The 144,179-nt window shown below is 37.2% G+C and overlaps 2 long non-coding RNA genes and 1 pseudogene across 5 annotated transcripts; all 3 read right to left on the bottom strand.

Annotated features, from left to right (window-relative positions):
- Positions 1 to 35,653: 35,653 nt before the first annotated feature.
- Positions 35,654 to 37,463, bottom strand: LOC141371344 (uncharacterized). The gene is made up of 3 exons (XR_012376237.1): positions 37,350 to 37,463; positions 36,123 to 36,278; positions 35,654 to 36,037 (listed from the first exon to the last, which is right to left on the bottom strand). It is a non-coding gene; the product is annotated as an uncharacterized lncRNA (long non-coding RNA).
- An 8,998-nt stretch (positions 37,464 to 46,461) lies between these two features.
- Positions 46,462 to 108,886, bottom strand: LOC141371341 (uncharacterized). Of its 4 annotated transcripts, none has more exons than XR_012376228.1 (8): positions 108,625 to 108,886; positions 103,541 to 103,811; positions 94,322 to 94,468; positions 79,442 to 79,629; positions 76,080 to 76,129; positions 74,099 to 74,228; positions 68,140 to 68,219; positions 46,462 to 46,726 (listed from the first exon to the last, which is right to left on the bottom strand). It is a non-coding gene; the product is annotated as an uncharacterized lncRNA (long non-coding RNA). The 4 variants fall into 4 exon arrangements; XR_012376227.1 differs by having other exon boundaries at positions 76,080 to 76,237; XR_012376229.1 differs by having other exon boundaries at positions 76,080 to 76,237; positions 103,541 to 103,814.
- A 26,590-nt stretch (positions 108,887 to 135,476) lies between these two features.
- On the bottom strand, positions 135,477 to 141,912 carry LOC112819855 (large ribosomal subunit protein uL6 pseudogene; annotated as a pseudogene).
- Between the last annotated feature and the right edge of the window lie 2,267 nt (positions 141,913 to 144,179).

Consider the following 144,179-nt stretch of genomic DNA (forward strand, 5'->3'; position numbering starts at 1 on the left):
ACTTTGGAAAAGTTGACATTATTTTACTGCCCACATTATTTATTTATCTTTATGTTGTAGGATTTAAAGAGATAAAATACTGCAAATAACATTCAAACAAAACATTTGCCACATTCTCAAGTTAAACATATCCCCTTCCCTTCCTCCATCATCTCCTTTACTTTTACAGTGTAGCCCCTAAAAGTCACTCTGTGTTATGTATTCATAGTAGTATACCTTAGGATGAATGCTTTGATTTCAGCTTCAGAAAAAAAAACAAAAAGAAGAAAAAATCAAGCAATAGAATTTTGATAATAGAACACATTTCCTTAAATTTTATTCCAATCTTATTTAGATTTAACACAATTTTACAAAGGATTTATGCCTCATAAAAATATGTTTATATATGCTAGAGGTGAAAGTGGCCAAGTGGCAAAGTTTGAAACATAAGAAAAATAGAAGGCATTCTGAGTCTGAAAGACTATCTCACATTAGGACATTTGATTAAAGCTAAAATGTCTGTTATAGCTTGATCAGAGGTAACCTTTCTTTACAATTATCCAGAATTACCAACATTACACAAAAAACTTCACTATGCTCTGTTTTATTGCCTTAGTCACTAAATTGGGGTTGTTAAGAAAAAAAAAGCCCATTCATTTGCTTCAAACACCTCTGCCTTCTCTTTCATGAGTTAACCAAGAATTACCAACGTTATGCTGCCTGTAGATAGGTGATTAAGAACTGCTTAGTTTTTGCTAATTGACAATTGTATTTTATTCCTGTGTACTTTGCAGTGGTCACTAAATACTATATGTAAGCTAAATCTTTACCGTATATCCTTAGGAAAGTGAGAAAGAAAAGAGCCCCCAGTTGCCCCATAAAATAGATAAAAATAGACTCATACCAGGACATACCATTGCATTGGTATACTGGAAATGGTGTTCTGGAAAGAAAATAACAGGTTATATAACAAGAATCAAAAATCAAAATTGTTGCATACTTCTCATTGGAATAAAGGAATTCAAGGTTATTTGTGGTTCACCTTCAAAATTCTGAAGAAAAATTACTTCCAACCTAAAATTCTATACCAAGAAAAAGTTTAATCAAGATTTAGGGTAGGATAAATGAACTCTAGCCAGGCAAGTTCTAAGAAATATATTTTCCATGTTCCCTTTGCTCAAGAAGCTACTGAAAGCTGAATTCTTTAAAATGAGGGAACAATTCAAGAAAGAACTGACAAACCAAAAACAGTAGTTCCAACCCAACAGAGATGAATTTAATAACCATGATGCTCATGAAGAGAGATCACAGGACAAAAAAATGCAGGCATAGTGGATAATTCATCTGTAGTGGAACATGGCAGAGGCTCTGTAAGAAACTCAATTAAGAAGATGAAATGATGGAATATCTGATATACTTGAGCATTTTGAGAGATTTAGATAAATTGTGAAAAGTTTGGATGGAATGTTGATAAATACATGGAAAGTTAAGCAAATAAGAAAAGACAATTATTAGTTCTAAACAAATAGATTTAAGCAGCAAAAAAAGAATAATCATGATTTCCTTTCCTGGTTCAACTGGGTTCAATTATATTTGTATAGCCACTCCAGCTCTCTATTATTGTTTCCATGGTGTATCCGTTTTCTATTATTTTGCTTTCAACATATTTGTATCTTTGTGAGGGTGTCTCTTTATATAGCATATGAGTAGATTTTTTTGAACTATTCCACCAATCTTTGTCTTTTGATCAGAATATTTAATACATTTACAGTTATTGTAATTACTGCTAAGGTAGGATTTATGTATATTACTTTGATATTTGTTTTTTATGTCTTCTTTGTTCCTTTATTCTTCCACTACTACCTTTATTTTGAATCTTAAATAGATTTTTTTAGTATACCATTTTATTCATTTGTCATTTATTTTATTATTCTTTTTGAGTTATTTTATTAGTGGTTGCCCTCAAGATTCCAATAAACAACTTAATCTAATTTGGATTAATACCACTTTAATTTTTTTAAGTGTCTCCATGCTCTTTTTATTACTAAGTTTTTAATTTTACTCTAGTACAGTTAACATACAATGTTATATTGATTTCACATATACAATATGTTGATTCAACAATTCTAAACATTATTCAGTGTTCATCATGATAAGTGTACTTTTAATCCTCATCATCTATTTCACACATCTCCCTACCCATCTTCCCTCTGGTAACCATCAGTTTTTTCTCTATACTTAAAAATCTGTTTCTTGATTTGTCTCTCCCTTTTTTTATTTCTTTTGCTTGTTTCTTAAGTTTCACATATGAGTGAAATATATTTGTCTTTCTCTGATTGACTTATTTCACTTAGTATTATACCCTCTAGATCCATCCATGTTGTTGCAAATGGAAAAATTACCTTCTTCTTTATGGTTGAATAATATTCCATTGTGTGTGTGTGTGTGTGTGTGTGTGTGTGTGTGTGTGTATCACATCTTTATCGATTCATTATTTGATAGATACTTGGGCTGCTTCCACAGTTTGGCTATTGTAAATAATTTTGCAATGAACATAGGGGTGCATATATCCTTTCAAATTAGTGTTTTTGTATTTTTGGGGTAAATACCCAGTAATGTGATTACTGGATTGTAGGGTAGCTCTCTTTTTAATGCCATACTGTTTTCTTTCTTTCTTTCTTTTTTTAAGATTTATTTATTTATTTCAGAGAGCGAGAATGAGAGAGAGAGAGTACATGAGAGGAGGGGAGGATCAGAGGGAGAAGCAGGCTCCTCGCCGAGAGGGAGCCCGATGCGGGACTCGATCCCGGGACTCCAGGATCACGACCTGAGCCGAAGGCAGTCACCTAACCAACTGAGCCACCCAGGCGCCCCTAACTCCATACTGTTTTCCACAGTGGCTGCACCAGTTTGCATTCCTACCAACAGTGCACCAGGGTTCCTATTTCTCCATATCCTTGCCAACACTTGTTTTTTCTTGTGGTTTTGATGTTAGCCATTCTGACAGGTGTGAGGTGATATCTCACTGTGGTTTTTGATTTGCATATTCCTGATGATGATTGATGTTGAGCATCTTTTCATGTGTCTGTTGGCCACCTGGATGTCTTCTTTGGAGAAATGTCTGTTAATGTCTTCTGCTCATTTTTTAATTGGATTATTTGTTTTTTGGGTATTGAGTTGTAAAAATTCTTTATAAATTTTGGATACTAAGCCTTTATTGGATATGTCATTTGCAAATATCTTCTCCCATTCAGTAGGTTGTCTTTTAGTTCTATTGATTGTTTCCTTTACTGTGCAGAAGCTTTTTATTTTGATGAAGTCCCAATAGTTTATTTTTGCTTTTATTTTTCTTGCTTCAGGAGACATACCTAGAAAAATGCTGCTATGGCTGATGTCAGACATATTACTGCCTGTGCTCTCTTCTAGGATTTTTATGGTTTCAGATCTCACATTTAGGTCTTTAATCCTTTTTTTGAGTTTATTTTTGTATATGGTGAAATAAAGTGGTCCAGTTTCATTCTTTTGCATGCAGCTATCCAGTTTTCCCTACAGCATTTCTTGAAGACACTGTCATTTTCCCCTTATATATTCATTCCTCCTTTAATTGACCATATAACTGTGGGTTTATTTCTGGGTTTTCTACTCTGTTCCATTGATCTATGTGTCTATTTTTATGCCAGTACTGTACTGTTTTGATTACTACAGCTTTGTAAGGTAAGTTGAAGTCTAGAATGGTAAAACATCCAGTATTGTTATTTTTTTTCAAGATTGCTTTGACTATTTGGGGTCTTTTGATAGGGAGTGCATTAAATCTGTAGACTGCTTTGGGTAGTATAGACATTTTAACAATATTTTTTCCTCTAAACCATGAGCATGGAATGTCTTTCCATTTCTTTGTGTCATCTTGAATAGCAATTTAATTTCAATAGTACACAAAAACTTTGCTCCAATATAACTCTGTTCCCTCCTCCCTTCTTTGTGCTTTTATTGTTATATAAACTACATTTTATACATTTTAATCTCATAACACAGTTTTATAATTATTGCTTTATGTAGTTGTCTTTAAGTCAGAAGAAAAGGGTTACAGACAAAAACATATTTATTCTTTCATATTTGTTTATGTAGTTACCTTTATAAGTCTCTATTTTTGTGTGTGAACTTGAGTTACTGTCTAGTGCCCCTTCATTCCAGCCTGAAATACTCTTTTTATTATTTCTTGTAGTTTAGGCCTTCTATTCACAGACACTTCTAGGTTTTGTTTATCTGGGAATGTCTTAGTTTCACCTTCATTTTTGAAGGATAGTATTGCTGCATACAAAATTCTTTTTATTTCAGCACTTAAAATGTGTAATCCCTTCTGGCTTCCATAGTTTCCCGTGAGAAATCAGATATCCTATTGAAGATCCCCTGAAATGATGAGTTATGTTTTTCCTTTCTGAATTCATGATTCTCTTTTTGTCTTTGTCTTTTGACAATTTGACTATGTTATATCTAAGTGTGCATCAATTTGAGTTTATCCTACTTGGAGTTTGTTGAGCTTCTCAGATGTAAAAATTAATTATTTTTATCAAATTGAAGATGTTTCAGGGCGCCTGGGTGACTCAGTTGGTTGAGCATCTGACTTCAGCTTAGGTCATGATCTCAGGTTCCTAGGATCAAGCTCCATATCCGACTCCCCACTCAGCGGGGAGTCTGCTTGTCCCTCACCTTCTGCACACCCCCCCCCCCCCCACCCCACCCCCCGCTCCTGCTTTCTATGCCTTTCCCTCAAATAAATAAAATCTTTTTTTTTTTTTAATGAAGATGTTTCTGGTCATTCCTTCTTCAAATATTCCCTCTACCTCTTTATCTTCCTCCTTTTCTTCTGAAACTCCCATTATACATATGTTAGATGCTTGATGGTGTCCCATAGGTTTCTTAGGCTCTGTTAATTTTTCTTCCTTCTTTTTTCTTATTCCTTAGACTAAATAATCTCAATTGATTTATCTACAAGTTCATTGATTCTTTCTTCTGCAAATTCAATCTGCTGTTGAGCCCCTCTAGTGAATTTTTCATTCCATCTATTACACTTCTCAACTCCAAAATTTCTATTTGGATCTTTTTATAATTTCTCTCCCTTTGTTGATAGTCTTTATTTGACAAGACATCATTCTCAGACTTTCTTTCAATTCTTTAGGCATGATTTCCTTTGGTTCTTTAAACATATTCATAATAGATGATTTAAAGTCTTTGTCTAGTAGTTTAACATCAGGGGTTTTTTTTTTTAGATTTTATTTGTATTTATTTTTGAGAGAGAGAGAGAGAGCATTAGCAGGGGGAGGAACAGAGGGAGAAGCAGACTCCCCACTGAGTAGGGAGCGCAGGGCAGGACTCGATCCCAGGACCCCGGGACCATACCCTGAGCCAAAGGCAGAATGCTTAACTGACTGAGCCACCCAGGTGCCCGACATCTGGGCTTTTTCAAGGAATATTTCTATTAACTATTTTCCCCCTGATGTATATATAGACATACTTTCTGGGTTTTGTTTTGTTTTTGGGGTTTTTGTTTTGTTTTGTTTTGTTTTGCATGCCTCATAATTTTAATTGAAATGTGGACATTTTTAAAAGATATAATGTGGCAATTCTGGAAGTCATGTACCCACCCTCTCCATAGCTTACTATGATTGCTGAATTTTGTTTTGTTGCTCTTTTTTGTTGTTTTTAGTGACTTTTCTGGATAATTCTGTGAAGTCTGTATGCCCTGTTACATTTTGCTACTTTTATCTTTCCTTGGTTGTCTTTGTAGTCAACTAATGTTTGGACACAGATTTTCTTAAACGTCTTCCACCTTTTGCCTAAATCTCTAGGTATATATGGGGGCTCTGACAGTTACCATCCTGCCTTAGCCTGATTGCACAGAGCCTCTTGGTTAGACAGAGATGAGAAATAAGGGTGTTCTCAGGTTTTTTTTCTGGACATGCACATAGTCCTGCACAGGCATGGCCCTCTAGATTCCCAGAGGTATGTTGGAGCTTTTCAAATTCCCCTGTTAACATCTCATTTCCCAGCTATTCTTTTAAAGTCTTTTGGCCATCATTTTGTTTACCCTCGCTGGTATTCCTACCTCAAGTGTCTTCAAGGTTAAACAGTTTCCTGTGATTGTTTTTGATAAACACTCTTAGAATAGGGCTTTACCCACGGAATAACTTGTAAGTCTAGTCAAATAGTGATGAGTCCTATGAATAAAGATTTTCTAGCAAATTTCAGACATGTCAAAAAATGACAATTCTTTGGGGATGGAACATTTTAAGAGGCTTCAAACCTGGTCAGCCCCTTTCCATGTCTGCTAGGCTGCTGGTTTTCAAGGCTACCGTGGAGATGATGAGAGAAGGATGGGAATAGGGCAAGTCAAAATGCTCACTGTTCTTATCAAGTTTCAGTAGTGTTTCTTGAAACACTCCTTGCATTCTTTCAAATTAATTTTCAAAGTTCTGAAAAAGTTGATTTTGACAATTTTTGCCTGTGTTCTCATTGCTTTTATGGAGGAGTGAATTTTCAGAGGTCCTTAACTCCACCATTCTGGAAGTCCCACTCCCCAAAAGTGTTTAAATGATAAGGTAAACACTGATTGTTGTTTTGACCAAAATTGTATTGGCAGGATGGGGGGGAGGGGGATAAATGAAAGGTGCTTTAATGTGATACAAACAGGGGTAGAGAAAACTCAATCTTTATCTTCTTCCATGGAAAGTTAAGAGAAAATGCCCCAAACTAAAAAATCCAGAAGCTGGCATTTCAATAACATCATTTAGAGACAACGCAAGTAAATACTAAATTGACCAGCTTAAGTCTTTTTGTCCCTGGCTGCTTGAAGCTCAGCCCCCCCTCATGATTGACACAGTAACTATCTGGGCCAGGAAGTTCATGACTAACCAACTACTTCAGCAGAAGTAGTAAAACATCACTGATGTTCATTACACCAGAAAGGCTACAATACCTAAGACAGAAATTCAGGAAAAACTTGCTAAAATGTACAAGACCACACCAGATGTCATCTTTGTATTTCAAGTCAGAACCTGTTTTGGTGGTGGCAAGACAACTGGCTTTGGCATGATTTATGATTCCTTGGATTATAAAAAAAAAAAAAGAAAGAAAAGAAAAAAGAACCCAAACATAGACTTGCAAGGCATGGCCTGTATGAGAAGAAAAAGATCAAAATAGCAAAAGTGGGTGCCTGGGTGGCTCAGTCGTTAAGCATCTGCCTTCAGCTCATGATCCCAGGGTCCTGGGATCGAGCCCCTCATTGGGCTCCTTGCTCAGTGGGAAGCTTGCTTCTCCCTCTCCCACTTTCCCTGCTCGTGTTCCCTCTCTTGCTGTGTCTCTCTCAGTCAAATAAATAAATAAAATCTTAAAAAAAAGAGAAAACAGCAAAAGAAACACAAGAACAGAATGAAGAAAGCCAGAGGGACTGCAAAACCCAATGCTGATGCTGGCAAAAAGTGAGCTGGAGATTGGACAACAGAAGGAGTAAAGATTCTGCAGTGACTTTATCTGTGGTGATTGTGCAGTTTTTTCATGAGAGGATTAATAAACCAAGAACTTTTAATAAATAAATAAATATGTGTACACATACATATCTAAATTAGTTAATCAGCTTAAAAAGGTAAAAGTGGTAGCATTTTGTGAGAGGCAACAGAGAGGCTAGGATGCAGGTATGAGATAGATCACCAGCAGTCTGCTTGATGCTGGTGATGATGCTTCAGTTAGATCATCTGACACCAACTGCATTCTTATAGGCCACAGAGAGAAGATTTTGATGATGATGGAGAAGTTCCTGTTGAGCTCCATGGCAAGAATCATGTCATTGTGCCATTCTGCCTACTTCACTTCTAAGAACTGGGGCCAGTGTTCAGTTCTGGTTCCTTTCGTTGCACACAGGAGCAACCCCAAAGTTCCTTGCCTCATGCCTTGAGGGAAGGAGCGTCTAACCTCTTTCCCCTGGACTCATCTCTGTTGCCAGTGAAGTGCAAAATTCCACTGGATCTACTCAGCACCCACCTGCCCTCAGAAGCTTACAGCTTGGTAGGGCTTGCAAAGTACAGTTTGCTGGTAGGCAAGTACCATTAGCATAGAACCACTCATTGCCTGACTGTGCACTGTGGCTTAAATCTTGAGTGTTACCACTGCATGCCTAGGTTCTGGCTTCTCCAGCAGCTGCTTGATGGCACAACCTGGAAATGCTGAGGAATTGAAATTCAGTGGAGTCAACTGCTGCACTTACCACAAAGCCAAGACCAGCTAGGTAATGAACACCCTGTTATTTGTTCCCCATGTTTCTTTCCTTTCCTTTCCTTTATTTTTTCCCTCGCTCTTAGATTTCTGGGATCACACCAAAAAATATATATATACAGAACATAAGTTTTTCCCTTGAGCCCTATTATCTAGGGATCCCAAGCAAGAAATTATACTTTTTCTTAACACACCTAAAAAGCTATATTTCTTTTTGACTAGGTGCATACATAATGTTCATTAAAATAGAATCTTAAAGAAAGAAAAAATGGAAGGGAGAAAAAAGATACTAGAGAATGTGCTGCATCTATATGAGAAAGTAAACCAAGGAAGGAGATATTTCATCCAAAAAACATGGAATTCATCAAAAGAGAAGTCCTAGAATGGGAACTGAGGTATGGATCCAGAGTAGAGCAAGAAAACAGAGGTTAATAGGAGGGAGGTCAGGACAATGACTTTCTAAACTGTGTACATTTACTACTTTGATTACATTTAAAATTAATTAAAATGTATAGATAGCTTCCAGATGTTTCATTTCTGAACTATGTGGTACATTCCTAGAATGGGGCGGCAGCACACAAAAGTACAAGAGATGTAGCCAACAGAGAGCCATAGGGAGCAGGGCAGGGTCTTTACACAAGGAGAAGCAAAGCAGCATGTAGGATGTCAATTTGACCTGGAGCAAAACCATCACCAGGTTCAGGATTAACTACGGATTGGAGATGCATGTACAGATTAGAAATTGATGGGTGGTATGTCAGGGCTCAGACAGTGAAAACTGAGATAGACTTAAGTTGCCACAAAGCACTGAGATGGATCAGACAGGTTCCCAGGCAAATGGTTTGAGTACTAGAAAGTCAGGAATCTAATTAAGATTAATAATGGATCAAGAATTTAGGCAAGGAATCAAACAACAGGAATAGAACACCTTTCAGAAAAACAAAACAAAATTTGGCATTCTAAAGACATTTTGACTCAGGTCAGGGACTATTTCTGAACATAAGAACAAGCTGCCTTTATTATCTACCTTGAAGTTTTCAGCTGGAGTCCTTGAGGGTAGGTTACATCTCTAGACTGGAGTGGGGAATGAGGAAGCAGCATTTCTTGTGTAATATAAATCATATCTTAGTGATGTATGTCATAAACTTTCAATAAAATGGCACAGTTAACATTTTATGTGTTTGATAAATTGAAGCTGGTATTCCTTCCATCTCCAGAAGTGTATAAGTCACTATTTTGAGCCAGAAGGGATAAAAAAACCCATTTTCTTCTGGGATATTTTTCTAGAACTGATGGCCTCTACAACAATAATCAAAATTGCTTTCCCACGTAGTTTTATAAGGTACACAGTGGAGGGTGGCAAACCTTGTCTAATCTAAATCACCCCTTCTGGGTGTGAATGTTATTCCTGCGCAGCAATAGAGAAATATCTCCACTGTGACTTCTCTCCTCTCACTCCAACTCATTCATCCATGGAAATGACTGGTCAGAAATGGGCTCTCAGACCAGCTGTCCATCTTCACAGGGAAAAAAAATAAGGTTGTTAATTTAACTAAATAATTAAGAATTTAAGTCTTAATTACACCTCTAGAACATTCTAGAACTCTACCAGGGACCAGGGCTACAAGATAAACAGGGCACAGTTACTGCCCTCAAGAAGCTCACATTCTAGTGAAGAATGGAGGCAAGAATACAACCCTTTTCCCCACTGTGATGAGTGCTGATTGGGACAAGGGCATAATGTTATGGAATCCCTCTGGGGAGTACCTAACCTAATCTTAGGGATAGGAAAGCTTTTTGGAGTAAAGACTTTATTCAAAAGGGTATTGCAATCAGGGGAAGGTGACTGTTGCAATAGGGAGAAAACATAGACTATAAGATCTGATAGGTCATGCAAAACAACAAAAAAATTTTTTTATAGAGAGGGAGAGAAAAGCTAGAGGGAATCAGGTATGGGGAGTGGGATGAGTAGGTATCATCAGATAATTATCAGGGAGGGTCTTTTCTTGCAGTCTGCTGATCATCTGGAGAGGCTGTTAAGGAGGGCTGTTCTGCCCCAAAAGCCCAAGGGTGGGGCAAAGTTCAGGAACCTAGAAGGAGAAGTCTGACTAAAGTTTGTCAAGTGAAGCATTTTGTCCAGATTGGCCAGCAGGGACAAACAATTCACCCAATCATTTAAGAGGCAAAGAATGGGAATGGGAGGGTCTGTGTCTGGCCTTGCCATAGTCAAACAAGGAGGGCATCAATAACTCCTATTTAAGAAGGAGAAGACTGGCTCTTTGCAGTAAGCCTTTTCCTGGAGCACAAAAGAATTGGAATTGGGGGATTTATTAATCATAGCTTTTTCTAGTAGCATAGGGCTCAGGTAAAGTTCAATATTATCAATATCTACACTGATACTATTAAGCAAATCAAGGGGGCATTTGACATGCAGGAACAGCTATGAGGCAGGATAAACATGGTATATTCAAGGAATATGAGGAATTGGAGCAGTTGGCCTTGGAAGTAGGAGACTGAAGTCTACTGCAGCAATTCAGAAAGAAATGTTCACTTGAATTAAGGAGTGGTGGTCAAGTACCCAGATAAATGTTGGCCTGTGAGATGGAGTAAAGCTGCTGTAAAGGGAAATCTAGGCAGCATGAGCTATAAAACTACCAAAGATTTACTAAGGAAGATGTGTACCTCAGTTGAGAAAGCAATAAAGGAGTAATCAGATCAAGAGGGTGGACACCCCGTTTGATCTAAGATAAGGTATCAGATCCTTATATACAGAAGGTCAAGAGGCAGAACTACATAAAACAGACCTACTTTCTGGGCAATGATTTTTTTGGATATGATTCCTAAAGCACAGGCAACAAAATAAAAAATAGACAAACGTTAAAAGCCTCTGTACAGCAAAGGAAACAGTCAACAGAGTGAAAAGGCAAACTACTGAATGTGGAAAAATACTTGTAAACCATACATCTGATAAGGTGTTAAAATCCAAAATATATAAGGGGCTCATACAATTCAAGAGCAAAAAAACAAATAATCCATTTAAAAAGTGGACAAAAATAGTGAATAGACATTTCTGAAAAGACATACAAATGGTCAACAGGTATATGGAAGACTGTTCAACATTACTAACCATCGGGGAAGTGTAAAAACCACAATGAGCTATCACCTCATATCCATTAGAATGGGTACTATCAAAAAGACAAAAAAACGAATGTTGGCAAGGATGTGAAGAAAAAGGAATCCTGTTCACTGTTGGTAGGAATGAAAATTAGTCCTGACATTATGGAAAACAGTATGGAGATTCCTCAAAAAATTAAAAATAGAACTACCATATGATCAAGCAATCCTACTTCTAGGCATAGATCCAAAGGAAATAAAACTAGTAGCCAGAAGAGATATTATCTGCACTGTCATGTTCATTGTAGCATTATTCACAGTAGCCATGATAGCCAATGTGGATAGCCATTTATCCACAGATGAATGGATAAAGAAAATGTGGTCTACACATACTATGGAATATCATTCAGCCTTAAAAAAAAATGAAATCCGGTCATTTGTGACAACATGAATGAACCTGGAGGATATTGTGTTAGGGGAAATAAGCAAAACACAGAAAGACAAATACTATATGTAGAATCTAAAAAAGTTGAAGTTATGGAAGCAGACAGTAGAATGGTAATTGTGAGGGAGGGGTAGGGGAAATTGGGGAGATGTTAGCCAAAGGGTACTAAGTTTCAGTTATACAGGATGAGTAAGTTCTGGAGATCTAACATACACCATAATGACTATAGTTAATAATTACTATATTGTCACTTGAAATTTGCTGAGATCTTAAATGTCCTCACCACACACATAAAAACAACAATCTGAATTGATGGACATGTTAATTAGTTTGATTGTGCTAATCATTTCACAAAGTATACATACAGTAAAACATCATGTTGTACACTATAAATATACATAATTTTTATGTGTCAGTTATACCTCAGTAAAGCTGGAAAATAAATTTTAAAAAAATGTTAAAGACCTATTTTAAGCTAATTAGATGACTATGAACCCACTGTAATATGATGTACTTCACCACCATGTTCACATATGCAGTATCAATAGCTTTGAATTAAGCAATATATTCATTGCTAGTCACATTTCAGGACTTAGCTAAGTTAATATATCCAGTACTATTCCAGAGCTTTAAGTATATCACTTGTGCTAGAGGCCCATGACTCAAAGGTATATTCCCATTCCCATCCCCAGACATGGTTGCCAGAGCAATTTCCCTAAATACCATACCCAAGAAATGAAACTCCACCTTCCTAGAAGTTCCACAAAATTAAGACCACTTTCCTTCCAGACAACAAGTAAAATGAATTATTTGCCAAAATCTGCTTAACATAGTCATTGTCAACAAACATTAATATTAAGTCAGTAGAGTTTCTCGGGGTATGGGCTTTTTTGTTTTGTTTAGTTTTTGCTGTTTGTACTGATGAAATTAATTGGGAAATTATCACTTCTCTTATCATTGGAGAGCTTTTGCATATGCTATAGTCTATAATATTAATCTTTTTAAGTAGACCTTCTTTCTTTCAGTCATCTATCCAGCAATTACTGAGTGACTGTGATGTGCCAGGAAATGTGCTGTGTTCCAGGAATACCAAAATGAGTAAGACAAGGCTCTAGACTCAAGGATTTTATGGTAATGAAAAGGATAAGCATCCATGTAGTTACAATATATTGTATATGTATCACATACTAATTTACAAACTATGATGTGAGCTCTTTCATTCTCTGAAATCTCATTCAGCCCCTGGCTTGTTTTTGTATAGCTGGGGAGTTAAGAATGTTCTTTACATTTTTAAAGGGAAAGAAAGAAAGAAAAAGAAAGAGAGAGAGAGAGAGAGAGAAGAAAGGAAAGAAAGAAAGAAGGAAGGAAGGAAGGAAGGAAGGAAGGAAGGAAGGAAGGAAGGAAGGAAGGAAGGAAGGAAGAACAGATTCCTTATATGCCTGCAAAGGCTAAAATATTATCTGACTGTCACAGAAAAGTTTGCTGACCTCTGCTCTAGACCAGTGATTCTTAAATGAAGGTTTTCCTCAAAATTATTTGTGAACTTTATTTGTTGTTTTAAATACACATGGTGGATGGGATCCTGGCATTGGTATTTTTACTAGAATCAGGTGATTCTCACGTGTACTGTGGTTGAGAAGCTTTGCTCTATGCACTTGCCTAAGACGGTTTCCAGAACAATGACCTGGGTTTATAGAGACTCTTAGTAAGGACTTTTTTTTCATTAACAGTGCTTACCATATATACCACAGAAAACTTTTATTACCTTATTTCACATGCCTTAGTGGAATAGCCCCCTACCTTTTATATAATAACATTTTAAATTAACACTGTTCTTTGAAAGGCAGAAAACACATTCACATCTATTATATAATTTGATCTTAATTATGGCCTAGAATTACTACTTTACAGATAAAAAACTAAGGTTTAGAGAAGTCAAGTGCTCAAGGTCATATAGGGCTTCTGATTCCTACTTTATTGTTCTTTCTCAACATTGTCTCCTACGTACTTTTCTGATTCTCCATTGAAATAGACTACACAGTCTATTCTTACTACCCAGTAGCAAAATTTCATTACATTCCATAAATCTGTTAGCTAAAGAATGTAATTCCTGTTTAACTTGAGAGCCTGTATGTCTTAAGGCAGACTTGTGTTACAATAATTCCTCTAATTTGCAAGCACTTTTTCACATATATTATGTACTTGAAATAAACTAGAAGCTAACTCCTACTTGGGTATAAATGGAGAAAAAAATATCTCTCTAGAGCATTATTCAACATAAAGCTCATGAAATAATTTGCAGAGGTTCATCCTGAACCTCTGAACAAGGTTCATCCTGCCTAAGCAAATTAAACAATTTTGTTAACCCTGATGTCTCTTGTTAGAAGTGAAATTTATGATAACTGTATTGGCTCTGCACTACACAGCACCCAGAAGTCTTTGTTTGCTCTCAGCCAGAGCTATTTATACCCCAGGACATTGATATTCTTCTACTTAATCAAAAAATATTCCAACTAAAAATAAATAAAAATGCCACATTCTTTTGACTATGCAAGGCAAAAACAAAGGTAATTATTTACAAACATTTTGGACATATTCTTTTTTTTTTTAAAGATTTTATTTATTTATTTGACAGACACGAGAAGGGAACACAAGCAGGGGGAGTGGGAGAGGGAGAAGCAGGCTTCCTGCTGAGCAGGGAGCCCAATGTGGGGCTCGATCCCAGGACCCTGGGATCATGACCTGAGCTGAAGGCAGACAGTTAACAACTAAGCCACCCAAGCATCCCATTTTGGACATATTCTTACTTTATTCTTCCCACAAGTCTTTATTTTTGACCAATCATTATATTCAGAAAATGTCAGAAGATAATAACTCAAATACATCCCTTATTAGATTGTGTATTTGTCAGTTTCACTGATAATACTGATGTTAGAAATGAAAGAGTAACACATTTTAACCCGATTATTGGCATAACTTGGGAGGATATTTAATGCTGCTATACAGGAAGCATCAGGATATCCATGTTGCTGTCCAAGGTGGGAAAGGGAGGGAAGGAGAGTTCAGTTAAGAACAAACTTAGAAATTCATGCCAAAGTAGAGAATGGAAAATAGAATTCTATAACATCCACTGTGTGCAGAACACGAAGGTCGAAGGATTCTGAGTACACTTAAAAAAAAAACAAAACAGACTTCATTTTTAGAGCAGTTTTCTGTTTATAGAAAATTGTGCAAAATTATACTTCTCCTCTCCCTTTACTGTTTCCCCTAACATTGACACCTTGCAATGGTGTGGTGCATCTGTCTCAACTGTTAAACCTATATAGATAGATTACTGAGTATAGTTTTTAGAGACAACAAGTTTAAGTCATGTAAATCAAAAGAAAAGCTATTTGAGGCTAGAAAGTAATTAATAATGGGCTTTTTGAAAAGATTATTGGAGGAAGTGAAGTCTTATAAAGAGTTTGCTAATTCAAAGGAAAGAGAATAAGATTGGTTTTCCTAGGGGCTTCTAAAAAAAGAAGGTTCTTTACTTTTTTCTGTGGTAGCTTCCAAGCTAGCTTTCTCTTTCTTTTGCTGCCACAAGAGAAAGTAACTTTAGGACAAAGATGACAATGTAGAAGACAGAGAAGAAAGAGTAACAAAATACAACAAACAACCCTTGTTTTGATATCCTTGAGTCACTGAATCAAACCAGTCCTGAAGCCCACTCTATCTATATTACTTCATAATCGGGTGAGCCAGTAAATCCTCCTTACTAATGAAGCTAGTTTCAGCTGCGTTTTCATTGCTTGCAACATGAAGAATTATAATGATGTGATAATTATACTTAAGATAACTACAGAGTTGTGTTGTTTTTCCTCAGTGTTCCCATCAAACACTGTTATGGATGGATATCCAGATCAAGTGGGTGTTTACCTGACTGCTATAATTAAGACGCTGCAAACTGGTGGTAAACTAGGTAAACTGCAACTCATGCGCCAAAATTTCTTCCCTAATCCTTTTTCATTTCTGCCTGGGAGTAGTTGCCCTTATATATGGTTGTTAACTGCACTGGGAAAGATCACTGTGCCTGAAAAAACATTAGGAGTATGTCCAAAGGTCCAAGATGCAAAGATATTTTGAACACTTTTTACCCCAATTAACCTCACAAAAGGCATGAAAGAAAAGAGCTCACTGCCTAAATAATTTGGTATGAAAAGTAGAGGTGGGCACATACAGTGTGATATTCTTTTTTGTAAAGTTAAAAATAAAATAAAAACACCATTTTAACTAGTATTTATAAATGCATTAAAACATACAAAGGAAAGCAAAGGAACTATGAAATAGGAGGTAGAAGGATAGCTATCTCAATTTGGAGAAGGGTTGGGAGAGAACCACAAGGTTAATTATAGGTTTCTCGTCATGGCCCTAATTTCTGTGTTGAGCAGGTCTTTGCAAATGCTTATTACATTACTGAAAAAACAAAACATGAATTAAATAATAAAGTTTTGAAAAACTACAAGGTAAATTTGTATAAAATATATTAATATTTTTTGTTTCCCTCCTGGAATTAAACAATTTCAGAAAGTAAGCTCAATTGGGACACCTGGGTGACTCAGTTGGTTAAGTGTCTACCTTCAGCTCAGGTCATGATCCCAGGGTCCTGGGATCGAGTCCTGTGCCCAGCTCCTTGCTCAGCGGGGAGTCTGCTTCTCCCTCTGCCTGCCATGCTTGTGTGCATGCTCTCTCTGACAAATAAATAAAATCTTAAAAAAAAAAAAGAAATTAAGCTCAGTAAAAAGGCCTAAGTAGGAGACCTGTTTCCAAAAACTTTTCAAATGACTTAAGGACATTTCTTTGGTCTGCCTATTTGCTGAAGTTTGAATGGGACGGTAATGGCAAATAAAGTTAGGTTAGTCAAATCAAATCTCCTGCTTTCTTCCCTGCTATCTTGTCCCCCAGGATGCCTAGGAATAGATTTTCAGTGACTTTATTAGTGTGCTCAGGTTGCCATAACAAAAGACTATAGACTGAGTGGTTTAAACAACAGAAATATATTTTCTCACAGTTCTGGAGTCTGAGAAGTCCAAGAACAAGGTACCAGCATGTTTGGTTTCTGGTGAGGGCTTTATTTCCGCCTTGCAGACAGCCACCTTCTTGATGTGTCCTCATGTAGAGGAGAGTGAGAGCTCTCCGGCAACCTCCTCTTAAAGGACACCAGTCCCATCAGATCAGGGCCTCTACTCTCTGACCTCATTTAACCTTAATTACTTCCATAATGGACCTATCTACAAATACAGTCGTATTTGGGGTTAGGGTTTCAACATATAAATGTTGGTGGGACATAAACATTTAGTCTGTAACAGTGACTAATTCCCTGAAATTCTATTTTTCTTCTAGGCAAAACTACTTATCTAGTTATCTTAGTCCTTTAAATGACAATTATAAATAGCTTTTTCATATTTTCATACACAAAGTCAGAGACCATTTTGAGAACAGCAGATTAATCAAAATGAAGAATATGCTTGGGTCTCTCTGCCAGTCTGGCCACCCCGGAGCTGGTGCATAGATGTTGGTGTTGGTGGGCAGAACACTCGGCCCTTAGGTGCAGCATCTAAGAGGCAAAAGCCAAAAAAGCAACAGAATTTACAAAAAAGCTGTAGCCACAAACCAAACTCTCCTTATCCATACTTCTAAATATGTTATTGATTATGAAATACCCTTTTCAGCCACATCTGCATGTGAGGATAGTAATCAACGCCAGTAATATTTTTCTTCTAATGTAACAAATAACTATATATGTACATTTTTATATATGCACAAACACATACACTTAATTTGTTTCAGAAATCATCTTTTCTCTTCAACTGATCATTCCTTTTCTAGCACGAAAATGCCCAAACCCTTTTATATGGTATGTAGGACCAAACAAGTGTTCCAAATTTGGGGTGGTAAAAACCCAATTTTTAAAGTTGTAATAAAATCTCATGCATGAATATTCATAAAGTAACTTCATGCATTTTAGGCAAGCAAATGGCAAACTTGGGACTTATCTTTTGACACCAAAGTATGAAAATTACTCTATTTCATTTGTGAAATAGCTACTGTTCCTCTAAAGCTAACTTTTAATTTACTTATCAATGGTGAAGGCATTTGTCTATTCTGAATTAAGAATAAAGTTGTTGAACAAAAAGTGGATTCTTGCTGAGAAACGTAGGATGTACAGGAAAAACCTGCAGTGTGTTATGACTTGATTAACAACTAAACACTAACACAGTTTCAACAATAACTCTCAATACAGGACTTTATTTCTTTTGAAATACATACGAGAGGTATGGGTATTTTCCTTGTTATTTATCATTTGAGTTAGTTATTTTATTTAAAAAAATATTTACAGTTCAGATATGTTTGAATGCCTTAAAATTGTTATTTCAGAATGACAATAAAAATTTAATTAAGTTAAATTTAATCTATTTTCTCATGTGGGGCCTGCAGGTTTCAAAGTCTTAGCATGAATACGAGAACTTCAAATTGAGAGAACCATTCTAGCTACGTACCAAAGAAAATGGGAAGTCCTTTTCAGTGTATCTAGATAACAGATGTGAACAAGAGACTCAGACCTGCAGCGCATGAATGGGGAAAGCGGCTTGTGCAGGGTGCATGAACAGGATCACCGAAGGTCTTATGGGTCAGAAATGGAATTTTAAAATCACTCCACCGCTTCACAAGGAAACTGTGTAAAGAATAAAGTCAGTCCCATGTGCTCTGAGGCTAGGGAGCGAGTTAACAACCTGGTGGCAACAGCCTTCAAAAGCTGTGCAGAAGTGCTCCCGTTCTCTAATGTATTCCAAGGCTGGGGCACGGCATCCCCACCTACTGATCCTCAATTCTGATGAAAATATAACCAAAGGACTTGGCTGACCATGAAACTGGTTTCCTTGGGTGGCCCCTGAGGTTAGAGTGTAAGGTTAAAGAAGCTCTAAGTCTAGACACCAATAAATAATGACCTGGGCCTCACAAGTCAGCATTTTTGCAAACTGCAGCAGGCTGTCTCTGGTTCCGCAAGCCAGCTACAACTCCAGGCATCCTTAGTTTATGGAAATTGTAATAACCTCACCGCTAACAGACTTTTTAGAAATGTTGAAATGGAAAAGCATGATGATGTTTAAGGAGGTCAACTCTTTGTTTAACTATGGGGAATCTCTTTTGTGCCTGACTGGTAAATTAATAATTAGAAGTGTTATACACAAAAAGTGATTTAGAGAGGTTCTCCTTCACTAATAGGATTTACGTCCTACAGATGTTCAAATGCTTTGCTTAGGTCACACTGTAACAATTGGCGCTTCAGTGGGGGTCCAGTAGAAATATTTGAAATTTTTCAGTGATTAACAAATCAAAGCCATTAAAGATTTGGGTTGTTTTTGTGTATTTCTTGCTTTCCAGGATTAGTATTAAATCGAAGGAATAAGATCCCTTTTAACTTGGAGGAAAGACTGAAATGATCTGATATGGATTGACTAACTAAGGACAAAGTTTTTAGATACATCCAAATATGCTGAAAATAAGATTAAGGAGAAGAATTTAAATTTCTTAAAAGGAGGAAAAAATTTCTATTTGCCTGGTAGTGATTATAAAATTATCCTCACAGCAAAAATTTTGGGAAATGTAACATCTCATAAGAGTAACCATTAGTTAGTGGTAAAATGAATAGCATAACCTAGTTGCTGGCAAAGGAGGCTCAAGCAGTTGATATTTTCATGGGAAACTACTCATTTCTGGATTACAATTGAGTTTGGAGAGACCTCTGAAAAAGCAAAGTGCTTTCAACCATGCGTTGGTGTATTATTTTGATTTAAAAAGTAGCCCCTCAGGTAAAATTTACATACATTTTCCAAAAAAGTCATGTTATATGTTTTCTAGCAAATTCAAACAATTGCTCAGAAGTACACTCATCAGTATTAGCAATTATTAGTAATAATGGCAATTAAATATATTTATATGAACAATGAACACAATTATTTCCCTTTAAAATTTACTTTGTAATCAAGCAAGCACACTCTCCACCTGATAAACTGTGCACTGGTGAGCGAACATTTTTTCATTTAATATCCTTATTCGCATTTTTCTTGATGCTTATTTGTATATTTCTATTGATATAATAGTTTGCAAGAAAAAGAGCTCATGTCTGTGCCTGAAGGTGGAATCTTATGAATATGCAAATAATGTTTTGATGTGATGAAGTTTTTCTTTGGAATGGAACTGTGCCTCTTAAGTTATATTGAATATTAGCCATAGCTTAGGAGGACATAAAACACATGAAGACTTGAGTTTTTAAAGAAAAAATATCTGAGAAATAGTTGCTTTCTAGTTATAAAATGCTACATTGTTAAATTTGGTCTTCTTAATTTAGGTTAATGCTTTATTGTAAAAAAAAATAACTGCCATTTAATTTTTATTGTATAGAAGAGTAGTGAACCAGTAATATGCAAAGATGTATGGATTATCTACCTTGTATGTTATAGTGCACTTCTTAAAATGAAAATTCTGGGGTACTCCTTTTAATAGTTTTAATTTAGTGATATGATGTGTCCAGATGGTTTTAAAATGTTCCTTTGATGAACTCTGCAGAATAAACTAGTTTTTCATAATATCTTGTACTGTAAAAATACTCTACTGATATTTAATTTCAGCCCTAGACAAAAATTGTGCACACAAACCTGCGGAAGTATTAGGTTGGGGACATAGCAAGATAGCAGCATTGGCTTCTGAAACTTTATCAGCATCTCAATAGGCTGACTGTGTGTTTTCTCTTCAGGGTTAGACTGGCCCTCAGTCCGAACAGCAAACCCATGGTTCTCAAACTTTGGTCAGTAGTGTCAAAATTGTAGGGTCAAACAGTAGTGTTAAAACTGTATCAAAAACACCCAGGGATCTTGATAAAAATACAACGGCTTAAGCCCTATCTTAATTTAATGAGCACACATTACTATGTTCTTTTTTGGCTGCCTGAGATTCTGATACAAATCAAATTTTGGGAACCACTACACTAAAATAATCTTTAAAGAAAATATTAGGATAATAAAAGGAAGCCTGTGATGGAGGTCAATCAGTTCTAAAATATTTGAAATTAAAATATCTAAAATATTTGAAAATTTGAAAATATTTCAAATTTTTTATTATATTTATATTATATAAATATAATAAAATTATATATATAAAAATAATATATTAAAGAAAGAGAAAAACCTAAGACTTTTATGAAGGAACAATGAAGGTGTCTCTTTCTTTCTCACTTTAAGAATTTGGAAATAAGATTGAGATTTAAACTAATACAAATTTACAATTAATGAAAGAGTTCAGGCCATTGTAAGTAATCCAAGATAGTATGTTTTAAAGTGAGACCGAGATTTGGAGCATTCTGAAAAAACTGATCAGGCTAAATTCGAATATGACTGTAACTAAAAAACATGAAATTCTGTCACTCATATTTCACTCCTTCTAAGGAAAGACTAGGTTAAAAAGAAGAGTGGACTAAAAGAAGATATTCAGATGGCAGACACATAAAAAGATGCTCAACCTCACTTGTCACTCTGGAAATACAAATTAAACAGCAGTGAGTTACCACTACACACCACTACACACATTTTAGTATGGCTAAAATCCAAAAAAAACTGACAATACCAACTGCTGGTGAGGATGTGGAACAGGAATTCCCAATGCAAAATGGCACAGTCACTTCAGAAAACAGCTTGGTAGCTAACCAAAGCTAAACATAGTCTTGCCATATGACTTAGTAACTCATGCTTCTTACTCAACTGACATGAAAATTTACGCACACACCAGTATCTATACATGACTGTTTATTCATAATCACAAGCTGAAGCCACCAAGATGTCCTTCAATAGGTAAAAGGATGAAGAAACGTTGTATACCCATAAAATGGAATACTATTCAACAGTAAAGAGAAATGAGCTGTTAAGCCATGCAAAGACAAAGATGAATCTTAAATGCTAAGTGAAAGAATTCATTCTGAAAAGGCTACATGTATGATTCCATTTATATAACATTCTGGAAAAGGCTAAACTAGTCAAACATTGAAAAGTTCAGTGGTTGCCAGCAGTTTGGGAGGAGGGAGTGTTGATTAAGAGAAGCACAAGGGAATTTAAAGGTAGTGAAACTCTTCTGTATACTGCTGTAATCGTAACCATAGGACACAATGCATTTGTTGAAACCCACAAAACTTTACAGCACAAAGAGTGAATCTTAACGTGTGCAAATTTTAAAATACCATTCAGGAGGTCACGGGATCCCACCATGGAATGCAGATCATGACGTAAGAATCTAATTGTACTACAAATGTATAAAATACTCTCACATTAAAGGCAGTTGGGGAATAAGTTGCAGATCTAAGGAACTCTGGAGTAGAGTTTATAAAACCAAAGGCAAAACAACTGTGCATAAGCACTGTATTCTAGTTGATCAAGTTGTTTTCTATGGGGGTATGGGTTAAAATTATGAAACCAGTATACACGTATACTGGATTGAAAAATTAAGTAAATGGATGAGGGTTGGTGGGAGCTGGGTTTCTCATCATTGGACTGGGTGGGAAATTACAGATTAGAAGGAGAAAAAGCTAGAATGATCTATATTGTAATGGATTAGAGCTGGCAACTTCAATATGAACTCATGTGTAGTTTAATATAGATATAGATGGATACATATAGAGATATTTATAGATATGTACATATACACAGGGTAGTATACACGCATATATTTCCTTGCTCTGTTAGCTAAGAGAACCCAGAAGCAAGGACACTGCAGCAGAAATGAGCACATGTAGAATCAGATCTTGGTTTCTAGTACCATTCTAATAAAAAGAAGTGAGGCTCCTTGCAGAAATGGTCAATTCCAGAACTGGGGCAGGAAATACAGAATGAATCTGGAGCATCTTATAGTGCCAAAAAGCAAGGAAGTGCAGAAAGAACAAAAATAGAACCAGAAACCATAATAAGCATATGTCAAGTAACACAAAAGCCAAATGAAAGAACTCCCAATGGCCAAACTGGAAAAATGTGAGCAACTAAATAAACATAATAGTATTGGATTGTAACTAAAGTATAAAATAAATAGCCATGAGTCCATATAGATATAGACATAAAATTATATATATAATAAAATATTTTAAAAACAAATAAATAATAAGTAGGAGGAAATAACTAAGTCTCCTGTGCAGAATTCCAAATAATTTATGTAGATGTTCATCCTTTAAGGAGGTAAGGAGGTGGAGCTTAGCACCCCATACTTTAAGTGTGGGCTAGGCATAATGACTTCCTTACGAAGAGTTCAGTATGGAAAGGGGGAAAAAGAGTAATTTTGACAAACATCCCCTTAGCCAGATGATCAGGGGCAGCATCAACAGAGATGAGTTATATTGATAACCTACCCTTGATAGGACAGGATGAGAATGACACTTTACTTCTGTGGCCTTCTTCCCCAAAACCCATAATCCCAGTCTAATCATGAGAAAACTCTCAGAAAAATTCCAATTGACAGACATTCTACAAAATACCTGACCAGTACTCCATCAAATTGTCAGTGTCATTGAAACCAAGGAAAGTCTAAAAAACTCACAGCCAACAAGAACCTAAGGAGACATGACAACTAAATGCAACGTGGTACCCTGGAACAGAAAAAGGACCTTAGATTAAAAACTAAGGAAATCTTTTAAAAAGTTTTTTTTTAAGATTTTTATTTTTACTTTTTTTTAAGTAATCTCTACACCCAACATGTAGCTTGAACTTACAACCCCAAGATCAAGAGTTGCATGCTCTATCGACTGAGCCAGCCAAGTACCCAGGAAATCTTAATAAAGTATGGACTTTGGTTAATAATGTGGTATCAATATTTGTTCATTAATTATATGAAATGTATCTCACAAAGGTAAAATGTCAGTAATTGAGAAAATTGGGTGAGGGGTATATGGAGATTCTCCATTCTATCTTCACAACTTTTTGTAAATATAAAACTGTTCCAAAATAAAAAGTTTATATATTTACCAAGAGCATGGATTCTGGAAGAGAAAAAATAAAACAACAGCAATAATCAAATCTTCCTCACATCGCCTTTTACTAAAGGTTTGGGGGAGCCTGAGGAGTGAACAGTGCAGACAACCTCATACTGAACTTTCACATTCCACTCTGTCCTTCTGACTGGCCATCTTCTTTTTCTCCGCTACTTTATTCTCTGCCGTCTCTCCATCCACAAATTCCTGTTCATTTCCAGGGCAAAGCCATTTAGTTATACTCTTGTATCTTTGTTGCCTGCTAATCTCTGACCTCAGGGTTTCATTGCCATCTTAAAAACACACTACACTGGCCAAGGCAACTCTATTAGCCCATAGGCTTCTTTACCTTTTCTCTGCTGCCTACAAGGCCTACTCCAACCAACCCACTATGTAAATGCACTCTTTCTTCTGATTACCTTCAACACAATAATTTATACATTTATTTTGTATTAATATTTCTGTCATGTCTTGAGATTATAGCCTACTTTTATTTCTTGGATAGCAATGCACTGAATCATTTGTTTTGTTTATTCATTTATAAAAATTTACTTCTAAGTAGTATATCTTTCATTTTGAAATAGTTTTCCAATCAGAAGAGCTGTATTAACTAAAACTAAAACAAACATATTTCCATTTTGCTTATTTCAAGTAGGAAGCTCTGCCTTAGGAGGGGTTCTTCAATATATATACTCGCAAGGGTCAGAAACTGGATCCCTTATTCCAGGTAAAAAGCCAGTTTCTTCACTGGTGTAGACTGGACTACAGCAACAAAAGGACTCAAATTTTCTTAAAGAATATACTCAAATTTGCTTAAAGACAGTATTTCTTTTTTATATAACAGTCTGGAGCAGCTGCTCAGAAGGGCAGGAATAGCTCTACTACATGCATTTATGCAGGACCCTAGGCTACTTCCACCTTCTGGATCCACTATCTCCTCGGGCCGCCTCCTCATCTGCATCCAGACCGCAAAAGGGAAAAGTCCCTGGGGAAGCATGGACCTGACCAGAGAGAGGTATGTACTTCTTCCATTCAAGTTCGATGTACTAACCTACCTGAATGATGGGATTGGAGACGTAGTCTTTCTTTTTGCCCAAGAGGAAAGAAGAACAGTGGACATCTAGCAGTCTCCTCTACACCCAGGTAATACTCTCTCAAGCTTGGAAACGTTTATTCGGTAGAGACCAGAGCTGTATGGTCACAAGGTCCCCATAGTTGAGAATGTGATCAAAATCAACAGGGTTGTAGAGGTCCTCTATTGGTGAGTTCCAGTTAAACATTTCTGAGAAAGACTGGAAGACTTTGATACCACATTTGCCATGTCATTCATCATTGAAGGAAGGAAGGAATGTCTTGGATTCATCAGTTTAGCAATACCAAAACTGATGAAGCAGTACTTGTTTCACTTAACTTATATAACTAGATAGAAGTCCATTCAAAGGCATAGTTTTACTTCTAGTCATATCTCTTCCATTGAGAAGAAAATAAATTACAGTTACGTAAGGTGCTCTGATAATTTCAGTGGGTGGCTCAATTCTACTTGGATTTTGAAGATAGGAGGGGCACCTACCATATATATAAGCATATATTACATCATTTGGCCTTTTTCTTTTTTCTCCTAAAATCACTTCTGTAGGTTTCTAACATAGATTTTTGTTTGTGTGCTTCATGAAGAATATCCTTAACTTCTTTGAGGGGGCACCTTCCTAAAAATTAGCCTCATACACATATTTTAACAATTGTGCTTCAAAGACAAAATACTTTTTAGAATCCTTTTCCCTTTTAAAGTCCCCTTTACAGCTAATTTATAAACCATCCAGAAAAATCAGTTGTATTAGTTAATTTTCAGACCTTAATTGTTACTCAAAATGGCTTTAGCTAACTTGGCCAGTCAGGTCTAATGAGATTTCAAATGACTCCTGGTTCTTTCAAAATATTAAATCCATGAATTGACACCTTTGAAGTTATTTAAAGAAGTTTGCCACAGGCTTTGAAATTCTAAAAACAGTTCCAAAAGTATTTCAAATAGTTGCAACAACTTTGGACTAAGTGTCTAACTTCTAAAGGAGAAAAATTCTGAAAGGAAACATTCATTTGATGTTTAAGTTCCGGTAAACTTGATTTTAAGACAACAAAACAAACATTATAGTGAACTTAGATAAGGAAGTAAATAGTCAACATATCTAGTAGGAAAAGTAAAGCAGTTATAGAGATAATTGCTTTATCTCATCATTGCTATTTTGTATTTTTCATTAGAGTCATATACGCATAGTTAAAATATAAAATAGATTTATTAGCTTATTATAGAGAAATGGCAGTCTCCTGTCTTCTCTCTCCCTGTTCTATTTCCTCTTTTTCAGAAGTACTTCCAACATTTTTGGCTGATCTTCTGATATTCACCTCCATGTCTCCAAAGAGCCTGCGTAGCCTCTTCCTGTGTTCACAGTTTGGGGTATTAGCTATAGATCTACTGCAACAGAAGGAGAAGATCTAGCTTGCTTCCCTTCTCATGCCCCTATAACACATGCAAAACCTTCCCATTCCTCATTCTCCATATATATTTCTACCTCAATTTTGTGCTGACATTATTACTACTATGGAAACATTATTCATAGCTGTGCCATGTAGTAAATCAGGATTTCTTTCCCTTTCCTGTACTTTTTGAATGAATCATTTTGTGTTGTTTTTTTAGTTTTCTCTGACTTATTTAACACTAATTCAAGCCCAAACCCTGTGTCAGTTGTCTAAATTTCTCTCAAGTACATTAAGATGTTGGAAATATTCTATCAATTTTATTCCCCATTTTCAATTTTATCTTCTAGAAGAAATCTTTCTTGAAGCCTTCTGACTTTTCCCATTCTGGATGTGTTGCCTCCTCAAACCTGCATTCTGGTTGTTTGGGATCTTCCTCTACCATGATCTTGGGATTCTCTTTGCCTTATTCTGCTAAATCTTCTGCGTTCTCTTTCTTAAATTTCTCCCCTTTTCGATGTAGCAAATCCTGAGACATTCTTCTAAGAAAAGGTACATGGGAAATAATTGAGATCTTACATGTCTGAAAGTATCTTTATTCTGTCCTAAACCTAAATTGACAGTTTTCTAAGTATAGAATTAAAGTGTAGAAATCATTCTGCTTCATAATCTTGAAGACTTTGCTCCATTGTCTTCAAGATTTAAGTAGTGTTATTTAGAAATTCAATGCCATCTTCTTCTCTGATCCTTGGTTTGTGACATGCCCCCTCTTGAAGCTTATCAGATCTCTCTGTGGTCCAGTTTTCTGACAGTCTGGTGTGGATCTATCTTTAATTTGCTAGCATTCATTGAGTTTTTTCAATCTGGAAAATTATGTGTTTTAAGTCTGAATAATTCTCTTCTATTATATCTCTAGTGATACCCTCTCCTCCTGTGGTAGGCAGAATTCTAAAGTGGCCCGCATGATTCCCACTCCATAGTATACATGCCTTTATATCCCCTTGAGTATAGATAGAACTTTTAACTTACTTCTAACCGATAGAATATGGCAAAGGGGATGAAACTGCACACCCTCCATGATTATACAATGTTATATGGCAAAACGAAGGGATTTTGCAAATGTAATATAGATCCCTAATCAGCTGACTTTAAGTTAATCAAAAGAGAGATTATCCTGGGTGGACCTGATGTGGCAGGTGATCTTTTTATTTTATTTATTTATTTTTTTTCAGGTGATCCTTTTAAAGGAGAGTCTAGAGGTAAAAGTATCTTTCTTGCCGGCCTTGAAAGCAAGCTGCCAGAAGTTCTAATGCTATAAAGAAATGAATGCTGCCCCAAAACACATGAGCTTAGAAAAAGACACTGAGCCTCTGAAGAGACCCCATCATTTATCACAGCTTTATGAGACCTTGAGCAGAGGACCCAGTTAGGGGTATTTGGACACCTGACCCAATGGACCCAATTCTTCCAATCTGTTGTTTTTTCATTTCTGCTGCTTTCATTATATATATTATATATTATATATTATATATTATATATATGCATAATATATATAATATATATATAATTCCAATAGCTTGTTTTGTTCCTTAAATGTTTTCATTTGTTATAGTATCATATTATGTCTTCATGGTTGCAATATCCTTTTTTTTTAACACTTCTGAGGATATTAATGATGTGATTTATATTATTTTGTTTTTGGAGTTTTATTCTCCCTGTAGGGCATATATTTCCTCCAAGTTGTTTTTATCTGCTGCTTTATTTTGGTCTCTTTACCTTTCAAATTAAAGGTTTCTCTCAGGTGATAAAGATAATAGGTATCTGTGTGTGTAGGCGGATGTTAGAGTGGAAGTGGGAAAGTGACTTACCCAATAGTTTTACTTTAGGGTGATCTGGCTTGGCTATTTAGTTGAGGAGCCTAGAATGTCAGTATCTTTAAACCTTTTCTTTTGAGCTTGTCGGACTGTGTGGGGAAGGATCTTCCAATCTCCTGGCTGAGGGTCAAAGTCTGTCAACTACTCTTCTGGAAGGTGGGTAGGTAAAGAAAGTTAGGGTTTTCAGCATTTAGCATGCATATTTCTACTTATTTTCCCCATTTTCAGTATCCTATCCTCACCTTCAACCCCCACCCAGTCAAGAATCTGTGTCTCACCTTCCCCAGGGACTAGATCTCCAGTCCTCTGCCAGGGTTGGGGGTGCTTTTTTGGGGGGAGGAGGAGAGAGCAATGGTTGCTTGGATCCTGGGAGCTGGGGACATCACTGATGGATCCAACTGCTTTTTAGACTTTCAGCATATTCTCCTATTTTACCCACCTTTCTTCAAGCCCCAGTTCCAGAAACCTCTAGTGCTGCCAATCTCTGCTGTAAAATTGAGTTAGTCTACGGCTTTCCTCTTTGCCAGCTTTGGGATCTGTATCCTCAGGTCCATTGAGTTCTCTTTACCACTCATTCACTTGCTTTCTAGCCTCCAGGTTGTTTGCTTGCTTGCTTGTTTGTTCTTTGTTGTTGTTCTGCTAGTCTGTTCTCTCTGTCTTCGCTGGTTTGTGCTTCCTAAATATGTTTCTTACTGCCATTTCTAGGGCTTGGGAAGAAAGTAAGAGTTGATGTATATATTCAGTTTGCCATATTTACCAGTAAGTCTGTTTATGTTTTACAGGAAAAACTTTATGGTTTTGTGGGGAGAAGATATTCCAGATAATTGCTCTATGGAAAAACAAATACAGCAAAGAGCCACCTGCTTTGCCTTTTCTGGGATCTGTCTGAGAAAGTACATTCTTTTTCCCTCCCAAAGCTTTGACTCAGGTCAGTAAATTGATTAAACAGTTTTGGAGAATGGTTCTTTCCTCTGGGGAGATAAAGAACATTTATTTGTCAATAAATATATTGGCTCTGAAAAAAAGTAAATGCCTTTTCATTGATAATTAATTTTTCATGCTCACATAAAACCAGCAACTTCCACTCACTGAGAGATTATTTTGGAATACTGCTGCTTGAAGCTGAGGTTTCTTTCTGTTAAGCACTGGCTTTATTCCATTGTTGACAGCCCAGTCCATCAAACCAGAAGAGCTTCTGACAAAGTGATGAAGAACTAGCATCGCCTTTGTCTTCTTTATTTTGTTTTTAGTACTTGTTCACATAGCAACTACCCAAAACAACATTTAAGCCAATTCGTACTTGTAAAAGAATATTCATAAGTTAAAGAACTATCTCCCTAAAAATGTGGTCACATGTATTTGGCAAGTTTAAGTTTGAGAACATCATCAAAAAGATGATCAAGTTTGGCATTTAAAAATCTTTCATCTCTAGGGGCATTTTAACATCTGTTGGTCTCCCAACATTCCGAACCTTGGCAGAAATGGCCCTGCAATATTTGTTTTTATTTTAAGAACTCTTAGAAATTCACTTCCCTGAGTAAGGTGTCCCAACAGTGTACTTGAGGGATTTTTCTCTAAGTCATAAATCTTCTATGTCTCTGAGGAATGTGACCTCCTCAGAGAAGCCTTTCCTGACCAGCCCTGTCCAAAATAGTCCCCTGTCTATAGTCCCCAGCCTATAATTCTCTTTCATTTCCTTTATGACACTGATCACATTCTGAAATTATGCTACTTATAATCTGCTTACCCTTAACCGTCTAAATACCCCCACCAGAGGTAATGTCCACCAAGGCAGGGACCTTGTTTGTTTTGCTCTCGGCTGGACTCCCAGCTCTGTAGAGAAGCGTCTGTACTTTGTTCTTCAGCTCCAGCTTTCCCCCCAGCTGTTCACATTACTTACTCCTTCACAGTCCTTCTGCCCCAGTTCAAATATCGCCTTCTCGGAGAGGCCTCCCTGACCACTCTGTCTAAAGTTGATCTCTCCTAATTACTGTCTATTTTCATCAGGGCCTTCAGTTGCAAGCAATCAAAGGTGACTTCAGTTGGTTAAGCAGAAAAGGAGTTTAATGAAAGGATATTTTGCGACTTACTGAATTGCTGAAAGTGTTGGAGAGCTAGGCTTGAGTTAAGCTTCTGGACTAGCATCCAAAATTATGTTGCAGAACTGATTTGATAAAGGAATAAGTCCAGCTGCTAAGGACAAGTTTGTTCTTTTATGTCATGTATTATGTTGAAGCCCCAGCTACTATTACAGGAGGGAGGGAGAGAAATTACCTGAATTATCCTTTTTTGCATCACCAGCATCTGATTCAAAGTCTGGTGTAAGTGTATCTAATTAGTGGAACCCAAATCAAATGCCTGTGCTCTAGTCCAGATGCAAAGGGGGACATTAAGAACTATAAACTATAGGGGTGCCTGGGTGGCTCAGTCAGTTAAGCATCTGCTTTCGGCTCAGGTCCCGATCTCGAGGTCCTGGGATCGAGTCCACATCAGGCTCCCTGCTCACCGGGGAGCCTGCTTCTCCCTCTCCCTCTGCTCCTCTCCCCTACTCATGCGCGCTCTCTCTCTCTCCCTCCCTCTCTCTCAAATAAATAAATACAAAATCTTTTAAAAAACAAAACTATAAACTATAAGGGGAGCTAATCTTTACTTTACCTAACACCAAACCTAAAATTTTCAATACTTCACAAAGTATTGAAGAGTTTTCAGATGCGTCCATGATAGTTTCACACCCAGCCTGCTTTGTCTGGCAGCAGAGGAAGAAGTTTTGGATGGCAAAACTTTTATCAATAGCTCATAAGAGAACCGGCCCAGATTCATTTCTACACCTGCCCAGAGCATCGTGCTGTTTTGTTTTTGTTTTTGTTTTTTTGACCTGGAAGGCTGGGCCCCATATTTTCCACCTGTCCTGACCATCTGAGCCTATATCACACTGGCATTTAGATGTAGATCATGGAAAAATCCTTACAAATTTGGGATCTCAGAAACTGATGGGAATCCTGAGACGGGTAGTCACCCATAGAAACAAATTTGAAGTGCGCCCAATTCAACCAAAGCATGACAATGTGACTGCTCAGACAACTGAAATCTTGCATTTAGTATCCTCCTCAGCGAAACCCTCTAGACATACCCATGTGTGTGCAGGCATGTGCAGGCAGATGGAGAGCCACATAATAATCAGGACATTTCTTCCCAGAAAGTCCGTTTTACTATTAGCAAGTCAACTCAAGCACTGTTTTCTTGTAAAACAAACATGGACCTGTTATGGAAGAGTGTATAACAATTTCTTACATTTTCAAGGAAAGCAACCACAATATTTTATTTTTTTAAGATTTTATTTATTTGAGAGAGAGTGCAGAGCGCGCACACGAGGATTCATCCTCACCATAAACAATAAAACTGAGCTATTATAATTAATATCTACCCAGAGCAAAGAATCAAGAAAAACTAATTATTCATCTGAAGTAATTCATACCAAAATATGAATGGCTGATAAGTTGCTTATGTTTTGAAAGTAGAAGTAGTAGAAGTAGAATAGTCATCCAAATTAGTTCGTTTAATAGGGTGGGTACTCTGTCTGTTTTGTTCACTCTCAGGACTCTAAGAAACACAGTGCCTGACAGGAAATGAGTACTAAATATTTGTTGACTGGGAGAATATTTGGGGATGGCAGCTTTGAGTAAGGAAAACATCTTGGTACCCATGTTTTTCTTTGACTGCCTACATCCCCATTTATTTGGCAGGCAGAAAAAGAAGACCAGTGATTTTGATTTTGTTTCTTTCTTCACTACTTGTAGCTAAAAATTGCTTGCACCTCATCTATATTATTATATAATAACAAATACATGGTAGGGTTGTTTGTGAGGTTTGGGTTGGGGTGGGTGTTTAACTTAGAATTTTTCTTCCTCCAAAAGATGTTTTAAAAATTTCCTTCCAGAACTTTTGGGGACATATCCTAATAAAAGAATAAGCCCATGAGCAGGGAATTACAACGCAATCCTCTATAGCACTTAGCACTGACAGAATTGAATTTGGGAGACAATGTATAAGATGCAGAGTCTGGAATAAAAGTCCAAGTTTCTAATTCAGACTCAGCCAGTTGTGTGGTCCCATGCAAGTCATTTAACTGCTTTCATGGGTTATTTTCTCCCGGTATTTCCATATCTTACCTGAAACCTGCTAACTTGTGAGGCTTAAAATCTTTAATTAAAGTTGCAAAGTAGTCCTCCTTGTTAGCAGGGGTTTGATCCAAGACCCCCAGCAGATGCCCGAAACTGTAAATAGTACTGAACCCTATATATACTGTTTTTTCCTATACATACCTATGACAAAATTTAATTTATAAAGTAGACATAGTAAAAGAATAACAGCAGTAACTCATAATAAAATTTAACAATTCTAACAACATACTGTGATGTGAATGTGGTCTCTTTCTCTCTCTCTCTCAAAATAACTTATTGTACTATACTCACCCTTCTTCATGTACGATGTGAGATGATAAAATACCGAATGATGAGATGACCTGAGGTGAATGACGTAGCCATTGCGACCGTAGAGTTAGGCTATTGGTGACGTTACATGATTCGTCAGGAGGAGGACCACCTGCTTCCAGACTTACGGTTCACCACAGGTAACTGAAACCACAGAAAGTCAAACTGCGGATGAGGGGAGACAACTTTACAAAACTGTTTCTAGAGAAAATAAAAGTGTCAAGAACGACACCAATTATACAGGTTATAAGGTTTTACATTTCCAGAAGGAGATTTAGATGCAATATATAAAATATCAGTTATGTAGCTACAAAGAACAATACTAAAATTTAATCCTACTCTATTTTTAAGTGAGTTCATCCATGCAACTAGTAAAAGCTAAACACAGAATATAACATGGCCTCATGCTTAAGGGGAAATGCATAATAATGCCCACTGGGGAAATGGAACAATGGAGATGTAGCTCTAACAGTGACCCTGCTTACCAGGCTTTTCCCGTCCACCTTCTCCTGCCTTTTGTCAGCCTCTTCTTCTGGGGGTACACTTTCACGGGCAAGGAGGACAAAAAGCCATTCCAAAACAAACTGGTAAAGTGATAAAGTATTGACCCAGTGGGCAAGGAAATGAATTATATAACTGTCGAATGGTGTGTGGGAAAATATGTACAGACAGGAGATGAATAAAAAGAGGCACTGTGCATGTTATTAACTTGGACAGGAATAAAAGAAAAGGATCTTATCATCTCACTTTTTCTCTGCCTTATTTTTCTGGTTAAATTTGACCGCTCGGAATTCCTCAGTAACTTTCCCTTCTTTGTTTTATGTCTTTTGGTTCATCTTTCTTCCCTTCCTTTCACAGTTTTCAAGCCCCACTCTTAAACTCAAAAAAAAAAAAAAAAAAGAAGAAGAAGAAGAAGAAGAAAGAAAGAGAAAAAGGAAGAATGCTCGGTGTGGGGGCTTGCACAGAACTCTGCTTGACTCGGAAGAGTCTCAGTTTCTCTTCACTGTTTCTCCATCTGTAAAGTGGGGATAATAATACTTGTCCTACCCCTGAAACAGGGATGTGTGAATAAGGGGGTGGGGGGGGGGACAGGAGCAAAAATTAACCTCTCTGGAATCATTGTCACTATTTCTCCTCTCAAATCTCTACTTATTTGGGAGAAGCCTTGGTGGTTGGGCACTTCTGAGGGCCATGCTTTTTCCACTCCCAAGCCACAATTCTTGACTTACCTAGCCCATAGATATTGGGGTTTTTTTTGCCTATGTTGGGATCCCATTTTATTCTTTCTGCTTCTCCCATATTTTCAGTTGAAATGAACTAATATCTAATCAACATCTATAATCCATTTATCTATGATGTTTAAAACGCGTAAAATTCTACTCCTATGTGAGATTAAAAAGCCAATCCTAATTCTTCCTTAAATTGGAAGCACGTGACATTTTCTTTAAAACCTATTAATCATATTTATCAATAAGAAAGCTAACTTTTAATATTCTTTTATATTCACTATAGTTAACAATTTCTTTTTCTTTTTTCTTTCTTTTTTTTGCTTTCTTTCCTTCCTTCTTTCTTTCTTTCTTTCTTTCTTTCTTTCTTTCTTTCTTTCCTTTCTCTCTCTCTCTCTCTCTCTCTCCCTTCCTTCCTTCCTTCTTTCCTTCTTTCCTTCTTTTTTCTCTTTCTTTTTTTCCTTCTCTTTCTTTCTTTCTTTCTTTCTCTCTCTCTCTCTCTCTCTCCCTTCCTTCCTTCCTTCCTTCCTTCTTTCCTTCTTTCCTTCTTTCTTTCTTTCTCTCTTTTTCTTTCTTTCTTTCTCTCTCTGACCTCTTTTGAAACTGCCCCTTCAAAACTCCCATGGTGTTCTAAGAAATAGAGTAGGACAAATACCAGAACTCCTAAAAATTTCTGTGGGAAACACATTTTCTTGACACTGTCCACACCAACTGAATACCATGACGCCTTGTTTCCTTTCCTCTCTACACCCCGAATAAAAAAAATAAAAAGTTCGATTCCCACATTACTTCAAGAACTTAAATTTTCCTGTGGGATATGGAATTCTGTAACACCTCCAGCAACACAGTCCATACTTTTCCTTGTTTAAACCTTTGCAATTAGTGTTTTCAAGAAAGCAAATTAAACAAAGCAAATGGTGACATTGGACTGGAGTTCTCTAACGCAAAATTCTAGATCTCAGAGGGTCTTTTAAAAATGTACCTTACCTATAATACTATCAAACATACCTAAATGTTTGTGATGTGTGAGTATCTTAAAGCAAACCTATCAGGGTGTCTGAGTACAGAGTTGAGTCAATAGTTTGCAAACATCTCTTTGTTTCTTCATATGCATTTAGGTGCTGATATATCTTTTTCAGTGAATGAAGCAGACCCTGCACACACACAATAAAGGAAAGCAAAAATCACCAGGTTTGGACTTCGCTTCATAGCCAGAAAGACTCTGTTGAATCTGCCAGCAGGAGATCTTGCGTATTAATACTCCACCTGAAGAGCTGACACGTTGAAAATGAGATTAACACCTTCCTGTTTTACATTAACTAAGGCTCAAGTGTCGTTGGCCTTATCAGGAGAGAAAATTCAATACTGAAATGATAGGGTTGCCGGCAAGGTATGGTTTTGAGCAAACGTTAAAATACTAAGTACGATTTTTTTGTTGTTGTTGCGGTGGTGGTGAGTCTTTGAAGATAAATACCTTGTGCAAATAAAAGCCAAAATAATCAGGATGGCTCCAAGACTACGTACAAACACATGGAGCACAGCAACTCCTTTTCAGGCCAATACTAACTAACTGACATTTGGCTCCTACTAAACAACTTGTCAGAGCACTTAAAAAAATAACAAATAAATGAATGTACCATGTCAAAGAGTACTGATGCCTTAGTATTTGTTGCCAATTCCAAACCAGCCTAGAAACAGAAGAGCTAATATAAATGATTTATTTGTTCAGATATAAGATAGCACTTTTTAATTCCCTCACTTCACAATCCATCTAGTTATGGATTTACTAAAGATGAGCATTTAGATGAAAAAATATTAAAAATTCTAATGTAGGGAAGTCTCGAAATCATTGTCAACTATGGGGTGGGACAAGCGGGCCAGGAGGGGGTTGATGTCCCCTTCCTCCAAAAGGACCCTCAACAGGAACTGGTGGGCTTTTCTCAGGCTTCGAAGCCCAGGCGGTCATCCACATTTCGTCCTCAGGTGATAGCCCCCTTCTGCCGTGCGAGGCCCACTGCTGGGAGCGGCAGAGAGTCCAGAAAGAAGGACATACGTTCTTTGTCCTCCAGGCCTCATAGTCGCATTGTACAGACAGACAGACTTCAACAACAGCTGGAACACAAAGTGGACTCCAATCAGAGCAGAGGCATAAACACCTGAAGCGGGACTGGCGAGGGAGGGAGAATTCTCCAGGGGAGGATCTGGGACAATTACCTGGAAGAGATACGGTGTGAGCTGGATCCTGCAGGTTGAAGAGGATTTTAACAGGTGGGAAGGGGAAAACGGTGGTGAGGGCTTTCTAGGTGGAACGGACCGACTCATTATATTTTGACACCATGATCACATAGAGCATCATGGTTAAATAGACACCTAAAATACATCAATGGAAAATATATTATTACAGAAAATGCTGTCAGCAATCCACTTTAAAAAAAAAAAACCTATCTATGCACGTGTACTGAATATACAAACGGTAAGAAAAAGGGAAAAAATGAGACTTTATTCTCCTTGCTAAATGTCTACTATTCAAACCTTAAGAATAAAACATACCAGTAGCTATTGTTTCTATTCATTTCAGAGCTTCTAACTGCTATCTTATGGGGTCTCCAGGAGGAAGGAAGGAGGTGGGGGAAATGAAAACGGGAGGAGAGTTTCAGGAATGCCAACAATGTGAAGCTGGAATCCCCCTCTCACTACCTTCATTCATTGTTCCAAAGGTGACACTGGGCCTTGTGTTCAAAGGGAGCTGGAGGAGGACCAGCACTTTTAAGGTAGCACGAAGGAAGGCAACTGAATGCCTCCTTAAGGAGAAGCTGCAGAGGGCTGTGCTGGCAGGGACGTGGGCAATAGCAAAAACAGCAGGAAGAGAAAAAAAAAAGAGTGCGGGTGGGGTGGAGGGGGCAAGGAGTCCTGCTAACTTGCCATGACGTAGGAGAAAGAGGTGGAGGTCACCCGCACAGGTGTTTGAAGAGGATTTGTGAGTGATACAAACCTAGGGGCAACAGAAGCAGTGAGGCAGGATGCAGGAACACATCCAGGGAGCTCCCAGGAATAATGGAGAGCACACGTTGCATCATCAGGATCACTGAGACCCGAATCCTCTGGGGAAGTCATGTCTTTTTTGTACTAAATGTTTTGAAGCAGAGCTTGGGGGTGGAGTGAAAGAGGAGGGGAAAATCACTGGGAAAAATTAAGCAGTCTGAAAGGAGTCTAAGATTATGAAGATAAATGTTTACCTCTCTGCTGCATTGTATCTCTTGAAATGAAACTGTTTTTGAATAGTGCTGCATCCGTACTGCAAGAATGTGGGCATTGTGAGCAAATTGACTGTCTCAGATGATTTGACACATTTTGATTTCTGCTTAGGAAAATATCTGTTAATCCTATTAGAAAGAGAAGGAGAGGGTCCTGAGTAGGAATGTAAGAGATCAAATCACTTACCATCTTGCGCACACTTTCCCACCGCCAAGGTCTTAAAGTCTGCATTTCCACAAGATCTGGCGCCTCATCCCTGCCCGGCTTGGCACCACATCAAGACCTCTTTCACCCTCCCCCTCCACCCCCATCTTTGCCATGGCACTGGCTAAAATCTAGACCAGACTGCATGGCTGCCTTGTCGCTGGCAAACTAAAACAGGAAAGACCTGATGTTATGCTTTCTTTTCATGTTTTTTTCCTTCTTTTCCTCCATCCTCCCTTCTATTCTCCTTTCCTTTCGTCTGTCTCCCTCCCTCCTTCCCTCCCTCCCTTTCTTCTTTATATGGTTTGCTGTTTGCTAATATCCAACTCCAGACCATTCTTTGTGTTTGGCAAAGGAAGCAGTTTTATTGTTGGGTAACTCCAGGGGGGATATGGTGTCTATGATGTCGTCTAGGCCAAGCCTCCCCCGGGAAGGTTAACTACCTCTAGCTTACTCTCCAAGGGGGAAGGATGGCAACCACATGCTTGAGCACCAGCCATGCTCTTTTGCCAGAAAGTGGAGCTGCTCCTGCCCTGGAGTATCTTTGCTTCCCACACGGGTGTATCACAGTGTTGTAGTGCAACTTACTGGGACCAGTTATCTGGAATCTGAATCGATAGAGTACAAATGAGAAATAAGGGAAACAGAAGACATTTTCCCCAGCTACTTCCTGAAAATGTTCTTCTGGGAGCAACACCCAAGTCTGATCAAAGGATATGTTCCTCTGGCTCAAGAGCCAATGCTGGAGCCCAGCATGTAGCTAAAAATAAGAAACTCACAGTCCTAGAAAATTGTATTCATTAGGCTCTACCTACAGGTCCTCACCCAGAATCTGCTCTATGCCAAAGCAGCGTGCCGCTGTTAATCCTCCTTTATAGATTAGGCAGTAAAATAAAGAGGGTGGGGCTGAAATGCAGGGGAAGTCTGCACACGTGTTTGGAAAGGAAGAAAAGGAAAAGCACATGGATTTCTTGTTCTCTCCTTCATGTTCTGAGTAGCCAGGGTTGTCCACACACCATTGAGAGATGCAGGGCTTTTTCACATTTACAGTATTTTCATTTCCACAGGGTTAGGGCTTGCTACACATAAAATAGGAAGTTAGAGACAGATCAAATAAATGCTTTTCAAACTGTGGCACATTATTATTTCTGGATCCCTCCTCCCCTCTTCTTTATATGTTAGGGAGGAAATAATAAGAATTGGAGCTGACATCACTGAGCACTTACTATGTGCCAAGCACTGTGGCAAGTGTGTTATATACGGGATCTCAGTTCCTTCTTCTAAGATACCTGGGAGGTAGATACTTCTGTCGCCACCACTTTGCAGAGAAGGTCATTAAGATTGTGGAAAGGTGAAAGAACTTGAGCAAGTAAGTGACAAAGCTGGGATTTGAACCCAAAGCTTCCAAAAGTCTTGCTCTTGACATCTGCGCCGTAATGCCATCTCTAAATAGTTCTGTAAAAATATGTTTTATGGCTTTCATTTAAGATCTTGGTGACTGTACCTTAATAACAATTATGTTACTATGTTCCTTTTTATGATTTTCTGCCACCAAATGGTAGGGTTCCTTGAAGGCAGGGACTGTGTCTCCCTCACCTCTGCACCTCCGCAACCCTTAAAACAAAGTATCTTGCACAGAATAGGAGCTAAAGAATTATTTGTTGAAATGCACTTTAGATTACCTCTGTATCTAAATAAAGCCCATCTAAACAAGTCCATTTCCCAAACACTGGGGTTTTCCTCTTCTTTGTAGCCATCCTCTTCTTGTTTTGTTTTCAAAAGGTTGATTGTGAACTGGAGGGACATTGCAGTTGTCTTGTCACTTAGCGTGATTTGAAAGTGAGAGTCTGTGTAGTGCTTTAGCCTGCCCTCAGCAATCAGGCCTCACACTCACGACGCTCTGATTGTAGGAGTTGCCTTATTTGCATTGATGAGGATGAGCCAGCTGCTAGAGCATACAGAACTGCACCTGACACAATCACCGAGTTCAGGATTAGCGCAGGGAATCAGGAATCCACTGCGCTGCATGGCAATCTCAGCCCTACATTAGAGTCACTCATGCAAAATGACCCAAATTTGCAATGAGCACAATTAGCAATCCAAAGATGCATGTTAATTTGGGGGCCGATATTTTCCTACATGTCCCTAAATTAAAAATAATAAATATGCTCTTTCCTAGTGGGGTCTGGGCATGAAAATAATTCAGGGGATTGTGAGTTTGTAAAAAATGCATAAACCCCAGAAAATGTGGATTTCTTTGGGTAACTAGACATCCCCCCCCACTCACACACATCCATCGGAGGTATTAAGTTTGGCATCAAATATGGTAAGATCTTTGTAGTGTCACGCTCCTTTCTGAATCAGGAGAAAACAGCTATTTACAAGGATAAAAACACTAAAAATAACAATAGCTATAATACATAGAAAAGGAAAATCGAAGCTTTAAAAAAGGGATTTGGTATTTTCTATTATGTATTAATATTTCTGAGGCTACGTTTGGGTCACACATAACCACAGATACACTCAGTGATTTCAGGATTTTCTAAAAGTGCAAGAGATTACGTTGAATTTTTATTAAACAGAGTCTATAAATCAAATGGAACATTCTCAAACCCTTTACTGTGTTTCCATATGTCTGCAGTCTATAGGTATTGAAATGCTCACCTATACTTTAGGAAGAAAAAAAAAACAACATTTTGCAAAAATTGAATAAATGATCATTCGAAGCAAAAGCATGCAGTTCAAAAGCTAAACCTCCCATTGGAGAACAGAAAATTTAATGAGCTTTTAATGGAATGCAATGCTCAGAGTAGTAAATTATTTGTTAGTTGACGATGCAATCAGCATGCTGATTAAGGTTGCTTGGTTTTTTACTAAACATTAACTGAATGAAAACGGGTAGTCCTTGTTCTGCTTGGGGGGCTTTAAGGAAGCAAATGGACTTTCAGAACAGAGATTGTCAATAAAGGTGAGTGCACTCCAGGTGTCATTTGAATATGATGATAAAATACTTCTGATAAATATTTAAAAGCATTTTAAATCCACAATGTTCGCCTAGTGTATTGTGGACTCTGTTTAAAGAAACAGTGGGCCTTAGCAGGCCTAACAACAGTCCCTCTATCTCTCTCTAGAATGAAATATCTAGATCTGCTTTCTTTTATTGCAAAAGAGAAAAAAAGGGGGTGGTATGCTTTGAAAATATAAGCCAGCATGGACTCTGAGACCAGGAACTGTTTGGAATGTGAACCTAAAAAAAAGACAAAAAGGACAAAAATCAAAACAAAGGAAAATACTCTGACAGCAAATAAAGGAAGAGACATCTGTCTCTCTGGATAGATTAAGATAACATTTAAATTAAGCAGTTTCGATATTCTGATGTTTTTAAATAATTGCCATTTGAATATATATATATTTTTAAATTTATAAATGACGACATTCTGAGGGCAAGAAGCATTGTGATATCGGAGTTATATCCTGTCTAATTTAGGAGGTCTGAAGGGGGGAGTAAAAGAACAAAAATTGAAAGTAAATTATGTAATGCTTATTTTTGTTGTTAGACGGTTAATACAGAATTTATAAGGTCTGTCATTTACCATATATGAATTGGTATCTACATTTACTATAAATTATTGTTTCTGAGCGAGATTTTCTTACTAAATCTGTTTAAATTGCTAGATTTCTTTTCCCCCTCAAAAGAAGGGGTTTTTTTTTTGTTTGTTTGTTTTGCTCTCTACCAACTGCAGAATTATGGGTTTGTAGGTTAATTTTCTTTGAACAGCTATAAAGTTCCTTTTCTATAAATCCTAATTAGTTTCATCATTGGTGATTCTCTGGCAATGATCAGGTACCCTTAAAATCCGATAAATAACTACCTCTCACTTTTAACTATTCCTGTTTATGACCCAAGAGGTTAAAAGCCTTTGACTGGCATTTGACTTCTGACCTCATATAAATGTTATCTTATCAGTTCCTGCTTGTTAACTTGTATTGAGTGCTTGTCCCTGATGGCTTTTAGATAAAGGGTTGTGGGCTTTTTTCTTTTTTTTCCTTTTTAATATATTTCCTATAGGAACTAAACCATTTGCTTTGTTCTACGCCTAGTGCACTCCAGTCTAGAGTAACCTGCTATAAATCTGTTATAAAGCCCCAAATATACTTTTATTTATTCTCGACATTATTTTAGTTTAGCTTTATGGGTAGGATTTTATCATTGAGAATATATATTTATTATAATTAATAGCAGTAATTACTAGTGATCTTAATCCTTGAACATGTTAGTCAGGAAGCTGGTTAGCTTGGTATTCTCTCTTTTTAAAAAAAAAACGCAAAAAACCCCCACAAAAACCAAAACAATTTTAGCTTTGCGTTTTACACCAGCACGAGATGGGTTAGAGAGATAATTTATGGAAATCTTGTCTCCCCAGACTTTAGAAGTCTGCCTAATGAGAGAGTCATCAGTAAGATATATCTTTTTTTAAAAATTGAATCCAGACCATGAACAGGGCATTTTCAAACCTTTGGGGAGGAAGGAGGTGGCCTGGAGCCCTCCTTTGCCCTTCTGTCCTAAGAATTAAGAAGGATTTCGGCCCTTTATTCCGTTTGCAGCTGTGTGTGTTGTTCACACATTCAAGTGTGTATGTATGTGAGTCCAGGCACTGTGTACAAATCTAAATACATTTGAATGTTTGCATTTTAATCTCTCCATACCTCGATGGCATCATGAGAGTATTCTAGGCAGATATTGGTGCCTCCGAGGCTGCCTCATCTGCAGAGGACCTACAATGTGATTTCTTAAACAAAATATTACATTAATTTCTATGTGGAAAACAGGCAGTAAGGAGGGGAAGAAGGAAGAGGCAGCCATCTTGGAGTCCTTTTGCCTTTTAGCCTCTTTTCTCCTCCCAAGGCTCGAGAGAGTTAGAATATTATCTTTATTTTTAATTGGCCTTGAACGTAATGCAGGAAGCACATACAAGAGACCTTTGTGTTCGTGTTTGGGGTAGAAAAAAGTTGTAACCTCTTTGGACTTTAAATAATAACTGCGGCTATGGACAAACTACACCTATTCTTCTCAATCCTTCTAAATAAATATACATATAAATGAAGCATATGCCACAGCTTGTAAGAGACCGGTACAAAACCTATTAAGGGAAACAAATGTCTATTTGGACCATTCATTTACTGCTATCTAAAGAATTAATATGTCAGTAAAGTTATCTGCCCTTCCTCCTCCCCCATTCTTTCTTTTCTCCCCAAACACACTCTCACATGCACACACACGAACACACGCATTCAGACACCCCCCAATCTGGAGAAATGGCAACCCTGGAAACTTGCTTTTTTAAAAAAAAAATAGGAATTCCCCTTTCTCTTAGGTCTTAAGTATTTAAGAAAGTAAAAAAGACCAGCTTTTATTTATTTATTTTTTTTATTTTTATTTTCTGTGTGTGGAGAGCTGCTCTGGCTCTGTAACGCCCTAACACTGCTTTCATCATGCTCATATTCTGGCAACACACAGGTTTAATACAATTTGTCCTAACTTTTCATTTCAACCATTGCTTCTCTCAAAGTGGCCAGAGTTTAAAGACTGAGAAAGCAAAGGGAAAAGAAATACCACGGCAGGGGGAAAAACAAACCAACCCCCAAACTGGTGCTGGTATTCACAGCATTGACACATTCTCAAATGTTTTCTCTGTAGTTATAACACAAAAGCGCTTTCTTCCCTGTTTTGATGTGTTAAAGACGGGAAAGAGAGAGGACACTTGGAAGTGGTAAAGTAAGTATTTGGAAGGACAGAGAGGTGTTTCTCCTTTGAATATCCAGCATGTGTCAATAACATGTAGAGGCTTACAGTTTCATATTAATTAACATTTTTTAAGTGGAGAGGGGATGAAAAGTTAAATTTAAGCAAATTGTGGCACATCCGCTGAACCTGGAGCTTCCAGCGTTGCCGTTTTGTGTGTAATGAGGAGTGCATCCGAAGCCCCTGATTCTGCCCTCTCTGAAGTTAGGATAACCAGAATCCTGAGTCCCTCTGAAAAGGGGGTGAGGGAACAAGAACAAATTATGAGCTAATTCTGGCATTTGGCAGAAGAAACCACAAACTTTTTTTTTTTTTTACTCCTTTAACGTCAGTCAGCTGAAGTAATGTCAGTAATTTTTCTAGCCAATATTATTTGCAGACTGTTTTTCCTGAGTGAAACAAGTAAGGATTTGAAAGACAAATAATGACCTGATTCTTAAACACTCTCTCCTATTCTGGCCAAATTCTCTGAGTTGAATCCCAAAGTCCTTTACCATTGTATTTTGTATCCTGGCTTTTTTAAAAGTAAGATTTAAACATGTAAGCTAGATGACTTCAAAATTGGTGTAACTTACACTACCACTTTTTTATATTTAATTAATATAGTAATATATAGTGGTAAGTCTTAGTATACCCAAAGCAGAAAAAAGGGTTCACTTAAACCAGTTTCTATAACAATCAAAATGAACTCCCCCAGACATTTTTGGTATAACATTTTGAAACATAATTAGAGGAAGAAGATGAAGGGGAATCAAGACCCTTGGTTTTTCTGTAGAGCTGTATCGTCAAGATTTATAAAGTTACCTAAGGGTGTATTAAAATATATTGCCTTTATATGTTTTTATCTTTATAAACTTACCTTAGGAATATATTAAGAAATACAGCTCAATGATTTTTCCCCCCCATTCCTTGCCAAAAATCAAACCTGCTCTGTCTGGAAAAAACAGAGACTTCTGTGATATCATAGACCTTTTTTGTATTTCAGCAAAGACGTAGAGGACATAGAGCCAGAAATATCAATATTTTTAGGACCCAAGTTATGACTATTAAGGTTTTACCCCTTTTCTTTGTAAAGACCGATGGAGATGGATTTCTAATTTCTTTGGTGTCTGTCTTCTCCTTTGTGTGTTTTATTTGTATAAATTAGCTTTGTCCTTTCTTAGTAGAATGTTTAATTTGGGCACATGCTTTCCCAGATAGATTCTCATTCTCACTACCCCCCCAACTTGTCTTGGTTTTGGAATGGGGAGTGGTTTTCCTTATTTTAAAAGCTTTGTAATTCGGACTCAGAGAGCCAGAACCTCTCTCTGTCCATCTGGACATGGTCAAGGGTCATACCCAAGATCATAAGCCATGTTCACATCCTCCTTACGGAGAAATGATAAAATAACATCCACAAGCATCTGATACTAGGGGCATGGCCTGGACACACACCTTGCCCTCTTCCCCTTGGCCTCGCCTGCCCTGAGGAATGAATACATCCATCTCCAAAGTTGATGCTTCGAAGTGACCAGTCAGATGTTAGCAGGTCAGCTGGCTGTCCTCTTGGACAGAGGGTCCATAAATCAGAGACATGTTGGTGTGGTTGAAAGAGGAAGGTAGTCTAGCCTGAGGGAAGCCACGTAAATCTCTCCCAGAGCATTGTTCCTGGTAGGGAGTGGGGGTGAGAGTTGGGGTAGCTCCTGGGGCCTTGAGCTGTTATTAATGTCCTGTCCCTCCCGCAGTGGGTGCTAACTTGTTGTGCATGAGAGCTGCCACCACCCTTCCCAAACATCGGGCCGCTTGGAAAAGTCAAGCACTGCTGAGCCCTGATTTTCATTTAATAGTCAAAACCAAGATGCATTTGGGCTATGATGATAGGACAGCTCCCTTGAAAAGATTATTTGAACTACAAAGGCATTCATTTAGGGCTAGCGATGTTGCAAAAGGGCCTGCTAGAAATTAGCAGCCTGTCCCGGTATTTGGAGAGCAAGAGTGACAACTTATTGGAAGTTCTCAAGGAATCATTTATATTTCACACTCCACTAGGCAGCTGATTTGAGATTGTCTGTTAGCATAACAAAGGCTCTGAGCCTGTGAACTTCAGAAACCTTTCGACCTCTTAGCTGCTGGCATGAATAGCCCCCAGTCCTGCCTATAGAGATCTCCCAAAGCTCCCCTGTTCGTGGCTAAATTGTTAATCAGGGTAATTTAATATAGTTTTCAATATGCCTCATCTCTTATTGGGAAAGGTATTCACAGCTTCCCTACCCCTGAAAAAAAGTTCTTTTATTCAAGCGTGAGAGGGGCAGCTGCAGACAGACCCCCATCCCTTGCTGCCACCCGCCCCCCCCTCCTCTGCAGTAGCAGCAATGCCCGGAACAGCAACCACAGTGAAGGGCCAGAAAAACAAACTCGAACGACGATGCCTTTTCCCGCACTCCAACCTGAACCTGAAATTCCAGCCTATTTACGCCAGGAACCGACAAAACAAAAACCCGAGGCTCAGCCATAACTGACATCTCAGAGCCAACACACACGCGTGCGCGTGCGCGCACACACGCACACGCCACACCCCCTTCTCCCCCTCCCTTCACCACCACGCTTCCCCTCCCTCTTCATCTCCCAACTCAGCTTCTCTTCTGGCTCCCGACAAAATGCACCAGACCCCAAGGCCTGCTGAGTTTCGTTTCTCTCACTCTTTGGAGGCAGCCCACACCGTCCTGCACGCTCCTTCACAGTCACCCTCAGCCCGGAGCCCGCATCCTCTCCCAGTGTCACATACACTTGCTCTCACCCGCTACCTCGCACACTATCAATTCACATGCACATTAGTTAGCTGAAAAGAGCCAGAGCACAAATATATTCATTTTAATCCAGTTAAGACCTAAGAGGTCTCATAGGATATTATTCAATAGTTTGCAAATCAAGTATAAAACTCAGATTTTGCTACTGTTTCATCTCAGAGAGGCCTACAGACGTGCCTTTCTTTCACTTTCCGCCAGAACATAAGGTAAAAAAAAAAAAAAGTGAATAAAAAACAATCACAAGCAACCCACCCATCTTCAGGCAGCCACTCTTCAAATATTATTATTTTAAATGATGTGTTTCTCATACCCCTGTGCAAAGTTGGAAGAAAAATTTCATACAAAGAAGGAAAAAATATGAAATCACTATTTTTAAAAACGGAAGGATACAATCTCTTTAATCTTATTTTTCCACGTGAGAATTTTAAGACATCTATAATCTTTAATCTTTCATTTTTATGACAGAATTTTAAGACATCTGTAAATGTATCTGAATATTTCCTGATTGCTTTGGTGGTGATTTTCTGTGCAATTGTGCTCTGTCTTTGTGCGAGTTGAGACCCTGTGTCTTGCTTCTTCCTGGAACAGCCATTTCTTGTTATCCCTGTCTTGGTTGGTGTACTTGTCTCTTCAGCCTTCTAAAGTTGGATAAAGCCAGGATCTAGTGCCTGAAGTATTTTCTTTGAATTTGCTCTAGTTTGAGTGGTCCTCGATGAGGGTGTGGACTTTCTTCACACACTTGGGATCCTAGTCTACCAAGCATCTCAAAACTGCTAAGAGACAAATTCTGTTTATAGGATCTGAGAAAGAATTACTAATCTCCAAAATAGGAAGTACAAATATAGACCCATAATCAATAAAACAAAACAAAACAGCTCAGCCTCTTTCTCAAAATAATTTTTCTTGGAGTTAAAAATAAAAGATTAAAAAATACATTTCCTGGTCAATTTTAATATCTAAACAATGTCCAAAGGGGACACTTGGGAACAGAAAATAAAGTAAGTGTATCTGCTTATTATTTTATATGGCAATCAAAAAATCTGCATTTTTCTTTAAAAAAAATCTGACCACTTAAATTTCAATGGTGTGGAAGTTTTTAGATCATAAGCATTATTGTCAATAATATATGCATTATTCATTTTAGTGATAGGCCCTTTAGTTTATTTTATTCTGTAAGTAATGATTTTCATTTTCATGATGTCTCAAACCAGAATATTTAGAAAATATCGATAGTTGCCACAAGTCAATGAATCAATATTTCTGGTTTCTCCTTTAAAAAGCCAAAAAAACAGAAGAAAAGAAAGAAATCATTCATATATAAATTAAGAGAAATTCAACTTTCAAAAGATCGTTAGAGAGAAAAAAATATTATGACTTTCAAACCTAAGAAAGGAAAAATACACAATTTGCATTTTTTCAGCGCTTTTGCTTAACATTTTTTTCATTAGCCTTTTCTTCATTAGAATTTATGATCCATGTCCATCATTACACTTTCACATCTCTGATTTCTGTTAAATTTTCTAACAAAGGTTAATAAATATAGAGGGGTAAAAAGGCCTATTTACTTTCACCTAAAGTGCTCAGTATTTCAAGGTAATTTGTATTTGCATGTAAATTTTTCCATGTTCTAATTTAAATTATCAAAATTTGACTGGAATTAATTCTGTTTGGAGTAGGAAGTAACAGGAATTTTTTTTTAAAGGAATTGAACAATGTGATTTTGCTAAATTATAACATTTTCTTGGTGTTGGGCCATCTAACACCCTCTCTAGCATGGCACAGTTTGGGCTTCACATTTATGGAAGGAAAAGGGTTGGGGGGAGAAGGATATATATTTGGAATGGTGTTTGACAGGGGGAATGAACGCAGACACCAGAACAATTATATTACAATCCCACTGGGAATGCCAGCACCAAATTTAGCCAGACTGATGGGGTACTGTCTAGACGGTCCCTTTTGTGTATCAGCTGTTTTTTCCCTGCTTTATTGCACTGGCTGAATGTGTGAGTTGAACATGCATATGGATCCCAAACATAACCATTCCTGCAACCATACATTGCTATTAAACTTCCTCTCATTTGGCTGAGAATCAAGGGTTGTGTATTCCTACTGTATTCCCTTTACAATATTTTGTAATTAAAATGCAGCTTCCAGAACTAGTGGTTTAACAAAGCTTCAAAGACAAAGTAGAAAGTGTCTAGGCTGTTTTTTTATATGAAAAAAAAAACATGTACTAGGTAAACATTTCTATCTTCTCAAACACGTCCACCTCTTTTCTACAGAAGTTAAAGAAAGCCAGGAAGAAAAGAAATAAAACAATGAGAAGAAAAAGGCATAGCACATGTAAATTACCACCTTTCCTTTTGAAAAGGGCAAGGATAGAAAGAAGATATTTATTAAATGTTTACAGTATAATTAATGGCAGTGTCTGTAGTTTTCCCTCACCCCCCTCCCCTTTCCTTTCTCTCTATTTGGTAAACCAAATAGAGTTCAGGAATCAGGGTTCTTGTGAGGGCTCAGAAATAGATTCCCAAACTCTTTTAAATACATGCTTACAAGATTACTTTAGTGTTACTGGGCACATAGGAAATCCCAGAGACATTTCACATCTGGGCAACTGTCAGGATTGTGTTTTGTTTGTCAAGATAGTGCAGCAAGACTAGTTCTTACTTATATGTGATTACAGTATCCACACAAAACATTCATTGTTCAAAGGAGCAAGAATGAACCCCTTAAACAGGATATACATTCCATGGGTGATAGGTACTAAGGTTAGATGCCTTTGCTAACAACCAAGAATTTGAAATGAGCTCAAACTAATTATTCCAATTAGAAAGTGAGAAATAGAAAAATACATTAATGCTAATGAAAGTAGGTATCAGATCTACCTCTATCAATGAAAGGTTTATCAGCAACTTTTGTCTACAGTCACCAAGAACTGAAAGGTGTAAGAAATTGGAATTCCACAAAATACATCATTATAAGTACAAGTCTTGCTTTCTAGTAGTTAGTGCAAATGAACCCACTGTTTAGGGAAGAGAACCCCACAGCACAGATAACTTTTACTAATACGTACACACTAGCAGGAATTGTATATTCCATTTGCTTTAATTTTTTTTCCCTTAACAAAAAGAAAAATGGTAGAAGCTTTTGCCCTTGAGGAAAACAAAATCAAAGATAAAGTTGTTGATAGAAAAAAAATTTTAATAGATATATTCTGATTTCATGAGCTAAATTTTGTCAGTGACTAAATGATGGACATTGATTTTTAAAATAATAATTTTCCACCCCTTACCCCTAGAACTCAATAACTACCACCTACTAAGGACAACGAAGATTTTATCCATCTTTTGAGGACTGGGTATTGAAGAGGGCTGGAAGAAAGAGAAAGTAAATTCTATTCCCAATTTTACCGAACAGGATAAGGCTAGAAGTCATTGATTTTTCACTTTGAAGCATCAAATCACAAATCAACAATCATACAGTATGTTTAGTAACACAGGATTGGGGAAAATTTCCTGGTTGGAAAAGGTTATGAGTCTTGAACAGCTGACACTGAGCATGGAGACCTTGAGTTGCACTTGTAGGCATCGATGTTAACAACCTCTGAGGCCTTAAGTTTGATATGGTTGAGAAAAAATACAACCAAAGGCAGTGACAGAGTGCAAAAGAAACCAAGCCTGGGAAATAAGAAAGCAAGAGAAAAATGGGGTGGGATGGGGAAGAGCGGTGGTGGTTTGGGGGTGGCATGCAGGAGTAGTGAGTGAGAAAGAAAGAGGAGAGAATGAATATTCTAAGCATTGTTTTAATCTAAAACAGAGATGCTTCCAGGAGAATGCATTTCAATGGAGCTGAGCCAAAAATAATTATAGAGATTTTCTTGTTTTGTTTTGTGAATGAAGAGCATCTCTTTTCTCCGGAGATGAGAGAGAGGGAGAGGGAGGGAGAGAGAGAGAGAGAGAGAGAGAGAGAGAGAGAGAGAGAGAGATTGAGAAAGGACCAGAGCCAAGAGATTGAAGTGATGCCCCTCTGCCCCTTTGCTTCCACACAGCACAGTAGCAGACCTTTCTTTCTTCCCTTTTCCAAAAGCTATTGGCACAGGATTATGCTAGGAAGAGAGGGAAGTGGAAACAGCCCTCAAACCTAGCGGGGTTTTCTATTCTAACAATAGCTTGTTTACTTTGATAAGGCTGAAGTATTGAAATTGGAAGCGAGATTGGGTGGGGGGGTGCAGGGACACATATTTTAGGTTCTAGAAATAAAATTGAGCTATTTACAACTAAAAATATTCTCCTATTTGAGATACTTGAAACTTCCTTTGGGGTTTGTTTTATCAATTACATTTGTTTCCTTGTTTTTCATCATCGATAGCAAGCTACTAAAGGAAATAGAGTATTCTCTCAATTTTCCTCCATTTTTTTCTGCAATGCAAAATCTTTATCTTGGAACCTTTTTTACAGGGAAAAAATTTGTCATTTGTTAAAATAGCTTGGGCTATGACTGAATTTTTGTGAAAGAAACATACTATACTCTTCATGAAATCTGGCATTAAAATTATTTTACTAATATGAAATACACAGGATTAGGGGCGAAACCCACCAAGACTAACAGACTTTTGGGAGGAAAGGAAGTAATCACAATTGAGAATTACTACCTAAGGACTATTATTAGTTTTCTTAAGTTAAATTTATTTACGTACAAATCACACCATTAAGTACTGTCTGAACCTGAATATTCTCTCCAAATTTCTTATGTTAGGTGTTGTGCCATGTTAATGACCCTGTTGTCAATTTTAGCATTCATAGATGTTAATTCTACAAGTAGGTTTAAGGTACCACTTTTATCTTTATATTACCTGAATTTTTAAAAAACAATTTCCGAAACCCCAAAACCAGTTCCTTTCCTCCACATTGTATTTCACATTTTGTAAAAATTAACTTTCATTTTTAGGAATATCTGACCTGTTAAGTTTAACAATTTAGTCATCCAGTGGAAGAATAGCATAGTGAGCTTAGTAGGTTAACACCAAATAGGTAAACATAATGGGTTAACATAAAAATGAACTGGATGTGAATTTAAAACAAGAAAAACTACTTGTGTTGCATTAGTAGTCAAGATTATCTATTGGGTTAAGCATAAACAACTCAGAAAGTAGCAAAAATGAATATAATTTCCTTTAAAACTTCTACATGTTAAAACTGTCCCAGTTTTTCTGTTAAAAAACTATTGAAATGTATAGTAGATGGCAGTAAAGTTATATGATTCTATTATGTTTTTTTTTCTTAAAGATGGAAAATATCTTCAGGTACATGGGACTTTATTTAGGGATTTTCAAAACATGTTTTAAATGTCACTGTGAATATATTGTGTAAATCTATGAATATGAGTTTTATAAATCCACATTTAATTTAATTAACCATATTGATTCACTTGACATTTTTCTCCTCCTAAATCTCCCTTTCCCTTGCCCCCCAATCTCTCTATTAAAAGCAATTCATTCACAGTGGTAGACTAATTTTTGAAGCAGATTTTACAAAATAAAACCTACGATGGCTTTAGAAGAACTTTTAAAAGCATTCAACTTAAATTTGTTAGAAGTGGTTAAAATGATTATTTAAGAATTCAGAGTACTTAATCACACTAATCTTCACATTCTATGTAAAGCCCACTACCCCAAATGAGCAGATCTACTTTTTTAAAAGACCACTTACTAATATTAAAATAACCAGAATAATCATTAATATGCTTTAAGGCAAAACAAGTGATGAGATTAGCAACAAATACTTACTTTGCCAAGTTTTAAAAGAAAACTTTACCTCTTTTAAGATAAAATAACTTGTAAAACAGAAAAATATTTAGTGATGTTTAGTATCTATTAAAAACCCCAATATATACAATTTGAGAATTTATATTTGATTTTGCTACATCATTAAAATTGTTGATGGAAAATACTAGTCTACTAAAACATTTAGAATACGGCATATAATAATTTATTATTAAAGGCAATGTCATCTATCACACCAACATACGTATTTCCTATCCAAGCTCTGGAACGAATCTGGAAATGAGGAGACAAAGACAGATTTACTAGTAAGTGTCCCAAAGATATCAGTAATAATAACTAAGTTGAAACGAATATAGAGCCCGAGGTACCTGCATCAAGGCTTCTATATTTTATAAGAATATACAGATAGATGTATACAGATAAGCTAAATGCAGATATATTAGTCATTTGTTTGTAGTGGTCATCATATCATGAAATGGATTTTTTAAAGGTTCTATCTTGACCACTTCTTTTCCAGCCCCAAATTATCAAACCATTTCAAGGCTTTGCTCAGAAAAGTTACATTTCACTTAAAACCAACAACAGAAATTGCCCCCAAAGAAGTCTTGTTTGCTTGTTCTTTTCATTCTGTAGTGGTATGGAGTCCAACGTGCAACGGGGGTGGGGTGGGGTGGGTGGGTGGGGGGAGCGGGAGGGGGAGGGGCGGGGGGCAGGGGGGAGGGGGGCGGCGGGGGGGGAGCAGCAAGAAGCAATCAAAAGGATTAGGATGGAAAGTTCCTCAAGCTTCACGGGCTTGTTTGCTGGCCACAGATGCCATTATGGTGTATAGATAAGATATGTTTAATATTAAGACTTTAAAAAGAGCCTTCACACTCCTGAAAATGCAGAGGCAAAGCCGAGCCTCTTTCTTTAGCCCATATACTTCGCTACATTGGCCCAGGAAGCCTGGCTAAAGATAGTTTCATCCAGCTCACACGCTTGGGTTTTGTCACTTCATGTCATAACCTCCACATTACTTAAATGTAGTTTTAAAATGTGTTAAATGGAAATGCTGATATAAGCCCAAATGTAGCTGTACTTGCTGTTTCTGCTCTAAGTTCATTCATGGTAGTGGATTTAGTTAAAGGGCCCAGAACAGCCATGCTTAACAGTAAGGAAACAAAATCCTCCTGGCTTCAATGGGGCTAGGTATATGTCATAGCAGAGGGAACTCACTTAGATCTTTGAGATAAATACCTTCTGTAGAAATAGACACATTTCATTGGTGTCCTGTATAATGTAAAGAAAAATATGCTGCATTACAAATAAAGCCCCATTAGCTTTTTTTTTTTTTGATACCAAATGCTATTTTATATATCTTGGACACAGAGAACATGCAGTAAAATTTATGAGAGTAAATACCTGACTCCAAATAAGAACTGCTAGTGATCCTAGGTGTCTATTGAATCATAATCAAGGACTACCTGGTAAGCATTAAGTGACAATAAAGGGTATTCTTCCTAAAATATTAGATGAATTGATAATAGAGAAAATGGTTACTTTGACAGAAAAGCCAACAGAAAATAGCAGTAATTATGTGTGTATACGAGCATCCTGCATTACATCCAGTGTGCAGTGTGCTATTGAAAAAAAAAAAGTATGGTACCTCGTCTGGATGATATAGCTGCATTAGGAAGTTTTACAGAATGGCTTATTTTCCAGAACACAACATTTAGCTTTTCCACATGCTTTTTTGGTAGAATTTCTCCTCCCAGTTAAAAACTGGTTTTCATCACACAACTGCATAATTATTTTTCTGCAACTAGAGATAATTACTTGTTTTGTGTATCTCTACTAGAGTGATTCAGTGTTTGCTGTTCTACCTCATAAAATGCATCTGTATTAGAGGCATGTGAAAAGGAGTATTGACCTTATATAATATATTGCTATACTGGTAGGAGCACACAGCTCTAATTCTTTGTAAAAGGCACGACAGTCTATATTGCTTTGAGTTTTCCTTTTTGAATGGTATGTGAGTTTTCAGACTAAAGCATAAAACTGGAGGTAACTGAAGACAAGAAACCTCACAACATGGAAATTACTCGTACACAAAGAAACTCCCTCTCAGATAAATGTACAATGGGTGACTGAATAAAAAAGGCTGTTGGAGGGATTTGTTGACAGTGGCATCATAGAAAACTCTGGAATCAGTGTTTGTGAGATTTGTCACACCAAAAAATCAAGAACAGATTTCAAATCATTCAAGAATATCGAATCATTTTATGTCACTCACAAAGCTCTCCACAAACACAAATGAAAATTAAGCAGAGCCCCTCGTGCCAGTCTTCTTTTATCTTACAACAGCACTTCTCCTTCCCTCTTTTCCTTCCAACTCTCATTTGTCTGAGGTTCTCCTTTCTTTCAGGTTCTCTTTAATCCTTGCTTTCCCATGTCCCTGTTTAGTCTTATTCACCAGTGATGCCAATAAAAATAAACAGTCTATGTAAAACAAGTGAGTCAATGCCAAAAAATGCATGATTGATGTATAGCTTATTTTTTTATTCTTATTTTTTTCGTGAAATTACACCTGTGGCATTGTCTTATTTAATTTTTTTTATCATTTAAAAAACACAACACAAAGAAAACAGCGGAGAATTGAAGGGCTATTTAAGGTCTTTGGATTTATTTATAAATATATGTAATGTTAAATGCAGTGAAATCCTTGTGAGACTACTTTCGTGCTTACTGATCCCAGGGTGCAGAAAGAATTAGCTTATCCAGGAAAACTCAAAGTCATAATTAGTCTTGTGAATTATAATAATCGGGCCTCATCCTACATTTCTTTCTCATGTGGTACTCCCAGTGGGAGTTCTGCATGAAAAAGGACTACAGGATTGGGCATTAATAATGGCATACCTGCAAAATTATGAGCATTTTCCTATAGTGCCAATCAATGAAATTAGAAATCTGCCCCATCTTGGTCCTCTGCCCTTCAACCAATTAAAAGATTAACATCAACAGATTTTTCAAATTTCAAAAGGAAATTTTATTCTTAGTTTTAAAAATACCTCTTAAAATTATAAAAAAATTGAGGTTTTCCCCCTAATTAAATATACCTTTTATTCTTGACTTAGTTATAGATAGAAGGTGTAATTTTCACTTTTAAAAGAGTTAGCAATGCTTAAGCTTTAGATAATTTCCTCAAACAAACAGAGACAAAAGAGCAAGTAAGGAAAGAGTCAGCGAAACTCAATAGAAAGCTATATGTAACCTCAAGGCTCTCAGATCAGCTATTTTTCCTAAATTGATTACTCAAGGTTGACTGACTGAGATGACCAACTGCTTTGGTATACAGACCTACCCTAAATTAAAGGAAAAAAAACTGTAATAGTTTACCAATCCTGAGATGTTGATGTTTTGTCACAGAAATGTTTTTTATATGAGTTACATTATGATGGACTGCTAACTAGGCTTAGAAAAGCAAGCAGAATGCAATTATAATTGCACATCCATCTAAAGCCCAATCCAACATGGCCCTAATAACCCTAAACATTTAGACAATAGTCCTTCAAGAGGTGACTGGATAAACTGTAGTATATGAAATCAATGGAATACTACTCAACAATATAAAAAATGAACTTTTGAAACATTTTACAATATGGAAGAATTGCATCATAAATATGCTGCAAGAAGCTAGACCAAAAAAAAGAGTACAAATTATATAACAGTTTAGGAAATTCAAATTAATGTATAGGGACAGAAAGCAGACCAGTAGTTATCTGAGGGAATGATCAGGAGGCAGGAATTACAAAGAGGTCTGAGGAAACTTTTGGGGGTGATGGGTATATGCCCACTGTCTTGACTGTGGTGATGGTTTCACAGACATATACAAATGGAAAAACTTTAAAAATTATACAATTAAATACGAGCAGTTTGTTATATGTCAATTTTACCTCAATAGAGTTGTTAAAAATAAATGGACTGATTAGAATGAATATAGCAACCAATCAGAATGGATGCTTGCCATTAACAACAACAACAAAATTCAGACAACAGGTTTCAGAATTATCCAGGTGATTGGGACCCCGTATAGTTGACCATGAAGAATCTGAAGATTGAGATGGCCCTGTTCATCCCCTCCCTGATGTTTATGATCCCTGGTTTAGTCCAAAACCATTTTCCACAGTCTCCTGTTAAAAATCAATGCAATTCTGACTGAGGAAAGCATCACAAGTTTTAGTTTCTACCTCCAGCAGTGTTAGAAACCGTGTGACCTAGGAGCTATCAAACTAATGTCGGAATACTACCAGACAAGTGTTTGAGGTAGAGGTAAACTGAAATATACTTTCTTCTAGAGCAAATAGGATCCATCTAGAAAGCATTTCAATTTTACAATTGTGTGTTTTGCCACAGCATCTCCAAAGATTTCCTCTTCCTTTTCTTTACTACAGTGTGTGTGGTAAAAATGGAGTAGGGAGTTAAATTGGGGGATACTGTTAGTAAAACAACAGAAATTACCAGAAGATATTTGTCTCAGCTAGATAGCCTATGTGAGCTGATCAATTTCAATTCAATTCAGCAAAAATTTACTAAAATCCACAATAAGGTGCAAAATCACCCTATTGCAACGCTATTGTGGAATGGAGGATGACTGAGTTACCTATCAAAGTGCCTCCTATAGAAAAAAGGACTGACATTAACTGCAGGTTACTATTTTTATTGTTCTATTTTTATTATAGTGAATGTTATGCTTATTTACTTACAACTAAATTTTTAGATGCATAACGAGTTTGATCAGTGCCCATCTCAGGGACAGAGGAAAAATAGCCCTATGTAATTTTTAAGAACCTCAGGGACCAAACTGAAAGTCAAAAAACATATGGAAAAACTGGAAGCAAATTGAATATATGTGCAAATTGACATTTTACTAAAAGAACATGTTTTAAACTTTGGGTTTCTCAAACATATGTCAATGAAATTGAAACCGAAATCTCTCCAGCAAGTAGAATGGATTTCTGAGTGCAGAAATACGTGTGTTTTACATTACCTGAAATGGAAACATTTTCCCATCTTGTACCACTACAATGCATTATTCTGATTTTAGAGATATAATACTAAAAATATGTTAAAGAAAACATTTCTGTTTAGGGACTTAGGTACATTTTAGTTTTTAAAAATGTCCATCTTCTTGCCAGGGTCAATCCTCATGTCTCATAATTGGATTTCCAAATTAAGATTTGCAAAATGAAAAACATGCCATTGATCTTGGATTTAAACTTATAACTTACGTTACTATAGCTAATTCCTGAATTTTAAATCTGTGTACAATAGCTACGGTTAAATATTTTTCTGGATATTTTTTCAAAATGGAAAAAAATAAGAGAAGTTCAACTTTGTACTTTGTTCATATCTCCTGGTTTTCTTTTTCATGTCTTCTTTCCTCTGCTCTTCCTTCTTTTTCTGTCACTTCATTACTTAGCCACTGATTTTTTTTCTGCTATTGTTAATGTGGGTCAGTGACCAAGACTTTGTCTTAACCCTGAAAATGCAATTGCTTTAGGCAAGTCCCCACACTATTTCTTGACTGTGCTTAGGCATTAAAAGAGCTCTTCAGAAAAAAAAAAAAAAAAAAAAAAAAAGAGCTCTTCAGATACAGTGTCTGTGAGATTGTTTTCTTTTGTTACCTTTTAGTACTGGATTTCAGTTTTAACCAGGACCAATTCAGTAAGAAAGGAATTCAAAAGGTTCTTAAGAAAAAATAATTTAAAAAATAACAACAAAAAAATAATAAAAATAAAAAGAACCAAAGGTTTTTAAGAGGTCCTACCACTGCCTGCTCCCTACCTGATATCTGATGTTCCATATAATCTAGTGAAATGAATACACCTTCTTCCCCTTAAGACTTTTTGGGAAGGGTCCAAAACAAGCTGTCTGGAAGCTGATACATAGAGGGGAAATCCTGTACTTAGGCTCCTAGACCTGGGGACTCTTGCTAGAAAAATCCAAAGAGTCTTTTGGTATAGAGATAATCGAAAAAGCTGCTTTCTTTGCTCTAGAAGGCTCAGTCAACTTCTACTCTTCCTGCATTCCTTACCTGAAGGGAGATTTAAAGTGGCCATGATACTTTACGGCCACATTCTAAATATCTATGTTTTTTTTTTAATCTTTATACATTGGCAAAAACCCATTTTACTCATTTCATTGGATTTTCTTTAGGGCTCAATGTGATAATGTATGTGAAATCACTTTGCAAACTATAAAAGTATGATAAAAATTTGAGTATTGTTTACTGGGAACAACAGAACACTAGAAATTGATAGCATTATCAGTCAGGTACATATTGATCAGTTTGGGACCTTCATGTTTTAGGTCCTGACACAAACACCTTATTTATGCATACACACTTTTTTTAGTTCACAGAAAACCAGATCATTAGGTAGGGCTAATAAGTTGCCCCTTGTGAGGTTTTCCCATGTAATCTGGAGGAAATATTGAAAGAGTTTGTCAGCACTGAAGTGTTTGGACATAGGAAACCTCACCAGAAAAAAATCTTGTCTTAGAGATATGTCAAAAAATGTCTATGGACAAGCAATTTAGAGGATATCATTAACAAATTCTCTCCTCTTTCACCACATATCCACTCTCCTGCAAACTTAAAGACCCTTCTTTTTCTCTCATTGATCCATTAACATAAAATCATTTTCTAATTCACTATTATAAGTAATTATAATGAGAATGGATTTATTAATTAATGTCTACTATAATCATTAATTAATCTTAACTATACAGCATTTCATATAATCTGTTCCATAACTCTTCATCTTTTGAAAGACAGAATTCAGAGTTACCTCTGAGGACAGTGGAACCCACAAAATCAATTAGGGGCTACAGAGAGAACAAAGAAATAAAACTATTTAGCAATTCAAAATAAAGAGCTAAACAGATATTGTAAATCTTCATGTTTATCTTCCCTGATGCATTAAGTTACTTAAGATTGGAAAAATCAATGCAATCTTCAAATTCTACTTTGTACATTGCTTTTATTCATCAACTATCCAAGGAATATGATAATCTCAAATTTTTACTTATATAGATCTATAATACATGGACAATAAAAATTTCATCTACTTTCACTAAAATTTCTGCAAAATACAAAAGAGAAAGTGGTTTTTTAACCCAGAGTATGAGAATTATTTGCAAGAGATTGATGTTGATTAGAAAACAAAAACTATTTTAATGTATGTCTGAGGAAAGTTGAGAGCATTTTAGAATATCCATGTTCAATGTATTTACTTTACCTAAAATGACATCCTTTGCTAAGCACATTATTTATCTGTAACTAATTATTTTTACAGGTGTTTACTGTCTTATCCAAAGACCAAGATATGATGTCAACACTTTTTCTAACATAATGGCAAGTGGCAAGAATAAATTATACAGAATCCTGTTTCAAAATAAGCAAAATTATCCTGTGGGGATGCCTGAAGTAACCTAAGCAGATATAGTTAACGCAGACAGAGAGAGTTAGATATGGGATAAGGCAAAGTTCTTTGCTTTAAGAGATCCTAAAACGAAGCTGAATTAGCGGAGATACAAGACATACAATTACTCCTAAATTTTACCTTTTCCCCAAATAAGTGGCTCAGTTATTCCCATCTACTGGCAATTGATTTATGGCTCAATCCAATAATCTCCTACTATTACATACAGTGGAAGGTGCTGGCTGCATAACTCCTGTATATATGGAAAGGGCTAGAGACCATGTACCTCAAGAAAGGTGCTACATGACATCTTTTCATATGTCATTGTACAAGAACCAGCAAGTATGCACCTGGTCCATTAAAAATGACCTGGATAAGAAATGGGATATTCTGCAGAATCCTACAAATCTCTCCACTGCTGCTTCCTAGTTTCCGTCTGTCAGTTACTGGTTTAAAAAGTCACTGATCCCTGGTTCTTGTCGTTACCTCAGTCTTTGGCATTCCTGTATGACTCCTGATAATCAAACTGAGGAACTCACCATGACCCACCTGAAACTCTTTACTGGTACTCTCACTGCCTTCTCAAGAAGAAGAAGACTTCTTCCTGGGGAAGAAGACTGTACCAGTCCCATATTATGCATGGTCTGACAACTATGTCAGGTGTTTCCTTTTATCTATGTTATCATATGTATTTGGTCAATTGAGAAAAATAATCAGTTTATTTTTAAATTTTTTTAAAGATTTCATTTATTTATTTGAGAGAGAAAATGAGAGAGAGAGAGAGAGAGAGAGAGAGCAAGCAGGAGGAAGGGCAGATGGAGAGGGAGAAGCAGCTCCCCGCTGAGCAGGGAGCCCGCCAGCAGGGCTTAATCCCAGGACCCTGAGATCATGCCCTGAGCCGAAGGCAGACGCTTAATGGACTGAGCCACCCAGTCGCGCCCAGCAGTTTATGTTAATACTTAGTTGACCACCTGGGTGGCCAATTAGGAAATAACTGCATAAAACAGTCAGAAGACTGTAAGATTCAGAACTAAGATGATAGCAATAGGGAGGAAATATGATGGGCTTAAGAGCTACTGAAGGGATAAAATCGACAAGATTTGATGACTGACTGGTTCATAGAGATAAAGGAAAGGGAAAAGCCATGGATCATGCCTTAATTCTGGCTCAAGAAATGGAGGTAATCATGATGCCATTTATTAAAAATTGGAGACACAGGAGGAAAAGCAGATTTTGGTTGAAGGAGATGTGATGAATTCAGTTTTGCATAATTGAATTATAGGTGTGTCTGTAAGACTTCTAAGTTGTGATGCCCAGTGTACAGTTAAACATAGGGTCTGCAGATCAAGCAAGAAATCTAGCTTTGCAATGTACATTAGAAAATACAGTATGTTACAAAACTAAATGGTCAACAGTGTTTAAAAGAAAGTCAAGAAGTCACATAGGATAAGGACTGAAACCCACTGGGTTTACCACAAAAGGCTGTTGATGAATATGGCTAGTAGAGTTTTAATGAAACGATGGAGCAGAAGCCTGGAGGAGTAAATAGAAAGTGAGGGAATGGAATGCCCTATCCTTACAATGAGAACAGCTACCTTTTTTTTTTTTAAATCTCAAGATTAAGAACCAGAATTGCTTATGTAGTTTCTAAAAAAATTAAAATAAAGTCTTCTACCTTTCTTTCCCATCTAGTAATGCTTAGTTTGAAGCTCAGATTGAAATGGATTTCCATGTAGCTTTCAGCAAGTTATACAGAAGAATTCAGAATATGTTGCATTCATATCTCTGATACCCCCTGAATAAGACAGTGCTGTACATTTGCCTTGTACATGGTAAATGCTCAAATAATAGGCCAGCACATAGTAAATGCTTAAGTAATATGACTGCAGGCATTCCTAAATATCTGAATCTAATCTACTTCTGAAAACATGTGGGAAAGAGCAAATATTTTATTATTTTAAATGGGAAAAATAATAATGCATTCTTCATACAAGCAAAAGCCCCAACTAATTCCCCTAAACATCATCAAAACACTCTTAAACATCTATATAATAATCTATTAAGGATTTATACATTATAAAAATACATAATACTTGATTATTTAACATTTAATGAACACACTAGTGAGTATGTTGGTGTGAATTACAAACAGTATCAGATACAGACTACATTTTCTTCTACACTGCAATGAATGTGTTCTAATGTAAATAAGCAAGGAGATATGTAAAAAAAAACCTATTGAATGCAAGTAACAACAAAATAATATAAACAAATGAAGGCATTTTTTTTTTAAATGGTTACTTTCAGAGTGAGAGTCAGTGATAAGGGAGACCATTTCACTTGATAATGCATAACACCTCCAAACAAGGCAAATGCAAAGCACTGTTTTATTCAGAGAATATCAGAGATAGGAATGCAACGTATTCTGCATTCTCCTATGTAACTCTCTGAAAGTTACATGGAAATTCATTTCAATCTCAGCTGCCAATGCTAAATTTGGGGTAAATCTTTGTAAAAGTTGCTATTACCATTATTAGTGTTACACGGACCTGTGCTCTGACTCAAGATTGCTCTTGTTATGGGACATGTGCAAAGCAAAGCAGTGGTTCTCAGCTCGGCAAGATTTTGCCTCCCATGGGATATTTGGTAATGTCTGGGGGCGTTTTTGGTTGTCATAAAATAGAGGTCAGGGATGGTGCTAAACATCCCACAGTGCACAAAACAGACCCTTCTAACAGAACAACCCAGCCCAAAATGTCAATAGTGCTGAGGTGGGGAAGCCCTGGAGGAGAGAAACAATAGAATCAAACCAGTATTTCAGAGGAAACCTCAATTGGAATAAGGAAGAGATTGAATATTGCAAAATCAGAAGTTGGAATGAATTGATGTTATTAGCTTGGAGAACTATAAAGCAGGTCTTCTCATCAACGGTACTAATAAATCTAAGAAAAGGAGCTACTTTGGGAAGGGACTATGAGGAAAAATATTAAGTTTAGTTTTTACTATGTATACTTCAGGTATGGGTGAAACATACAAATGCATGGAATAATTTTAAATAATTTTAATTCATGCAAGAGTTTTTGTCTAAGTTTTGTAGTTAATTTTTTTAAAGCATTTAGATACTCTTCAGGTTATAAGTCAACTAACACATCTAAGCTCTGTACCATATATCATACGTTTTTCACATGCAAACTCAACATTCAAGAAGTTGCTGGAGAATGGTATTACCACCCCATTTAATGGATGAGAGAGATGAGGCTTAGAAAGGCTAAGTAACCAAAGTGATACAGCTACGAGATCATTATACTAAGATTAAACCAATGTCTTCTAACTCTAAGTCCCAAGCATTTTACTAAAATAATTTTCTTTTAGTACTCATGCATCCTCCAATTATTTCAGACAATCCCATATAACCACATCTTCACTGAGCTTAATAAGTGACTTCCCCAGCTACACACACACACACACACACACACATTCATGCACATACACACTTTTATTTATTTATTTATTTTTTTTTAAAGATTTTATTTATTTATTCATGAGAGACAGACAGAGAGAGAGAGAGAGGCAGAGGGAGAAGCAGGCTCCCAAGGAGCAGGGAGCCCGATGCGGGACTCGATCCCAGGACCCTGGGATCATGACCTGAGCTGAAGGCAGACGCTTAACCATCTGAGCCACCCAGGCGCCCCGCACATACACACTTTTAAATACATTTTTTGTTGTCCTTATAAAAGTAATCTGTGTCAATGAAGAAGTTTGGAAAATATAAAGCACAAGTCAAGAGGATAAAATTCATCATTACTTCTACCACTTGGAAATATCTACTAATAAATAACTTTTAGGTAATGATTTGAATTTTTACTGTTTTTCTTTTTGTCTGCTGATGGTTTTGCTGATATGCAGTGATATTTCTAAAACTAATCATGAGGAATTAGAAAGAGGAGATAAAGGGGAAAGATGGTACACAAGCCAGAGAATTAGCTCTCAAATTTATAAAGAACCGTGGGTGAGGTGGGGGTGGGGAGAAACGTGGGGAGGGTAATTTCTAGAGCCTCTCTTTGCCCAAGGAGTTCTCGGGACTTAATAAGTCTTAGTTCATCTGTCATCTCTATGCTCTGCTAATGACAAGATTAAATGGAAGCTACACATTCCAGGGTGCTTATCATTTGCAGACTTGGTACTAAGAGCTTTACTCACATTATCTCATTTTATCCCTGCAGCAACTTCAAGTAGGATATCGTTATTTCCAATTTAGAGAAGAAACTTAGGCTTAAAGAGGTTTTAAAAACTTGCCGAGTTCCCCATCTAGTAGGTGGGGAAGCGAGGATTCCAAAGCAAATTTGGCCACAGAGGCAGTGTTCTCCCTCTTTGCTATGCTGCCGCCTCTCACTGCAGAGAATCAGGTGTGGAAAAGCACCTAATTCAGGCAAGTGAGAGCAGAGCATAGAGTACTGTCTCAAGGTTTCTAGCTTCAGACTTCCTTTTCTTTTCTCTTTGTAGGAATGGGTTGACACATGGCCCCTGGGATATGGTTCCAAGATTCAGTCACTAGATGTTTTACATTTGATTCCATTGGAAAAATACAGTGTGATAAGTAGTGTGCATGAGAAGATTAGTATGTGCCCAAAACAAGAGTTTGCTGAATGAAGGATCAGAAGGAGGGAACTCCACCAAAATGGAGATCCCTTCTCTGAAGTACCTTTAATAACAAATTGAGCCAGACTCCTACCAAAGCTTACCACTTATTTATTTAGAATAGCTGTATTTTAACAGGTAGATGTTGGCTGACTGAAATTACTATTACCTGCTACTTTTCTTGAGATCAGACTACTGCTCGGGGAAAAGAGATGAATATCAGAGTTAAAAACTGTGGGATTATCACTTTTGGGCTCAAATTTAAAATAAATAACCACAATTCCCTTGTTTTTGTTTGTTTGTTTTTTGTTTTTGTTTTTTTTTTAATTCCCTTGGTTTTGACAAATATTTGGAAAATGTAGTCTTTGGTTTTTAGCTTTAGGCTGTAGGATGGAGCTGTTGTAGGAAAGGGAAGACTTTAAGTGAGTAATATTTTGGGTGCATTTTCTCAGCTAGCTCTCTAGCTTGGGAATATTCTGTGGTCTGTGAAAACATGCTCTTCCTGTGAAGCTCATTGTAGATCATTGGTTTTACGTGAAGGCCTATATTAATCTAGTCACTCACAGACATTTTTATGCATAATTGTTAGATAATAGTCTGTGTTTATTTTATGATAAATGTTTCAAAGCTACTGTTCTCTGGGGTTCTCACATAAAGGAAAATATTTATCTCATTGGAATTTTAACCACACTACAATTAAAATGAAATGCAATCGATAAAATATTAATGCAGGTATGTTTGAAGATCAACTACTTAATGGTTAGGCCCCTATCTATCATTCTCTGGCTTTCGGAAGGTCAATACATAGCAGAGCCAATGAGTTAACCCACAAACCAGAAACACGGTATCTAATTGTGGGTCTATTATTAATTGCTTAATAAAGTGCATGACTTGTTGATGAGAGTTTATGCTGCCTATTCTTTTTAAAATCTTATGTCAGGCTGGGTTGTTTAACTTTAAAGTCTCAGATAATTGAACATTATTTCTGATGCTAGAAATCACCGTAACACTAAAAGAAGCAGATACAATCATAGGATGTGAAGGCAAGAAATGGCTATATAGATCTCTTCTCACCCTTTCTTTTAGAGAAGGAGACACTGAAAATCAGTGAAGACAACAGAGTTGCTCAATGTCACATAGTTAGTGGCAGGGCTGACCCAGAACTCAGGTCTCCTAGTTCCCAGGCCACTGCTCTCTAAGACACCAAGCCACTGAATTTCAAGATTCCAACCCAGGGTTTGGTTTTGCAGATACTGTGGGTAATTTGTCTTGCAACTTGTGAGCCTGGCCTTTTGTTTTCTGTGTTGTTTCCTAAGCAAAGTGAAGCAGGAATTAAGTAGGTAAGACATAAAGGAGCAGTAGAAGCTTGCACTAACTGGAAATTGTAGCTCATAGTGGCAGGTGCCATGGAGATTTTTTGAGGCTACTTTTGGTGAGGATGAGCCACCTACCTCCCACTCAGCAGTGAATGTCTGAAATGACTAACACCAACTTTAATCTTATAACAAGTACTACCTGTAGGTTCCAGGCAGAAGGATGGAACTCCGTGGAGTCCCCCCCAAGTAAAATGGATTATTGAAAAATAATGATATCTCAATTGCCATTATGGTATTTTATGTTGGCAGTAGAAGTCAAAAAATAACAATGAATTTTCCCACTAATATTCCATTACCACTTTCTATGTCAGTCAGCTTTAATTGTTCATTTTACATAGTGCTGGATAACAAAATGATTCTAAGCTTTGGTCATTTGTGTAACTCTAGCAGCATTCTACAAAGGAGAAAAGAAAGTCCTTGAACTAAGGTTTCACTCTGTCTAATTGTACAAGACTGTTGCAAAAAACAAACACAAAATTATAAACAGAAATGGCTATTCATTTCAGTTTTTAAAACATTTATTTTCATCATACAAATGGTCACTGGGCAGTTAGAAGTTAAAGACAATTAAGTTTGGCAATATTACCCAAACTGCATCAATTCTTTTACCAAAATACAGCTACTTTGTCAAACTGATCCCAGAATTTGACTTTCAGCTCCGCCAAAAAAGTTTCAACCACCATAAGGACATTTTTCCATTTGATTGTTAGATAAAGGTCTTTTGCAACAATCAAATTGGATTGGCCAGCTGAATCCTAATTCCTGCTCTTATTCACACTTTCTCATTACCTTTTCATGTCTGAACAAGTTGGCCAGAGTTACAGAGTAGAAAGAAGAGTCAACTCTTTCTACAAGATGTTTGTGTATCAGCTTTTCGAAGCACCGGAAGAGAAATGTACCTCTGTGTCTTTTGCGTGTCTGTAAACTGAAATGACTGGTTTGCTGTAAAATAAAGTTATAGCTAGCAGAGGTCTTGGACAACATTCAACCCCATGTTTCCCAGGTTGAGGGACATGTCCACACCATTGGTGTGTACAAGATAATTTTAGGAGGCATATCGCTATGCGATAACACAGTAAGAAAGTCTGGATCATTTCAGGGTTTTTGAGACTTCTAATTATATCAGGAAGAAAGTCTCAAGCTGGTGCTGACAAAGAACTCTCTAACACTTTTCTCTTGCTTTTTAAAAAATAGAAAGCAAGCCTCAGGCTCAGTCTTCAGCAGACAACTCTGTGGAGCTAGAATTTAATAACACTGTATGGTTTTCATTAAATTAATTTTGTCCATCTATTTACAGCAGGGACAGAAAACTTCCTTTTAAGATACATTCAGTTAAGTTAAAAAATTTTTTTAAGTAAATTAAGGACAAAAATTAAGTGAACATTAGTGCAGTGAATATAGCAATGTAAATGTTACAGAAAGGCTGTAGTCAATGATACAGTAAAAATCACAAAGCTGCTGGGGAGCTGGAGACTGACTCCCTGAACAGATGGGAAACTCAAAGCCTCAAGAGGGCAGGAAGTTCCAGTTGGGACTGCTAGCCACAGGCCATTCGCCAAGTGGATGCCACCTCTTTATTTGAATCATTTCCAAAAAATTACTAATTTGCATCGTTTTCTCTAAAATAGCCTTTTCCCCCAACACTTTGTGAGTAATACACATTAAGTTTGAGTTTGAAAAACAATAAAGGACAGGAGTGACTTGATAAGATTATTTCAGAGGAAATGTAAATATTCAGAAAATTAAAGTAGATTGTGAGACATGAGTTAGGAAAGTGGAAAAAAATTCCCCAGGATAAAACTTTTCAAGTTTAAATTAGAAGTTAAACTAGTGTTTTTTTCTCTTTTGAGGCTAGTTTGCCTAAGTAAATCAAAATATGTTTTGTTTTGTTTTAAATTTACAAGTCCTGAATACTTGGAAACATAACAAGACTAATTTTCTAAGCAATGTGTGTATATATATATATATATATATATATATATATATATATATTTAACATGTACAGGCTTTCATTGAAATACAAACCTAAATGCTACTAGAAAAAGATTTAAATTAAGGGAAATTGTGTCTTGCAGCTCTTAAAAATATTATAATTAAACTTGAAGTTTGAGAAAGGAAATCTAGAGGTTTTTATGAAATCCAAAGATTCTTGACAAAGTATTTCTGCGAAGTCTGAGTGGGATGGAGAAGCAACTCCCTTTTACTGACAGAGACTCATGGTCTCTTAAGATACTGGCCCCTCTAGCTGAGTAGATATTCTGGAGGACAAGGAAAAAAATTTGAGAATGCCAGAATGGTCACTGAATTACTGACTTCTAAAAATAAATAAATAACATCTTATCTCTGAACTGAAGTCTATCTCCCATTGGGGAAGTGGAAGAAGAGAGTTAGTGGGTAGCAGGATCAAACTAGTTAATCAATGGGGTATTAAAATCTATGCTGTATATGGAAAGAGGTGAAACAGAGTAAGGCATTTAATATAGTTAAGAATTCTAGCCAGATGAGAGCTAATTCCTTAACTTTGCTCTGCCTCAGTTTCCTTTATTCAAACGTTGGGACTAATAGGCATCTGTGCTATTGGGTTGTCTAAAGAAATAGCATCTATTAATGAAATAAAAAAGGCCAAGGGCTAAAATGGGAAATAATTAGACTGATTCTCTTAATGCCTGAATAACATTCAGGTTGTAATGAGGGAAAAAGAAATTCACCACCTTTTCCAAGTTAACTAATACTCTCCCATATTGAGGATTCCCATTTTCAGACCCACTCTCTGTGCCTAACATTTTCATTCTTGATTCTGAGAGCCCAGCTGAAGAGCCTTCAGAAAACTTTCAGTCTCTGGGAATTCCAAGGTGCGTCCCCCCGCCCCACATTCCATGTACAGAGCAGTATATGTGTAAGGGAGGTTGCTGGGCATAACTCACCAGGGAAGGAAGACGCTGCTGCATCCTCTTTGATTTTCTTCTAAGAATTCACGAGCAGACTCATTTCTGATGCAGAGTATCTGAGCAGAGGAAAAATGATCCCATTTGAAACTGGGCATCACTTGTGAACATTGTCACAAAGGTCTGGAACTCATCATTACTGCCCCTTGACTCACTCATCAGACTGCCATGCATGACATGGTGCCAGGAGCATTATGTCCTGATGCCAGGAGCACCCCACACCATTCAGGACTCATCTCAGGCACCCAGTCTTTATAAACGTCTCTCTTGCAATCTCCCCTGAAAACGGGAAGGAGGGTAGACTAGAAGCAACACTATGTGTGAAGATTCCACGACGTCTCTTTAGCAATCCATGTCAGTGTGAGTCAGTTTAGCTTATGTGACCCGCAAACAATTTTTATGACTGTGCTCTTACTTATCAGTTTCAGTTGTTTTATACACCCTGGAAATCTCATTTCATCAGTGAGGAATCAGACACGAAGAGCTATTTACTTATCAAAACCAAGTCATCCCATAGCTGGGTCACAATTGGAATATACTCCAACACTCAGCCTCCCATTCAAATGTTTCTTCTTCAGTGCAATTCCCAGCAGTCCTCTCTCTCTTAGCTTTCCCCTCTCCAGGTGAGTTCAGAAAGGACTGTTAACCCAGGTCTGCCCGTCCTCATCATTTACAAAAGATGTTACAATGGTCTCATTTAAAACGAGGGCACTGAATCTCAGGGAGACTAAAGGACATGCCCTAGCTGACAGAGAAGCCCACTTAGTCAGCTGTATATAAGGTATCGATTCTTTTCAGAAAAACAAAAAACAAAAACCAAAAACACTTATTCTTGCTTGTAGGGTTTCTGACCCAGGGGTCTCCAACTTTCATGCTAAATCTCCTTAGCTGGCCTACTTTTTGGTTCTTCTACTCAGCAAATATGAGTCATATAATTCAGCTGAATTGAAGTCACCTGGCAGATATTTTTTTTCCCCACCCTCATCAATAGCATACATACCAATTGCCCTTTAACCAGTCACAGAAGAATTTTCTTATTCTCTATTATCTTTTAAGTACTTAAACAGAGCTTTAAATAATTCTTCAAAGGAAGCCACTATCGTTTGCAGCTTTAATAATTCATTTATTAAAAAATCAAAAATTTGTAGTGAGACATTATAAATTGAAAACATTATTTAATCCTTTGGTTTCATCCTATTTGCTTGAGAAAATGACCAGGAGCTTAAAATCTATTCTAATGTTGACAACCTCAGATATATAATCATCAAGGAAACAGTGAAGACCTTGGAATTGTTGGAATTTGGTTTTGCCAAGACAGATGCCTTCACCTTGTATATGTTTTTCTCTTCTTTATTACTAGTCCAAGCAGATAATTATAATAAAATAGCCCAGGATCATGAGAATTAAAATAGCCTGAATAATAATGTATTTGATTTTCACCCAATTTGCAAGGACAAAGATGTGCCTCTCCACGTAAGGCCCAAGGAGTGATTTTTCTTTCTTTCATCCTTCCTTAAAGAGTAGTTTCTTTAATAATAATAATAACAAAATTTCAGGTGACTTCCTTTTTCATGGCTTAATTCTACATTCCATTCCAGGGAGAAGGAATTGAAATCTCTGAGAGGTGGTTTCACTCATTAATTATTTACATTCAACATAATGTTTGCTGAATATCTACTATGTACTACTCAGACACTCTCTTCAATGTTATATAGACATGTAGATGACTAAGACACAGGCCTTAAAGTTTGACCAAGAAGGTATGTAAGAAAAATTAATCACAAGCACATGTTTTAATGACAAACTTGGGAAACACTTCACAGAGGAGATCACATTGGATATAGTCCCAGAAGACTGAGTTGCTGTCCTAGAGGGGGCAGGAAGAACATTCCACAAAGAAGGAGCAATTATTCAGAGGTGCAAAACTATGAAAATTGGAGATTTTAAGCTCAGGAGGTAAATAACTCAAAAACTCAAAATTTGAAGTCAAAGTTCATTGAAGTTCATCAAAAGGACTCCTCTAGTCCTTTAAGAAGACTTAAATAGTCTTTTCACAGTATCCCTCCCTCCACAATCTCTGGTGGGCCAGAAAGGTGTCAACAGAGAAGTGAGCTGACATTAGGAGGCCTGCATGGTGACAGACTGGTCACTTTCTCCAAAACACAGGTGTTCATGAAAAAGCATGGCATAAGATGTTGAGCGCTATAGTATCGATGTTATTACAAAACCATATGGAATCGGTTTGTGCAATCTAAGGCTAGTAGGTCTAAATCTTGGGATTGAGAAGTTTTTAAATTTATATAGAATCATATATGTGAGGTGGGGAGATGATATGAAAGTAGAGGCCAGTGTTTTTTCACAAATGATTATGCAGGGTAGTAAGGTTGTCATGGAAGAACTCTATATCAGGAGACATTTTGCCATGGAATGAAGTGGTTGTATATTTTTTTAAAAGCAGGAGGATTATGTTTTTTACTTTATGATAGTAATTTTACAGTTAGGTAATCAAATATAACTGTACAGCAAAGCATCTACTTTAGGTATCTCCATGAATTCATTCAAACTGAGTCTGTGGAGCACATTCTTGGGTGCTGGGGATACAAAAAAGAAAGAAAGAAAAAAAGCCAGAATTCCTGCCCTTCAGGTTCTACCATTGTGAGATTCAGAAGAATATATTAATGTGCTAAAAGGCAGTGTGAAGACTATAAACCATGCTTACTTTTGGGAGGTACTACAGCAATGGGAATGGTTAAAGCTCAAAATTAAGAGAAATCATTCCAATGGAAATTGCACCTCACATAGTCATTTGAAACCTATTTCCTTTAGAATGTGTAAACTTTTTTCTCATTGGATTCAGGATCAGTAAACCATCACATCTTGAGTAGTCTGGAAATCTCAGGATGCTATAAAAATGGGTGTCTAAAAACATGACTAGAAAAATACTTTAATCCTTACACCACCCGGATAAAGCTAAAGAATCCATGCCCTACTGCTCCTACTACAGCCATATCCATCAAAGTAATTCATCAGAATTAGTGTGTGTGTTTTTTTAAAGATTTTATTTATTTGAGAAAGAAAGAGCATGAGCCCAAGTAGGGAGAGGGGCAGAGGGAAAGGGAGAAGCAGACTCCCCTCTGAGCAGGGAGCTCTACCCAGGGCTCCATCCAGGACCCTGAGTTCATGACCTGAGCCGAAGTGAGACGCTTAACCAACTGAGCCACCCGAGTACTCCGAATTAGTGCTCTTTTCGATGAGGCAATAATGAGCTGACAACTAATTTTACTATATAAGGAAATTATTAGTTTATGCCAGCACAGAGAGGGTGATATTCATTCTATTAACCTTACATAATACAAAGACCATCCAAAGGCTACATGTAGGATTTTCATAGGACTCAAAGAGCCACTACTCCATTGTGCTTTATGCTGGTGTCTTCTTGGACAGTGTATGTCTACGATTTATAGATGGAGAATTCATGCCTCTAGTAAGGCATAAGATGGAAACTTTTGGTGTGCAACTTTCAGGAAAACTTCAGAAAAGCTTCAGGTTAATATATTCACACTTTATTCACTAGATTGCCTGGAAATAATTTTTGGTCAGAATAGGTTTTTTTGTTTTTGAGGGTTTTTTTTGAAAGTGTAGGAAGTTGCTTTTTTTTTTTTATCTGTGATATTCAGCATTCCAGCCATATATGCACACTTTTATCAGAGATGCTTAATCATTTTTTGGTTTACTTTTCAAGAAGCCTGAAATGAGTTTGGGTTTTCTATGACTTTGGTAAATAAATATGTAGTAGAGGGAAAGTCCACCTCATTTTAAATTTGCATTTCTTCTCCAGAGAGAGCATATTTACCAGTCTCTAGTCCCCAGTTTTTGTCATCACTGCAATAATAAACCAGACACACATGCATGCGTGCATGCGCATGCACACACACATGCATACACATTCCCATGCACATCCTCTCCTACCATGACATAACGTTTAGGAGTTTGTCATTTTGATTGCCCCTGGTTGAAATTCTGATTTCAAAAAATTATGAAACAGGGCGCTTGGGTGGCTCAGTTGGTTAAGCAACTGCCTTCGGCTCAGGTCATGATCCCCAGCTTCTGGGATCGAGTCCCGCATCGGGCTCCCTGCTCACCAGGGAGTCTGCTTCTCCCTCTGACCCTACCCCCTCTCATGCTCTATCTCATTCTCTCTCTCAAATAAATAAATAAAATCTTAAAAAGAAATTATGAAACAAATTGAAAAATCCTTAGATTTTATATCATCCATGCACCCAGCAAGAGAGATAAACTTAATTTGAAAAATGGCGGTGATGGGGACTAGATTTCCTATCCAGCAGGGAGATTTACAGCATGAATAAGATGCCAAGAAATGAACCAAAAGGTATAGTATATGATTGTTTTAAAGGGGGGAAAATTCTACAGGACTCATGAGCCATTATTTCCAATGCTTTTGTAAATATGGTTTAGTTCATCACCACCTTTTCCAATTATGTACATGTTCAGCTCCAAAGTACAGCCTCTGCTTCCTTGTTTGAAATGTCACCAATTGAACTAGCATTTGCATTAATACAAGCAATGTTTACAGTGCCCAGAAATGATGGTAGACATAGAGGAGTCTTTTGTTATTTGAAAACTAAAATACCTCAAAGAGGTGCCCCATTAGTTTTAGCTTAGCTTTTTGAACAGGGCCATTTAAAACATTACAATTTTTAGGTTCTTTGTGAAATTTTCATATTTGTATAATAACTTTTATCATCATGTAAGTAAAACAATATATTTTATTTCTAAAAGTATAATTGCACACTCAAAGAGATTAGGAATTAAATCAGTTTCTTAATAAAAACAATTTTATTTTTCAGGTCAGTTATGGACCCACTAAATACTTGGAAACTACCTATACCTTTGTTTGTACTGCAATTTTATTCTTAGAAGATTGTAAAATATTTTAACTGCATGAAATATTTAAGCAAGGTATTATTGTGTACCAATTAAGAGCAAGGACTTGAAGAAGATGGCCTGGTTTCACTAACTACCTGCATGACTTTGGGAACTTGCCAGACCTCTCCGTGCAGTTTCCTCATCTGTAAAATGGGGATAATAGATCCCATCTCAGAGGTTTGTTGTGAAGATTAAATTAATATATATTTGTTAGAGAGAAGAGTGAAACAAAGTGTTTACTTCTGCTAATATGGCATATCACAATAGGAAATAGGGGTTCAAGAAGGAATAAAATGAGAACTATGTGGGGCGCCTGAGTGGCTCAGTCGTTAAGTGTTTGCCCTCGGCTCAGGTCATGATTCCAGGGTCCTGGGATCGAGCCCCGCATCAGGCTCCCTGCTCAGCAGGAGGCCTGCTTCTCTCTCTCCCACTCCCCCTGCTTGTGTTCCCTCTCTCACTGTCTCTCTCTCTGTCAAATAAATAAACAAAATCTTTAAAAAAAAGAGAGAGAGAACTATGTAATGTATGGCACAAACAGAAAGAAGACTTTGGAAGTGCCAGTTTGTGAAGGACACCTTTACATCTTTGGTCCACCCCAGGAACCAGAATATTATCTATAATTGAATCTTCCTGATTCGGGCATCTTTCCTTAATAATACCTGAAGACAATGTTTTTAACACTTAAAGATCATCAAAAAGTTAATGAAGACTACCTGAGCATGCAGAGCTCTCCAAGGGTCACTACTGTCCAGAGTCCTCTGGTCTTCAAGGTTGATATGTTTGGCATTTGAATCTTTTTCCTTCCAGTGTTTGGCTATTGACTCATTTGGGCTTTCTTTCTGATCATTCTAATTTAGTCCAAACTTGGATCATAATCTTTCTTCTTTGTCAGCTACTTCTAGCTGTCAGCTAATTTTTGCTGTTCACCCTAAATCCATCTTTCCCAAATTCAAAAAGATTTTTTAAAGGAATATATGCTCTCCCATCTCACCTGGTTGCTTATATCCAGCTGTCCCACTTCTACAAGCACAAGAGACACACCAGGGGTCACTGGAGTGAATGGTGGTTACTGCTGTGCTAGTTCTCAGTGGTAACAATCTTAGCTGATTCCTCACCAGCACCTTTAAATCAAAATAGGAAAGAATGGTTTTATGGTACAACATACTACTTTACTAGTTTAAAGATAGTGGTCTGCTCCTACTGCTTTAAGTCATAGGTTAGAAGAGGAGAAAACCATATTTCGTTGGATCTGAACTGGTATCCTAGACGTGAGCTCCAGCATCTGTTAAATATTCCAGAGCTATTCTAGCCCTTAAAGTGATTTTTCACCGCTCATTTGAAAACAGATGTTAAGGAGAAGGAAAAGGACATACTGAAAATCAAACACGAACTAAAGATCTTCAGAAAATCACTCTAATATTTGCCCAACCATGCTCAGTGGGAAGACTTGCTGTATTGAATCCATAGTGTATCAGAATGCCTTCTATGAACACACCCTGTTTAAAAAAAAAAAAAAAAAGCCTTGTTCAGCAAAAAGCATTTTAGATAATAGAAGGAAGAAGGACCAAATATGATGTTTATTCCACGTCACCGTACCTTCTGTGGTCCTTTTTTCATTGAAATTCAGGCAAAGTAGCATGGCAGGCAGAATGTGGTGGTATAGTGGAAAGAACTCTGGACTATGATGGGGTGAGGGTGTGGGCCCAAGATCTGCTTCCTGGAAAAGCCATTGCTCTCTCTGAATTTCAACATCTATTCAGATGAGGAGGTAATAACATCTACCTCACAGAACTGTTGTGAAGATTAAAAGAGATCTTTGTATAACAGTAATACTAGACATTATTGGTTTTTATTAGCAATAAATAATTTTGATGTTATAGATCTGAATAACTAGGGTCCCCAAACCTTGTTTTCTACCAAACTAGATGTATGATTTCCTTGACTTTTTTTCATTTTTCCAGAAATTCATAACCTGCATGTCTTCTGGGATGCAGTAGATAAAGTGCAAAGAGCTCAAACATTGGAATATGAGAGATCTGAAGTCAAACCGTGGTTAAGTCACTCTGAGTTCACTTACTAGTTAGTGCCAATCAAGTCTTTAACCCTTGGTTTTCCTTTCCTAATATGGGGTTAATGACACTCATTCTGCATAGTTGTGGAGAGGATTATGATAATGTATCAAGGAGCCTAGCATAGGGAACAATTCACAGTAAACAACCATTATACTATAGATATTTTTTTGGTTTTTCATTCCTTCCTATTATTATTGACAAAATGGGTTTACCTTTGTTCACAATTACTTTATAGGTCCTCAAGCAATGTGCTTAATGGGTAGTAAATGCTGACAAGATTACACCTTGACAAAGATGAGTCATTTGGATTAATAAATCATTAAATGGTAATATGGGGGGCTCAAAAATTATCTTCTCTTTAGCTATCCTAACTGGAAAGTACTTAGAAATTCAAATTTTTGAAGAATGTAAACATTGCTAACATTGGTTAGCAATTGCAAAACATTGGTTACTGTCTTCAGGAAGCTTACATCCTAGTTGGAGCCATTTCTTTCACTAATATCTATGTTCAACCAAATGTTGTCTTTGTATGGTGACTGAGCTATGTAGAAAGAAAAAAAAATGCTTTCAGAAATTAGACAAAAGCCTGTGAAGTCATCTTTCTGTCAAAGGGGATGGGTGATGGGGAACTGGGTAGCAGGGAGAATTAAAATCTGTTAACTGTATTCTATGTGTCAGGCACAGTACCAATTTATGTTCATGGTTTTAGTTAATCCTAAAAACAATCCTATGAGAAGGGCTGCAAAATGTAGACTTTATATTTGAAAACAACCTTATCTAAGATCACACACCCAGTAAGTGCTGGAAATGGAATTCCAATCATTAACAGGGGAACTGGGTTTAGAAAGTGGGTTTTGTTCAATTTAACAGATTTAAAAAAAAAAAATCTGAGTATTTTACCTTCTCCAGAAATGTCTTCTTTTCTCTCCTTGATTTTCTTCTTTCCTTTTCTGTTGGGCACAACAACGAGCTCAATTCTAGACTTTGGAACCTTCTGATCAGGGGTATAGCTATTTTTTCTGCGCACATTGCCCAGAGGGCTTATCTTATTTTTTAATCTACAAAAGAATTGATAGCCATTTCAGATGTGCTAGTGTTTAATATTCAAATAAAAGGCAATTCACCCAACATTAATTTAATTGTAGAAATACGGTACAGAACATACCTCAATTAAGATATATAGTTCAATCATTTATCTTTTTATTTAACAAATATTGGTGATTATTGTTCCCAGCCCCCAATAAGTCACAAAACTTTATAAAGCAGTTTTAGGTAATCAGTATAATCAGCCACAAGTATCAAATTAACATGGCTCACCAGAAGGATTTTTTTTTCTTTTATGTATCAACCAATCTGAGGATATATATAATCTAGGATAGGTAAAGAAGAAGGGTGGAGGGGTGAAGGAATCAGAAATCTGTTTTCCTCACTCTGTGTGTGCATGTGTGTGTGTGTCTGTGTGCTTGTTTGTGTGTGAGCATAGAACACTTGCCATGAAGTCTATCTTCTTAGCTAGAGATCTGCTGTACAACTGAATTTGTCTCTTTTTAAGAAAACATTCTGAGAAACCCCGCTAGCAACTTCACCTTACATCTCAGTCAGAATCTATCACATGGTCACTCCTAGGAGAAAGAACTCTGTTGTGGTTTGGAATGTAAAAATTAGAAGAAAAAATATTATCAGAGAGACAAAAAGAGGTTTTTTTAGAATGTTAGGAATTTTAGTTTTCCAGCCTCCATAAGAGAGAAAAGCAAGGTGGAAAAGGGCTACAAATGGCTTTGAGGAAGTTTATCAGCTCATCTACAATGTCGAACACTGGAAGCTACTGCTCTTCCCTGAGCCATCTTTGGGTGTCGCAAAGGGCATTCTGGTTCTACTATTTACTGTGAAACTGCATTCAAGTTTCTCTTTTTTATTTTTTTTAAGATTTTATTTATTTATTTGAGAGAGAGACAGAGACAGAGAGCATGAGCAGAGAGAAGGGCAGAAGGAGAGGGAGAAGCAGGCTCCCCACTGAGCAGGGAGCCTGACATGGGGCTCAATCCCAGGACCCTGGGATCATGACTTGAGCCAAAGGCAGATGCTTAACCGACTGAGCCACCTAGGTGCCCCCAGAGTTTCTTGACATCTGTCTAGCTTAGCTTTAAAGTGTTCTTGTGACCATTTTCTACAATAGTGAATGTTAAGTGCTTAACATAGCACCTGGCACATAGTGAACTTCAATAAATATGAGCAACTATAAAGATAATAATCACTGATATTATGAAATGTAATACTGATACTGCTCCTTGACCAGGGTGAGCCTTTTTACATTATCTGCATATTGCCACTGGTTTTCTGCTTTGTTTTTTTGTGGTCCTAGGAATACCCATCCTGAGTTTTGGATATGTCCTCTGAGAAGGTACCAAAGACACAGACCACACTGGACACCAGCTCAGATATTGGGGAAAGAGTCCATGACACTTGGGTGTGGACCTGCCCGTCACTGAGCTCCCTGACACAGAGCCACTCATGTCTCCTCTTGAGGTGATGGAGGCCGGTGCCGCTTTGAAGCATTGAGAGATGCCATGTCAATTCACAGCAAGGTCTTTATTGTTGAAACTCTTGCATAATGACATCTTTACTCATGTGAAAATACAGGATGAATTTCAACTATATGATATTGTTTATGTTCATCAGAAATGTTATTTGTCTTTACAAAGTCTGGTTTCAATGAACCGGCTATGTAATGGATATTAAATAAACATGGAATTTTACACATTCATAATATTTGGTTTCTTGTTGTGATTTTGATGAACTACACTTTCAAGCACTGTCAGTTCATCCTTATTTACAAACGAAACATTTGCTTATAGCAGAGTGATATAGTGTCTTGCTTTAAGATAAGTCGACTTTTCTATTCAATGTTTAATGTGAAACCGACTCAAAAATGTTCTTTTAGGCCACAGTTACATTTCTCTTTGTATAACATGTATTATACTCTTTTAACTTAATACTGTGAGCTATATAAACCAAAGACATTCTAATTCTGTTTTTAATGTATTTTTTTCAAGATAAATAATTTATAATGTACTAATAAAACTAAGGCGCTCATATTAAAAGACTTATATGACCTACTGAAACTGATCTATGGAAATTGACTCTCTTAAAAGTAATTTTGTGAAATTATCTTGTATAAAATTTACTTTCTTATATGAATTCTTGACAACAAATATAAAACAAAAAGAACTTGAAATTTCTCTCTCCATCCTTCTACACACTAAAGAGAAGTAATCAAATACTTTCTTACTTTATGATTTGGGGATTTCCTAGAAAAAGAAAGCAGATGAATAGTAAACATTTTAGTTATGCATATCAGCTTCTGGCTACCTCTCTAACATAAAACTCCTTTTCAAAGTACACCTAGTCTTTTCAGATCTTTAAAGTGATAAAGTTTTATTTATGGGTTTATTTGTAAAATGTTCTCATTTTGCCATCCAGGGAAAGAAATGCCTTTTCTTTCTTTGTTTTTTTTTTTTCCTGAAACCTGAAAATAAGTAACCCTAAGCCCATGTTCCTTCATCCTGATAGCCTTGGCTCAAACATGCCCCTATAAGCACTCATAGGCATCTCATGAGGTAAGGAAAACTCTGAAAGGACAAATAATTATTCCAAACATTAAGGTTCCTTTTACCTGGAAAGGGCTTATTTAAAATGGGTACGCACAGCATACCATGAACAACTAAGGCATCATGTAGGCATGTATTTGACACTGCCTTCACAGGGAGCCACCAGGAAGATGGGGAAGGGAAAGCTGACTAGCTTCAGAGAGGGTTTCAAATAACAGGGTGATGGTGTCTTCACACCCAGTGCCTAGCCTTCAGTTTCAAAGCTTGGGGTGGTGGCGCTAGAAAGGGAAAAAGAAAGGAGGAGGGAAGTGAAGAAATGGAAAAAGCAGAAATGAAGAAATGGAGGAAGTCTATAGGATTTTTAGGGACAGAATGCTGATTCCTGTCAGCATACGTCCTAGCATTCTAGCACCAGCTTGCAAGGGCCAGAATTACTTAAAAGAGTTAGAAGTTTAGTTTAGAGTCCATAAAAAATGCTTTTCTATGCCATTTCGTGGATTGGGCTACTTTTGTGGGTGACTAACCTCACCCATTCCTAGGATTCTTTCCTTTTGACTAGTTCCATTTTTCAGGCAGCGACCTTTCCCTGACCTCAGCCCGAAACTCTGGGTCACCTTGCTATAGCCTTGGTGTAGCACTGAATAGAGGGCTTACCAGATTGTTGGCACCGGATAAGTGGTACTGAGCACAATCATCCTCTTTCATGAGCTGGAGGGAAGTTGCCTTTTCTAGGGTTCAGAGAGCTGGGCTGACTTATGCCTCCTTTTCATTCTGTTGCCCAGTAATTTTCCCTCTGGCCAGATTTGCAAACTGGTTGCCTTGCAGGAAGGTGACATGCACCACTGATGCAAAAAGGAAAAAAAAAAGAGAGAGAGAGAGAGAGAGAGAGAGAGAGAGAGACTATTGGCATCAGCACAACATTCAACGGTACTTCAAAAGTTTCATTTTACAGTGAAATAGGTCAATTATTTGCTCCAAATAATTAAAAAGTTTAATTGCTTAAACTTAATCTCAGATATCTTTATATTCCTGTGTTGTTATTTAATTATACTCCTCTTCTGAGTGGAATCATTATCTGAACACCTGTTTGCCAGTTTTCCAATCCATCCCCCAAATTATCCTAGATAACAACTTCCTCTTCTTGAAAATAAAACAACCTGTTTTCCCAAGTTTTCAAACACTAAAAAAAAAAAAAAGTTTGATTATACCTCAGAGACTCTACATAACCTCTGTCATTGGCCTCCGTGTTGCCATATAGCCATGGCTCCATGAGCAGGCTGGTAATTTCTGATGTTCTAGACTGTTCTGTGTCTTTTCTAGGGAAAAAACCTAATGGGTCCCAATGTCAGGACTCAAAGGCTACAATAAATAGCGAATTCCAATGTCACACTGAAAGGCAAGTGTGACATACCAGCCTGTCTCTTTCAAATAAATCAATATGGTAATATTGACAATTTCCCAGGGTCTCTCTCTATATTCTGTATTTGGTCCCATTCTAAGGATGTCAGCACTAAAAAATGACAAAAAGAAGAAAAAGAGAAAAAAAAGAAGGATCTCAATGGCTAAGGGGAAACATCAAGCTGATCCCTTATCTTGCAATCCAACTTTGTCAGTTCTTGGGAAAATAGTGCTTCAAATTATTTTTCAAATGAATAGACTCATGTCTTATGTTTGAACATTTAATTAGGCCTAAAGGTGGAAGGTTTTAAAACCATTTTGCTATGTAAAATACTCATGACTATTTCCACTATATTAGGTAATTCTTTATCAAATATACTTGTGATTCCAAGTGGCTTGGCCGCAGGACCGCAGAACGCAACCATCACTGTTAGCTCTGTGCAGGACACATTGTGCCCTGCGCGCTCTAAAGCAATCAAACGAGTCTGCAAATGTTCTTCAAAGAATACATGTAGAATGTTACTTCGTTAAACATCTCCTTGGCATTCATTCTATTTTCCACTTTGAATTGCTGCATTTAGTTTTGTAATGACCTTCTATAGCAAGGAGGTTTTATTAACTCTTTGATCTTCTAGCTTTGGGATGAAAACAAAGAAAATATAAATGAGCACTTTGTACACTGTCTTATAGAGGAGAGCAGAAGAAAAAAAGGAAATATGTTTCATCAAACAGATTGGTTTGTGTGGAGACTTTCAGCCCTTCCTGTTCTTTTCTCCCTTTAAGCAAAATGCTTATCAATGTTGTACATGTGTTTGTTTTAATGTCGTCTGTATAACTAGGTCTTTGTTTCTCTTCTCTCCAGCTCCTGTAGCTGAGGTTAGGGTCAGATATCTCTTTGTGGATTTTTTTTTAAGGCATTCTCCATCCTTGGTTTCCTCTAACCCTAAGTGCAATTCTTGGGAAATCTGCCATCCTATTTGTGGGACGCTGGCAGCCCTGCTCTGTTTCCAACTGTTCCTTTGTGTGTGCCCATGTGAGTGGGGAAGGGGAGGGGATCCCCAGTCAGGTAGTTGCCTAATACTGCAGTGTGGAAAACACTGGGAACTCTGCATCCGAATCCCAGTTCTGTACTTCATTGTGATTGTGTTTATATATTCAGGAGCAGAATCTCAAATTCTAGTTATCTTGCTCCTGAAGTCCTAAACTCATAGCATTATTAATATATAGATGAGACACTGCCTTTCACACTGACTATTCTTATTTTTTATCACCCCTTAGTGTGCTTCCTTTTACATACTCATTTGATTCTATCTTTTCAGTCTTTAACACAACTTTGGAAGCAAAACTTTAGGTACAATATTACAAAATATCAGCATTTTATGATAAATATTAGAGCCAAAGCATGAAAATAGTTATCAATCAGAACAAATCTTTTCTTTGCCCAATATTATAACCAATTTATTATATCATACACACTTTCTCTTGAAATTTGAAACTCTGATTTGTTATTAAATCAAAAGCATCCTGAACTAAGAGCCTGGGGACTGTCTGGATTTCCTCAATCTAGACTCTAGAATAATAGGTGATCTAGCTGTATGCTGATGTTACCTGATCCTATTGTAGTGACTTAGGTTTATTGGAAATGGAAATCCATGTTTTATTGTGAAATGCATTCATTTCATTTGGGCTAAGTTTTTCTTTACCTTTTGGCTAAGTCAAATGTCACTCATTTAACACTAAGTATTCATGATGGTAGTGATGTGCTGAAAGTGTTAACCAATATAATTCACCAACCTTACTTCAGAGATGAAAAAAAAAATGAGTGAGAGTTTACCTAGGTTCCCTGGCCAAGGAAAGCAGTCCCACCACTAGAATGATCACCTTTTCATTTCCTGTCTGCTTTAATTTGCTTTGCTTTTCTGGGTCAAAGAGTGGGAGGAAATGATCAACTATTGCAATAGGAGACATTCAGTTTTCCATTGTTAGCGTTTTCTCAGCTGACAGTCCCATCGCTAAGGGAAGTGGCAACCAGCTTGGTGAACCCCTTTTTACATCCTCACTTGTTGCCTTTCAATTGTTTTCTACTTCTGAGAACATTCCTTCCTCATCTCAGCAATTCCTTATATTGTTGTATGTTTATTTGTCTAGTCATACTTTATTTTTTTTTAAGATTTTATTTATTTATTTGAGAGAGAGAGAGTGAGAGAGAGAGCCCAAGAGGGGGTAGGGTTAGAGGGAGAAGCAGACTCCCTGCTGAGCAGGGAGCCTGATGCAGGACTCAATCCCGGGACTCCAGGATCATGACCTGAGCCGAAGGCAGTCGCTTAACCAACTAAGCCACCCAGGCGCCCATGTCTAGTCATACTTTAAATTATAACTTCCCTAAGATGAAACCTTGCTTATGTTCTAGAATGTATTCTAAAAATATTTTCCAATGATGTTAGTAACTATAAGTTGCTAAAAACTCAGACGACGTCTTTTAGGAAATTTGAAAGTATACATAAATAACTTACTCTGAAAGGGTGTCAGTCTGGCAGTTGTGATCAGATAATAGTCTAATTTACATACACATGAAAAATATTTCTAAATATTTTATGGAAATACCTTTTTATAACAAAATAAATAAAAGAGCAATCAGTATTTAGATACACACAATGCTTTGACCTTAGATACAAAGCGAGATGACAGGCAAAAAGAATAAATTAGAACAATTATAAAATGAGATTTTGATAAACAGATACATGAAGAAATGCTAAAATTTGATATCTTGAAATACTAATTGTTTTAAACAGTCCCAGAAAAATTGGAAAAGATTGGGAGGAAAAAAAAATCAAGTTACTTACAAAATTCTTTTCTATTTTTACCTTTTGGTGGTCCATTTAAAAAAATAGTTTAAACACCATATAGCATTTATTCAGTGACCAATAGCATTTTAAACCTATTTGATAATATTTTACACTTCTTTCAAAAATCTCAAAATATGCAATCATAGAATAATATTGTGGAGGGTGCACATAGGGTGTACTACTAAACAACTGAAGAGGAAAATGCTTTGTAGTAGACATTTATTTAGATTTTTTCAGTCATGTTACTAGATCAAAGAGTAAGTTTGTTTTTCTACTTTGCAAAATGATGGGAGAAAAAGAATGTAAGGATCAAGGGCTCTTGTGGAAAGTTCTGATTGCCCTGATGCTTTAGAGAAAAAATCCTAAGGAGCTCTTGGTTAAAAATGGTGAATTAATTACATGCACTTATCTCTTCCTTCAACAACCTCTGCCAAAATGATAGCAAAAGAAAAACAAAGGTATTTGCCTACAAGAAAAGAAAATTAGAAAGAAATAAACACTGGACATGGGATTTCAGCAACTATGTAGAAAACAAGCAGATAGAGAAGTGTAGGCAGATCAGAGGGACACAGCTAGGAGGTAGGCCAAAAAGTCCTGAGAGGCTGAATATAGAAGCAAGGATGAAGTACAGGGCTGAAAATCAGAGGAGTAGTAGAAAGTGTGAATATAGACAAGATGAAACCTCCCCACCCCTCACCTACACAAACACACACACACGAATATATATATATATATATATATATATATATATATCCAACACACACATTATCTTTCACCCTCTCCCCAGCAGGAAAGAGGAGGTTATTCTCCAAAGAAAATTAACTATACTGGCCCTAGTTTTAAGATTTCAGACATAGCAGCAGCTGAGGCTAAGACACAGGACTAAGTTAAATGAAAGTTTAATACTAAATTGTAAAACCTCCATCCCCTTTTCTGACTCTGCTCTCAAAATGCTGATAGTCAGGAACAGGCCTTTCTAGGTAAGAGACTTCAAGATACCTCTCGAAAAAAATTGAATGGTCCCCAAGAAAAGACCCATACAAAGTGAAATTTGGGGTTCTCCTAGAAAAATACTGGCTTACTAGTCAATCCCCCTATAGGGAACTTTACCATCAGTAAGCTCTGACAATACATGCAGATCTTTTACTCAGCTTTCTAAAGTCTCATTCTTAAAATATGATTGGTAACTAAGGATTACCAGACACAGAAGAAAGTCTTTAACATGAAAGATAAAGACAAAAAAATCTAAACTCAGGGGCACCTGGGTGGCTCAGTCCTTAAGCATCTGCCTTCGGCTCCGGTCATGATTCCAGGGTCCTGAGATGGAGCCCTGCATCAGGCTCCCTGCTCCACTGGAAGCCTGCTTCTCCCTCTCCCACTCCCCCTGCTTGTGTTCCCTCTCTCACTGTGTCTCTCTCTGTCAAATAAATAAAATCTTTAAAAAAAATAAAAAATAAAAAAAATCTAAACTCAGAAGGAAAGATAGTTACCCAAAGAATAGAGAAAAAATTCAAAATTATAGTTATATATCTCCAGATATTTGAGAAAATACTGTATCCAAAAAACAAAACCAGAATGTTGTTTAAAAAGGAAAAATAAAATAAACTTTGAATTTGAAAAACGTATTTATAGTCTTAATTAAAAATTCAACAGAAAGGTGAAAAGATAAAGTTAAGAAAACAAGCTAGAAAGTATAGCTAAAGAATTGGAAACCAAGAAAGAAATGAACTAAGAATTGCCATATGAATATACAAAGAAAATACACTGCTCCTGTAATCGTGTTCATGAGTTAATGATAAATATCCCCTGTGGCTGGGGTTATGACTGTCTTGTGAATTCTGCAATGGAAGAAAATGCCCCAACTTACAGGGAAGGGCCTTCAAAGAGTTGAGAAACATCCAAGCTCACTATATGCCAAACTCAATATGGTCCAGACTTGAATAAACACAATTTCCCATGACTTCAAGGACTCCAGATTGACCCAGGTCACTCCTTGTACGGAGCATTCTAGGGATGGTAGCCAATTAACCAGAGACTATTATAGGGACTGAGTCAACTTTGGGATCTTGGAGTCACCCAGGATCATTAGTGAGATACTCAAAAAGCTAGGGCTTCATTGATTTATCCATTCACTCTTTGATCCTTCAAACATTTAGTTACCATTATCCCTTCCTCTTCCCTGCGCTCTTAGACATTTAGTCTTTAATACACAAAATAACAAATAAATGTAGTTAATTGTCCTTGTAACTGTTTTTGGTCCTTCTATACTCTCACCACCGTGTTTTATTGCCAGCTCACACCCTCCTACCTCTGTCAGAAAAAGTCACATTATAAGTCTTTCTCATACAGCACTGCCTATATAGTGCTCGTTGATTATAGTATATTCATCTCAGAAATATTTGATATTAATTTGAATATACATGGTGGCATATGTGCTGTTGGCCAAATAGTCTTCTTGTGCACACAACAGAATTATATTTCCTTTTCCTCTTTGAAATTAGCCATGCCCAATGAATTTGAGCAAAAGTGAATATAAATTGCTATAGCTTTTTCCCTCTGCCATGGTGACTGGAAATGTCCCAATAGCTTTTATCTTGGACTGAAGTGAGGATGATACAGAGCAAAATTCCAAGTAAACCCATGGATAAGTAGAATGAGCAAGAAATAATCTTTATCTTATAAAATCTCTGAGATTGGGGGCTTATCTATATTACAGCAAAATCCAACCTATTGTGATTGATACAAATATAATGTAAATATAAATATAAGCATATACGGTTTTTTTCTCATAGCAAACAAGCCAATATATATGATGGGTATCATTCTAAGCTTTCAGTCAGTGAGCATTCATATGCCTTTCTGTGTTTTTCCTCTATGGTACTTCTGTTTGTTTAGTTCCACCATTAATTTAGTTCGGGAGACTAATTTTGACCAATACTGATGACCAAAGATTGCAAATGGTTGTTCTGGAGATTTCACCTAACCTTTCTGTCAGGCTAGATGTTAAACTGTAAACCTTCAAAGAAATTGAGGAAATAGAGGCTGATGGCCAATAGGTAATTAGAAATTGGTGGAAGACATCAGACATTATGAAGTGCTAGCACCATTGCAAGCTAGCAGATGTTACTAATAGTATGAAAAGTAGCTGGAAGAAACCATGGCCAAACACATGACGTAATTCAGGTGTTTTGAAGACAGAGTATGTTAGTTATCTCTTGCTGTGTAACAAAGCTCCCCACACTTAGCAGGATTTTAGAAGTGGTTTAAATGGTGGTTTGGCTCAGGGTTTTTTAAGTCTGAAGAGTTCCTTGGCATGAGGGTCTCATCATCAGGCTTCTTGAGTGACCTCATAACATAACAGCTAACTTCTCCCAGAGCAAGTGATACAAGAAAAGAGGACAGAATCTTGAATGTTGTTTATGACTTACACCGAGAAGTTATACTCTGTCATTTCCACAATATCCAGTTTGCTATACAAGTCAACCCCACTCAGTATGGGAGGGATCAACAGAAGGGTGTAAATACCAGAACACAAGTATCATTGAAGGCCATCTTGGGGGCTGTCTACTACAGTAGAAGAACCCTTGTTAAAGAGTAACACAGGGATTGCATCTTTGCAAAGGGATTCTCCTATGATGGCCTTGCTGTTTGTTGATTCATTGTTCCTATTCTGGAAACACTCTATCCCATGCCATCTGCATCTACCCAATGGGATATAATGAATAAACATATTTCAATAATATAAAAAATGATTGATTGAGACCCCTCATGAGCTACTGGCTTAAAAAGATATTCTACCCCAATATTCCATAGCATTTTATTATTTATATAAAATTATAAATAAAAAGATTGACTTTTGGTGTCTCAAGTCTTTGTTAAGTATACTAATTTTCTATCATGTACATTTAAGGATATGTTAACCAAGGAAAAGTAAATTATAATTTTTCTAAAAATAAAATCTGAAAAAATAAAGAACAACAATTTACATCATACAGCACTTTTTATCAGCTACAACTGTACTTTTGGAATAATTATTTCCTCAGATTATTCTGCAATGATTGATAGTCATCATCTTGATTTCCCTCCTTTTCTCATGTCTTTAAAATTGGAAATATTTCCTGAATTTCATTATAATGCCAAATTCATTATATACTTTAAAAATTCTCTTTTGAAGTTCTTATTTTTCCATAAAAAAGACAAATGAAAAATTTCATTTATAAATGTTTAGTGAAGACATTACTTCTACTCTTGTTTGAAATTAAATCAACATTTTAAAATTCATGTTGATTTCTTTTTTATATAAAAAAGCAGAACACAGGTAGCATGATGGTGACAAGACCATAACCATCCAAATGGCACCTACATTGCTTTCTCCTCCTCAAACAAAAATGTACTCTATTGGGCGCCTGGGTGACTCAGATGGTTGAGTGTCTGCCTTCGGCTCAGGTCATGATCCCAGGGTCCTGGGATCGAGTCCTGCATTGGGCTCCCTGCTCCTTGGGAGCCTGCTTCTCCCTCTGCTTCTCTCTCTCTCTCTTTCCCTCTCTCTCTCCCTCTGTCTCTCATGAATAAATAAATAAAATCTTTAAAAAAAATGTACTCTATTGGCTTTCCTAGTTTACTCATAGGTCTCATTTCAAAAGTTCTTTTATAGTTTGTTTTGTTTGTAACCTGGAATGTATTCCCCATAGAAATAATGTTAAATATAGTAATGAGGCAACCAAATTAGTCCTTGGAAGCCCTCTTAACCAGAGAATTCCTCAATTTAGCATTCTCCAGCTACAGAATCTAATCCTCTTATGTGGGAAAGCCCAAAGATGGGGGCTTATTGTAAGGACATGCTACAGCTTCTTGTAGTTTAGAGGAAAAAATTAGTGGTCTTAAGCTTCTTTCTTTTGTTTTCTTCCTGGTAACCTACATATATCTACCTTTTCCTCTATTATTATTCTCTTTGCTTCTACCTAGAGTTTATCTGCTTCCTTGGTTCACAGTAGACACAGAACTTGCTTCTTAAGTAACAACAACAACACATAACCCACACCTCTTGAGCACTACTGCAAATCAGATGCTAGTCCAAGCACCCTGTGTGTGTTATCTTACATCAGCCTCACAACAACTCAGGCGGAAGGCATTATTATTATTTTCATTTTACAGCTGACATAACTGAGGAACACAGAACCTGAATAACCTGCTTAGAATCACGCAGTTAGCAAGTGAGGGGATAAGAACTTAAACTTAAGCAGTTTGTGGATTTCATCTCTTATTAACTGAGGAGATAGATAGATGATAGACAGAAAGATAGATAGGTAGACACACACACAATTTTATCTCTACTAAAATTGAAAACAGATGGAAATAAAACAACACTTACCTTTTTTTTTTTTAATTTAGCAGCAGTGGGAAAAGCGAAGTCTCAGAAATCAGCAATAATTTGTACATGTCATCTCCATGTCAAGAAAAAAACCTGTTTTTTTTTGGAAGTGAGGCAGTAGCACTGGGTAGACAAAGAAAAAAAAATATACTCTGACAGTGGGTTCTGGCTTGGGTATGGAAGGCACAGCAATTTGTTGGAGAGATCTCAAGGGAGCGACCCTTCCTTCTCCATTCATCGTGGGACGATCTGGACCCCACAAACCTTACCATGAAATAGCCCTCAACAGTCACTGGAAAGCATGATAAGGAGGCTTTGGGATTCGGAGTTTGCCAGGTTGGGAGGGAGTCCTATGTTAGGATACACTCAGGTTGGCAGTATGAAGAGCAAAGAAGACAGGAAGAGAGAAAAACACCAGGTAGCACGTACTTGCTTCTGTCCTTTCAAAAAATAAACAAAATATATAAAGTGAAATTTGTTGGTGTAATAGTTAATACAGAATTTAACTCTGAAAAGTCCTAAGTTTATTTAATGCTAATTTATTATTTCATTTTTTAAATCCATTGATGATATCTGGCAACAGAACCAAACAGCAGACACCTCTTGAGCAAGTCAGGAGTGGCTGCAAGACTAAGCTGTTCTCAGTCTCAGAAATTAGAAATCCTTTTCCACTGTGCATTCTTATATCCTTGCCAAGAAAATGACACATTTCCCGACTAGGAACTGAACAAGGTCACCTTGGCCTAGGTCATCAGGAACCAAAACAGTAACAGACACTTGCCTACAGGAAGATGACAATATTGTTATTAAAGATTTCCAAATTTCTTTCTTTTTAAGATTTATTTACTTTTAGAGAGACAGTGTGTGAGCGGGGTGAGGGGCAGAGGGAGGAGACTCTCAAGCAGACTCCCTGTGGATGCAGGGCTCCATCTCATGACCCTGAGATCATGACCTGAGCAGAAATCAAGAGTTCGCCGCTTAACTGACTGAACCACTCAGGTGCCCCTCTATCATTTCTTTAAAAAGAAAAGACATACTAACATGTGGAGATTTAATTAATGTCTAACAAATATAGATGGCAACTTAGTTTACTAGTGCCAACTAAGTAATTTTGTTTAAAAAAAGAACAAATATGAATGAGTAATCAGCGCAACAGTCAAGTACTCAATTGACTTTCTCTAGCTAGAAAGAAAAGTAGAAGTTGCAATTGGAAATAAAGTCCAGATAGTAGCCTGTTGGGGCACAGAGAGGGACTGTGCAAGTCTTTACCAAAGGAGGTATTGAGGTGGTTGGTCATTGCAGGGGAAGCTAGACATCCATGGTGAAGGCGAAAATTTTCATATATACAAACACTGTAGTGAGAGCCTGGAATTTGGAGATTCACTGTTGATTCTGAAATGAACAGGTTTGGGATCTTGAGAAAATTGGTTTTCTTCTTTGGGGTCTTGGTCTCCTCTATAAAATCAGGGAGTTGGGAAAAAAATCAATATTCCCCAAAGAATATGCTTTGAAATAGCAGCTCTTCAGGATACAAATACACACGATAAGAAAGCCTGAGTTCCAGTCACATTATGTATTAGTTAGTGCTTTTTAAGTTGCAAGTGACAAAATATCTGACTCAAGCTGCATTGATCAAAAAGTGGGATTTTTCTTGGGACGCCTGGGTGGCTCAGATGGTTAAGCGTCTGCCTTCGGCTCAGGTCATGATCCCAGAGTGCTGGGATCTAGTCCCACATTGGGCTCCTGGCTCAGCAAGGAGCCTGCTTCTCCCTCTCCCTCTGCCTCTCTCCCTGCTCATGCTCTCTCTCTCTCTCTGTATCTGTCTCAGATGAATAAATAAAATCTTTAAAAAAATGGGATTTTTCCTCTCAATAGTTGGAAAGTTCAGGAACAGAGCTGGCCTTTGGAATAGTTGATTCTTTGGCTTGAATGATGTCATTAGGAGCCATGTCACAGGCTGAATAATGGTCCCCCAAAGATCTCCATGCTCTAATCACTGGAAATTGTGACTATTTTACCTACACGGCAAAAGAGATTTTGCAGATGTGATTAAGGTTTGAGATGGGGAGATTATCCCGGACCGATCATATCACACAAGTCCCTAAACGTGGCAGCAGAGAAAGGTAACATGGGAAGCACTCAGTGTGCTGTTGCTGGCTTTGGCGATGGAGAAAGGGGACCACAGCCAAGGACTGTGGTGGCCTCTGAAGTTGAAAACAGCACTTGACTCAACAGCCAGAAGAAAATGAAGGCTAAACAGGGGAAGAGAAAGAGTACATCCTCGCATCTCAGTTCAGTGCTCTTATTGGGCAACTTGAAACTGCCAAAAAGGATTTTCACTAGTAGGGGAAGAAATGAATTGGGGGACAGGGGCTAGAAGAACAAATGGGAAAAGAGAAAAGAAGGAACTGTGGTGGAATACAGGTTGTGGCTTTTATTGCTAATAAAACCTAGCTGTTTATTCTGTTGGGTCTTATGTTTGGAGCACTCCACATAGTTTTTGAAGTTGTTTCACATTGCATTTGATTCTTAAAACACCTTGGGAGATAGGTAATGCAGTATTTCTTTTCATCCCCCACACATGAGGAAACTAATATGCAAAAAAAGTTCAATTTCAAGGGTTAGAGCCAGAGTGGTGTAATGGACCAAGGATGGATCTTGCCTGTAAATTCAGTCTCCCTTCCTAGCAATGTTATTAGGAATGAGTTGCATGAAACCAATGAGCTTCTGTTTTCACAACTGTCAAATGAAACACATGATATCTGCCTTATAGAGACATGAGGATGAACCAAGAGGAGATATACAAACACCCAGGATACAGCAGAGCATAGACAACCAACATCCATAAACTCCTTTACCCCCTTTCTCCACCTAGAACTCATAGTCAAGTTACCTGACTCCAGGTTGATAGTTATAAACCACATGGTTGCTATGGTCATCTACACATTTATTCATTTTCATATCTATGTAAGCCTTGGTTTAATGAGAATCTAAGAGAATTACTTTGTAGAAATTAAGTTCCTTACTTTTTTTCATACAAAATCCCTCCAATTACATTATTATGGGTTTGGAATACTTCTTGTTAAAAAATTACCAATATTGCTTCCTGTAGATGTACTAAGGGCTAGTAGTTTTGTAGTTTTCAGGAAACAGAGAAAAAAGAATGCATTACTTTTGTGTTAAATGACAGTACAATCAAGGTATAAGAATTGTTTCAGATTTTATAACTAATACTTTACTGTGCATCACATGCAACTCTACTTATGTGATTAGAGCATAATGATTGGGAACAGGCTGGGGAAAAAATTACCACACATATAATCAAAGAAATTATTATAATTTTAAAATTTTTGCAAAATCAGTGAGTTTAATAACTTTATCTTGATGTATATATATAAGTTCATATATGTATGCTGATCTGGGGTTTTAGTGTCTTAAACAGTGGTTATTTATGGAGATGTATTCTGGTAGCAAAGAATATAGAATTTTTAAATTGATGCTAGCACTTTATCTCCATATTGAGAGTAAATGCAACAGGAATATTTTTTCATATTTTTAATGCTGTAGTGCTGCTGACATCATTATCCAATGGTCATGTTAATCTCAAAATGCACAATTTATTTGTATGATCTGTATAATGTGCATAAAGTGTTCAAAGATGTGACAGTTTACAGCTTTGGGTATTTATTATCAGATTATCGTAATGTGCATCTACTTCAAAGAATCTGATCTGAAAACAGTACCTACCTTTTTTACAATATTGTATGACACAGTGTGTTGGAGGTGGCTATAGGGAATTCTCTCTGCATTTCTGAGTCTATGTAAAAACCCACCTGCAGCTAACCAATAGAACAAAAAAAGAGAAAATTTGTAAACAGCTGGTTTATATAGATTTTTCAAAAGGCTTATGTTCTGATCCATAATATATGTTGAATTTGTATCAGGGGAAGGAAAAATGGAAGTTACTACAGCTGTGAATCAAGAAATTAATTCCAGGGAAAAGAAATAATATTTCCTTTCTTAAAAGATAACAACAAAATGTGTTCTTGGTATGGATGCATTTCTTGATTTTGTGTCATTGGCTATGAAATATACCTGCCCGGAAGAGCAATAGCAACTAATATGAAATTATTAACCTATTTCATTAACTCTAATATGGGAATATCCCCACTCGTAATGTTTAGTTTATAAATTGACCTCAGTGGAACTCATCAAGGTAGTAAAGAAAGGTTTTACAGATTTGCAGAAACTCTTTTTGTGTGTGCATGTGTTTAGTTCATATAGCTTAATGTCCATGAAAATTGGATAGTAAAGTGAGAAGCCTTGTTTTTGGGGGGGGGATAAGAAAAGCTCAGGACATAGTTTTACATAAAATAAACTCATTAGAAAGAATCTTGTTTGTTAACAAATTCAGTTATTCCATGGTTAAAATCAGTTCACCAGTGTCACTCTATCTCAGAAAATGTATTTACTTGAGTTTTATCCTTATTCCTTAAATACACATCTGAATGCAGCTCTACCACATCATTATGTTAAGCCACCATTTACAGGTGTTGTAGGTGGGCAGTTTTATTCCTTTTCCTAGTCAAAATTTCCCAGAGGCTTCATTTTTAATAAACAATGCAACATCATATTTAAAAATATATGGTTTGATACAAGAATTGCCTTCAAGATATGGTTCCTATTAGTTTCTTCTGTTTAGATCATATGGATTTGTAACTTTTGCCCATTTAACTTTAATTCAAAGCCCAACCACAGTGTTTCTGTATTTAACAGACTGTTAATGAAAACTACAAATTTTACAGCCATCCCTGACAATAAAAACCTTTGCAAAAATGTACTGATTTTTCTAATATTATGCTTACATGGTATAACCACAACTCAGAGTCTAAAAATATATATACTCATTTTTTAGTAAACCAGATATAATTTAATGATTAATTCAATATTATATCAAGCTATGCTAACCTGTCAAAAGATACTTTTCATAACTTCTATCACACTTTATTCTAATGACTGTTTTATTCATAAAAATAGGATAGATGATACTCCCTTACTCTTCCTTTACATGGTATCCTTATTTGAAAAAAGTTTGAATACTAATGTGCTCATATTATCAATAATAGCAAAAAATAAAAGTCTAGATCTCTAATTATTGGACACTGGTTAACTAAGTTATAGTATATTCATATAACGGAATAGCATGCAACCATTTAAGGGATGGTGTCAAAGAATACTGAAATGAGAAATTGGCTATAACATAACTGGATAAGAAAAGTAAAAACAAAATATCTGGTATAACTTAATGGTCATGATATACCCAGATCTTAACAGGGTTATATTTGAGTAGTCAGATTGGTGATGATTTTTGTTTTTAAAATTTTCATTTTTCCTTTGTGCCTTTCTACATTTTGTAAGTTATCTGCATTGGCTATTTCTTATGTTTGAAATTAAAAGACAGTTATTAAGATATTCTCATTAAAGAGAAAAATATAAAATGGGTGTAGAGAGAGGCCATAGCTAGTCTGCTTTGCTGAGCAGCATGATGTTGCATTCAAGCTCATCTGCCCACTTCTGCCACCAGGCCCCTGTGGTGACAAGAGCAAAGAAGACTGGTTAGGAGCCCATATCTAAAACATTCCCAGGTTTGATTATGATTGCTCAAGCTAGTGGAAGAAGTTATCTGATTCTCATTATTTACTTTTTTCCCAAATGTTGGGCTTAAATATCTCCTTTTACTATTAAACATATTCTGAGCATAACTGCTTTGACTATCAGGTGTATAATAGTGCTTTTACAGAACGTATATAAAAACCACTCTTTTCATTTTAAAGCCATGCTTTGTAAAGTATTTTGCAAAGGCAAAAAGCATTTTTAACTTATTTTGCAAACTAAGAGGAAAAGATTGTTTCTGTTAACCTTTATCTTTATTCGATATTAAATCATCTGGCACTTTGTCATTTCCCCCACATTTGGCATATTCTGCACGTTGTTAATGCTGATTCTATCTGGTTATCTGCCAAAGAGAAATCAGGTGTCAACAGTCGCTTGTGTGTTCCAGAGTTCCTAAAACAAATAAAGACATACACTTTTGGTCAAAAAAAATATGAACAAGTGACAAATTCTTACAGCATATTTTAAACATACTTAAGGATGCTGAATTTACAGTATAATTTTGTTAAGTATACAAATTCTCCATAGTTATGTGGGCCAAAGAATAAAGATAGGTTTGGAATTGAAGCCTACTCCCCTCAAATATTAGGATTTTTATTAAATTTCTGTAAGTAGAACGTTGGGAAAAATGACCCAAACTTCTTGTTTTCTTTCCTAATAGGTGCTTTTAGGAGACTGTGAAAAGGTAATTCAAATAATAAAGATAATCACCTGATAGAGAAATAATCTATTTAAATAGTTTTAACTAAATTGGTTTGAGTTACCCAATGACGGATATGGCAATGTACTCTTCTTAGGAGACTATTACCCTAGGAGTCAAGAGCCATGCCAGTTCCACCCTAAACCAATAGTGTGGCCTTGAGTGAAACCAACATCCTCTCTGGTTTAAAAGTCCTTAGTCATACTTTACACAATAATTTTGATCATATGTTTGAGTACACGTTTAATGGTAAAACTGACTATTTCTGCCTATAATGATGAAGGATAGGACTAGATAATCTGTCAGGTACATTCTAGCCTGAAATCCATTTGATTTTATATATAAGTATATGTTATATAGATAACATTTATAAATTTTAAAACATAAAGGTATGCTAGAAATGAGAGCTTACATATTGAACTGCCCTACTTTTCTATTTGCAGCCAACTACCACCCCAATCTAATGTTTCACTGTATATAAATTCATTTATTCTTTCATTCATTTCAAATATGTGATGATACAGCTATAAAATCAATGTTTGGTTATTCTGAATAACCCAAAATAGCAAATAATTTAAAAATCACTTCCACTTGACTTTAGAATCTATTACATGCATTGTTTTTCCAGAAAATTTACCTCATAATTATGTTGTGTGAGAGCGAAATGAGTTTTTATTCCAAATTCACACATTGAATTCTGACTGCCGGGTGATGAGGAGAAGCACCCCAGGGTTAACACTTGCCACGTTGCCACGGATAATTAGGATTGCCTGAGTGTGTCTTTAACTCTAAATTTGGTATCAACTCTTATGAGTCCAGGTCACCATCTGTTTTTATATCTTTTTGGGCCTTGTCAGGATCTCACCTTTTCTTTTGCAAATTTATACACTTTGTGTACTGCTTTTGGAGACTTTGTTTCTCATACTCTCCCCACCCCCCAACTGTTCTCTTTCTTGCTTCTGTGAGTTACTCATCATGATAAAAAGTGAGATCCTTTAAAAAAGAAAACTCTTCCTAATGCTTGCTGTATTTACAAGACATTATCATACAAGTTAATTCTTGATCTTACCCCTAAACCTTTACTGTGATCTCAACTCATTCAGGTCAACCAAGGTAAAGTCTCTTAAGGGCTGCTCTTCTCACTTGAATTTCCACTTCCCAAGGTATCCTTCACCATCAGAACTTCGAAGAGCTCTCACTCCATTCACTCTATATATTTGCTCCTTTGTCAGCCTCTTTTAGCCCATCTCCAGGTTTGCTGTTTTTTTTTTTTTTTTAAGAGTTTATCTCAACCTACAACCTCAAAAAATTTGATTTTGTGTACTATGATTCTTCAGGGATCTAGTTCTCAGAGCTAGTACAATGTATTTTGACCACTGAAATACTACCATCTGGATTATTAGGCCCTTTGCATTTGACACATTAATAATTATTGCACAAAAGCTCAGCCTGCTGTTACTATTAGTGTTATTGATTGCTAAATTTATACTTATTAAAACTTCTGGGGCTTCATCTATTTATTCATTCAACAAATATTAACAAGTGTTAACTATGGACCAAAACTGTTGCAGCTGCTATGGATAATGTGGTTGAGATAGCAGATCAAATGCCTGTTTTCACAGAGGATGTTTTTTACTTGGGAAAGTTGGACAATAAACTAAAAAAGAAAATATCAGATTGTGATGAGCTATGAAAAAAACCCAACAGGGTAATAAATAGAAAGTTTTCAGGTTAAGATTTAGATCAGGTGGTCATGGAAGACATCTGAGGAGCGCACATTTGAGCTGACCCCCAAATGAGCACCCCCTCAAAAAAAACCCAGACAAATGTGAAGATCTGGAACACTAGAGGGGATTCAACTGCCTTAAAGAGGAGTGAGCTTGGTGTGTTCACAGGCGGGCCCTCATCATGAGAGAGAAGAGTGGAATGAACCAAGGTTGGGGAGGTGGGCAAGGTCCAAATCACAAAGAGCTTTGCAGACTGTGGAAGGAGGCGGTAGTGGGAAGCCATGAGAGGGCTTAGTGAATGTACATTCCAATTTAGATTTTCAAAAGATTATTTACTGAGTGTAGACTATAAAGCAGCAAATAGGGAAGGAGAGAGGTCAATTATAAGAGGTCTTTGCCTCCTAAAGAGATGATGGTGGTCTGGACTGAGGTGGCAGCTGTGGAAGGTGCTGACGAGTGGACCTACTCAGAATAGGTTTTGAAGCAACACCAATAAGACTTCTGAACTGACAGCATGTAAAGGGATTATGAAGTGAGGGGTGATTCCTAGGTTTTTGGCCTGGGTTGCTGGGTGGATGGATAGTGGTACATTTTGCTATAAGAGAAATGGCTATGGGAAAGGAAATTGTTGGAAGGGGCAGGAACCAAGCACCAAGTTTTGGACATGTTAAGTTTGAGATGCCTATTAACTTCTAGTGGAGATATCAAGCAGGCAGGTGGCCTTTGAATCTAGGTGAGGTCAGGGCTAGATATATAAATATGGAAAGATAAATGAAATCAAATAAAACCATACAGTCAAATTTCAGTTTTAAAAATTGCACTCAAGGGCGCCCTGGGTGGCTCAGAAGGTTAAGCGTCTGCCTTTGGCTCAGATCATGATCCCAGGGTCCTGGGATCAAGTCCCGCATCGGGCTCCCTGCTCAGCGGGGAGCCTGCTTCTCCCTCTGCCTCTCTCTGTCTCTTATGAATAAATAAATAAAATCTTTAAAAAAAATAAAAATTGCACTCAATATGATCTCATTTTCTTTTTGGGTGGGGAGAATTGAGAAGGGAGTCTAATCATTTTGCTCTGAAAGTAAAAGTATATGCAGAAAACCATTCCCTTGAGGTAGATCTTTTCCAAGCACATTTATTTTAAGAATGGAAAATTCATCACAGCAACTTCATTCTGATGTGCTTAGATGATCAGGAGAAAAAGAACCTTCTCCTCACTCCCAGATTCTGACTTAAGAATCTCTGGGGGAAAAGCTGTTCACATGGTAGCTGCAATTATTGACATCACAGTATATCATTCAAGAACAAGGGTCAGAAATTCCACAAGCAAACTTATTCTTGTAAGATTTCCTGGCAGATGTTACAGATAGAAAAGTTCACCCAGAATTCCAATAAGCAGATAAATATTTGCATGCTTTTCTATTAAAAAAAACATTTTATGTCTTTAAAATTACCTCTTTGTTTATTATCACTAGAGGAGTGGTATCAGGGCATGGCACCCAATAGATGTATGATGACATAATAAATAAGTGAATAACCACTGTCATTCCTTGATACTTTTAGTAGTCTCTGAAGTATTACAGAGATATATAACTTGTATCTTACAAAGTCATGCTAAAGACTATCATCCCATATTTTTTTAATTCTGTAAGAATTTTGGGATACCATATTATCCAAATTTTGTTATAATGTTATATATCAAGTGAAATACATCTTGCCATATTAAAAATTTTTAGAAAGTACAAATGAGGTTTCATTCTTCCACACATCATTGTTAATTATATCAGAATCACTTTGAAAATCATTCACTGTCCCTTTCATTATGACTGAAGACTGAGTTGGACAAATAAATAAATGTTCAATTCAATGAATTTACCCAATGGCATGTATGTGTGTTGTTCTTTGTCGAATTACGTGTTGTTTTAGCATAGTAGTAAGTCCTTCCTGAGAGGGTCCACTGTGATCCCCAAGGAGGCAGGAAGCAATGAAAAGTGTAACCATTGCAACCAAAGAAAACTGTCCTTGTTGTCTCTCCCAGCCATGTGCTTTCCAAGCTTTCTTATAAAGGTGTCAAATAGCAAGCTTTGAAGTTATGGTGTCTTCTGTCAGTAGAACTGATTCTACCAATTCACTGCACTCTCCTTTCTTCAAATGCATAGAATATTAATTTGCATCAGGCTCCTTTTTAGCCTAAAAAAATTCCAATGCCACAACAATCTCACTCATCAATGTTTCAAATTCTGGGAAAAGCGTTCTTGTTATTACTTGACATATATGCAACACTTAATGTCTGTTCTTTAACTGCTGTTTATTTGCTCTTTGCATTTCAAATGAATTGTGACATTTTCTTTTCCACTGTCTTAGTAATAATATTCCAAATGCATTGTGGGGAAAACAGTCATCTCTATAAGACAACAGAAAAATTCCAATTCTCATTGTATAAATGGAAATTCAAAATGAGGCTAATAGATATATTTGAGTAGATAATAAAAAATCATTCATTCAGTCAATGCATTTATTAAGTCCCAATTATTTGCTAGTGACTGGGGATATAAAGATGAATATGATACAGTCCCTGCTCCCAAGAGGCTTACAACAGAGTAGAAGGACATGGACATATAAAAGAGTAAGGACACCAAAGTATTTCATGAACTATGATGGTAATATGTGTGGGGAGAGAGGAAAGACTTTACAATTCTGCCATAACAGGATTCATAGGAAAAGCATCTTCTCAAAGCTTTGTGTTATCAAGGAAAACAAAGCAGATTTTCAGCGTAGTCCTCATCCTTTTATTGAATAGTTTCACACTATTTTTTCAAAATGTGTGTTGCAGTGTTTGGTCCCAGGTCCTCTTTGCAACTTTGTTTGCTTGTCACTGATGCCTTTATGAATGTGAAAAAAAGCCATGCACTCACTCTTTAGAAGAATGAACATATAAACATACAAAAACATTTAGTGCATTACTAAAACTGGTTCACAAGATAGCATCCTCCCATTTCACACAATTTAATAATATGATCTCCATTTACTATCAATATGCTAATACCCAAATTTATACTTCTAGCTAAGACCTGTTTGCCCTGTATACCAGACTCATACATCCATGTCCACTGTTCACTGGCCTCCTCTTACATGTCCTTCTGCCACCTAAAACCCAACATGTCCAAAACTTATCTTCTTTCCCTAAACCCGTGCCTCCTCTGTTCTGCATCTTAGGACATGACATCATGATCCTCGCCAGACTTCTTTTAGTCTCCCCCCCGCCTTCCCCCCACATTCATCACAAGAAGTATGAATTCTAGCTTCAAAATCTCTCTCCAACATTGCCATTTCTCCAAAACCCAATGAAGACCAGCCTAACCCAGGCCCACTAATTTCTCTCTTGCTCTACTGCAACCACCTATGACCTACCACCAGCTTTCTTTTTCTACAACGTATTCTCTGTGTCCATGCAAATACAAATTGGATCGTGTCACTTCCCTCATCCTTCTATTCATAATTAGACCTATTCTCAAACCTGGCTTATGGTTAGAAGACAGCTGATACAAAGAATGTTTAACTGGCTCTCTGTAATCCCCAAATCATCCACTCAAAGGACATGGATCTACCACCTTCGGATCTCATCCCAATTTCCTCCTCCTATGATAGGGGTTGTATTAACACCTGCCTTTCCCAGGATTTTATGAAAAAATGAGGCAGTAACAATTCTAACAACTTCCATTTGCATAGTGCTTTACAATTTACGAGATGCTTTCATATGTTTTGTTACAATAAATGTGAGAATACTTTGAAACACTGAAACTACAAGATAAATAGAACGCTTTTTTATTTTCCATAGAATATTTCATATATGAAAGCCACTGAGAATCAAGGTGATAGGACAGGAGATGAAGCTAACGTTTCTGCAGTTTGACCCTCAGAGTAAGCTCTTTCCAGCTGTCAGCAGGCTGCCCTGTGTGCAGTTGGAGGTCTTCCCAGAGAGCCACAGCCCCTCCCATCCATAGATGGGCTGGGTAATTTTAGCGTCTAGACTGCCTACACTGGCCCTTGAAAGTCACATTTAGTAGAATCTTTAAAAAGCATCCTCTTTGTTCAGAAACTATTCCATCTGGAATATGATCTCTCTGTGACTTCGCACTACTTGTGGAAGTAATTTTATCTTTTAGTAGAAAGCCTGCAATAATATTATGTCCTTGGAGGAAAGTGGGAAGGGAAAAAATTCCATATCACAGAGAGTGACTCAAAAAAATACAAAAAATTAATATAACAAAACCTTTAGAAAAGGCATAGAAATGTATATCTAAAACTGCTCTTTTCCTTTTTTTTTTTTAAGGTTTTACTGTCTTTTATGGGAGATTTTGAAAAGACTGAGGGAAAAGTCTTTCAGCTTCTCTCTAAGCTACTTCAAGCTGGCTGTTTAGAGAAGACAGACTTTGTAATGGGAAAATATGGGTCTGGGGTAGTTTAATCCTCCCCTTCCTCCACAAAGTGTGACCACAGCTTCCTATTTGATCTGAAAGCCTGGGCAGAGGAAAAAGCAATGGCTCAGGAAGGCATGAAAAGTTCTTGAAGGCAATTTGTACCCATGTCTATGAAAAGAGATTCATGTCACCACCAAGAAAGATTGACAGGGCCTTTGCACTGGAAACAGAAGTGCTGCGAGTAGACTCACTGAGTGTTGTAATGCAGTGAGTCCAGGCTCCACTGACATCCACAAAACTGTCCTGGTATGTAGACAGAGGTATGACCACTTCCATGAGGCTAATACTGGCAGTTCCAGGGTCATCAAGGGGGTAAGTAGAAGGTCTTTTTGACTCTGGACTCACAGTCACAAAGATGTCAAATTTAGACTTTTGACATTATTTCCAAATGAGGTCACACATGCAGCTGCAAAGCCGTACTGACAGGATTGAAAGAGGTTCATTGTGTCCTTTTAAACTTATGCACTGCCACTGAGACATCACTGTTGACAGCACAAATCAAAGCCCCTGCATTTTTCACCTGACTTACTGTGGGAGCCACTGAAACGGTCTTCCTGCTTCCACTCTTGCACCCCCTACCCCTAATTCTCCAAAAAGCAGCCAGAGTGATGTCTTTTCAGAGTGATTCTTTTTAATGCTAATGTCATAATAACCCTGATTGCAATCTTCCAATGCCTTCCCATCAAACCCAGAATAAATTCTAAGTCCTGAGTATAGCCTGTATGACCTTATGTGATATGAACTGCAGCTGCCTCCCCTACTTCATTTTAATTGACTTTATTGCACTCCAAGCCGACTGACCTCCCTGCTATTGCTGGCACATGACAGCATGTCGTCCATCTCAGGGCCTTTGCACTTGCTGATCCCTTGCTTGGAAAACTCTTTCCCCAGATATTTTATTGTTTCTTCCTTTCATTTATATCTTTTTTCAAAAGTAATTTCTTCAGAAAGATGTTCTTTGGACGCCCTATTTAAAAGAATACCTCTGTCACTCTCTATCCTTTGAGGATGCCTTAATTTTCTTACACCCACACACACACATTTATTTTGCTTATTTGCTTTTTGTCTTCTTCAAAGGCTAAGATCAAGTGAAGAATATAAGCCCATGAAGGTTCATATTGAAAACAAAACTGCCAGTAATTTTGCCAGCAAAAGATGGGTTTATTCAAGAATAGCAGAGAATTGCAATTCAGGACAAGCAAACTACAGCAAAACCATAGGAAAGTCCAGAGAGGAAAACACTCTTTTACAGGGGAAAGGAGAAGGGGGGCAGGGCTGTTATAGCAAAAAGTCTATTGAAGTGAACTGGGAGTTCTAAGTATAGTGGCTTCTCATTGGTTGATCTGTAACTGTCTCTCATTGGCTGGGCTGTTGCCAGGGGAGGCAGGGATCTTCTTTCCTCCTGCTGGGATAGTAAAGTAGTATCCACATACAAGGTCCCTCTCTTCCTGTTGGGTCTCCCAACTGTTGAAGCATGGAAGGGCATGAGAACTCCCCCTGCCTGCCTCCTGACTCCATTCTAAGTAAGGTTTCCTTTTATTAATTTTCACATATCCCCCTTTTGATCAAGATCTTTCTTTGAAAGCATCACTAATCAACAGCCAGGTTTCTTTTTATTTAGTGGTTTGTCCCTCAGTAACAAGAAGGACCTTTTGTAGTTATCATGTCCTACATCAGAGGGAGAGTGCATAGCAGCTGGAAACCAATGAAGGCTACATGTGAGTAACAAGGAAGATTAGGAGGGAGAAATTTTCACGTACTCCCCACCTGAAGCCCGTATCTTCCCAAGATCGTAAATGTTGGAGATCATCTCAAAGCACGGAGCCAGCATTACTTTACTGGGTACATCATTAAAAAAAAAAAAAAAGTTCGACAGTCAACAAAATACAAAACTTAAAATAATTATACAAAACAGAAGGAACATAACAATTCCAAGTTGTATGATGGTTCTAAGTCAGGGCTCTATGGCTGAAAGTAGCCAACTGAAATATTTATTGGCATTTATTCCAACTTAGAGAAGAAAGGTTCTCCTTATAAAGGCAAACCTAGAGTCATTATGTCTCCTGAAGTCTCCACTTAAAGCAACCATGAAAGCAGACTAGTGAATGCTGACAGGAGCTCACTGAAAGAATTAACCGAGTCCTTTTCGGAAGATACAGTTTAAATATAAAGATGAAGCAATAGCTGATGAACTTTTTGCAAAACAGCAAAACCTCAAAGATGTTTTAAAACAGTATTACCTCAAAGAACTGTTTGGAACCAAATGTGTTACTGATCATACACCCTGTAAGGCTGCAAATTCAGAGACCATGAATGTGGAGAAGAATACAAAGTCACTTAATAGTTCAGATGAAAGAAGATTTTTGTGAATTCTGAACCCTCTAAACCTTCAGAAAAAAAACAAGTGAAAATTACCTTCTCCCAGGATCACAATGAGGCTGTTTCTGAAAAGCCATAATCAAAAGGTTTCCCCTTTTCACAAGGGCCTGGGGAATGCAGACAAAGACATGGTTTTTCCACAGAAAAGAGAAAAGAAACAACAGCAAGAAAAAGATACACAGACCTGGTCTGAACATCTCAGGAAAGCCATCTCAGCAGATGTCACCTGCTTCAATTCCAGGAAGTCTTTACTTTCAGGTCACCAGATGGCATGCAGGTCGGGTTCAATACTATCTTTAGATGCCTCGTGTGAATCCAAGAGTCTGTTCCCTGGAGTTTGGTGGCACAAAGACTAGTTAGCAGTTCCTCATGAGGCCTTCCCAGAGAGGCTGAAGAGTCTTTCTGGAGAGGTCTTTTCCAATAGATGAAATCTCCTTATGGCTTAAGGTCATCATCTCCTCAGGGGACAATGGGAAAAGATTGCTTTATCAAATCATTTTTAATAGAAGCAATTAGGCTTTTACAATATTGAGGTATATCTCCTTTTATTAACTGTGGATCAGAAGAGGCAGGGGCTCGGTACATTGGACATCCTGTGACTATCTCAAAGGGTAACAGTCTCAGTTCCCAAGGGGGTAGATCTGAGATTTAGAAGGACCAAAGGTTACGCTTTCAGCCCAAGCTATTTGGAAGGTCTCTACAAATTTTGCCAATTGAGTCTTAATAGTGCTGTTAATGAGTGCAACAAGCCCGGACAATTGAGGATGGGATGCACAATGAAAGTGTTGTAAAAACTGGGCAAACAGCACACACTTGAAGCATCTGACCGGTATATGGGGTTCCCTGCTCACTATGAAGTTCAAGAGGGTTCCCTAGGTAGGGGTAATCTTTTCTAATAGAAATATTGGCCTGTCTATAGGAGAAAGCTTTGCTGCAGTGAGAAAACACAGAAATCATGACTATGTTTTATTTATAGCCATGAGATGGGGAAGCTGCATGAAATCCATTTGTACAAACAGGTTTCCCTGGATTATACTTTTGACAGGTGGGACAAGTGATATCACCATTTTTGAGGCCCAATTAACTTTTTCTCACCAATATTGGTTCATGAATGCTATCATTTTGTCAGTAGACCAACAGTTTAATGTATGTATAGTTTTAAGTAGTAGGAATTTTAGGATTTCTGGTAGGGTCAGATTGCTATTTGGTCCAAATTGGTGTTTTCTTTCAATCAAGTCAATAATTATCAGATTTCCATGTTGTCTTTCCTTCTCTGGGGCCAATTATTGGGTGTCCTTGTCAATTTTTCCAAAATTTGTAACTTGGGAGAATATCCCTTTGGAGCATGACAGAGGTTTGGCTATAGGTCTTCTTGTGAGAAGCATTTTTGGTGGAAGTATCAGCAAGGTGGATTACTTTGATCCCCAGGGAGTCAAGTCTGGAATGCCCAGAAAGTTTAATAATAGCCAAAGTGGCTGGCAAAAGTACAGCATCATAAATTTTGAACATCAGAGCCATTTTTAAAATTATTCTCGTTGGAGGTAAGAATACCTTGTTGTTTCCATAATATTCCAAAGTCATGAGCTACCCAAAAGGCATACCAACTATCAGTGTATGTGTTTGTGGTTTCTCCCTTGGCTAAAGTTTTACTCAAGCCTGAGTAAGAGCGTATAACTCAGCCTGTGGGGCTGAAGGAGCTGGTTCTGGCAACTGGTGCTGCCTCAATGACTTTAAAGGGAGTTGCAACAGCATACCCAGAACCAAATTTGCAATTTTCATCCTTTAAATAAGAACCCATCAGCAAACCATGAAAAATGTGCATTGGTGAGAGGAGTTTCCTTTAAATTGTCATAGGGACTCAAAAGGCAATCTGTCAGTTTTAAAGAGTCATGAGGGGTTTCATGTGGGTCCAAATGTAGCCCTTATTTCAAGATCAGATGCCCTAAGTATTTAACGTGAGCTTGAGCAAACTGCAAATTTTCTTTGGAGACTTTATGTTCCTTTAAAGCCAGAAGTTTTAACAGGTGGATGCTGTCTTCTTGTGAAGAGGTTTGAGAAGAGCAGAGAAGCTGCTCTTCTAAATCATCTATGTAACAAGGTAGAACCTGCAGAAAACTACCACCCAAATCAGGTTTTAAAGTTTGTAAAAAGTAAGTACTCTCTGTGAAACCCGTGGGCATTACTTACCGTGCAGTATTTCTACTCTTCCGAGTGAAAGCAAAAAGATATTGGTTATCCTTATCAACTGGAACACTAAAAATAATACTACGTAGGGGCACCTGGGTGGCTCAGTCGTTAGGCACCCACCTTCGGCTCAGGTCATGATCCTGGGGTCCTGGGATCGAGCCCCACATCGGGCTCCCTGCTCTGTGGAAAGCCTGTTTCTCCCTCTCCCCCTGCCTGTGTTCCCTCTCAAGCCGTGTATCTCTCTGTCAAATAAATAAATAAAATCTTTTAAGAAAATATACTATGTAGATCAATTAGTCAAAAATTTGCTTTCAGTGGGAATGGATGTTAGTAGCACACGTGGGTTAGGAATAACAGGGTGCCAAAGTATAACAGAGTTATTCATTGCCAGAGGTCCTGGACAAACCATCCTCAGCCGTTGTTTTCTCACAGGTAAAATGGGGTGTTACAGAGACTAGTGCAGGGGATGAGACCCTGAGCCTTTTAATCTTCTATTATGAACTGAAGGGCTTCTTTACTTATAGGGCATTGATTAATTATGGGAAGAGTGTTGAGAGATCTATCTGAATCTTGATGGGAGGTGCACTGAGGATTCTGCCATTATCAATTGAGAATTTTGCCTATGAAGAGGATGGTAGCTGGTCAACAGGAACAAATAATCAGTGTCCCCAGACTCCACTATCTAGTGCCATCAGAGACAGAATGAATAGAAGATGTCAAATGGTCATTTAATTCCTCTGGCTGGCTATTTTGATTACTGTTGTCAAATTCTAGAATTACTTCCCCCTTTTGGAAGAAATCCTGGCCCAATAAATGAACAGTGGTGGAGTAATTAAGGAGAAAAGCCATGAGTAGCTCTCAAAGGGCCTAGACAAGAAGGGAATAGGTTCAGAGACAGGAACCTGTTGAGGTTTATATTAGAGACCCCAACTATCCGAAGTGTTTTCGCACTGAGGCAGGGGCTGCTTTATAGCAGTGGGGCTAAGCACCCAGACTAGAACTCCAGTGTCAATACAGAGAGATTAATTCCTAGTCTAGAGAGTGGGTTTGCCAAGCTGCTTAAGAGGGAGAATTGAGAAGAGTCCCTGTTGTTCCTCAGAGCCCTGTCACTGGGAATTAGGACATTGGAAAAATTGGCTAGAGGGTTGATGGTGCCTGAGGTACTTAAATTTTTAAGATTTTTTTTTTAATGCCTTCTTTGCTATAATACCCCAAACCAGAAGGGTTTTGGTTTTGTTTAGGGGCCTTCACTTGCTGGAGTTGAGAACAGAACTTTAGCAGTCTTTCTTTTGGATGACTTATCTAGGATGCCAGCAAACTGGTTTTCCCTATTAACCATGTCTGCAATGGGCAGTTGCACATTCCATCCAGGTCTTTTTATATTTTATTTTATTTTATTTTATTTTATTTTATTTTATTTTATTTTATTTTATTTTATTTTATTTTATTTTATTCCATCCTGGTCCTTTTAATTAAAAGAGAAAACTCCTGGTTCAGTCCATTAATAAACACAGAATTTAAAGCTACCCAGGTGGATTCAACATTAAAGAAAGACCAGAAATTTTTTTAAAGACAATTTGGAGTTGATTGTAATAATTGTAATAATTATGAGCAGACTCATCAGGCTTTTGTGTGCAAGCCTGAATTTTGTTCCAATCAACAGACTTAAGAAAAGCTACTCTGATGCTTGGTGGAGATTTCCAACGAGGTTTCTAGCCTCTGCCAAAATTACGGGGCTAGGGCTGCCTGGGTGGCTCAGTTGGTTAAGCATCCGATTCTTGGTTTCAGCTCAGATCATGATCTCATCGGCCCTGAGGTCGAGCTCTGCCTAGGGCTCTGCATCTGTCAGAGTCTGCTTAAAGATTCTGTCCCTCTGCCCTTCTCCCCACCCGTGCACCCATGCTCACTCTCTGGCTCTCAGATAAATAATCTTAAAAAAAAGTTAGGGTTCTGTTTCTCTAAATCCTTTTCAGAATGTTCCCATTGGGCTAACTTCATCCAGTGTTTAGCCTGGTACTCACCATAAGCACATAGACTAATTGATATACATTTGAGAAACCAGGTTAAGTTTGAACAACTATGTTAAATTCTTCAGCAAAGTAATGGGGGCCCTCAGCCACGTTAGGAAACTCTTTAATGATGGCTTGCAATTTGGCCTTAGTCCAAGGAACATAAGAAACTTGGGTTTTATCAAGATCCTCAGAACACTTAACTTTAAAGGCGCAGGTTGTAATGGGTTTAGGAGAGAAGGCCACAAAGGGAGTTTCAGAGGAAAGGGGTAACTTGACAAAAGGATTGAAATGAGGGCCTGGAAGGGCGGGGGGTGGTGCTGGGGTGGGTGGCATACAGAGGAGATGGGGAAATGCAGAGAGAATAGAAAAAGATGACACCAAAGGTGGGGCCTGAGCACAAGGTGGCTGCCGCAGGTTCGCAGGCAAATGAGATGGGGGAGAGGGATAGGAGGCCTCAGAAGCCATTGTGACTTCTTTCAGTTGTTTACCTCAGTTAATTTAGAAATAGTATTTTGCAAAAAGTCAAACTTAGAATCCTAAAAACATCTGGAAGTTTCAAAGTACCATTTAAAATAGGCATCCCATTCAGGTTTTTTGTTTTGAAGCTGCAGCCTTTTAATTTTGTATGAACAAGTTTGGAGATATGGAAAATTTCCCCATAATGACCACTGAGGTTCTCAATTACTTTTGGTTAAATCAGTCCACTTAGTTATCAGTATGCATATGGAAGGGCCATACTTTTTAAACATAAAATAGGCCAGAGTCCCAGTAGGAAGGGGTGCTCTCCAATCATTTTGACTTTTTGGAGGTTTTTCTCTAGAACAAAGAGAAAAATTCCAAAAACAGTACAGTTCCTACAGGAATTGCCTGGTTCCAGAAGGACTCAGACGAAGGGCCAGCATAGTTCCAGTCGAAACAGTCCAGCTCTGAAAAGTAATCAGACTGAAGGCCAAAGGAGTACTCTCAGACATTAAAAAAAAAAAAAAAAAAAGTCTTAAAACAGATATCGAATAAAGCCCGGAGAGCTCAGACATAAAATGTGGAGCTCAAATTCCAGGATAAAACTTACCCTCAAACCCCAGGGCCAGCAAGAAAGTAGTGAGCGTGAGTACCAGCACCTGGTTACTCACCAGGCCCAGAATCCGTTGGGGGTCTTCTCTGTATCCCACCTCTGATCACCAACTACCGTTAACCTTAAAAATAAAACTAACAATTATTTTACCAGCAAAACATGGATTTATACAAGACTAGCAGAGAACTACAAAGTACAGGAAAACCATAACCGCAAGGTAAGAGAACAAAGGACGGGAACAGAACTCTCTTTTATAGGGGAAAGGGGACGTTAGCAGGGCTGTTATAAGCAAAATGTCTATTGGAGTAAAGTGGGAAGTCTAAGTATAGTGGCTTCTTATTGGCTGAGCTGTAACTGTCTCTCATTGGCTGGGCGGTTGCCAGGGGAGGTAGAAATCCTCCTTCCTCCTCTCTCCTCCGGGAGAGTGAAATAGTATCCACGAGTAAGGTCCCCTCTCTTCCTGTTGGGTCTGCAATTGTGGAAGAGTGGTAGGTGGTGAGAGTTCCCCCTGCCTGTCTGCCAAGTCCATTCTAAATGAGATTTCCTTTTATTAATTTTCACAAAGCCAGAAACTTCGGCTTTTTCACTGTTGTATCTCTGGTGTTGAGAACAAGAGTCCCTGGGAACAGAAGGTGCTCAATAAATATTTGGTGTCTTAATGAATGAATGGTCGTTGGATCATGCTGTCTATGATGAACAGAGAATTGATTTATTTATTGCTTATGTTTTGAAATAAAATCATTAAACTGCTAAATATGCATGCTGGAATATGGCAGCTTAGGGAGAGCTGCACCTTTTCAGCCCCATCCCCAGCTTCCTGTCCTGTCCTCCCACACTGCAAGGGGCCTCATGCATATGTCTGGCACAGTTCATCTGCAAGTCCAAGCCCCAGTCACACTGCTTTCACCCAGCCGCCCCTCATAGCAAACTGCTACCTTCTGGAAACTTCTTTAGTGTAGGGTGTGTACACCAGCAGCAAGGTTTCCTCAAGGGGAGGAGACCCCGGAATTAGGCTACATAACACTGGAAGTGAGCACAGGCTATTTGGATGGGGACTTCTGGAGTTCTGAGTACCTCAAGCACGGTCTCTAAGGGAGAACGTGGGCTGTATGTGGACATGTCCTCTGGCACAGGAAAGGTGTGGCTGAAGGACAATAACAGGAGGACTCTTTAAAGTTATCTAGCCACTAGCCACTTGTGGCTGTTTAAATTAAAATTTGAATTAATAAAAATTTAGTGAAATTAATTATTTAATTCCTCAGTTATGCTAGTTACATTTCAAACATTTAATAGCCACATGTAGTTACCATATTACACACCACGCAGATATAGAGCCTTTTCATCATCCCAGAAATTTCAAGTGGACAGCACGGCACTAAAGCACAGGGCCTTGAAGCCTCTCATCCAGGTTTAATTGAAGTACTCCATAAACTTTGTTAAATATCTTTGATTTATTCAGAAAATATTTACTGAGCATCTGTTATGTTCCATGTGCCATATGAATTATTAGAAAATCAGAAATGAGCAGGGTGCAATTTCTGTCTTCAAAGAGCCTGCCTCCGCGAGAAGTCCTATGGCTAAAGCACCGTTGAGGTGAAGTAAAAGGAGACCGGCAGATCGCATGGCGGGATCTTTGCTGCAGTTCTAGGGAAGAAGCCTCAAGCAGAATCTAAGTGTTCTCCTCAGGGAAATGACATATGGGAAAAACAGGATAAAGAAGTGGAAAACGAATCCAGCAATAATGTAAGCAAAGAAACACAAGACCCAGCACCTCTTTTTTTTTTTTTTTAAGATTTTATTTATTTATTTGACAGAGAGAGACACAGCGAGAGAGGGAACACAAGCAGGGGGAGTGGGAGAGGGAGAAGCAGGCTTCTCGCAGAGCGGGGAGCCCAACGCAGGGCTCAATCCCAGGACCCTGGGATCAGGACCTGAGCCGAAGGAAGACGCTTAACGACTGAGCCACCCAGGCGCCCCTAGACCCAGCACCTCTATGTAACAGAAATTTCTGCCTTCTAAGTTAGACTAGAGTTTAGAAGAAGACAGGAATGAGAAGAGCTGGCTCATTTTACTTTATGAAGTTCATTTTGTTTTGTTTTTTTTTTTAGAATAACTGAAGGAGGGGTGGGAGGCAGCTGGGTGGCCCAGTTGGTTAGGCGGCCGACTCTTGGTTTCAGCTCAGATTGTGATCTCAGGGTCAGGAGATCCAGCCCCACATCGGGCTCTGCACCATACCTGGAGACTGTTTAAGACTCTCTCTCCCTCTCATTTGCCTCTCTCCCACCTCAAATAAAGAAATCTTAAAAAAGGATAACGGAAGAGGGAAAAAAAACATAATGGCTTTTAAAAAAAACACATCTTCAAAGTTATGTCTCTGTGGCTTAATGTTTTTATAGAAAAAAGATTACCTATTTGTATTTGCAGTCAAAATTTCCCAAGTATATATTTTTCAAGGTTTCTTCCTTTAACTTTTTCTCATCTAGTACACAAGACACAGAAAATTCAAATTCAATTAGTCACTCATTTTCCCACTTAAACTGAAGAAACCTGTTTGGGAAAACATTACCTTGCAAAGTTAAGTAAGCCTGGATTTATTTTTCTGAATTGGACCCATTTCATTCTGGCAATTTTGTTCCATTCTCACAAATGTATTAAACAGTCCTGCGTGGATGTCGTGTGAGATTAAACCCGAGGTTTGTATAGAAGTCCTTACCTGACTTCGGAAATGGTTTCAGGTGTTCCTTCTTACTGTTTGCCTGGCCATCAAATCTGAAACCTAAAAGGATCCTCCCAGAAGCTTTTGAGAAGCCAGAACTAAGGCAAGGATCGATTTCTCAGCAACTCCAGGACTTTGGAACTTGATTAGGTTTACTTAATCATTAGTTTTGTTTATATTCCTAATTAGTGTTAAATTATTAATTTGATTCTTCATTTCCCAGAAGCTTCTAATAATTGGCAGCTGTCAGGCAAATGTCATACATGTGATGCTGACAGTGTGAGGACCCGAGTTCAAATACCCATCCTCTCTTGGGGATGAGTGTACAGGCCAACAGAACACCATGCCTATTGTTGTAAATTTTCTCTCATTATCATAAATGTGATATTTTATACAAAGATATTATCTAAATAAACTAAATTGCCAAAAAAAACCCACTAAATTGCCATTTATAATCTATGAGTAATCCCGCATGCCTTACCCAGAATGGATTTTTGCCTTTGTTTGGTCTAGATTCTATACTCTAGAATTTCCAATATGCTTCCTTGAGGTACATACTGTATATTATAGTGCTGTGTATCTACACCACCTTACGGATTTGTATTAAATCCACATTCACATTTATATGATTGCAGAATCTTTATTCAGTTTCAAAATGTTTATTTTCATAAATTTTAAGCATATTTAATATGCACAGGCAATTAAATCCTTTAATATCATTTTCTAATAGACTAACTGTAATGCGTTTATTCTGCAGGAAAACAAATGGAAACATTATAAACTAGTTTAATTCTATTTATATTGCCTATAAGGAAGATTTATTTGAAGTGAAAAGAAATTGCCTTTGGAAAATTGGAGAATGTGTCTCACTTTCAGTAGAATATCAGAAAGATAATAGTAATAGTTCCAAGATGAGAGCCTTTTTTTTTTTTCTGGAGATTCATAAACTTCTCTATTTGGATCCCTCTTTCTTCATAAATGGCATAGATCTGTAGAATATCATTGTTACCGTCACATTCTATTAAATACATATTTTAATTTCCTTTCAGCATAGCATCATAAATTGAATTGACAGCCCAAACTGTCACTTATCCTGAGCACTCATTTGTGGCGTCCAGAAAAAGTAGCTATCCACAAAGAAGACATATTGCATTGTAACATTAGCTATTATAGAGTAAAAATGAAACTTTCAAATTTAAAAAAAATAAAAGACAGGAAGTATTCTATTATCTTAGCCTGTATCTAGCCATATTGACTAGACCTATTTAGGATTGTTTGTCTTCATTACCCAAACCTCAAGTTGTAAAATTTTAACACATCTCTTCATTCTTAAGAGGGATTTAATATGTTGTTGAAAGAATGTATCTCAGCACAGAACATCATAATAATTTTTTCAAGAGATAATTCCACCTTCACCTACCTGGTTGAATCAGTTGATGAATTATTTATATGTAAAAATCAGTTTAGTCATTGACACAGTTCTCTCCTGCAATGTGCTTAGTGGTTCTAGGATTCTAGGCTTCTAACTTGGCAATCCAGAACTTTGACTCTTTAAGGAATCCATGTTCTGGAAGCATGATACCCTTGCTTTCCCATTAACATTAGTCTGGTTAACAAGTCTACTGCAATTACCATTAGAAATGAATGCAACAACAATAGTCCTAATGCCGCTCTTTTGTCTATATCACACTGACGATTGCCAAAATTCCTCTTTCAGTACTCTAGGACTCCAGGTATTATGACTTTGTTTGTTTTGTTTTGGAAAGAGGGCTCGCATGGAACAAAGGTTCCAATAATTATAGGAAAATATGAATAAAATATAGGATTTCTCAGAGCCAATAGAGTGGAATAGGCCTTTCTGGTACATGAAGATGCCTATTTCAGCTCAAAGAAGGAAAATATAGTAGGCAGTATTCCTAAACCTATTTAACGACAGAACTCATCTTTTGAGATATGCCTATTAACATCTCTCAGAATCAGTGCTTAACACACAGTGGATTCTCAAAAAGTTTGGATGAATATATAAATGAATGAAGTAATGAACAAATTGAATTTGCAAAGTGTTAAACATACTTTTTATGGAGTTTCTCTAAGGTCAGAGAGCATTTCTAATTTTTAGTTTTCAGGTGCCTGCAGCATCCAATAGTTTCATGTAACCTATGAACACAAAATAAATCTTTGCTATTGTTACTGAAAAAAGAAATGAAGAAATTTGATTTTTGCCCACATATTTTTAAATGGCATGTGAGGAGAACCCAACTGCCTTTTACACTTGTTCACTCACAAACTAGTTTTCAAAAGAATCTAGATAGGTACCTTCATAGTTACCATACTTGAAAGTGAGTTGGGTTAATGGTATAAAAATGAAAGTGACAACTGCACCTAGATAGTACATTATTTATGGCTAATATTTTAACTATAAAAAATATTAGAGAAAAGTATTCTCACAAATGGGCTGCAGGAAGGAGATGAGATTCTGAAGCATTCTCATCGAGGCTCTCTTTGGTGGGAATAGGTAGAGACATCCTTGACTTCATGTCCATGTTCTCTCTTTGGTAATAAATGTCTAAGTGCCAGTTTTAACACCCAAAGCCACTGCTCTGGTAAGACCACAGAAGGGACCCAAATGGGTATTGCCTGGCCACCTCTGTCTCTCCAGGAAAATGCCCCGGAGTGCACAGGATTCATTATGGCCTTGGCAAAACACCAGCACACACCAGCTGTGTGTGGGACTGCTCAGCCTCCTGCCCAGTGGAGAGGAATAGAAGTCGTCAGTCTTCCTCTGCAGGTTTTCATTAACTCTCTGCTAATCTAGAGCATTAATTCTTGGACTTCTGGGAAAACAGAGCTGTTTAATCCTAAAATCTTAAAGGCAAACATCTTTCTTTTCAAATCTACTTCTGGAATTTGTGAGCATTTGAAAGTAACATTCACAGCGGATTTGCAATATCCACTTTTTGTAAAGGGCAAGTTAATGGTGTGAGTTCCATCTATTACCTGTTATCTGAATGCACTAAATTAGAGGGAAAAATAGGGGGGCTAGCATGGGGGGCAGGGTGGGAATCTATTACTTCAGTTAGATTTAAAGGAAGTACTTGTAAACAGGGTGCTAAAAAGTGTGTTGGATTTTTTTTAACCTTTTGTGACACACAACAGAGCTGTGAAATCAGTGAATTAAATAGTTCCAGTCCCCTAGGCACACATGAGCAATAGCATAAAAATGGACAGCACCCATTATAACATTACTGTTATGGAGCAGATGGACAGCTTCGGTTTCAGTCTTTTGTCCTTACTTCAGAATGGGGCAGAACTGGGAAACGACTGTAAATTTTCTCAAAAGAGATGAATAGGAAAGCTGTTAACTTTTTTCTTATTAAAAAAAGAAACCTGGAAAAATTCCAAATTACACATTTTGCAGCTCTTTGACTGCAATTCTTTAGCTTTTGCTGCAAAACATCTGTAGGTGGTTAAACATTTCCCACTCTCATTCCCCAAAATGGAATATCTCATTCCTGGCAAAACACCCAATGCCCATGAAGACATATGTTTACCAAACCAGTTCACTGCCATATGTGTGCCACAGTTTCTCCAGAGCATGATGCATGTGAGTTGATTGGCTTAGCTTAAGAGACAGAAAGGAGAAACAAACAGGAAACAGATTGAGAAAGAAGTAAAAGATGGGGAGAAATCAAGTGAGAGAACGAAGAGAAAGGGGAAGGGAAAGAGAATTATTTTTCATTGTGCTCTTAAAACTTAATTTCTTTTGTACTGAAAGTTGATGAGAAAATTTCCAGTCATATCACAGTAGTTCTTCCACTACTGGGTAATTTTCAAAGATACTGAGTGTCAAAATAACAGGGGTACCAAACAGACGAGCCTTTAGACTTGAGATATTTTGATACCTAGTCATCTCCAAGTTTGTTTCTTTGATACATGTTAAAAGTATCAAATGAAACAACATTAATAACCACTTGAATTTAAATTTTAATTTCAGGCTTAGAAAGACAGCATATTTTGAAAAATTCCAAAATAGAACTTCAAATACAATATAATCTTATTAGACCCAATGACTAATTCTAGCCATCAAAAGAGAGCGGTTATTCACATAGTACTTCAGATTCACTGACATAATTTTAAGGTAATTATGCAAAATAATAAAAACTTACCCTTTCAACAACAAAAACAAAAACAACGCTAACAAAAGAAAAGTTATACTTTATTTTTCCAAAGTTTCTGTTCTGCATATAAATTAAAATAGTCTAACAAAAACTTAATATATCAATGGTACAAACTATTGGTAGTAAATAGCTTCTAAATGTTAATAAACAAATATATTGATAGTGTCCTGGAGAAAGAACAGTTTCATTTAAAAGAATTTTACACAAGAAAAATAATTTGAAGCATTCAAAAAAGGACAAAAGACTAATATGAGTTCAGATATAAAATTGACATTGCTAATTATTCAATCTTGACACAGACAAATCACATTACCTTCATTATGAAAAAAACCTAGGAGAATTTGCCAAGTTTTATCTATTCTGATTTTTCTACCATTTGGCACTATTATAGTCAACGGGTTAGACTGAGATAAAGCCTTGAAATAATAGAAATGTGTCAACACAAGCAACTCTTATGTGTTCCCATAAAGTTTATGTTTTAACTTTTGAAAAGCTGTTGTTATTTAATAAGACTTAGCTTCTTTCTTACTTTTAATCTCATTTTGCAGTTGCAAAAAATAAAAAAGGCAAGAAAGAAAAAAAGAGAAAAAATCTAGTACTGTTCTACTATGTTGCTGTGTTGTCATGGATACCCAAGTATGGAACATCACTACCATCAGTAAGTAAACAAGATTCTCAAGAGCACTTGGTAGGACATACTAACCTTGTAGCATTGCTGGCTGCAGAGAACTTTAAATAAGCAAATTGTTTGTGGTTTTAAAATAACACATATTAAGAAGAAGATAGCAGGAGGGGAAGAATGAAGGGGGGGAAATCAGAGCGGGAGACGAACCATGAGAAACGATGGACTCTGAGAAACAAACTGAGGGTTCTAGAGGGGAGGCGGGTGGGAGGATGGGTTAGCCTGGTGATGGGTATTAAAGAGGGCGTGCTCGGCATGGAGTGCTGGGTGTTATACACAAACAATGAATCATGGAACACTACATCAAAAACTAATGATGTAATGTATGGTGATTAACATAACAATAAAATTTTAAAAAATTAAAAAATAAAATAACACATATTAGTGGAAGGAAAGAAGTTAGACCAATATCCACTTTTTGTATGTTTATTCCATAATTTTTAGAGTAATTTAGAATTGCATAATGCCCTTTCTTCTTGACTTTCATGTTGCATATCAATTATTCTTATTAACAGAAATTGTCATTAGAATAATCAGTTTCTCTTTTCTATGGTTATAATAGTACTTCATGAGCACTAATTATTTATGAGGAGAATAATAAATGTTCTTTACATTTATGGGGGTCTTTCAGCAGGTGTTTGGAAGATTACATTTACATCACAGCCTTTAATGACATTTCATTTTTGTGGTTTTTTGCTTTATTTTTTTGTTCGTTTGCTATTTCCTTGAAAGCAAAGTTTACTATGCATTCAGACTAAAAAGTTAAAATCTCATTACAACAATGGAAACAGGGTGCTTGATTATAGCAAATCAGTGTCTTATAAGGATGAAGGAATGGCAGTTAAAACCTTTACGTTTGTATTTCCAAAGAGAGGGAAAATACATGGATTATTTGGAATGGACTGCTTAGTTTTGTGTATTAAACTTAACAGGAATAAAAGTCTGTCCCATGATTAATTTTTCTAGCTGACGTGATGGAAACAAATTCTGATAATTGAGATAGCTTAAACTTTAAACACTTATACCAGATACAAAATGTGTTCTTATGTCTGCGTGCATCTTGTGAAAAACCATGCACACATTATTTTTTTGGGAAAGTTTCTCCTCTATGTAGTTGTAGAAAGATCCCCAAACAGGACATTTTACACATTCCACTAGGCTTCTTTAGTTTTTTGTTTGAATGAATGTATCCATAATTTGAAAAGTTACCCAAAAACTTAACTAGTGAGTTTTGTAAACTTTATTGAAAATATGCATAAAGCCATGCAGATTAGGAAAAAATAACTGTAGTCCACTACCGCGAAGAATGGAAGCTGACATCTTAGATTAAAAGTAGTCTGAATATTGTACAATTTTATAAATTATCTTACTCTAAGTCTCACAGCGAAGAATAATTAATCTGGGGGGCGGGAGGAGGGAACGGAGTCAGTACCCTAAAGAAGGTAAAAACCTAGCTGCAATACAGATGTGCAAACGAAAAGATTTTGCAATAAATCTGGATCTACAAAAATTACATGGGAAAGTACAGGTTTGTTTCTAATCATGCCAAATAGATCTTTCTCAACTTAATCTGCAAAAGACTGTTACACCGCAGGCCTCCATGAGAACCACTGCGGTTCCTTGTGGGGACTATCTTATTTCTATTTCCCAGATACATGTTTTCTCCTTTCTCAACTATTTTAAGAATTTTAAGTAAGCAGGGCTCTAAAATTCAAGTTCAGTGTGCACAGAGTTAATTTAAATTTGATAACAAATGGCTCTGCTTTTGAAATGAATGTAGCCTGGCAACTTCAACTGGGAACCCTTCAGAGGGCCTCAATTATGTATGCAGCTTCTTTGAGAAATAGTTTCACACATCTGACCCAAGGACCACTATGTTGTTGCCATGAAATAAAACTGTACGTAGGCATTGTTTCATTTCTGTACCCGCTACACACTGTCAGACTCCACTCCCTTCCCCCACCCTGCGCGTGCATGTACACACACACACACACACAATCTCTCTCTCTCTCTCTCAAACTCTTTATTGTCATTCTGCTGCTAGTTTTTCTAGTAGAGCAAATGCATCAATATAATTATTGTAAGCATAATGGACCCTGATTACTTTTTTTGTTATAAAAATATTCTGATTCTAAATCCCTAACTGTTCCGGTCAAAATCAGGAGTGGGAAACCTAAGATAAGGAAAGGGTTAAACCACCCACACCATTTCATTTTTTTTTTCAAAATGGCTGCTTTGTCTGTGTGCATACACCAATAGCAAATGTCCTTCTGTTATTGTACAGCCAATTTGATGTGTCAAGTATTCATATGCTAATAACGGTACAGTTTCTCACTTTTTCACAGATAAATGGTAAAGATTGTTACAGACAGTGAAACACAAGAATAAACAGCTTTTATTTCAGACGCGATAAATTACTTTCCATTCAAATAACATGCGACACACGCTGCTGACCATTTTGTTTCTATTCACTGTTAGTTTGCCTTCTGGGTGTGTTTTTTTAGAATAGTTTGAAAATATTTAACAGATATGGACAGAGTTGTTACTAAAGACTTGATTGCATTAATTTGCTTTGTAGTCATTTCATCACTCGAAGTTCATTTTTATGCTCCGTTATTACAGGGGGAGAAAGTTTGATGGAAAATCTGACACTGTTTCCCTAACATGGTACAATCAAGTCTTTTTAAAGCTTGGTAATGACAGTATTTGAAGAATGGATATCTTCCTTTCCAGGTTAGCTGAAATGTCATTTAGTAAATAAAATCCCTTGCTCAGAATATCACCTAAAAAGAGGCACTTGAAGGAAATGGAAGTTGTTCTGTCAGAACAAAGTGGAATTATTTTGTTTTCTGAGACATAAATATGTCCTTCACAAAAGGCTGAGTAGGTTAAATATATATGATTAAAACATACTGGTATTGTTAGGATGGACAAATTAATGCAAAAATGGGGGGGAGTGGGAAGTTAGAATAAGATAATTAGCTGGTCCTTAGAGAAATATTTTTAGAAGAATGTACTCATGAACGTGCATGCATTGATGACAGTTGTAGATCAAAAGCAACATTTCCGATTTACTTTTCATCAATTTAACAAAAATGTGCTTTTATACTCGAGTTGTAATAATTTCCTTTAGGGACAAAGATTGGAAAACTTAGAAATAAAACGGATGATTCCTACAGCTACTTCTTCAGTTCACTTTATTGTGCCTAGATCATTTGTTTAAGCTTTACATAGGACCACTATTTAACTTCTATCTGGTCCTCTGTGACTGTTACCTATGCTTGGTTTAGTGGTGACTTTTGATGGAAAAGCAGACAAAATAAAAAATAAACACAAAAAAGCAGCTGGGTTCACTGGGCTGAAAGGTCATGGCTTTTAAAAGTGGGTCATACAAAAGTTTTTTTTTTTCTGAGTTGTTCAAAATTAAATGCACACACGCACATACACAGGCGCACACACAGAGATATCCAGACAAAATCAAATTAGAGAATTTTTAGAAGCACAACCCTTGATCGTGTAATAGTCTGCCTTGAGACATTAAGGATTCCAAAGGTAACTATGACATCAGGTCAATGAGGCTGCAGCTCCCTAATAGCGTAATCAGCAGATTGCAAATTTTTATAATTCTAGCATAAAAGCTAGGCATTTAAAGGCAGTCCTATAATCTCAGACCTTTTCGCTGAACTCCAAAATACCAGAGATGACGATTATATCATATCAATGAAGAATAATGAACGCCAAGTGACCACTTTTATATCAAACATGGACAATCAAGGGGTTTTTCTACTCTAGGTCTATGCAAGGAAGCTAATAAAACTTATTCCCTCTTTCTTCCTCTTGGATGCCATTGTTAAACCTATAAATTAATAGGATCAACTTTCAATATCTATTTTAATTCTTCTCTGTTACATATTTTAACATTATTTTGCTACAAGAAGAGTAGTTAATGGCAGATGAGATACTAATTTTTACTTTATGGGACACCCATCAAAAAGTGACTGTAAGCTAATTTATCAAAATTGAAATAAAGTAGGACATGAGTAACTATTTCAAGAATTAATTTAAAATGTGATACATGCCACATAAGCGGCTTTACTCGGATTGTGTTATTAATTTAAATGTTTCTTAACTAATTATGAAGACTAAATGGAGAATTTTCCCCCATTGTTTCCTTTCTTCTCCCCTCTAGTCTCTCTTTATCTGTGTAAATACAATTAGGTGTCACTCAGAGCTCTGAATCTTCTATTTTTCTCCCTGTTAATTCTTGTCTTTAGTGTAATTAGCACCTTGGTCACAAGCACAGGAATACACAACAGGAGTTGACTTTCCTGGCCTGTTCTGGTATTGCTTCTGTCATGCACACTGTTTTCCTTTGCTCTGGGAGCTGCCTTTTTAAGTAAGCTGTAATGTTGGTGATGTAAATCACCAACTCAAATTTTATGCAGGGGACCCATGGTTACTAAGGACTACTACAGAAGGTTCAGCTGCCTGTAATATTTGATCTTTCAAAATATCCTCCTGCATATGAACTCCAGGCAAACTGCTCTGCGTTCAGGTAGTGGCATTCTACCCTCACTCACGATGGGTTCATTGTAACTGAGGTTTCAATTAAAAACAAACAGAATGGAGTACCAAAATTTGAGGGGCTGCTAATGGGTTGGAGGAAACATGCTTTTGTCTTCTGGCCTCAGAAAGTACAGGTGGTAGGTGTATATTCTAAAACATCCTGCAATTGACACTGACTGACTAATTTTGAGGTAAGAATTGCAGTTTTCTTTTTCAAGAAGTATGAGAATTGTATTCTGAGCTTTGGGGTTTACCTGTACACAACTTTTCTAACTCATTTATACTTTCTGCCACAAGTTTCCAGCCTGTCACTTACAAGGAAAAAGTATCATATAGGCAGGGTGAGCAAAGAAATGAAGGGATGGTCGAGTGTCATACAAAGTCACTGAGCTTCTCAGTTCCAAGAATAAAATTATGTTCAAGGACTGAGGATACTCTGCCTGGAATTGCCTACATCCGCAGCTACCAGCTGAATGAAACAGTATGACACGCTTCCTTCTTTTTCTTGTAATCAGCTCGACCAAGAGGTGTTCCATGAGACTTGGGGACAAATGACACTCTACAAAAATACATTATCTGTACTCATGTGGCCTAAGATACATACTTCTTGGATCTCTGTAGATGTAGCACTGTTTCAGAGTATGGTGTCAGTGTCTAGTTTAGGTTATTATTACACACAGAAAGGCAAATGGAGACTCAAGGCAATAATCAACATAAATCATGTGGGGGAAAAAAAAATCTCACACCTGACCTTCAATAGCTGCATACAGTAAGCAAGAAACTTATTTCAATTTCAATACCTTGATCTAGAAATTGATTTAGTTGTGGGGTTTTTTCCCCTCCACAGGCTCTATGTTACTAAAACACTGAAAATTTATAGATGTGTGATTATAAATGATGTCTCAAATAAACAAACTGCAGTGTGAATTTAAGGCCATGACCATTAGGATAAGAAAACATTCCCATGAAGGCCGGATCTACAAATCTTGCATGAAATGAAGAACTGAGGCATTATCTGAACAATGCAAGCTCCGAACAGTTACTCTGGAACTAAGCACTGGGGCCCGAGTTCTCCAGATAACTGTCTTAAGAATTCACGTTATTTGTATAGATCCATTCTGGCCAGCTGTATCTAAATAGTTTGGCCAGCAGTGTGAGGATCATTCAACACGACGAACTTAACAAACAAGCATGTCCCTCAAGCTTTTCAGATTGATATTTTCTATATCTCCTTTTGAAGTAGCAAAATCCCTACCAGGAGAGATTCTCTCATAGGTACAGAGGCAAGAGGTCAGGTTCCTAGGTCCCGTGTTTGCCATCTGTAAAAGCTGATGGTTTTGGTGTTTGGGGCCATAACACGGAAGTCACTTGTTTCCTTCTATTCAGTCCTGGGAATGATGAGTACTGTGAGTCAAAAACAAAGGAGAGCAGGGCTAATGAACAGAGACTAGGGGCCTTCTCTGATTGCTCCCACACTGATGCACCACCCTGGATAGCTCATTAGGGTACTCAGCAGAATACAAAGAGTCTTTTAAATAAAGCTTCCTTGTTCCAAAAGAGTGTATTCATCACCTCATGCATATCCAGGAGAGGAGTGGACTCGGAATGAAACAACCTGTAATCATTTGTATGGAGATGTTGCCAAACATATTTGTAACCTCAAAGAAGTCTTCATTCATTGGAACAGGGACAACCTCAGAAGAAATGGATTTTCCCAAGGGTACCACTTATTTCTTTTTGGGGTGTTTTTTGTTTTTTGTTTTTTTTAGTGTTAGTACCTTTGTAACCTATTGGACCCAGGGCACTGTGGGAACAGTTTAGAGAGACTCTGCCCTTTACACAGGGAAAAGGAGTCTAAAGGACAGGAGCCTTGTGACAAAAAGGAAAGAAAGAATGAAAGGAAGAAAAGCACAAAAGTGACTCGTGTCCATCTAATGGAGCAGGCGCCTAACGAAGCAATAATTACAACTTTTCCACGGTTCTGTCAGAGGGTCCCGTCACAGGCTGGATTTTGGCACAGGGTTAGTGTGTGAATAAGGAGAAGGGAAGCCCAGGAACACGCGGTAACGTTCGTGACTTGGATTATACTAAAGGCAACATAGGTTGCCTTTGAGTTAGATGAACTATATTCACTGTCTTGACTATGGCGGGCTGTGCTGCTTTCCTCTTTTCGACTTCAAGTTGGAAAGCTATAGGGTTAGTCTTACCTGCCAGAGAGAACAATGGGCTAAGGTGACACAAGCCAGGAGAGATTTCTCGAATAAATGATGCTGTGCTCAATTTACAATGGCTTGGAAACAACAGTAATTGTTATAGGCGGAGAAGGAGACATTCTATAGCCCTGTGCTGAAAAGTCACAAACCTTTTGGGGCTAGCAATAATTCCTGCAGAGGTTCTCAAGTTAAAGTGAAAGTAAAGGACTTAAATCATGAGAGTGATCTCACATGGGTGCAATCTCAAGGGATCAAGCATGTACTTTGGAAAAAATCGTTTCATAAATTTAATTTGGGACCGAATTTAGCAACTTCTTTGGGGGGCCTGGCTGCCCCAGGATACAGTGATGTACTGATCGATCCCTGTTTCTTCATTGTTGAGGCCAGCCGCAAATGAGAATGTTTTTGGAGAAGAAGAATGCAGATACATCCTCTATATGTCATTTCTCGATTGAAAACTTCTCACAGTCTTCTTGTTAAAAATAGTTGTTTAGGGCAATATTGATCACTTGTATTCATTTTCGGATGAGCTCCAAAGCAATTGTAATGGAAGAGCGAAGCCCTCTCTGCAGAGGGTCCTCCTGCCACCTGGGTCTGGGGGTGGCTGCTGCAGAAACTTCTCCTGACGGGGCTACCGGTGCATCTTCACCTCCAGGAAGGACAGTTTTGCAACTGAGCAGATGCTTTACATTAGCAGCTGGACAAGTTATTGGCTGCTTCTTGGCACTTATTTATCAACATTCTTATACCAACTCGGGACACCGACTCTTGAGGCAATGTGAAACATGACGGAATGCCATACTCAGTCGTTATCCTGCAATTTACATTTTACCATAATTAGAAAAGAGGCATCGATGAAGATGCTAGATATAACTCTAATTCTAAATTTCAGTTGAATTTTCAGTTTTCATATTAAGAAAACCATAATTAATCCTTAAAATATGTTTCTGCCTGAACATTGGGAAGACTGGAAAGATAAAATCAGTGTAATAAATTAAATATGTGTGGATATGACACACATATATCTACATATATTATTATATATAGATATAGCTGCAAATAAATGTACATACAGGTATGAAGAAATAGATATGTAGATAGTAGATGTGTAGGATTTTTTTGTCATATATAAACTTTAAATAACTAGAGATTCTATTTCAATTATGTATATTAAGGTCTGTCCAAGTATGTAAAAAGAAAAAAAAATCAGCAACCACTGATTAGTTTTATTTGGGAAATCAATCTTTACTGTAGAGTTCCTTTTCCTTTTTTTAAAGATTTTATTTATTTAATTGACAGAGACAGCAAGAGAGGGAGCACAAGCAGGGGGAGTGGGAGAAGCAGGCCTCCCGCCGAGCAGGGAGCCCGACACGGGGCTCGATCCCAGGACCCTGGGATCATGACCTGAGCCGAAGGCAGTTGCTTAACCAACTGAGCCACCCAGGCACCCCTTTACTGTAGAGTTCCTAAAACTTGGATTAGTTGCTACTTGGTGTACATGTTTGTATGAGTGTTGGTGAAAAATCCTATTCTGACTTAATGCCTGAGCAATTGAAATATATGAGGTTTTAGGTGTGCAAATTTTTATTATAACATTACTATTGGGATAACAATAATACCAGAAACTATAAATGTGAACTGCCTCCTATCGGAGAAGGCACATAACTTTAAACAATCATAATTTTAAAGAGTCACGTGACTCTGAGAGCATATATAAATTTCCCTTGGACCTTTCTTCTAACTTGATGACAAAGAAAGGTAGAGGGTTTTTTGTTGTGTTTTGTTTTTTAAGAAATTCAATAATTAGGCTCAGAAGAACTGCCTATCGTCAGGTAGGTCCTGGACATCCAAAAGGGGAACACTCCAACCCATAGGAAGTACTCTCCACAGTAATCTGAGAATCTACCTGGAAGAAGCACTGAGAGGAAATGAGGAAGACTAATGGAGATGACTGTGGGAGCTTAACATGTGAGTGACTTGTGTAAAGCCGAAGGGAGAAAGGAACCCATATTCTCAATTATCTTCCATCATACAGATGCATGGCCCCCAAATCTTCACATATAACTTTCTAAAGTAGATACCATAAGAAAGAGATAGAACAGGATCATAGGTGCAAAAAGCCACAAACTCCAGAGCTCCATTTTTGCGGGGGAAGGAAAAATCCTGATCCCTTTCTACACTGACAAAACAGCTGGAAATAGCTGAATGTTTTTAATATAGACAATTATCTCAAGTTGTGTTATTAAAATCAATTCCAAGATCATGGTGCCTGGATGACAGAGTCAATTAAGGCTCCAACTCTTGGTTTCAGCTCAGGTCATGATCTTGGGGTCATGAGATGGAGCCCCACATGGAGCCCCACATGGGGAGCTCCCACAGAGTGTGGAGCCTGCTTGAGATTCTCTCTTCCTGTCCCTCGGCCCCTCCCAGTCGTGCTCTCTCGCTCTCTCTCTCTCTCCTTCTAAAATAAATAAATAAATCTTTAAAATCAATTCTGAGATTGGCAAAAGACATTTTATTTTTTTTGATTTAAATTCAATTAACATATAGGGCATTATTAGTTTCAGAGGTAGAGTTCAGATTCATCAGTCTTATATAATACCCAATGCCCATTACGTCAGGTGGCTTCCTTAATGTCCATCACCCAGTCATCCCATCCCCCCACCCCTCTCCCTTCCAGCAACCCAGTTAGTTTCCTATGATTAAGAGTCTCTTGGGCTCCTGGGTGGCTCAGTCGTTAGGCCCCCTGCTTGTGTTCCTGCTCTCCCCACTCTCTCTCTCTGTCAAATAAATAAATAAAATCTTAAAAAAAAAAAAAGAGTCTCTTATAGTTTGTGTCCCTCTCTGATTTCATCTTGTTTTATTTTTCCCTCTCTTCCCCTATGATCCTCCATTCTGTTTCTTAAATTCACATAAGTGAAATCATATGATAATTGTCTTTCTCTGATTGACTTATTTCACTTAGCATAATACCCTCTAGTTCCATCCAGGTCATTGCAAAGGGCAAGATTTCTTTTTTTCTTGATGACTGAGTAATATTCCAGTGTGTGTGTGTGTGTGTGTGTGTGTGTGTGTGTGTGTACACACACACACACACACATCTTCTTCTTCATTTATCTGTTGATGGACATCTGGGCTCTTTCCATAGTTTGGCTATTGTGGACATTGCTGCTATAAACATTGGGGTGCAGGTGCCCCTTTGGATCACTGCATTTATATCTTTGGGGTAAATACCTAGTGGTGCAATTGCTGGGTCATAGGGTAGCTCTATTTTCAACTCTTTGAGGAACCTCCATACTGTTTTCCAGAGTGGCTACACCAGCTTGCATTCCCACCAACAGTGTAAGAGGGTGGGGAAAGACATTTTAAATGCTAAAATCCTAAAATTCTTTTTGGATCTGTTCACTAATTTTCCTAATTAATCATAAGGTTTTTTTAAATAGGAAGCTGAATTTAAACTTAGATGATGAAAATAATGGAAATACCTTTCTGAGGCCAGAAGCACATATACTTTGGAAGCTAGCTACCTCTTATTAATAATACATTCAAATATAGGAAGCATTATAACATGCAAAGTCTTCCAACTAAAAGAGCTTTCCTGTAGATATCTAATTTAGAGACAGTATTGTTAACAATGTTGACATTTAAGTGGCCATAGCTAAAGCGTCGCAAAGAACATTCCATTACAGTAAATGTGAAAACCGACAACTTTTCTTGGTGTTCAGCTTAACAGAATGTAAGTGTGCTGGTTGACGTGTGAAGGTTGAAATAACTAGAAATGACTTTCATAACTAGAAAGTTTACCTGATAATTTGAACAAAAGGGGCTCGTAGAGAAAAGCTTTCAATGCAATGGGACTACAATACGAAGAAGAAATTTATGGTACACCGAGTCTACTTCCCTGAGCTCTGTATCTGAAACCAGCTTTAGCTGTACCAGTCCATATTTTCTCCTTCACAGAACTAGTCTACTTTTAAGACTCCAGCCCTAGTCTGTTACAAGACTAGTCTAATTGGATGCCCCATCAGATTAAACACAACATTTCTATACCTGAGTGGACCATACCATCTACAATGCCCCCTACCCCATTCAGCACCCCCAAAAAGAAAATCCAAACTTCTTTCCCTTTCTGACTTACCTATACTGCATTTGGACCAACCAACAAATACAGTTTTTAATTTTTTGTAGCAACTCACTTCTTACCCTTTTATCCATGACTGTCATTATACTCAAGTCTTACCCAAATTATTGATACTCCTCTCTGAAGTTTTTGTCTCTCTCTCCACTCTAGTCAGCTCTGGAAGCCACTGACAAGTTAATCCCCCAGAACTTCACTTTTAGTTTTGCTAAAAACGCTAAATGTCTATTCACTGCCTCCTAAGCCTGGGAAACAGTGACTCTCCCACAAGCGACTTATTTCCTCTTTCTCCTCATCACCATTGCCTGACCTCAACTCATAAGGCCCTAGTCTCTGAACATGCCAGGCCATTCCCAGCTCTCCTTTACACAGCCCCACTACCTGACCCTTTCCCATCCTCTTTACCGTTAATGTCTCACTCGAATGCTAATTCCTCTATGGATGTTTTACTGACAATGTTAGTTTCATCTGTCTTTTGTCTTGCTTCATACATAAGCTTCATCAGGGCAAGGACCTTGCAATTCAGAAATTACCTTTGGGGCTTCACCCACAGGAATTAATATTTCTAATTTGTCCATTTAATTACAGGAAAACATTTTATACTATTATGATTTCAAAAAGTGGTGAGACCCTAAAAAGTAATGTAAAATGGAATTTTACCAATTAAATCACATATTTAACATAGAGTAGAGACGATTAAAGGAAACTTGTAACAAAACATTTTTAAAATAAAAATAAAATTGTAATATTAATCATTAGCAGATAGATATGTTTGGTTTGTTAGAAATTTAAATATTCACAAATAAGTTTTAAATATTGAGTCATGATTTATAATATTCAACAACTTCATGATTTAAGTTTGAGAGTTAAGCAAGTACTTTATAGCAGAAATTATTATTCATCAGAAATAAATTATGTTTAGGGACACCTGGGTGGCTCAGATGGTTAAGTGTCTGCCTTCGGCTCGGTCATGATCTCAGGGTCCTGGGATCGAGCCCCACATCGGGCTCCCAGCTTGGCGGGGAGTCTGCTTCTCCCTCTCCCTCTGCCTCCCCCCACTGCTTATGCGCTCTCTCTCTCAAATGAATAAATAAAATCTTTAAAAATACATAAATAAATAAATTATATTTAAATTGTGTTTTAAGGATCTTAATGATATATTTAATAATTTTAATACAATTTTAATGATAAAATTTAAAAATTTTAAATACTTAAGCAGATTTTTTTTATTTTGATTTTTTTTAAAAAAAGTTTGTTCAAGAATTACTGGGATAAAAAGTCCTGGGTCATTCCAGTGGCTTAAAAGTCAGGTATAAGATTTTTTTTCGCTTTTCTTTTTTTTTTTTTTTTTTTTTGAGAGGGAGTAGGTGGTGGGTGGGAGAGGGAAAAGGAGAGAGAGAGAGAATCCTCAAGCAGGCTCCATACGAGCGTGGAGCCCATTGCAGGGCTCAATCTCACAACCCTGAGATCATGACCTGAGCCGAAATTGAGTCTGTCACTCAATTGACTGAGCCACCCAGGCGCCCAATACTTAGCAGACTTAAAAAACCTACTTTCAAATGCATTATGTAAGTGGGCCTTTATAACATTTTAAGATGTTTATGAATGGCATTCCCATTTTAGAGATGAAAGAACTAAGATCAAAGAATCACATATATCCATAAACTAATTTGATTCTCAACATTGAAGGGAGGTTTCTCTTATTTTTTTAGTTTTGTGATTTAATTGGTAAAATTCCACTGAACCTGTGGGAAGTTATATTATGTGTCCACAGTCACTAAGTTGCCAAGTAGCATATTTGTGATTTATAAATCCCAGGCTGTCCAATTCCAAAGTCTCTGTCTTTCCATAGTTCTTCCAACATGTACCATGATATAGCACAAAGAATACATACCATGACTGGGAATAAAAATATTTTTTACTGGGGCGCCTGGGTGGTGCAGTCAGTTGAACCTAGTATTCTTTGTTTGGGCTCAGGTTGTGCTTCCAGGGTCTTGAGATCAAGCCCTGCCTGGGGCTCCCAGCTCAGCGTGAAGTCTGCTTAAGACTTTCTCTCCCTCTCCCTCTACTTCTCCACCCCGTGCCTCCATTCTCTTTCCCTCCTAAAATACATAAATTAAAAAAATAAAAATTTTTTTGAGAATCTACTAAATATATCAAACTTCATCATTTATCTTAATGATAATCCTTACAAGTAGTTTTATTTTTTTTTTAAAGATTTTATTTATGTATTTGAGAGAGACAGACAGTGACAGAGATAGCTAGAGAAAGCACAAGCAGGGAGGAGAGAGGGAAACAGGCTCTCGCGGAGCAGGGAGCCGGACGCGGCGCTCGATCCCAGGACCCTGGGATCACGATCTGAGCTGAAGGCAGACGCTTAACAGACTGAGCCACCCAGGCTCCCCACAAGTAGTTTTATTTAGAATATGACTTTCTAATGGTGCTTAATGTATGGCAGGCATTACATTAGCAGAGCGGGATAAAAGTTTGAGAACACAGATGACAAAACAGAGGACAATAGTGTAATCACACTACTAATAAGTGGGAGAAAGGATTTGAAACTACATTATAAGAATCCAAAGAAATAAAAAAAAAAAAGAACCCAAAGAAATATTCACACAAAATCTTCCTTCTAACTTTAATTGTTGCCAAAAGAAAATATAAAATCCACATCTATTTCATAACTTTGCTGGATTTTCTCACAAGTATAATTTTCATGATTTTTTTTCATGAGCCAATTATAAATTATGAGCCTATAAAGCTTTGATTCTCCATTAAATACTATGTTGGGAATGTAATAATTGGATTCTCTTTCCTCTCTTGACTATTCCAGGACCAGCTAGCTGTTCTGGTATTGAAAATTATTCTTTGTTGTCTAAACTTTTTTTGCATATAACTTCAATTATGTTATCATTCAAAGTTATTATGGTTTAACCACACTGGATTTTATATTACTATATTAGTTATAGAAAGGAACATCATTCTGTACGTAAAGTACTTGAGTTAGAGAGCACAATACATAAAGAAGAAAAAGCATTTCTTTTGCCCTTTTGCTAACTTTCTTGGCACCCAGTTTAAATACGAGAAAGTTGAATTATGTTGGAGTGCCTCTTTCCCCAGTAAGATATATTTTATGAAAGCAATCTCTATGGTTAGATCACATTATATACTTTATACACACACGCGTATGTATATATCTCCTAAATAACCAGAAAATAGTTGTATATGTGTGAAAAGAAATAACAGTTAAGAGAAAAATATCTTGAATTATAATCCTGATTCTATTAAAAACTTACTGCATGACCTTAAGCAAGAAAACTCTGAGCCTCAGTTTCCCTTTTTTATAAGATGGCATTAACTTCTTCCTATGTGAAAGTGTGAGGTGTCCACCTTAAAAATAAACCTTAATACTAGGAAATCCACCATGCCACTTTAGAAAGAGCACCATATAACAGGTCAGTTTATATCGGTCTTCTAGTTAAGTTAGACACAGCTGAGGAGCTAAAGAAGCAATGAAGAGGCCAAGGCAGGAAATGCTCTTTCCAGATCTTTCTACACCTCATTAAATGATCTTGGGAAGGTTATTTAGATTTTCTCTGTCCAGGCATGTCCTTCTGTACTATCAGGGAGCTACCAGAATTTTTGTTTCTTTCTTTCGTTCTTTCTTTTCTCTTTTTTCTCTTTCCTTTCTTTTCTCTTCCTTCCTTCCTTTTTCTTTCTCTTTCTTTCTTTCTTTTTTAATTCTCCCAAGCCTGAAAAAATGAACCACCTCGAAAAGCTCCAAATAGTCTCATCAGTAATTTTACAATAATTAAAATCAAGTGATAAATTCTTTCTTTCTTTTTCTTTCTTTCTTACTTTCTTTCACATTTCATTGGCTATAAAGCCTAGAGTAAACAAAATCAACTCAACTCAGTGAGAAATTTTAAAAAATCAAATTGGCCAGTTTATATTAATGACACAATTAATTTGCTGACTTATATTTGCATTTTTTATTCCCTTCTTCCAACCTACTTTTCCAAAGCCAGACCTTCCACTAACAGCAGATGCCTCTGTTACTCGTGCTTCCGTCTTGACCATTTCCATGTACATTGGCCTGACAACTGCCAGCATCTCTTCCCCCGAGGGCTTTCCTGGCCAGTAAGGCCTGTTCTTCCTTCGGTTGCAGCAGATTGGAAATGCCTAAGAATTAATGGCCCTCCTGCGTAGGCCTCATCCACGGCTGTACAAACGCCTGAGCCCTCTCTGAGGCAGGAGTTCTATATATCTCCCAGAGTCCTCTAGCGGATTAACGCCCAGTTGCCCCCACACGCTTTTTGAATGCCTTCCTTTCCCTGCCCCACTTTCCCACTTCCCTAGACTATTTTCTGGGACCTGCCAAAGAAACTATTTCTGGGTTATTCTCATCCAAAAAGATGAAGATCCTAAGGTTTTGTGGTACCAGAGGTCACCAGGAGCTCCCCAATATGACCCACCGCCTTGATATACATCTCAAACATTGCTGCCAGACTCCTGTTTCTACAGCACAAATATGATTGGATAACTTCTCTGCTTATTTTTTTTTAGGTTGAAGTTCAAACTCCTCAGCATGATATAAAAGACCTATAGAAATCTAATACTTGCCTAATCCTCCAGACTATCCTCCTTTTTTGTCCTATGGTGGAAGTAGAGTACACCAGGGAGACAATATTTATTGGGCACATACTATACTAGTGAATTATATGTGTTATATGATCATTGCACAAACCTACAAGGACAAAATTATTAATTTCCATTTTGCAGATGAGGAAATTGTCAGCAAAATAACCGACTGAACTCAGTCACTCTGCCTCTGACCATCCAAGCCTTTATTCAAATTCAAGTCTAAATGATTCCTAAACCCTTCCCATTCTGTGGCCTCCTCACTTGGGGTGACCACACATCCTGATTTACCTGGGACAGTGCCTGTTTATTCCTGTTGACCCAGAGCAATTATGAAAAGCATTCATTTTCACTTTCAAAAGCTATCATCCTGGTTTTATGGGTGACTTATATGGTCCCTCTGGCCATAGTCTAAATCCACCATGCTATCAGCTGTTTCTGGAATGCACTATATGCATGATTCCATTTCCTGCTGTGTGTTGTTCCTTCTGCCTAAAATGTCCCTTCTTTCCCTTCTCCTGGAAAAAATATGTCCAGTGCTCAGGACTCTGCTCGTCTTTGTTGTCTCTGGGATCTTTCCATTTTCCTAGCTACAGGCAAGGGGTTTGATACACTCCTCTGTGGTCCTCATACCCCATATTTACTATTATTCTATTACAGTTCTTTGAATATTTGTCAGTCTTCTCTACCAGCCTGTGAATTTCTTAACATTTGGGTTGTACCTTCATTATCTCTGTATATCCACAGTGCCTATATTTTCCCATGGCTCAGCAGATGCTTATTAAATATTTGTTGAATTATTGGATAAATGACATAATAAAATTAGAAAAATCTAGCCATCAGCAGAAATTATTGTAAGAAGTAGAAATGGGATCTTTCAAAAGGAGCAGGTTTATACTAGCTAGCCCTGACTTTACCTGGAGACTGCTTAATTCTGAGCAAGTGTTTAGAGAGCCTCTCATCTGGCATCAGCATTCCTACCCAGGGTGTTCTATTTCTATCCTGTGCCTCAGGCTCCATTTAAGTATTTTCCTGTCCTCTCTTATCCTGGTTAGGAGTCAACCTGTCTGGGTTAGACTCCTTGCTCCACCATTTCCTACCTAGACTACGTGAAACCTTCAAGTTTCTTTCCCAAAAGGAAAAGTGCCTCGGTGTTAATGGGTGCTGCCTAAGAGAGAGAAGGAGGAAGGTCATTTAGAAAACCTGAGAAGATGCACCAGATTTGTGTCCAATATACTAACTCTCTAGGCTCCAAAGTAAAAGGCTGCACTGATGCTCTTTGCATCAAAACTCATGACCAGTAGGTTATTCTCTAGGATTCTTTAGTCTCCTAATCTAGCCAAATGAATTATATGCTTGTTAAGAAAGTTGTTGATTCTTAAAATTTTCTACCACCCATACATGTTATTAGAATTACAAAATTTAATTAAATACCACATAAACTGATAAATATGAGTGTGAAAATGACAGGTGTTTGTATGAAAACTAAGGAGAGTTAAAGACAATAAAGGTAAGTCTCTGTAAAAAGTGTTGTCAAAATATGTTGCGTTATTTGTTTCAGAAGATAGCAGGAGAGGAAGAATGAAGGGGAGTAAGTCAGAGGGGGAGACGAACCAGGAGAGACGATGGACTCTGAGAAACAAACTGAGGGTTCTAGAGGGGAGGAGGGTAGGGGGATGGGTTAGCCTGGTGATGGGTATTAAAGAGGGCACATTCTGCATGGAGCACTGGGTGTTATGAACAAACAATGAATCATGGAACACTACATCAAAACAAATGATGTAATATATGGTGATTAACTTAACAATAAAAAATTTAAAAAAAAGTGTTGTCAAAGTAGGCTTATATTTTTAAGTGTCTGTTTTTTTTTAATTGAAGTGTAGTTGACATACAATGTTATATTAATTTCAGGTGTAAAACACAGTGATTTGACTGTTAATTCTATACATTACATAATGCTCACGATCATATGTGTAGTTACCATCTGTCACCATACAAGTTATCACAGTATTATTGCCTGTATTTCCTATGCTGTGTTTTCATCCTCATGACTTATTTTATAACTGGAAGTTTGTACTTCTCAATCCCCTTCACCTAAACCCTAAAATAGGCTTATTAAGAGAGACAACTATAAAGTATTTGCAAGGGGCAATGTAAAAAGCCTGAAGATTCTGCACTCAGATTGCTTCTCCTGTGTCTGCACATTCTTGCTCAAAGGAAAATCACATATAAAGTATGATCTATGTGGTAATGAGTGAAAGACAGTATGGAATTCCATTTGGCAAATTCATAATCAAAGAAAAGCCCTTGGCTAACAACAACAAAAATATTGTTTTATATATATCTACTTATTATAAACTAAAAAGAATTTTTAGACTTATATATGCAGTCTAAGCTTCTTTGTTTTAACCACCTTTTTTGATTTACCAACTATAACCAGATGGTCTTGATTATGCTGCAGTAACAAACAACCCTCAAGTCTCAGTGATTAACACAACAAACTTTATTTCTTGCTCATCCTTAGTCTGCAGGTCCTGGAAACCCATCCTCTGTGGATGACCGCCTGAAGCACTTACCATATGAAACATGTACTCTCCTAGGTCAACAGAAAAAGGAAGAGAAAATGCAGAGTACTGCACAGGCTCTTTAATGCCACCTACGAGTGGTGCCCTTCTCTTCTGCACATTAGCCAAGCAAGCCACATAACTGCATCTAAATTCAAGGACGTGGAAAAGCGTAATGCTCCCATGTGCCAGAAGGGGAGGAGAATTGGAAATACTGGTGAGCAGCAGGGATGTCCACCACACCAACCTACTATTGTACCTAGCATGTAAAATAGGAGCACCTCTGCTTGATTAAATGAAGGATTTTGAGGCAGAGAAAGAAATCAGTTTTTCTTTAAATAATTAAAATAAATACTTAAAATTGATAGCTTAGTGATTATATTTTCAAGGCTATTCTTTATTTCTGAGAACTCATAACCAATTAAAGTAATTCTAGAGAAGACTTTTAAATAATACTTAAGTCATGAGAGGCCCAAAGTTTAATTCAGTCCACATAATTTATTCTGTCATCAAAATGTAAAATATATTCCCCTAATCATGCATTCTGCTTTTATATCTAAAAAGTAAAGAATATTAATACGTTAAAAACCTCATACCAAAAAAAAAAAAATCCATATAGTATCAGTTCACTACCAATACAGTGGAATCATTAAAAGACCTAAGATGCAGAAAGTTCAATTTAAAAATATTTTGAATTTCAAAAATGATTTAAAAAATCATCCAATAATCCTTAACATTTTTCTTTTCTTCTTCTTCCCCTTCTTCTTCCTCTCTCTCTTTTTTTTGCATTATTATCTCATTTTATTTCATTTTATAACTACATTTTCAATGTCAATTTTAAAAGGGCAGCTGCATTTAGTGTAGATATTGTATTTCATTTTTTCATTTTAAAATACAGTATATCATAGAAATATATCTAACTTTTTGAACTTTTTAATTTTAATTACAGCAAACATACAGTGTTATATTAGTTTCAGGTGTACATTAGAGTGAATCAACAATTCTATACCTTATTTAGTGCTCATCATGATAAGTGTACTCTTTTTTTACCCCTAAATCAATATAGCTTTTATTGCATCTTTAAAATATCACAAGTAACTCTGAAAAATCATCTGGCATCTTGCTGTTTCTGTAACTGGAAAACTTAGATCTTATTCATCAGCCTGCAGAACTGTTCCTTTTTCAGAAACATAGATACTATCCAAAAACTTTCTGATATCCTTGTTTTTCACTGTTGTGGCTTCCTGAATCAAAGCAGCTGAGTTTGATACAAGTTAAATGTCATTTCCTTCAAGAATTAACTCATCTTTCTGGGCTTGAGATACTGAACAAGCAATACCTGGCCTCATCTGAACACTGCAGATATATTTTTCACCCCAGAAATTTGGATTTCACAAGAGAATTATTCTCCTGAATAACAACACTGATGGGGAAGTGAGCATGCACAGACCTCATCTTGTAATGGAAGCCCATTGTAACACCCTTGACTGTGTTCTGTACATGACTACAGATAGTGCGAGCAGTAGCCAATTTTTTTCTAGTTCCCCACCATTTGTCAACTCAGAGGCTCTTCTTTTTCTTTCCAAGGAGACGGAGTTCTATGTTGATGTGATTGAAGTCCCATCAGGGTACCTCTGGGGCCCTTCACAATAACAGTAGGTCCCTTAAGAGTGATGTTGGCACTTTCTGGAATGTCGACAGTCTGCGGAGAATGGTGTGCATTCTTGAAATAGATGCGGCAAAAACAATGTATAATCTTAATCTCCTTCACCTGTTTCACCCATCCCTCCACCCACCTCCCCTCTTGTAACCATCAGCTTGATCTCTGTAATTGAGTCTGCTTCTTAATTTCTCTCTTTGTCCCTTTCTCCATTTGTTTTGTCTCTTAAATTCCATGTATTGAGTGAAATCATAGGATATTTGTCTTTCTCTGACTGACTTGTGTCACTTAGCATTATACTCTCTAGCTCTATCCATGTTGCAAATAGCAAGATTTCATTCTTTTTTGAGGTTGAATAATATTCCATTGTTTCTATATATATCTTTATTCATTTATCTATTGATGGACACTTGAGTTGCTTCCATAATTTGGTTATTAGAAATAATGCTGCAATGAACAAAGGGTTCATGTATTTTTTTTAATTAAAAAAATTTTATTGTTATGTTAATCACCATACATCATTAGTTTTTGATGTAGTGTTCCATGATTCATTGTTTGTGTATATGCCTGTATGCTTTTAAATTAGTGGTTTTGTATTCCTTGGGTAAATACCCAGTAGTAGGATTACCGGATTGTAGGGTAGTTCTATTTTTAATTTTTTTAGGAACCTCCATACTGTTTTCCATCTGGCTGTACCAGTTTGCATTCCTACCGACAGTGCCTGAGGGTTCCTTTTTCTCCACATCCTTGTCAATGCTTGTTCCTTGTGTTATTGGTTTTAGCCATTAGGCGTAAGGTGATATCTAATTGTGGTTTTGACTTGCATTTTCCTGATGGTGATTGATGCTGAGCATCTTTTCATGTTTCTGTTGGCCATCTAGATGTCTTCTTTGGAGAAATGTCTGTTAATGTCTTCTGTTCATATTTTAATTTGATTATTTGTTTTTTGGGTGTTGAGTTTTATAAGTTCTCTATTGATTTTGGATACTAACCTTCTATTGGGTATGTCATTTGCAAATATCTTCTCCAATTCAGTATGTTTTCTTTTAGTTTTGTGGATTGTTTCCTTTGCTGCACAGAAGTTTTTTATTTTGATATAGGCCCAATAGTTTATTCTTGCTTTTATTTCCCTTGCTTCAAGAGATATATCTAGAAAAATGTTGCTATGGCTGATGTCAGAGAAATTACTGCCTATGCTCTGTTCTAGGACTTTTATGATTTCAGGTCTCACATTTAGGTCTTTAATCCATTTTGAGTTTATTTGTGTGTATGGTGAATGAAAGTGGTCCAGTTTTCCCAATACCGTTTGTTTGGGAGACTGTTTTTTTCTCTTTGCTTATTCTTGCTTCTTTTGTTGAAGATTAATTGGCCATATAATTGTGGGTTTCTGGGCTTTCTATCCTGTTCCATTGATCTATGTGTCTATTTTTGTGCCAGTACCATACTGTTTTGAGTACTACACTTTGTAGTATAACTTGACATTAGGAATTGTGATGTCTCTAGCTTTGTTTTTCTTTTTCAAGATTGTTTTGGCTGTTCAGGGTGTTTTGTGGTTCCATACAAAAATTTTAGGATTGTTTTTTCTAGTTCTATGAAAAATGCTACTGGTATTTTGATAGGAATTGCATTAAATCTGTAGATTGCATTGGGTAGTATAACATCTTTTAACAATATTTGATCTTTCAATCCATGAGCATGGAATATCTTTCTATGTGTGTCATCTTTGATGTCTTTCAACAATGTCTTATAGTTTTCAGAGTACAGGTGTTTCATCTCCTTGGATAAGTGTATTGTCAGGCATTTTATTATTTTTGGTGCAATTATAAATGGGATTGCTTTCTTAATTTCTCTGTTGCTTCATTATTTATGAATAGAGATGCAATGGATTTTTATACATTGATTTTGTATCCTGTGATTTATTAAATTCACTTATTAGTTCTAGTAGTTTTTTTGATGGAGTCTTCAGGGTTTTCTATATATCTTATCATGTCATCTACAGACAGTGAAAGTTTTACTTTTTCCTTACCAATTTGAATGCCTTTTATTCCTTTTTCTTGTCTGATTGCTATGGCTAGGACTTGCAGGACTATGTTGAATAAAAGTGGTGAATGGACATCCTTGTCCTGTTCCTGATCTTAGGGGGAAAGCTCTGTTTTTCACCAAGGAGTATGATGTTAGCTGTCGGTTTTCCAAACATGGCCTTTATTATGTTGAGGTATGTTCCCTTTAAACCCACTTTGTTGGGGGTTTTTATCATGAATGGATGTTGTACTTTGTCAAATACTTTTTCTGCATCTATTGAAATGATCATATGGTTTTCATCCTTTCTCTAACTGATGTGATGTATTGCATTGATTGATTTGCAAATACTGAATCACACTTTCATCCCAGGAATAAAGCCCACTTGATCATAGTGAATGATTTTTAAATGTTTTTGTTTTGTTTTGTTTTTTAAATGTTTTGTTGGATTCAGTTTGCTAGTATTTTGTTGTGGATTTTTGCATCTATGTTCATCAGAGATACTGGCCTGTAGTTCTTTTTTCATAGTGTTTATCTGGTTTTGGTATCAGAGTAACGCAGGCTCATAGAATGAATTTGGAGATTTTCCTTCCTCTTCTATTATTTTTTGGAATAGTTTGAGAAGAGTAGGTATTAACTTTTCTTTAAATGTTTGGTAGAATTCACTTGTGAAGCCATCTGGTCCTGGACTTTTGTTTGTTGGGAGTTTTTGGATTATTGATTTAATTTCATTGGTGGCAACTGGTCTGTTCAAATTTTCTATTTCTTCCTGATTCAATTTTGGGAGGTTATATGTTTCTAGGAATTTATCCATTTCTTCCAGGTTGTCCAATTTTTTAGCATATGAGTTTTCATAATATTCTCTTGCAATTTTTTGTGTTTCTGTGGTATTGGTTGTTATTTCTCCTCTTTCATTTCTGATTTTATTTGATTCCTCTCTTTTTTTGATGAGTCTCGCTAAAGGTTTATCAATTTTGTTGATTTTTTTCAAAGAACCAGCTCCTGGTTTCATTAACCTGTTCTATTGGTTTTTTTAGGGGTGTTAAAGTCTGCTACTATTATTATATTACTATTAATTACCACTTGTATGTTTGTTATTAACTACTTTAAGTATTTGGGTGCTCCCACCTTGGATACATAAATATTTACAAGTGTTATATTTTCTTGTTGGATTTTCCCCTTAATGATTATATAGTGTCCTTCTTTGTCTCTTGTTACAGTCTGTTTTTTAAAGTCTATTTTGTCCGATCCAAGTATTGCTACTCCGGCTTTCTTTTCACACCCATGTACATGATAACTGCTTCTCTAGCCCTTCACTTTCAATCTGCATGTGACTTTAGATGTGAAATGAGTCCCTTGTAGGCAGCATATGGGTGGGTCTTGTTTTTTATCCATTCTATCACCCTATGTCTTTTGATTAGAGCATTTAGTCCATTTACATTCAAAGTAATTATTGATAGATATGTTTTTATTGTCATTTTGTTAGTTGTTTTTTGTTGTCTTCTCACAGTTAGTTGGCTTTCTTTAGTGATATACTTGAATTCCTTTCTTTTGATTTTTTGTGTATCTGTTACTGGTTTTTGATTTGTGGTTACCGTTTGTTTTGTATAGAATATCTTCTGCATATAGCAGTCTATATTATGTTGATGGTCACAAGTTTGAATCCATTCTTTACTCCTCTCCTCTCCTTGCTTTAGGAATATGGTGCCATACTTTACATCCTTTTATTTTGTGAGTCCCCTGACAGCTTTAGTCTAACAACTGGGTCACTAGTGAGCTAGGAAATGAGAAGGGGGTGTCATTTGTTGGCCATTTTCTTCTCAATACAATGCCTCGCTTACCTGATGGACAGCTTATTAGAAATAGTGATACCTTCAAATTTTTATTTTTGTCTTTAGAAAGATTAATAAATTATGCGTTTATCTAACTTCTAAAATTTTCGTGACTAATTGGCATACTTTTCAATCTGTAATATTTTTTGAGTCATTAGTGAAAACTTATACAAACTATTATAGTATTAAAAAAAGATGAGGTCTAAATAGACCTCATATTTAGAATACTAAAGATATACCATCCACCTTTTCTTTTCCTTTAGTCTGAGCAGCACCCAAGTGAGGTATGGGGCAGGAGAGGTAGAAGTTATAGTTGGAAAGAGCTTCTCCAGTAATTCTGATAACTCTCCCACCAGCACACCCCCACCACCAGCTAAGGACCTGTGGGCAGGAGGGAAGTCACAGCCTTTGGGGAGAATTCTGCTGGACTGTTTACTAACTCTACCATTACCTGGAGCTAATTCCCTAACTCTTAACCTCAGCTCCGTGTGATAAACAATTTCTCTCCTAGTGTTATTTTGAAGGTTAAATAAGATAATAACCATAAAGAGTGTTAATGCTGTGTTTACATACAAACTGGTTTGGAACCTCATATTGAGGTCAGTGTAACAAGTTACCATCAAGATCATTAAAAATAATAATCAGCAATTAAATTCAATACTTAAAAATAACAAGAACAAAACACCTACTGTGTGTTTAGAATTTATACCCACATGTCTACTATTTAATTTCCATTAAGTTAAACTTCTTTCTTATCCTTTTTGCTTATTTTCCTCAAACTTCTAGAAAAGTTGTTTATAAATAGTCACTACTCATTGGTGGGTAATGAAATAAATGTAGTGGGTTCTAACTAGTATTTTTAAATGAAATAAGTACAACAGGCCAGATGTGAAACAGTCAAAACACATCACATGATTTCTTAGCAAGAACTGTGTACATTGCAATAAATGGGTCATGACATAAAATATATTTCTCACTATATATTTTTTTAAAAGTTTGTAAAATACTACTCTAGAGCAAGCCTAAATGAAATCTGGTACATTCCCTACTATCAGATAGATCTCCTTTTATTCATCACTTCTTTAATTAAGAATAAAATATAAAATGCTTGAGCCATCTATCAAGCCAAGTTTTTTGTTAGTAACTCATATCATTAAATATTGTTTAGAATGATTCCTACATAGCCGGTATCTCAAGTAAAGCCAAGTGTCCATGATGTAGGACAAGAAGTCGCCTGCAGTTCACCCCAAGTGACAGCTGCTGAGAGGCAGGTCAGTGATGTCACCCATACAGCGCCACCTGCGCAGCGCCACAGCACTGGAGCGGATGGGGGAATCCAGTTAGATTTATGCTCCTCAAAGGAGGGACTTGTCTCACCGACATGGCTTTAAAATATCTATATCCCATCAAGGACAGAATATAGCACAAGAGGAGAGAAACAACTTGTCACAAAGACCAGAGGCACAGAGACTCTATGCACGGCAAAGTGAGTCCTGAGGCAATAAAACCTTCCTGGTTGTGCCTTCCCATCTGGGACAGGGCACCAACCCAGGGTCCACACTTTGGGCCAGCAGAGAAACACTGCCCTGAAAGACATGTAAGTAGAGACAGATCACAGAAGCATCACACAATCTTTCTAGATCATTTACATTATCATTCAGTCATCCATAGTTCTCATTCAGGTGTTTCGTCATGGAATCAAAAAATGACATTTTTATAACAAGGATTTGAAAAATGCCATTTTTGTAACAAATCTCTCTACACGCAATAAATGGCTCATCCTGCACTGATTAAATCAAAATTCTGACACCCAATATGGACTAACTGAGACTAGCAGCCCCCTTTCAAATCCTGCCTCAGTGAGCCTAATGTCTGCATGGCTGTGCTACCCACTGAGCACACATATAAAGGCGCTACCCGACAAGAAGCCTTTCTGGTTCATCACTGCACCACAGGACGCCAGGAAGGCAGTCATAGGCTGTGACAAATTTAATACCCAATTACTTGCATTTTCTGTACTAGGATTTCATTTGGTGACATCACTGGATACAACTGAACTTCAAATTTGTGTGACATTTTTGCGGGTGTTGCTTTTCACCAAAAATATTATTTTACATAGTTTAGCCACAGTGCAGGGTTTTAGGTCTAGAACTAAACCTTGGGAAATCTAATGAGGTTGAAAAGAAAAGTGAAAGTTAATGGCCGCGGCTTTAACAAAGCCTCGTCTTCCCTCAGGCTGTAAAGAGTCAGTAACTGAGTTCAGTAACTGAAAATTAAATTATAAGAAAATGCCACCTCTGCAGCTACTGCTACCTTTAGCATTAACGGTAATATGGAACGGGGTGGGAGTGGGGGTTCTGCTGAATAGAGCCATTGGGAAACTTTCAGCGCTCAAAATGGGATGGAAATCTGCTCTTACACTGTGTTACAAGATTCCATTGGGTTGTATTTTGCTGTCGATCTTCCTTTGCCCTCATACCCATATCCTTGTAGTGTTTCCTCTTCTCTTCCTTCTATCATTTTTTTCTGTTACTCAGTGTTAATGTCCACTTTCTCCTCTCTCCTACTTCCTTATTTCTCTTCTCAACAATTTGGTTGTTTTTCCTCCCCTCCCATATTTACATCATACAAGAATAATTTAACCACTGTCAAGGTTCTTGTGATTTGCCCTGTTCAGAATCTGAGAGAAAACAGCTCAGGATTCTTCAGTGCTGGAAAAGCATAAGGCTTTTGATTTTATCTGGTCATATCAAATGAACAGGAACCACAATCTGGGGATGGTATTATCAGGTCCGATGATAAGGGTGAGGAGGAAGAACTTATGGGCAGTGGCCCATATTTTTTTTAAAAGGCAGGGGCAGGGGCAAAGAAAGGAAAACAAATTAGACCTTATCAGGATCCCTCCCATTCTTCTAATAAGCATCTCTGAAAAACAAACAAGCAAGGGTGTCAATGTGGCCAAAAATCAGCGATACTTTAGTATAATAAGATAGTACTGCCACTCCTTTACTTCTAAACAAATTACTAAAAAACCTAACTATATTATACAGCAATAAAGAGATAAAGGCTATTTTATCATAATTTGATTATGCTACAAAGCACTGTGCATAGCAATTCGTGGATCTAATTTTAGTTGTAATAATCTCTTGCCCTGTTATGTAAATGGGAAAAAACTTTCTACAGGCTTCAGATAGAGATAAGCTTCGAGTCGAAAGCATGCAAAAGCCATGGTTCAATTACTCTAAAGTGATCTGCATCATACCTTACAGTACATCTCTCTGACTTTGCACAAAAGCTAGTATCTGCTGCAAATTAACCATCCTTTTCTAAATGCCTACAGACGCCCTCTAGTTTACGGATTCAAATTAAGCTCAAGTCTCACAACTACAAAATAATGGGGGCATTTAAAAATTTCTCAAAATACTTTCTCCTTTCATGACTTCCCCCCAGTTTTTGCCCTTACTTTTCACGAAAGGACACATTCAACTTGACGGCAAATACACATCAGTTCTCACTTCTTGTTCTGTGGGCCCCACCATTCTGCAAAAGGATTAACCACCAGAACTGTTCCATTCCACCTATGTCTCTGCAGGCCACAGAGATTCAAGTTCTGGCCCCTGAGTGGACCTAACTCGGACCCAACTTTGCACTTCAGAATGCAAGAATCTCGAGAGGAAGAAGGAGAACACTGCACCCGTCCTTATTTGCCAGGGCTCCTCATTTGCTCTTTGAAATGCAACTTATAAGAATCCAAAATTTAGCTACCCTCAGGAGGGGCCGGGCCTGGGGGACAGCAGGAACCACCCACTGGAACTATCAGGCTTCCCCCTTCACTAGCCCTTTTCCTTAATCTCCCTATGGTGTAGCTTTATTGGCTCTTACTGTAGACTTATTTGCACACTATGGAAGACATGGTGTGGACCACCATCAACACTTCTCCCATGGCTTTGCTATGTGGGAAGACATGGTGATGCAGGCATAAGATATCCTGGGGAAGGACCCTTCTTGGCCCTGCTTGAGTCAGATGCTCTTTTCCCATGGGCCCACCCCCAACCATGATGGGGAAAATTGTTTTGTAACTAGTGGTCCTCACTAAGACTGATCCAAGCGGGATTACAGCATATGTCCATTCTGCATGGGCTGTGGCTTTCTTGGTTTGCATGAAGGCTGGAAGAGAAGAAAAACAATGAAAGGTTAGATACTGATGTTTGATGCCAAGCACATCTTTTTCAACTTTTTCCTATTCAATTTAAAAATTACTGCTATTTCCAAAATTATCACTTTATTCCAGGATTCTATACCTATATTGTCGTCACAGGGGGAAAAATATATGCATGTGTGTG

This window comes from Callorhinus ursinus, unplaced genomic scaffold, assembly GCF_003265705.2.
Source record: "Callorhinus ursinus isolate GAN/ISIS: 27379988/994484 unplaced genomic scaffold, GSC_fseal_2.0 scaffold3, whole genome shotgun sequence".
Lineage (NCBI taxonomy): Eukaryota > Metazoa > Chordata > Mammalia > Carnivora > Otariidae > Callorhinus > Callorhinus ursinus.